The following is a 144,179-nucleotide window of genomic DNA, read 5'->3' as shown; positions in this document are numbered from 1 at the left end:
TCTTCGATTCAAAGGTCAGACGAAGAGACTTTCAGGTCGGCAACCTTGTGTTAAAGGAAGTTCTTCTCGGTACCAGGGAACCAAGTGTGGGAGTTTTAGGATCGAACTGGGAAGGTCCATACCGCATCGACAAAGTAATTAGACTGGGGACTTATCATCTCAAAAGGATGAACGGTTCCAAAGTACCCCGAGCTTGGAATGCTGAGCACCTTCGACCATACTATCAGTAATTCCGAACTTAGTTTTCCTTGTAAATTAATTTCTGATTTTTGTAAGTCATTTCCTTGTAAAGTGTTATCTTGTGCGTTTGTAACAATCTTTGCATGTGATCTTTTTTGTGCCAATGTGTTATGTTATCACACTTATTCAATAAATGTAAGCAATCAGGAAGTACTCATGTATAATAAAGCGAACAGAAATTGTAAAAGTCAAAATGTATTTCATTAATGAGGAGTACAGCAGGCAAAATGGCATCACTATAAGCCCTAATCTGGCTCCTAAAGGAATGACCTTGTCGTCCTAGGGCTGGTCGACTAAGGGTTTATCTGAGGCATGTCTCGAACCTCTTGCTCGGGAGGCTGCCGCTTCATCGTCTTCCTGCGCCATAGACATAAGTGTATCCCGCCAGTCTTCTAGGAGATTGGACATATCAAGTCGCAGATTCTTCGATCGCAGGGCATTGATAGACTCGATCGCTTATTCGGCAACCTTCTCCTCGACCTCTGCTGCTTGATTCTGCATCTCCTCTGCCAAGGAAGCAACTTTTCCCTGACTTGCCTGAAGTTCAACTTCAAGAGCTTGCCTTCGCTTCTCTAAAGCTTCTCTCTCTTGTTCTGTTCCCAAGGCCTGCAGAGAAGTCGCTTTGAGCTCCTGGTCCTTCTCCCCGGCCTCCTTGGAGAGTCTGGCAATGGTCCTTTGTAGCTCCTTTACTTCCTCTCCATGCTTCTTGAGCTGCGCTTTTTAGAAGTCCACCATGCGAAGAGTCGCGTCCCTTTCATTCAGGTACCGGTTCGCCAACTCAAAAGATAGGTTTCTCTCTGTTTCGGTAGCTTCTAGGCTTCGCTTGAGCGTTGCGTTCTCTTCCTTCAGAGCGACCTCCCCCGTTGCGGCTCCCAGTTGAACCTTCTCCAGGGACATTTGCATGGAAAGAAGGGCCTACGAACAAAGAAAGATAGAGTTAGCTAATCAAAATGAGCTAAAGGTAGTCCTCGCCGAGGACAGTTCGTTCACCTTGCTTAAGTGTTAGACCAATGTGGACATCAGGTCCATGTTGCTGGAGTTTACGAACTACTCAAATGATTCTGAGAGTCCGTATTCCAATAAAGTGTAGACCACCGGCTGCAAGTACTCCGACAGGTTCCCCAACGAGTCCAACACTAGAGTATCCTTCTTTGCGCCTTCAGCAGTGGTCATGTCGTCCATCGATTCCTTACCTGACCTTCTTCCGACGTCCTTCTGTGACCTCTTGGGCTGTTTTCCCTCAGATTCGGTCTCTGACTCTTCGACCTGAATCTGCCTCCTCTTCTTTCGCTGAGGCATTGTCTTCAGCCTCGGGCGAGCAGGCGACGGCTGGGAGACCTTCGTGGTTTGTATTGGTGTGTCCTCTGATGGCTGTGGCTGAGAAGTTCTGACAGGTTGCGCCGGTTGGCAAGATGTTGAGCCTTCAGCCAGGGGAACGGTCGGAGCAGTATCGGTCGCCTTAGCTTTTCTTGACCGAGGAAAATTGAACGGCCTTCGTCGCAGTTGCTCTGACTCCTTCGGAGGCATGGTCGCTGCATGCAGAGCATCGTTAGTAAAGGTATTCAATTTCACGACCAGAAAAGGATCAGTTAGCAAGACTTACTCAATGGGGGCTCTAACGACGCGTTTGCATTGAAGAAACCATATTTTCGCAAATTCGCGGTCGTCACGAGTTTCTTCGCATCGCGCTTGTCCTCAGGTAGGGAGCCAAAGTGCACGATCCTACTTCTATCGAAGAGCAGCCCTAAGTCGGTCGTCTTGTTAACTGTCAGAAAGGAATCAGGTCGTTAGAAAGAGTACAATTCGAATGTAATGAATTTGTCAAAAAAAAAAAAAAAAAGAAGAAAAAGAGGCCTACTCAGTTCCTGGAAGCTGCAATGGCCATCATAGCGAAAGAAGAAAAACTTCGTTTCGTAGGCCCCCGCATTGCTAGGATAACTGTGTATCCCGTCGGCGATAGTAGGTCGCCTGGACAAGTAATAAAAATCCTTGTCCTCGCTCTTTTTCAAAAAATACGAGCAGCTGAGCTCCATCGCGGTCAGCTCGCCCAGCCCGTTCTCCTAGTACATTGCAACAACAATGATGTACGCGTTCGGAGTCAACTGCATCGGCGCGACCCCAAAGTGGTACAAAAACGACCTGATGAAAGGGTAGAAGTCCCCCACCCTTGATGATCTCCTCGGAGATCGCGGCCAGGCCACTTGACGGGTATCGCGATGAGTGTGTCATGTCGTGGAAAACGTCAACCTCGATACCATACTGTTTTATTACCCTCTAATGCTGTCCTCGGTAAGTATCGAGAAGACCTCAAGAGGGATACTCAGAGCACCCTCCAGGAACGAGCCAGTTCCCTACTCGGATCTAGTTGTTTAGGGGTCCATTTTGCCAGTCTGCAAAAGCGACAAGCAGAAGGGTCATTTGGCCGTCGTGCGCTATTTCGTACAATGACGTGGGAGGAAACAAACTCCCTAAATTTGAGCCATCATTCATGGCTCGAACCCGACGTAAGCATCTTGTCTCCAATGGGTTACTGGAAGACTGACGCCATTTAACCATGAAAATAATGAAACAACGACAGAGAAGTTCTTACCTCTCTAAGTATGAGAACAGCTTCTGCTTCAAATGTCGGAAAAATGCAGGTTTGGAAGACAAAGGTTCTAGGTTGGCGAAAATCTTTTGCTCTCTGTGAAAAAGGCTCTAGTGACATTGCCTGAGAACGATTCGAGGTTTTTATAGAGTGTGAATCGGCGTTTAGATTTCTCGTTATCAAAATGGCGTTTGGGCGGCAAAGGTTTCTTACCGTTGATCACGGCCACATGTTGCTCATCAGCAGGGAAGAGTGAGCGTCACGACTGGATAAAGTCAAACCTTCATCTTTCCCGTTGAAAAGCTCAAACGACAGCCATATCTCTTTTAGAGCATTAATTGCATCTCAAATCCACATTTAATGCTCTGATAAGGGGCGTCTTTCCAACATATAATGCATTTAATGTTCTGATAAAGCACACTGTGTCAGCACATAACGCATTTAATGCGTTTGGCTGGCACTTATCACGCACAGGGCACATCTGTCAGCGCAAAGATTGCTTCATTAAATGCACCCATATCAAAAGAACAACAGGTGACGTCTGACGAAATTAGGTCGCTCGTCCCCTGCAAACAATGAACATGCAAGGTCGTGTTCACAAAAGTGCCATCCCGACCTACTTTCAAATAGGCCAGGATTTCCAGAATTTCCAGAAATCATCCAACTGCGGCATGACTTGTAGTTTCCAAGGTCCAATCCTCGAACCTTAAAAACTAGGGGACTTATGTTTTGCCTAAAAAAAATAAGGGCTGACGTAAGAACCAATCAGCCTGCAAGAGTCAGATCATGGGTACAACCACAGCCTGCTTCCGTCAGAATAGTGGGTGCGCGTCAGGCCAGCCAGAAGCTGTGGTGATCCCACGTGTTCAATCCCTGCTCTAAATCGCACAAATCACGCTGGAAGGTGGGCAATCTGACATAAAGGAGGATTTGCACGGATAATCCCACCAACTTACAGATTTAGTGATCATTGCCTCAATGCATCCCACTATAAATTGGGAGCTTCTCTCTCATTAAAGGGGGATTCGCACATTTTTACACTTGATTAACTACTCTCTCTCTCCCTAGAACTTTTAGCATTTAATACCTTGTAATATCATTGTAAAGTCAGTCAGCTAAAAGCGACCTGACCCTTATCATCAATATAAGCATCAGTGGACCTAAGACTTACTACCTTAGCATCCGAACCATTTTAAAAACTGTCCCCATTGCATTTACTGTCATTTTCCTTTACATGCATGTGTGTCTTTTGGGCCAGCTCAACATTTCACACGTGTGTTTCGTTGGTGTAAAAATCACGTACCAACAACATATATTTTTAAAAATAAATTAAGTATTATTATACTGATATGCGTGCTAAGATGAAGTAAATATAACAATCTAAAAATGTTGATGATAATTTACTCTAATTTAAAAAACTTTTTTTATGGTTGAAATAGCCCCACCCAAATTTATCATTGATATATTGTTCTATTTTTCCTTAAGAAAATAATACACCGATAACTACTGAAAATAAAATTAATTATTTAAAAAATTACTGACAGATTAGCATATTTGAATTGCGTGATATGGAGAGCATAATATCATGCTATATAATAAAATCTTCAAAAGAAAAATATACAAAATTACAAATGTCTAATTGCTGTTTTACAAAAAAACCAAAAAATGTGAGGCATAATGCCATTCCACTCCACATAGGCTCTTGGGCCCAAGAAGGGTAGCATTTGCTAAATGCCCCAGCAGTTAGTGGCTCGTAGTGTCCTTGTTTATAAAATATAAATACAGCGTTTTTTATTTTTTATGATCGAAGTGCATATACTAGTTTACACATATCTCAATTAATCCTCCAAAACCCTAAAATTACTGACCAAATAAGAGCTTCTGTGTTCAATCCTATTAGCAACCGAAGAGTGATTCAAACTCAAAATCTCTAAAGAAATACATTCAAGAGGCTCTATCAAACCACTCAACCACTGAGGAGTTGGTAAGGGTTTCTTTCACTCTCTCTAACATTTGTTCAACTCAACTAAATTATACATCTGTCAAATTTTTATCTTAGTTTTAAATTATTTAGAAATGAAGCTGTCATTTGAGCAAATTTTAGATGAATGATAAGCCAAGCTAAAGAGAATAACATAACACCCCCCAAAATAAATAAATAAGCCAAGCTAAAAGCTCATCGATCTCCTGTCGAACAAATTCTAAAATTCACATTCAAATCTTTATCAAAACTCATTAGAAATGAGCAACAAGTCCCTGAATTATATGCGCCTATATCCATAAAGCTTACATTGTTTCTGTATTAAGAAAAAGTTAAAAAATTATTTGACATTGATTTCACATGGTTAATATTATATTTATATTATAGTATAAATGTTACTTTCACTAGTTTTAATCAAGTTTTTGACAAACACGTCAAATAATATATGATACTGTAATAACATTAATTAAGTATTGATACCTTAATCTTGAATATCTTCTTGTTGTCTATAAATAGTGAAGGAAAGAACATCAATGCAAAGTGTTTTTTAAGGTTAATTGTTGTGTTGGTAAATACATAAAACTAGCAAACAAATAATATTCTTCAATTTCAAGCGTTGCAATCTTCTCAGATGAATGACTGCTGATGGAGTTATTCTTTGTGAAGGAGAAGACATTGACCCCTCTATGCATGGGAATGAAACTAACGATTCAGCAGAAGAACTAGAATTTATCAAAACAAATGCATGCTAGTGATACGGGCCATACGACCATTGACAATGAAAAAAGGCTTGATCGAACTGAAACTAGCAAAACTTTGGCTTGAAAGAAGCATAACATATTTGAGAATATGCAGGGGCTCACAGATTCTAAATATTGCATGTGGAAGTATTCTACCAAGACATGGCGTAGAACTTTCAAAGAAATGTCCTGAAGATCAACGAGTGAGTCACATCAACTACGATGATTATGACAGGCATCCACACTTGATAAAGGTGGTAGAAAATATCCCTTTGCAAGTTGCACCATTGGTTCAAGGACTCAGATGAGAAGGAAAATGTGGAGATTTCTGTGAATAGTTATCACCATCAAGGAGTTTAACGTTTAGCCCAACAATTTTTCCTGATAGCTTTTGCACTTGATGATTTAATTGAAGGGTTTGATGGTCCTAAATCTAATAATCTGAAGAAGGTAATTAAGTTCTTTGTAGGTCTAAAATTTCATCATGAGAGAATGAGGCTTCCCAACTCTCAAGAATTTGATTGTCCATGAGGTACAATGTTCTTTTATGTTATGTTTGTGTAACTCTTACACATGATAACTATATTTAGACCAAATAAATCAGTGTTTTGACTTGTTTGAATTCAAAAATTGGAAAAATAGGAATTTTTTAATGCAGTGATTTCTTATAAGAAGAAGGTAATTAATCGATCATTATTTGTGCCAAAACCCTGTACCGCTGGTGAAGCAAGAAATAGAAGAAAATTAAAGAGGAAAATAATGGTCGGAAGTTTCTCTCTTGCAAGAGGCGACATGAACACCTTAGGTCAATGGGTCTGAGCTCAAGCTGCGGCAGAATTTCTTGAGGTGCCGCTTATAATTACAAAACCCTTGAGCGTTAGTACTCCTATCTTCAATTATTTGTAGTAATTAATGTCAGTGCTTAACTTTTCAGTTTTATTAAAGTGTAAACTGTGTAATTATTTAGTAACCAGGCTTGTATATAAATTATGGTACAAGTCTAACAACATAAAGAGCTATTTAATCATGAAAAATCCACCTACGAGAAAGTCAGAAAGAGATTTCAGATTGTTACTGTACACGATTTTATGTTGTACGAAGTTTTAGAACATTATGAACAAACCGGTTCTGTGATATGACATTTTCAGGTGACTAATAATTGAGAATGAAGTCATTTACAAAGTCAACTGTAACTATATGAATCTGCTGCTTAAATGTAGTCTTTATACATACAAGGAGACATATTGGAAACTTGCTGATTATAAATTGCCGGTGATTCATCCTCCAGAAAATGGATTATTTATTAATATGGGCTCTACAATAGAGACTTTTGCAAGCCAGCTGTTATGAACTTCCGACACATTGGCATCCATGCATCAATACAGATCAGCACACATTTCGACACTTGGCAGGTGATTGACAACAATTTTATATAACCAACTTTCAGCAGTTATAATGAATTAATGCTTTAAAGTTCACGAGGATGAGGGAGGGCGGAGGGCCAGGGCCAGGGCCAGTGTAGGAGTAGGATCCCACAGATTAATCTGGCAACTTCTGGAGGAGTTACGTTCATTTAATGCTAAAACACCTCCCCAGAATAAGCCCACTCCAAATAAAACCGCCCGTAGATGTTTCCTCAGATTAACTAAAGTTGCTGACTAGTTTTCTGTTTCTTATAGCCACCTTCTGAAGAAATTACTAGGATTCAGTGAAGATTGAATGAGAGTGTTTTTAGTACTTGAATTGAGGATCCAGCACTGACAACTTTGATTCTTGAAAGTCCCAGTAGTATTGAATAGCCTCTTTGTTCAGAGCATCAGTTTTTAAACACAAGCTGAAGGAAAAAAAAGTTACACAGCCATTTTTTTTCTTTATTACAAAAAAAATTCTATATTCTGTAAATCTTGCATAATGTAGAATAATAAAAGCCACAGATGAAGCAAAGCCAAGTCTTAATTTTGTTCTTTGATTGGCTCCACTAATAAAATAGAAACTTAGCAGCAAACTTGTTTACCCAAAGGTTTGTTATTATTATACGAGTACACTACATATTCTCACCCGAGGTTTAGCAAAATCTCAAATTGATACTTTTGGTTACATATATTCTAGATTCTCACCCTTTATTCCAAATTCTCACCCTTAAATTAATTCTGTTAGTGTAAGATACTTAGAAAAGATCAAAACTCCTCACTCCAATCAATTTGTAGACTTTAATCTTAGTACTGAATTGTTTTTCCACAAACATGTGAAACTGAGTAAACACTCTCAATGCTTCAAACTTGAATTTTAGAGGATAAATCCATATAAATCTGCTAAAATCATCCAAAAGATATTGTAGTAATGATACCCGTCTCTGGACAATACTAGGGCAGGCCCCCACAAATCAAAATGAATAACTCCAAGGGAGCCTGTTGCATGATAAAGAAGTAGGAAAATTGCATTGTTTTACTTCCCAAAAAGACAAGCTTCACAAACAGAATTTGCATTGTAATCAGGAGAGTATTTTACATGCATTTTATTTAATACAACTTGTAGGGACTTAGCACTAGAGTGCCTAAGTCGAGAGATGCCACAGTAATGAAGAAGCAGATACATCATCCGAAATATTGCAAGTGGGGGGTTTTATTGGATACAAAAGATGTAAATACAATTTATAGCAATAGATCAAAGCAACTTCTGGTTAACATTAGGGAGCATTTGAGAGCCAAGCAAATCACCAGGACTGGAACTATCAGTAAAAACATCAGCAGTAGCAGTAGAACAGTGAGGTGGAACATCCAAAGGTACAAGCATCTGATTGTACCTTGAAGAAGGATCGATTTGTATTTCTATCCTTTATCAAACAATGATCAAAATAGAACTCTACTATCACATTATTGTTTTGTTATTTGTGAGATACTCAATAAGTTCTTGGTATTTTGGAACACACAAAATGTTTCGAAGATGCACGAGTCTGTTTGAGTTAAATGATGGAAGTAACAATGTACATGTATGTATGATTTGCAGAGATTCACCATTGCCAACTTGAACCTTGGAGCCACCTGAATAATTGATCCTGTTCATGTTAGATGGATCAACAACCATGTGATTGGATGCTCTAAGTCCATGTACAAGGACTGATCCTTCACAGTTTGAGGTGTTGCCATTGAGAACCTGAGGCAAATTCACATCAAGGTTGTAGCAGGATTAGTATACACAGTATTAACTAGAGAACCAATAGAATGCTGCTGATGTGATTAAACTTGAGTAAGGTAGGTGGTATTTACGGCTCCAGGTGTAAACTGATTTCCTAGAGGACATCCATAAGCAGTGTAATCATGATGAGCTGCAGCATCAATATTGAAAGATCTATTTGTATATTTGTTCCAACAAATGCGCTTATGTTGTGGCAGGATCATTGGATGCCATTGGAAATGATGAATGAGTAGAGTCAGGAACAGGGTATGATTGATTAAGACTACATTAGGAAAACCAATTGTGGAAAACCATGGTAGTCATGGTGAAATCTGTGGTTAGCAATGAAGAGCTGAATGGCTAGGCTTTCCACATACTTGACACATTAATCTTGGCTTACTATAGCCTCTTCCTCTTTCTTGGCCTTAAAAAAAGGCACAAAACCTCTTAAGAAACTTGTGGTGTAGTGTTGTATGCCATTCTGTCATATCAGCTCTGTAATGTCCTAGTTGATTCAGTCTAGAACTCCATTCAAGTGTTGAGAGTAACCAGTATGTCCAAAATTGACATTCTGAGGAGGTTGTGATTATTGAGCTGTCATTCCAGTTTGAGGATAGGCATTGCTGAGTGATTTAACACACCTCCGAATTATTTGAGCAATAGAGGTAGGTCCTCAACTACACCACTTTCAAGGGCGATTTAAGCAGATGACATTTGTTCATAAAAGTGCAGTAACGCAATGTTTGTTTCTCCAAACGCATTTCATACTTATGAAGTAGAAACTATGCTTCTTGAAAACTTGTATGACTCACATTGGATACAAGATTAGCTACTATGCATCATACTCCGACCCTAATCCATCCAATATGTATAACAACAGCTCTTCATCACTAATGTGCACTCCACTATCATTCAATTCATCGCTCCAACTCCTTCATTGTTAAAATTAGTCATTCATGCTTTGTGACTCTTTTTAGTAACTTGTAACAAGTTTCTAAGATGAAGTGTTCTGGCCTTTGAAACATATTGAAAATGCAATTCTGTGTATTCCAAATCTCATATGCACTATTGCATTTGATACATGTTAAACATAGATTCGAAATTGAGAGAGCAACCAACTCACTAAAAAACTGATCAATTTTTTTCCAATTGAAATACTTAGGGTTTGGTTGTTTAATTGAATGTTCACTACCTTCTACTTTCTCCATTACAAACAAGGAGGACAAGGATTCGTACCTAGAATGAAGCTATCCAGCTCGTGAGAGGCTAGGGCTGGTAGAATTTGAGAGCGCCAGTAGTGTAATTCTTCTACTAGCTTTACGGAAAGATTTGGAAGTGAGGAGTGACTTGTAAAGTTCTGAGACCCGCCATTACTGAGCTGCGTAGCATCAATCTTGGGGAGTTAACAAAAGATTCAGAGTTCATGTTTGTCACAACGTAGTCTTTGGCTCTGATACCATAAAAGGTATTTGTGATTAAGCTGAAACGAAGAAAAACTGAAAACTTAACTGAATTGAAATCTGTTGAAAAAGTGTGAATTTTCGTTATTGAGGAAGACAAGTACAACTGTTAATAGTTGGTGTACAAATGTAAAACGTAGCGTTTGAAAAGACAAGAGACTCTAAAACGGTGTGTTTATATTCTTTCATACCATTACAAACCCCTTTTCTTTACAACATTGCAAATTAACCCAATTCTAACATAAAGGATACTCTTCTACATTTCATCTAATAATCGCAGACAGCTCTGTTGTTACATTCAACTTATCCCACAACATATTAAATCTTGCTCTAGATAAAGGTTTGGTCAGAATATCTGCTTCTTGGTACTCTGAAGCAACAAATTATACTGCTAAAGCCTTCCTTGCAACCAATTCTCGCACATAGTGAACATCAATTTCTATGTGTTTAGTACGTGCATGAAAAACAAGGTTTGAGGAGAGAGATCTTGCACTCATATTATCGCTAGATTACAGTTACATGTTTGATGTTAACACTCAACTCTTGAAATAAATGTTGTATCTAAACAACCTCTGTGGTAGCTTGACTGAGTGATCTATACTCAGCTTCAGTGGATGAGAGGGACACTATTTTCTGTTTTTTGGAACTCCATTGAACAAGGTTATTCCCAAGGAAGATGGCATAGCCACTGGTGGACCTGCGATCATTAATATCACTTGCCCAGTCAGTGTCGACATAAGCTTCTAGCTCCAGATGTGGGTATTTTGTAAACTGCAGGCCATGGTTCATAGATCCTTTAATGTATTGCAACACCCTTTTGCATGCTACCCAATGTGCTATAGTCAGATGCTGAAGAAACTGACTTAATTTATTCACTATGAAGGCTAAGTCAGGCTTGGACAGTGTTAGGTATTTTAATCCTCTAATGTTGCTCCGATAAAGTGTAGGTTGGTCAAACAACTCTCCCTCCTCTTTGCTGAGTTTAGTTCCAATAGCCATGGGAGTTGAACAAGGATTACAGTTTCTTATATTGGCCTTCTCCAGCAGATCTTGTGCATATTTTGACTGAGTGAGAAGTAGGCCTGAAACATTTCTTTTGACTTCGAATCGAAGGAAAAAATGAACTTGACCCATAACTTTTAATGCAAACTGACTGGTTAAGTCTTGTATCACCTTAGTTATAAGATCATGAGCATTTCTAGCTACTAAAATATCATGTACATAGACCAATAGATATATTATAACTGGTACAGCATTGTAGAAGAACAAGCTCACATTAGAAGTGTTGTTTTTAAATCCCTAAGACAATAAGGCTGTTTCAGTTTGTCAAACCAGGCCCTGGGGGCTTGCTTTAGACCATATAATGCCTGCTTAAGCTTGCAAACTTGTCGTGAAAGAGTGGATGGAGTAAAACCTTTAGGCGGCATCATGAACACTTGCTCTGTAAGATCTCCATTTAAAAAGGCGTTATTCACATACAACTGATGAATGTCCTAACTGTGATGGACTGCTAGAGTAAACATTATTCGAATCGTAGTTGCCTTGACCACTGGTGAAAAAGTATTGAAGTAGTCTAGACCTGGGGTTTGTTGAAACCCTTTAGCCACTAGCTTAGCTTTATACTTTTGCAGTGTCTCATCTGAGTTAAGCTTAGTTTTAAATATCCACTTGCATCCAACTATGTGCATATCTTCCTCATATGGAACTAACTCCCAGGTTTGATTGTCAAAGAGAGCTTGATATTCCTTCTCCATAGTAGACTTCCATTCAGGAATATAGAGAGCTTCTTTAACCTATTGAGGTTCTTTGAGAATTGTTTGAGTAGATAGAAGAGCTTGAGCTGATGGTTGTACATTTTTGGCCTTGAGTTGTGTGACCATAGGATGAATATTAGTAAAGGAAACAACCCTGTTATAGGTAGTACAACTTTCAGATTAATTCCAGGATGAGTATTAGAAGTGATATCTAAAGATGTCCTGACTGAAGGATGTGTTGGCACACCATGCTCAAGTACTGGAGATGTTGTAGGTAAGTCTGCATTGATATCCCTACTAGTAGATACTGGAGGTTCAGTAGGTAAGCCTTCATTGTCATCCTTGTCGGTAGAAGTGCTGGAAGGAACTGTTGTATGGCTAAGGATGGACCAGGCAGATGGTGATCTTAAAGGGCTGAATGCGACTTTGAGTTTGATACAAAACCATAATCCTTATTGGTAGCAGTGCTAGAAGGAACTGTTGTATAGCCAGGGATAGACCAGGCAGATGGTGATCTTGAAGGGGCTGAATGAGACTCTGAGTTTGATACAGAACCAGAGTATTTATCACCAAAGAAACTAGATTTGAAAGGAAATTCCTCTTCATTAAATTTCACCTGTTTTGCCATAAATATTCTTCCAAAGTTTGACATACACTTATAGCCTTTGTGAGAGAGATTATAGCCTATAAATATGCATTTTTTAGTATGAAAGGAGAGTTTATGTTTATTGTAGGGTCTGGGATATAGGAAACAGCTGCACTCGAAGACTCTAAGGTCATCGTAATTAGGTTCTTGCTGCATCAACACGGTGAGAGGAGGTACAAAATTAAGCACAGTGGAAGGAAGTCTATTAAGTAGATATTCTACTGTGGAGAAGGCCAGCCACCAAAACTTGAGTGCCATGTTAGCGTGAGCTAGGAGAAATAGGCCAAATTCAGTGATAGACCTGTGTCTTCTTTCTATTCTCCCATTCTACTGGTGTAAATAAGGACAAGGGTGTCGGAACATTATGCCATGTTGGCTAAGATACTTAGAAAATGATCAAAACTCCTCACTCCAATCAATTTGTAGACTTTTAATCTTAGTACTGAATTGTTTTTCCACAAACATGTGAAACTGAGTAAACACCTCAAATGCTTCAAACTTGAATTTTAGAGGATAAATCCATATAAATCTGCTAAAATCATCCAAAAAGATTATGTAGTAATGATACCCGTCTCTGGACAATACTAGGGCAGGCCCCCACAAATCAAAATGAATTAACTCCAAGGGAGCCTTTGCTCATGATAAAGAAGTAGGAAAATTGCATTGTTTTAACTTCCCAAAAAGACAAGCTTCACAAACAGAATTTGCATTGTAATCAGGAGAGTATTTTACATGCATTTTATTTAATACAACTTGTAGGGACTTAGCACTAGAGTGCCTAAGTCGAGTATGCCACAGTAATGAAGAAGCAGATACATCATCCGAAATATTGCAAGTGGGAGTTTTATTGGATACAAAAGATGTAAATACAGATTTATTAGCTAATAGAATCAAAGCAACTTCTGGTTTAACATTAGGGAGCATTTGAGAGCCAAGCAAATCACCAGGACTGGAACTATCAGTAAAAACATCAGCAGTAGCAGTAGAACAGTGAGGTGGAACATCCAACTGGTACAAGCCATCCTTGATTGTACCTTGAAGAAGGATCGATTTGCTATTTCTATCCTTTATCAAACAATGATCAAAATAGAACTCTACTATCACATTATTGTCTTTTGTTATTTGTGAGATACTCAATAAGTTCTTGGTAATTTTGGGAACACACAAAATGTTTCGAAGATGCACGAGTCTGTTTGAGTTAAATGATGGAAGTAACAATGTACATGTATGTATGATTTGCAGAGATTCACCATTGCCAACTTGAACCTTGGAGCCACCTGAATAATTGATCCTGTTCATCATGTTAGATGGATCAACAACCATGTGATTGGATGCTCCTAAGTCCATGTACAAGGACTGATCCTTCACAGTTTGAGGTGTTGCCATCTGAGAACCTGAGGCTAAATTCACATCAAGGTTTGTAGCAGGATTAGTATACACAGTATTAACTAGAGAACCAATAGAATGCTGCTGATGTTGATTAAATCCTTGAGTAAGGTAGGTGGTATTTACGGCTCCAGGTGTAAACTGATTTCCTAGAGGACATCCATAAGCAGTGTAATCATGATGAGCTGCAGCATCAATATTGAAAGATCTATTTTGTATATTTGTTCCAACAAAATGCGCTTATGCTTGTGCAGGATCATTGGATGCCATTGGAAATGATGAATGAGTAGAGTCAGGAACAGGGTATGATTGATTAAGACCTACATTAGGAAAACCAATTGTGGAAAACCCATGGTAGTCATGGTGAAATCTGTGGTAGCAATGAAGAGCTGAATGGCTAGGCTTTCCACATACTTGACACATTAATCTTGGCTTACTATAGCCTCTTCCTCTTTCTTGGCCTCTAAAAAAAGGCACAAAACCTCTTAAGAAACCTTGTGGTGTAGTGTTGTATGCCATTCTGTCATATTCAGCTCTGTAATGTCCTAGTTGATTCAGTCCTAGAACTCCATTCAAGTGTTGAGAGTAACCAGTATGTCCAAAATTGACATTCTGAGGAGGTTGTGATTATTGAGCTGTCATTCCAGTTTGAGGATAGGCATTTGCAGCTGAGTGATTTAACACACCTCCTGAATTATTTTGAGCAATAGAGGTAGGTCCTTCAACTACACCACTTTCAAGGGCGATTAAAGCAGATGACATTTGTTCATAAAAGTGCAGTAACGCACTGTTCTGTTTCTCCAAACGCATTTCATACTTATGAAGTAGAAACTATGCTTCTTGAAAACTTGTATGACTCACATTGGATACAAGATTAGCTACTATTGCATCATACTCCGACCCTAATCCATCCAATATGTATAACAACAGCTCTTCATCACTAATGTGCACTCCACTATCATTCAATTCATCGCCTAACTCCTTCATTGTTAAAATATAGTCATTCATGCTTTGTGACTCCTTTTTAGTAACTTGTAACAAGTTTCTAAGATGAAGTGTTCTGGCCTTTGAAACATATTGAAAATGCAATTCTAGTGTATTCCAAATCTCATATGCACTATTGCATTTTGATACATGTCTAAACATAGATTTCGAAATTGATGAGAGCAACCAACTCACTAAAAACTGATCAATTTTTTTCCAATTGAAATACTTAGGGTTTGGTTGTTTAATTGAATGTTCACTACCTTCTACTTTCTCCATTACAAACAAAGGAGGACAAGGATTCGTACCTAGAATGAAGCTATCCAGCTCGTGAGAGGCTAGGGCTGGTAGAATTTGAGAGCGCCAGTAGTTGTAATTCTTCTCTACTAGCTTTACGGAAAGATTTGGAAGTGAGGAGTGACTTGTAAAGTTCTGAGACCCGCCATTACTGAGCTGCGTAGCATCAATCTTGGAGGAGTTAACAAAAGATTCAGAGTTCATGTTTGTCATCAACGTTAGTCTTTGGCTCTGATACCATAAAAGGTATTTGTGATTAAGCTGAAAACGAAGAAAAACTGAAAACTTAACTGAATTGAAATCTGTTGAAAAAGTGTGAATTTTCTGTTATTGAGGAAGACAAGTACCAACTGTTACATAGTTGGTGTACAAATGTAAAACGTAGCGTTTGAAAAGACAAGAGACTCTAAAACGTTGTGTTTTATATTCTTTCATACCATTACAAACCCCTTTTCTTTACAACATTGCAAATTAACCCAATTCTAACATAAAGGATTACTCTTCTACATTTCATCTAATAATCTTCAATTATTTGTAGTAATTAATGTCAGTGCTTAACTTTTCAGTTTTATTAAAGTGTAAACTGTGTAATTATTTAGTAACCAGGGTTAGATATAAATTATGGTACAAGTCTAACAACATAATTAAACAGCTATTTAATCATGAAAAATCCACCTACTAAAAAGTCAGAAAGAGATTTCAGATTGTTACTGTACACGATTTTATGTTGTACGAAGTTTTAGAACATTATGAACAAACCGGTTCTGTGATATGACGTTTTCAGGCGACTAATAATTGAGAATGAAGTCATTTACAAAGTCAAGTGTAACCATATGAATCTGGTGCTTAAATGTAGTCTTTATACATACAAGGAGACATATTGGAAACTTGCTGATTAAAAATTGCCGGTGATTCATCCTCCAGAAAATGGATTATTTATTAATATGGGCTCTACAATAAAGACTTTTGCAAGCCAGCTGTTATGAACTTCCGACACATTGGCATCCATGCATCAGTGCAGATCAGCAGAGATTTCGACACTTGGCAGGTGATTGACAACAATTTTATATAACCAACTTTCAGCAGTTATAATGAATTAATGCTTTAAGGTTCACGAGGATCAGGGAGGGCGGGGGGCCAGGGCCAGGGCCAGTGTAGGAGTAGGATCCCACAGATTAATTTGGCAACTTCTGGAGGAGTTACGTTCATTTAATGCTAAAACACCTCCCCAGAATAAGCCCACTCCAAATAAAACCGCCCGTAGATGTTTCCTCAGATTAACTGAAATTGCTGAATAGTTTTCTGTTTCTTATAGCCACCTTCTGAAGAAATTACTAGGATTCAGTGAAGATTGAATGAGAGTGTTTTTAGTACTTGAATTGAGGATCCAGCACTAACAACTTTGATTCTTGAAAGTCCCAGTTGTATTGAATCGCCTCTTTGTTCAGAGCATCAGTTTTTAAACACAAGCTGAAGAAAAAAAAAGTTACACAGCCATTTTTTTTCTTTATTACAAAAAAAATTCTATATTCTGTAAATCTTGCATAATGTAGAATAATAAAAGCCACAGATGAAGCAAAGCCAAGTCTTAATTTTGTTCTTTGATTGGCTCCACTAATAAAATAGAAACTTAGCAGCAAACTTGTTTACCCAAAGGTTTGTTATTATTATACGAGTACACTACATATTCTCACCCGAGGTTTAGCAAAATCTCAAATTGATACTTTTGGTTACATATATTCTAGATTCTCACCCTTTATTCCAAATTCTCACCCTTAAATTAATTCTGTTAGTGATTTTTGGAGATGGTTGGAAATGGTAAATGAGGTTGGTAAGTGAAGGTATGAGTTCTAAAGAGGAGGTTATGGGGAGTCTAATAGTGGTCTATTGGTCTTGGAAGTAATTTTGTACTTTAAAATCGACCGAAAAAAGCGAAAACCATCGATTTGGACGCTACTAACGTGAGCCATTTTTTTTTTTTTTTTCTAAAATAAGCATGTCTTCTACCCAAAAAAGAGTTGACACATTTTAACGTGATACATTTTAACATGCGTCGCATTATAGTGAAAAATTGAAAATCTATTAAAATAAAAGAAACGATGTTATTTTAAGAATGAAAATCTATAATAAATGTTAATATAAAAAAAATGATGCATTATAGTAAAAAATTAAAAATCTATTAAAATAAAAGAAATGATGTTATTTTAAGAATAAAAATCTATAATAAATGTTAATATAAAAGAAACGATGTAACTTTAAGAATGAAATCTGGAGAAATGGTTAAAATAAAGAAACTATATTTCTTTAAGAATGAGAATTAAAATAAATATAGCCAATGGTATCAATTTATAATTTCGCTAAACGTGGAGTGCGCATATGTCGTTTGCTCTTATTATATTGATAAGAATTAAGGCGGTCAAAGAGATTGAGCGTTCGCTACTTTTTGGTCATATTAATTTATCTGTAGAAATGGAAAAAAAATACACATTTTGACCCCATTTCTCATCAAGTAACGTTGTCTATTTTGCTTTGCTTAACATATATTTTTACAAATAGTATTCCAATAAAATTTTAAAAACAATTAAGACCGGCAGAGACAGTTAGTATATTATACTTAATAATATCCATAAATTTTAAATAATATCTGGATCTTTGAAAAACATTTCAGATCGTGAATCAAAATATTGATAATTTTTTTGTACTTATAGTTTTTACGTGCATGCATTATTGAATAATAAAAAGAAATCTAGTGTTGTGTTGCAAATAAAATTGGATAAGTGCACCACCAAACCAAATCGAGGCATTGATTTTGCCACATCATCTACTAATCCAATTAGTATTTCAATTTACTAAAGAGTAAACGACTTTCTCACCAAAGGTTTGCCTTAATAACACTTTTCCATCAAAAAAGTTTCAAAATACCATTTTCTCATTCAAAATTAATATTCTGTTATTATCCAAAACCAATTTTGATTGATTCTAGCGATAAAAATTCTCTTGATCACACCATTTGAACCTCCAGTCTCCTCTCTACAAAAGCCCTCTCATTTCGATACCTGATTTCTCATTGATTGCTAACTACCGCAAAGTTATGGTTTATTATTCTTAGTTGATTTTCGATTGATTTCGACGATGAATATTCAATCAGTTATCACCATTAAATCCATTGACCTCCACTCTTATCCTGGCTCATGATAACTTATTGAACACTGACTGAGAAAATGAAGTATATTTTGAGTATTAATAGAATATAAACTTTGGGTGGGAAAGTGGAATTTTGAAATTTTTTGGGTTAACAGTGTCATTAAGGCAAACCTTGGTTGGGAAAATGTCTTTTACTCTTCACCAAACACTTACTTGTTCCCTTGTTCCCAGCTCATCTTTGACCCGTCTCAGAAATGCCTCCCCCAATATCATGATAAACATTAATGGCCACGTGTCAGTACACTTTATTCTTAAGACACCAAACCCAACTCCACCTACTGTTTAAACAATCTTTATCACTTCCAAATTCCGATCATATGTTAAGAGTAAGTATCATCTTGTACAAATATAAGCAAATAATCAAATATTTTTTTAAATATAATCCCAATAAAATTAGACGTAAAACTAACATTCAGAGAGGATATTCGAATATTTTAAAACTAAAAAAAAATATATTTAATTACAGGACGAGAATAGATGAATATTTTCCCAATTATTACTAGATAATCATTTTTTTGTTTTATTTGTGATTTTTTGAAGAAAAAAAAGTTGATTTATTATGAGAAAAAAAAAAGGGAAAAAAATGTCCCCCAAGTTGTGTAAAATTTTAATCGTGGCATGCCAACCTCTATATTAGGAAATTAGCTGCGGCGCCTGGAGCTAGTGCACATGTCTTACTCTCCAACTTTCCAGAATAAATAAATATTACTACCAAATCAAACGCTAATCGATTTTGTACTCTAAATTTATATAAATAGAACCAAAACGTATACAAAAAAGCATCAATACATACTTATGGCTTCTCCTGATCTCTCTGTGATTCTCCCTCGTGTTCTCATCGTCTCCAGACGTACTGTTCGCAAGAACAAATTTGTAGATTTTGTTGGTACGCTAGCTCCATTACTCTCTCAGTACATCATACGTAAACAATATTTTTTAATTTGTGAAATATCAATGAAATGTTTTGAAACTTTGTGATGATTGATTTTCAGGTGAATATCATCTTGATCTTATAGTTCGTTACGGTGCAGTGCCAGTTATTGTACCTCGAGTTAATGGGGTGCATATGTTATTAGATAGCTTTGAGCCGATTCATGGTGTTCTTCTTTGTGAAGGAGAAGATATTGATCCGTCGTTATACGAAGCTGAAACGTCAAGTCTTTCACCGGAGGAATTGGAAGAGATCCGGCGACTGCATGCAAGTGATACTGCAATCGATAAAGAAAAGGATTCAATCGAGCTAAGGCTCGCGAAACTTTGCCTGGAAAGAAACATACCTTATCTGGGAATTTGCAGAGGGTCCCAAGTATTAAATGTTGCCAGTGGAGGTTCCCTTTACCAAGATGTAGAGAAGGAAGTCTCAAAGAAATGCTCTGAAAACCAGAGAGTTGTGCACATTGATTATGGTAATTATGATGGGCACAGGCATGCGGTGAGAGTGGTGGAAAAAACTCCTTTGCATGATTGGTTTAAGGATTCTTTGGAGGAAGAAAAAATGGAGATCTGGGTTAATAGTTATCACCACCAAGGTGTTAAGAGATTAGCTCAACGTTTTGTGCCAATGGCTTTTGCACCTGACGGTTTGATTGAAGGGTTCTATGATCCAGATGCTTATAATCCTGAAGAGGGTAAGTTCATAATGGGACTCCAATTTCATCCTGAACGAATGAGGGAGCCTGATTCAGATGAATTTGATTATCCAGGATGCCCATCTGCATATCAGGTTTTGTAATTATCCAATTAGATTTCTAGATATTCATATTAATGTATAAGTTGTTGATTTTGAGTTCTGGTGTAAATTGTGCAGGAATTTGTGAAGGCCGTAATAGCTTATCAGAAAAAGCTTAACAGTAATTCAGCTCGTGTCCCAAAGCCCCCAAATCTAAACCAAGAAATTGAGAACAAAAGAAAAACTATAATCAAGAGTTTCTCCTTGGCAAGAGACATGTATATGTCTGGCCGTGTCATGAATCCATCAAAAGAATCTAAACTAATTCAAGCAGGGGCAGATTTTCTTGAGGTAAGACAAAATACTTGATTAATTTATTGGTATAGATGTAACCTTTTTTTTAATTGTTTGTAATTTAATTTTACAGTCAAACACAGCATTCAGTTTGCAACAAGAGAAAAGGCTGAAGCAAATGGGTGCAACAGTGAGGAATGCAAATTCCTACCTGGAGAGATTGAAATTGAATGAAGAGAGAGAAAGAATAGCTCGAAATGTGATGGGGAAGATGTCAGTGGAGAGGTTATCCGATCTCATGTCTTTCTACCTGATGATGAGCCAGATATGTACAGAAGTGATGGAAAGAAAGCTTCATGGTTTTGTCAATAATGAAAACGACTCTTCGCACTCATGAGGAGGCAGATGTGTTTCACAATCTATGTTGTCAATTAACGTCGGTTCTGTTTGTTTCTCTACTAGGAGACTTTAGGTTACAGCGCATTTTGGCTGAATCCAGAGTCAATTTGGTTGAGGATTCACAGGATTCTTGGCGGAAAGTACTGGAAAGGCCGAATCTATATGTAACTTTGTGTGTTTGTTTTATTTTTTATTTCCTTTTTGCAGCATTGAGAATGTGAATGGGTGATCAACAGTGTAAGCTTATAAGCTGGTCAAACTAGTTTATAAATTCTAAAATTAAGTGACATGTTTGTTAATAACTTTTTTGAGCTTATAAGTTGAGTTATAAGAAAAAAAAAAAATAGTTGGGGGCAGGTACTTTTTTTTTTTTTTTTTTTTTGTTCTGCTTATAAGCAGTTGACCAGTATATTACCACATTATCCTTATTTAATTTTAAAATTTCATAGTATACCCTTATTTAATGTAGTACCTTTTTAGTCATTTTATAAGAAAAATGTACTTATAAGTCACATTTTACTAAACACGTCAACTACTATCAGTCACTTATAAGTACTTTAACTAAACACGTAATTGCTTAAAATTTCAAATGTTTATAAGTTAAAAGTAGCTTATAAGTAACACGTGCTTATAAGCTAATTTTAGCTATAAACATTTGAAATTTAAGCAATTACGTGTTTAGTTAAAGTACTTATAAGTGAATGATAAGTAGTTGACGTGTTTGGTAAAATTTGGCTTATAAGTACATTTTATTATAAAATGACTAAAAAGATTATTACATTAAACAAGATATACTATGGAATTTTAAAATTAAACAAGGATAATATGGTAATATACTTGATCAAACTAACTTATAAGCGAGTGCTTAAAGCAAAAAAAAAAAAAAAAAAAAAAAAAAGTACCTCCCCCCAACTTATTTTTTTGGCTTATAAGTTCACCTTATAAGCTCAAAAAAGTTATAAAATAAATAGGTCAGCTTAATTTTAAAACTTATAAACTAGTTTGACTAGCTTATAAGCTTAGACAAACACCCTCAAACACCCCCTCAGTAGGTAGCGGCTGTTCTATAAATTATGACAGCAGCTTCTTTGTTGTTATTCTTTTTTTGGAAAGTTTTCTCTCATACATTTAATTGAATTTTATGAATGACGAACTATATAATACTATATATATATATATATATAATATACTTAGTATATATATATATATATAATATGTATAATAATTTTAATATTTTTTTATTTTTTTAACAAATAGGTCCTAATATATCCTTCTCAAATACAAATTTATGCTTACGGACTTCAATATATGATTTGGATTAAAAAGAATTACGAATTAAGTATAACATTGTTGACATGCGAATGTGGAATGAAAATATGTGACATTATTTTATTACTTATTTACCAATATATATATATGGGTGTGAGACATTATTTTCATTCCTATTATATTTTATATATTATTCTATTTCATTAATTGTAGAAATTGCATTATTATTGTAATATTTTTTATCCTTACATAGCTATTACACTTTTATATAAATAGGTTATGTATTCACATACAATTCACAACAACTAGAGTGTTAAAAAAAAATGCAAAAACCGAACCGAACCAAAAAAACAGTTCGATTACGGTTCAAAGGATTCAAAAAAACAGATTTTAGGTTCGGTTTTCGGTTCAGGTAAAAATGAAACCCGTTTTACTATAATAATCTTAATCCCTAAATTTGCACAATTTCTTTTGTTGTTTTCCATTGGGACTTATTTAGTTATTTTGTTGTTTTATTATGGACGTTTCATTACGGACTTTTATTTTCGTTTAATTTTGAACTTTTATTTGTATCAATTTTTAATATATTGTTAGTTGTGATCAATGGATATGTATGAATGTTTAATTTTAATTTGGATATGTATTGTTGATGTTTACAATTTAATTTAGGAAAATTTTATTTTTTTAAAAATAAGTTTTATCCAATAAAAAGGAGAAAATTGGTTCAAAACCGGTTAACCGGTTTTTTCAAAGTGGTTAACCAGTTTTTCGGTTAATAGAAAAACCTGTTTTCCCCCCAAACCGGTTCAGTTTCGGTTCAAGAATTTTCCTGAACCGAAAAACCGGTTCGATTCAAGAAAGTGGTTAACCGGTTCGGTTAATCGCTTTTGAACCACCCTAACAACAACTAAATACAATTAAATTGAATTCCTTTCAAATATCTCTTGGGCATACTTTGACATTTCAATTATCTCTCTTGCCCTCTCAAGAATATCTTTCGGGCATACTCCGATTCTTTTTAATTGCCTCTCTTGCCCTCTTAATTTTGACAATATCCTTGAAAAAAATCTTGAATACATCAGGAGTATCACACAATAATATTTACCGGTAATAATAAATGGTATATATGCCAATAAACGAAATCAAAATTTAAAACGACTGCTATTTTGGCATCAGAGGGGACATACAAACTAAGAAAAACATTTCACTCCAATTTTCTTTATAAGTTCTTGTCCCCATTAAAGGACGAGTAATGTTATGCTTACAACTTAATCTTATTCTCACAAACTTCTTTTACAACCTCGATGTGGTAGCTAAGTTGGCATTGTCACGCCAAAACCGCGCCTAAGGCAAAAAATGATTTTGACTAGACCTAAGAAATGATTGTTCCTTCTTAGTGAATAGTCATTCCTTATTGAAGGAATTTTAAAGAAACATCTGTTCCTTTTAAAGGAATGACCGTTTGTTTCTAGCCTAGTTAGTTAATACGGGTATGGCAAAAAAACGGTACGGGAATTATACGGGTATAATACGGTAAATGGTGAAAAATACGTTTATAAAAATTTGGCCATAAAATTCGGATACGGGAAAAATACGATACGGGTATATACGGGTTTAATACAGTGCATTGTCAATAATACGTTTTGAAAAATACGGTAATATCAATCTTAGTTTTAACACTTTTATGGACTACCTGGTTAAAATCAACATAACATTTCAAATACAAAAGTATTCAATTTGACTGTATTTACAAGAACATAAAAGAGAAGTAGAGAACATCATCAAATACCTGATCAAATGCAAAGTATTTAATTAACCAATAACACAAATAAACAATAAAGAATTTTTAATTAAAAATTCCTATAAAATATAAATTAACCAAAGTTTTTAAATTAAGTCATGAAGGGTCAATATAATTTATTTTCATTTATCAAGTTTTTGAATTCTACCAAACACATGCATGAAGTGAGGGTTTAATTAAAAGGATTAAAAAATTCCTATTTTTCTGTATTGAAATTTGACTATTTATAACCTGATACTCTAATAGAAAATGATACGACACCGTATCTATTAGTAATAATCAATAATCAATATTCAATTATTTCATTTTTTTACTCTCTTTCTCCTTTTCCTAATTTAGTTAAAGATTAGTTTCTCTTTCTCTTTCACTCTCCCCCACACTGTTTCTCTTCCGATAAATTAAAAAACTTTTTTTTCTCTCTAAACAAACACTCACACTTCGCACACTCTCTGAAACTCTCATTCTCCAAAACGAAACACACTCTTCATACTTCTCTTCCTCTCCATGAAGAACTCACGCTGAACCAAAATGATACAAGTGTAAAGTGTGTACCTTTGAAGTCCCGAACTTGAAGTTGAAGCCTGGAAGAAGAGAATAAGAGATGAAGAAAGCTGAAAACATGAAGAACAGAGGAAGAAAAGCTGAAGAAGAACTGAACTGAGGAAGAAGAACTGCTGTTGAACTGCCGAAGATTTGAAGAAGAACGACTGAAACTGAACCAGTGAAGTGTGAACCAGATCTGTTTCTGTTTTAATTTTTTTGTATAAACCCACCAAAACGACGTCGTTTTGGGGGTGTGAGGTTATATTTTTTTTTTTTCAATAATTCGCGAATTATTCGCGAATAATTCGCGAATTATACGGTACAGCTTACTATACGCGAATTATACGGTAGATTTTACAAAATTCGGATACGCGAGTATTATACGTGAATTATACGGCTATCCGTATAATTCACGTATAATACGCGTTTTTACTAACTAGGGTTTCTAGTAGTGTCTCGGGTGTATTGGGAGCTAACGTGATAGTGTCAATATGCTATCACGTTAGGGTTGCGAAATTGAGTTGTAAACATAATATTTTTCTTAAAGGACACTATAGGCACAGAAAACCAATAAATTGAAAATCATAAATAGGTTTGGTGCATTATTGAGATTTTGCTCCTCCCATTCTTTGTCTCCTTTAAAGCTATGCATATTTGTGAAACTTTAGATGACTCGTTAATAAATAAAGATAATAACTGTTTTGTTCGTTATGAGTAGAGAGATTATGTTTATATTCATGTTAATTAAATTTTTATAAAGTAAAAATCCTGTGAAAAACCTAATATTGATTTTGTGAACGACAAATTAACTTGTGAAAGAAAGATAATTCTGATTGCTTCTGCACTTATATGTGCTTTATGATGTATAAATTAACTACTCGTATATAAACACAAACTCTTATATACAAATTGTTGTGACCTTTTTTTTTTCTTTTAATTATTATCAAATCGTTCATAATTATTTATTGAATCCATTATTTTATTCATTTTATACCATAAAATACAAATTAAATGATTATTACTTAATTAGATATATCCAAAATCGTAAGGAAATCAAGTCTAAGATGCAATGAACCTTTACCATATAATCTATCTTCATATTCTCCAAAAAGTTTAAATTAAATCATGATATTCTATTCTAACCACGATTAAAATGAGTACTTAGTTGTAATTAAGAATTATTATCCAATAGGCAAAGACTCTCTTAATGAAAATGTTTCACGTTTTTTTAACTTAAAAGGAACTTCCCATTGTTGAAGTATTAGTCCAATAAGGTCCATAAATAAATAAAATGTTTATTCATCACGAAGAGGTTTTGACTTTCATGAATTCCACATCATTCTCAAGTATACCAAAATTATTAGCGATTATCATATGTCTGAAGAGCTATTTTACTATCATCAAAATTAAACTACTATCACTTATGATCACATTTAGCTCATTTAATTTTTTGCCATCACATGTCCTGAGCCTGCCAACGGGTTGGGTTATAAATGAATCAGATGATCATACAAAAATATTAAATTGAATATAAAGTGTTATATGGTAAAAGAAAATAAGGTATGAATTTTCGATATGTGTCTTGTGACTAAGCAAATAGGAGTATGCACTCTCGTCACGTGTATTGTGACTATGCATCAATCTATATTGCATGTCAAACATAGAAAGAGTTACTTCACTTGTAAGACTGATAAATGTTGTTTCAATAGTAAGGTTCGGGACTAAGCTGTTATCTAGATCACGTGGTATCTTATGAGAGGACTACTTCAATATTAAGTCTCCAATAAGGGTGGTTTGTTAGATCTTCATGAGTAAGACCAACCATCCAACAGTATAAATATGGGTCCTCCACCCCAAATCAGGGATCCAGAATTTCATTTTCTTAATAGCTAAAGAGCAATTGTTTCTCTTGAGAGCAAATATCTTTTGTAAACACTGCAATAAGATAACAGTGGATGTAAGATTTGCACCTTATATCTGAACCACTTTAAAAAGTGTTTCTACTCTTTTTATTTATTTTCACGCATTATTGTTATTATTGCCCATCAGTTTAGCATCATATTTCGCGGTCATGCACAGACCCTTTGTGCGAACTCCCACAGAAAGCTCAGTACTTCTTGTTGGTGCGAAAAATCGCAAAAACATAAAGTATTATATTATCCTTTGTTCTGGTTCTGGTTCGCTTCAATCCATCTATAAGGACTAGTTGGAGGGGTAAGCCCATTAGTCCTCGAATTGGGCTCATTTTATGGATGGCTATACCTTGATTAGCCCACCATCGGGCCTAAGCTTGGGTCACTTTATTTTGGCAAGAGGGGGATTAAATGGTGGTTGGAGTAAAAATTAATTGCCTATAAATCCTATTAGTGCACTTGGTGCATCGCATCAGATTTATTTAATTTTTTTAGAGTAATATTAAGATATTTGAAAAAAAAGCTTCCAACTTAGAATTACATGATAATAAGTTAAATGTGTTATTTTCCTTTAATCAATATGGTGTTCACCCAAAAATATTCACATTACTTGGGATTTTAATTTTGTATATATATAACTTTGTGTTTAATGTAACAATAAAATAGAATGATAATATACAATAAATCATTTAATTATTTAAATAAAATTAAAATCAGTTAAATAAAATTATTAATAGAAGACTAGTCTACATGCTTTACTTTTATACTCATTTTATTTAAAGATATTGTGTTTTTTTTTTTTTTTTTTTTGGTAAACTTGGTAATTTTATAAAGGATAATGGATAATATACACAATCCAAACTCTTGGATAGGGCCAAGAGATGATCTGTACAAACAAAAAAGCAAAAGGAAAGAACTCCAATCCTAATGCCCAAAAGCAGCCTGACAAGCACCAAAAAGCGACTCAGACTGTTGCAGAAAAAGACAACCAGACCCTATATAGGAACAACAAAAAAACCAATAATCAAACAAGCTGCTGCCCGCAAAAAATGATGTTGGGTTTTATTCTTGATTGATGGTGTTTCCTTTGAAAGAGAACGGGATTGAATCTTACAATCACAAAATATATTGTAACATCACTTAGTATAAAGAAGTATGTATAAATGTTGTTATCTAAATGTTACATTTATTGGAGTATAATTTAGTTATCACAAATTATATAATTCATATAAGTATGTAATGGAGAGTTTCAGCATTAATAACTTTGAAAGGCATATTTCTAGAAATGTAACCTGTAGATGCAAAAAATCTACCGTCATGAAAATATGGTCTGATCCCGTGAGGTTGAGGCCACTAACAATCCGCTAGACCTGCACACATGAAAGGATAAGCGTGAAGCTTATGGAAAACACCGGGGTGGTGTTTGCCATAGGCACTCCAACGCTCAAGTTAGCAAGGCTGAAAGAGATTATTTGATAAGAATTAAGAAGAATAAGGATTACCATGAGTCTTGTCGAAAGCTAAGACTACGGTAGAGGCATCGGTAGGGGTGTCAAAAGAACTGGTTGGAACCAAAACCAGCAGGTACCCAGGGTTTGGTTTATGTTCCTACCTAGAACTAACTGTCAACGGGTAGGTTTCGGTTCCAAATTTTTGGAACCCTTACTGTGCGGTTCCTGTTTCGGTTTCTATAGTTAGGAACTGGAACTAGAATCAAGAACCAGGAATCGAGAGTAATATAAAATAAAATTAAAGATTAGAGGGGTTAATAAAAACTTTTGTAGAAAAAGTAATGCGAATACATTTATATTTAGATTTCATAACATTTAAAATAAGTTGGTTTGACTTTTGAGAATCTACATTTACAAAGTAATGGAGTTTGTAATTTTGAATTTATAATTTGTAATTTTATTTTTGTTAACAAGTGCCAGGTGGGGAGTATTTGTAAGTTTTTAAGGGTTTTTTTTTTCATTTTAAAAACTTTTGGCGGGTCATTGTAATTTTACAGGTACCCAGAACTAAAATCGGAACCGTTGTTACAGGTTCTGGTTCTGGGTACCTAGGAACCGGGACCGTCAGTTTTGGTTCTGGTTCCAAATTTCAAGGAACCGTCGGTTCCGGTTTCGATTTCGATTTCGATTCCGATTCTGGTTCCTTCAAAAAATGCAGGGTATCCGGAACTGAACACCCCTAGGCGTCGGGTTCTTGGGAACAAGAACTTTAGGAGTAAATAGATGGTTTTGAGTAGTATAGATTGACTATGAGAGATTCCTCATTTTTTTTTCCCCCTTTATAAGAGGGCAGGCCTTTGTTTATATAGTGAACCCAAGGGGTTGGAATCTTAGTAGGATACTAAGTCATACTTTGGGAGATAATCACCATCAGGAAAGAGATAAGATTTCTTATCTTTATCATAATAAGTTTATTAGTTTGAGTAAGATTCAAAATCTAAGAAGAAGAGGAAATAGAATATGATTCTGATTTCCTATTTATGGATTGTTGTAGGCTAATGGGTTAGAACCCAGTTCAGCTTAACTTGTAGGATAGCCCAACTCATGAAGTGGGCAGTTCACAAGGTGATTTTAAGCATAGGCCTAACCAGAATTGGGCTGAGGCCTTGGGCCGTAACATGTTTATTTCGTTATTGGGCCTCGTCAAGCCCAAGACGATTTTTGGCCCTCACATAACCACCGTTGCATTTGTATCATATTGGTTCATATAAGTGTGTATTGACTTAGATGAGTATTTAAGCATAATTTGAAAACACTTCACTCGACTTTATCAAAGTTAAATTAAAACTTAATTGGTCATGATTCAGGATGTAAATATATTGAAACCAAAGGAATTCAGCTTCATTGTCCCAGAGTACATCCGAGTCCTGCCACATATCTTTGTCTCTCTCTCCAAAATGGCTTTTCATCTCTCTTCAAGCTTCTGCTTATTTCTCCATCATCATAACCTTCATTTTAGCACGTCATAACATCTGTATTAGCCGTTGATGAGAAATATGTAAACTTCAGCACCCCATTTCACTGTGCAAACTTGGAGAATATTGAATATCCTTTCTGGGGAACGAGTAGGTGGCCAGAGTATTGTGGGCACCCGGGTTATGAGTTGGACTGTTAAGGCGTAGTCGCAGAGATTATAATCATGGATAGAACCTACAAAGTGCTTGACGTCAATAACACTTCTCGGAGTCTCACAGTTATTATAGAAGATTGGTGGAATGACATTTGTCTTTCAAACGCTTCTTTAATTATACTTCCGATACATAAATATAATGCTGTATTATGACTGCTCTCTTCTCGTGAAAGACATTTCGGCCTGGCTGCTTCCCTACATTTCGACCGCGCTGCTTCCCTTCAAGTTTAATTGCAGCTCGGAAGAGATAGACACCAATATTATTTCATAAGGAGCAATCATAGTGTCTGTTGGTTCGGTTGGTTCAACTGGAGAGTGATGAAGAGAGATTGTGCAAAGGAAAGAGACAACAGCAACATCAAAATGAGTGCTCTGTTTTTCATTCATAGGGTAAGGATAATATATGTACAAAACCAGTCTACCGTTCCACCTAAAACAACCTAATGCAATGGATAATTTTTACACATTTGAATTTGAAATAAACTTACAACAAAACATGTCTCAATCACAACTAAACTCAACTAAACATGTCACAAAAACATCACAATAATTCATCAAAAATAGTAGCTTCAACCACTACACTTGTAACAGCAACTTGAACACTTGGCACCAAAAACTGTTTGAAACTTTAACGGAATATTTCTGCCTTTCCAGCATATTATCACCATCTTTAACACTCCTCCTTGATAATCTTGCTGGAAACACCAAGTTTGAGTCTTAAATTCTCAAACTTGGCTTTGGATAAAGCCTTGGTCATGATGTCCGCCACCTGGTCTTCACCCCTGCAACGGTCAATTTAACTTCTCCATTACTTTCCGCCTCTCTCACATAATGGAACTTAATTTTGATGTGCTTGGTTCTACCGTGTAAGACAGGATTTTTTGCCATTGCCACGGCTGACTAGTTGTCACAGAAGATCACAGTTGGACTCCTCTGTGTTTGTCTCAAATCCTCCAAGATTTTTCTAAGCCATATGGATTGGTTTACGGCAGTAGCAGCAGAAATGTATTCTACTTCTGCTATGGACTGAGCTATGGTGTCCTGTTTTTTGGATAACTAACATATAACACATGAATTCAAGAAGAAGGCATAGTCAGAAGTACTTCTCATATCATCAATGCATCCAGCCCAATCATTGTCAAAGTATTCAACAATCTAAAAAATTTCAGACTTCTTGAACCATAAACCAAGATCATAACTTCCTTTAATGTACCTCAATACCCTCTTGGTTGCCTTGAGATGAACTTCACTCGGATTGCTCATGAACCTGTAGAGGAGGCTTGTTGCAAACATTAAGTTAGGCCTGTTGGCTATCAAGTACAATAGAAAGTCAATCAAACTTCTATAAATTCCCTCATCAATCTTCACATCCCCATCATCTTTGCTCAGCTTCAACTTTACAACCAGGAGTATGCACTCTTGTCACGTGTATTGTGACTAAATTGTACATAAATGGATCAAATGATCAGGCAAAAATGTTAAATTGAATACAAAGTGTTATATGGTAAAAAAATAAGGTATGAATTTTTGATATGTGTCTTGTGACTAAGCAAACAGGAGTATGCACTCTCGTCACATGTACTGTGACTATGCATTTGTGTATATCACGTGTCAAACATAGAAGGAGTTACTTCACTTGTAAGATTGATATAGGTTGTTTCAACAGTAAGGCTCAGGACTAAACTATTATCTAGATCATGTGGTATCTTATGAGAGGACTATTTCAATATTAAGTCTCCAGTAAGAGTGATTTGTCAGATTTTCATGAGTAAGACCACCCATCCAACATTATAAGTAAGGGTCCTTCACCCCAAATCAGGGATCCAAAATTTCATTTTCTTAACAGCTAAAGAGCAATTGTTTCTCTTGAGAGCAAATATCTTTTGTAAACACATCAATAAGATAACAGTGAATATATGATTTGTTCATTGCATCCGAAACCAATTTAAAAATTGTTTCTACTCTTTTTATTTATTTTCACGCATTATTGTTATTATTGCCCATCGGTTCAGCATCATATTTCGCGGTCTTGCACAAACGCTTTGTTCGAACTCCCACAGAAAGCTCACGTACTTATTGTTGGTGCGAAAAATTGCAACAACATAAAGTATTATATTATTTATGTTGTTGTTCAATAATATTATGTAATTCATATTTATTTTAAAAATACCCATATATATTCGTTGTATATATGTCTCGGATGTAACTATAACTAAATAAAAAAAATGGTCTATTTATTTATTTAAAATTTTTTTTTTTTTTAACATACTTCGCAAGAACAAAAATGGTCGATATGATTGGTGCCAAAAAAAAAAAAATTGAATGGCTATGAAATAAGTTTGGATTTTGGGCCTAAATTTGGCACGGCCTAACGGGTGTGCAATTTCGGCCTGACCCATTACAATTAGCTGATCCAATTGAATCAAAGATTCAAAGTCCAATGATAGAGAGCCTTTGTCGATTGAATATTGTTATTTGTGCCAGTGATGTTATTTAAGCCTCGTTATTTAATTGCACATAATCCCTTTGGAGAGAAACCATTTAAATAATAAGGGGCCTCCACTAAGTAAAAGAGAGGCTGCATGAAGGACACCTCATCCACAAACAATACATGGAAGAGGAAACTTGACAAGGTAATTTGTCCACAGTCCCACTACATGAAGGAGCAATTACGAAGTAAAAAGGGTATGAACAAAGTACTCAACTTCTCACCAGAAAAGGTTCATTCACTCTATTTTTATTATCATTCTTTCAAGAATATTTTGGGGTTAATTATTATCAATTAATATACACTTAAAAAAGGGGGGAAGCCAAAGGGCTGGCGAGTCTAGTGTCATAGAGGTGGAATGTGAATGCATGGGTAGCTATTTCGAGGTAAGGCTTCGTACTCGATTGGATTTAATTAACTAACTTGAACGTTAAAAGGTTCCACCAGTGACACCCCCACTAAGCCCCTCCACTCTATTGTTGCACAGTAGGTCAAATTTCAAACCTTAGAGCTGAAATGAGAACCAATGGATTCCAAGAAACAAAAAGACCAGTCACCCGAACGACCAATTTTGAGCATCAAATATGATGAGCTATAAAGATTAACAAGAAGCAACACGTTTTCTTTTCCCCGTAACTTGTGCTTTGAATTATGAAATTTTATGCAGTAAATATACATTCCACACATCCACCCACTACTTTCCTACCTAATAAAGCAAAGCTTTCCCACAAATTTATATCTACTACTTATTAATTATTTAAAGAATCTATCATTTTAAATTCATAAATGCTAATTTATCATTTTAGATTTATTAACATGACCTTAAGACAGATTGATTATTTATGTTCAACTAGTATTTGTTGAGTCTTAATTGTATCATAATTAATTCTTTGATTAAGACTTTGACTAATTGGTTTTAATTGATAATGACACTGGACTCTTCCAACCACTGTCAGGAAATTGCCAAGGAAATCCCCAAATAGGATTTTTGCCCCAGGCAGCACGTTATGATGTGTATGAAACGAAGAAAAATAACATATTCAACCTTGTAAGGGTCTAGTTGAATATATTTTTTAGAAATTTGACTGAATTCTGGCGACAAATATTGGGCTCTTTGTGTGTTTGGTTTGACAGTGGATAGTCTTTATTCTCTGCATATCAGCCTGTTACAGTAAAAGCTTGGAAATTGTTGTCTAGTGGGGGCAAGCTCAAACAATACGTATTAACAAGACTTGAGTCTCCTTATGGGTTTAGGAGTTTGGTCTTGATTATTAACGTGTATTGATTTATACTCAAGTCTAGGTTCATATGACTTTAATTTGTGCCTTGCTTTTTCTTTCAACATGACTTAATTAATTAGTCCGTGTTACACATATTAAGTTGTTGTTTTTCTCTAAAATACCGAGTAAAGGACTAAAGGAGGAAACTTCAACCCACTTGTGAAACACGCAATAGCCAAGACTATACACGTTCTCATTACTTTTTTCATGAACAATTTATTGTACCATTAAACATGTTTTGTATACTGCCATCAATATTGTTTTTGGCTTCTGATGCTCTATTAAAACGAAACTGGACTTGATGTATACAAGTCCAGCATTGTTGTATATTATACAATGTGGGCGGGTTTGGACATAGAATTCAGTGAGATACAATCTGTATTGGGTCGTTATTGATAAGTTGGTTATATTTATTTTCGAAGGAGACTCATATCGTAGTTGGACTAGTCTCTGCAAATCAAAACCAAACATGGTTGGAAAAAAAGGAAGTACGTGAAGATAAAGTCATCAAGTCAACTATACACCCAAAATTTCAAAGTCTTTCTATTGCTTTCCTTTTATCTTCCAAAGATGTGATGTAACTCTTAGTTTCTTCTATATTTTCTTGGTATCAATGGATTCAGTTCCCTCATGATTCATTCTCCCCAGGCCTTACTCCTACCAGAAATGACGAGTTTCCAACTTTTCTCCTCTTCGCCTTTTCTTTGTGATCTAGGCTTTCTAATACTAGTTCTTGTCAATATTCAGTTATCTTTAAGCAATCCTGATTTTTTATTTGAAGATTGTAGACGTCAATTCACGTGCGGGAGCATCGAAGTTGGTTATCCTTTCTGGGGAGGCGAAGGCACACAATACGGTCGCCCAGGGTTTTGTGGCCACAAGGACCTGGAGCTTCATTGTAAGGATGATACGACATTCATTATGATCAAACGCGTTGAATATCGTGTTTTGCATATCTCTGAGTCAGCGAAAGTTCTAAAGATTGCGAGACAGGACTACTTGAGCGGCAACTGTCCATCTGATGAATTGGTTAACACCACCTTTGAGTCGACACTTTTTGAATATTCTCCTCGGTATGAGAAATTCACATTACGTTATGGTGTCCCTCGTGGTCAAATATTTTGCTCCATAGAGGAGATGGAGAAGAACTTCAATTATACGGATGGTTTAATATCAACACTCGGATCTGGTTTTATGAATTTTAGTGTCACTGTTCCGGTTCTTAAAACTTTCCTTGAAAAAGCAAATCGAAGTCTATCAGTTGTGGAAGAAGCCCTGAAACAAGGATTTGAAGTGGAATGGAAAGTGAATGACATGGCATTCTGTGATAAGTGCAATCAATCCAGTGGAAGTTGTGGTTATGATAATATCTGGAATCAAACAACTTGCTATTGCCCCCCCTTTCAAGAAGCATGTCCAACCTCGCCTATAGGACTACCCCCAAAAGGTCCTCCGGATACTTCAGGTAAGTGCCTCAATTTTTAGGGCAGTGCTAATTACTATACCAAAATGAGTTCTAATTAATTTACACAAATTAAAGGAACATTATTATTATTATCATTATTTTAGAGTCAAACTTCTAATCATACGCAGCTCAAGCCACAGACCCTAAACTTTGGTTTTAATAAGGGTCAAGGTCATGCATCAACTTTCACACACAATCAAAAGAGCACCCATTTTAATAGTATTCCTATCATAGCAGATACTCATGCCTTAGACTCAGCAAATAAGATTCCCTGATATCAGAATTAAGCATTATAGATGGTAAAGCGAAGCATTTTTGTTGTTTAGTCAATAAAAAGCTCTTTAACAACCACTAACCACTAACCTCTAACTATAAACTTCATGTTCAACCGAGGCTAATCCACGAATATTGCAAAGGAAATCCCAAAGGATTTTTGCCCCAGCAGCACGTTATGCTGTGTATGAACGAAGAAAATAACATATTCACCTTGTAGGTCCAGTTGAATATATTTTTTAGAAATTTTACTGAATTCTGGCGACATATTGCGCTCTTTTTGTGTTTGGTTTGACAGTGGATAGTCTTTATTCTCTGCATATCAGCCTGTACAGTAAAGCTTGGAAATTGTTGTCTGGTGGGGCAACCTCAAACAATACTTATTAACAACTTGAGTCTCCTTATGCTTTTAGGAGTTTGGTCTTGATTATTAACGTGTATTGATTTATACTCAAGTCTAGGTTCATATGACTTTAATTTGTGCTTTGCTTTTTTTCTTCAACAAGACTTATTTAGTCCGTGTTACACATATTAGTTGTTTTTTTCCTCTAAAATAACGAGTAAAGGACTGAAGGAGGAAACTTCAACCACTTGTGAACACGCAATAGCCAAGACTATACACGTTTTCATTACTTTTTCATGAACAATTTTTTTCACCTCTACTGTAATTTCACCCCGCACATATTGTAACATTAAACATGTTTTGTATACTGCCATCATATTTTTTTGGCTTCTGATGCTCTGTTAAAACGAAACTGGACTTGATGTATACAAGTCCATATGTTATCAAAATATTATACAAGGTGGGCGGTTTGGATATAGAATTTGTGAGATACAATTTATTATACAATCTGTCTTGGGTCGTTGTTCATAAGTTGGTTATATTTTATTCTGGAAGGGACTCATATCGTAGTTGGACTAGTCTCTGCAATCAAACGCAAACATGGTTGGAAAAAATGCAGTACGTGAAGAAAAGTCATCAAGAATCACTATGCACCCAAAATTTCCAAGTCTTTCTATTGCTTTCCTTTTATCTTCCAAAGATGTGATGTTACTCTTAGTTTCTTCTATATTTTCTTGGCATCAATGGATTCAGTTCCCTCATGATTCATTCTCCCTAGGCCTAATCCCACCAGAAATGACGAGTTTCAAACTTTTCTCCTCGTCGCCTTTTCTTTGTGCTCTAGGCTTTCTAATACTAGTTCTTGTCAATATTCAGTTATCTTTAAGCAACCTGGTTCATTTGAAATTGTAGACTTCAATTCACGTGCGGGAACATCACAGCTGGTTATCCTTTCTGGGGAGTCAGGCACACAATACGGTCGCCCAGAGTTATGTGGCCATGTCTGGAGCTTTATTGTAAGGAGTTACGACATTCATTATGATCAATCATGTAGAATATTGTTTTTAATATCTCTGAGTCAGCGAAAGTTTAAACATTGCGAGACAGGACTACTTGACGGGATCTGTCCATATGATGGATTGGTTAACACCACCTTTGAGTCGACACTTTTTGAATATTCCTCTCGTATGAGAAATTCACATTACTTTATGGTGTCCCTCGCGGTCAATATTTTTGCTCCATAGAGAGATGAGAAGAACTCAATTATCGGATGGTTTAATATCGACACTCGGATCTGGTTTTATGAATTTAGTGTCACTGTTCCGGTTCTTAAAACTTTCCTTGAAGAAGCAAATCGAAGTCATCAGTTGTGGAAGAAGCCCTGAAACAAGATTTGAAGTGAAGTGAGGTGAATGGCATGGAAAACTGTTCTAAGGCATTCAATCCCATGGAATTGTGGTCCTGGACCTCCTGGTCTCTGGAATCAACCAATTTGCTATTGCCACCTCAATCTTTCCCCTTCAAGATCAACGGTATGTTCAACCTTCCTCCACCAAAGGTCCTCCAGATACTCAGTAAGTACCTCAATTTTTATGGCAGTGCTAATTACTATACCAAGAGATTCTTAGTTTACACAAATTAAAGGAACATTATTATTATACATTATTTTACAGCCAACTTCTAATCATACGCATCTCGAACCACAGACCCCGACTTTGGTTCTAATAAGGGTCATGGTCATGCATCAACTTTCACACACGGTCAAGAAGCACCCGTTTTAATAGTATCCCTATCATAGCAGACACTCATGCCTTACACTCAGCCAATAAGATCCTTGATATCAAAATTACCACTATAGATGGTAACGCAAGCATTTTTGTTGTTTAGTCAATAAAAAGCTCTTTAACAGCCACTAACCACTAACTATAACTTCATAAACTTTATGTTCAACCGAGGCTAATCAGACGCCTAACAAAATAAAAGTAGAAGAGGAATTTGGAAGCAAAACGATTGGTTTACGCAGTGCAAATTTCAGAAATCTAAAACCACCTTGTCCTTATACAGAAATCAGAATAAGTTACGCTATCTCTTTCGATGTCACTATCCTTAATTTAGCATCATATTAAAGCATTACTGCAAAGTGTGTGTCATCATAGAGAGTAGTTAAAAGTTTGACAAAGTCTATTTGACTGCAAAATCACTTAAGCTCATGAGTTTTTCTTTTACTTCATAGTAGGATCACTCCCTCAATAACAAGTCATCAACAGATGTGAATTCATAATTATATTGAATTTAATAATATCGGCCGTCTTAGCCGCTGCAGTTTCAATAAGCCAAGTCACCCCAGTGAATTGGATTAAATTTTGTGAAACCTCTGCTCATTGATTTAGGCAAAGTATTTACCACTATGACTAGTATTAACTTTTCCTTGTGGGTATCTACTTTCTACTAATTATTTTTACATTCATGTAGACTAGATATAATATTCTAGAAATAGGTGGTTGTCATTGTTTTGATATTAATTGATTTATTCAAGTAGCAGACACTATAATATCATAATTGGTAAGTAAGACATCTTAATTCCTTCCAAAGCAAAGTCAGAGACTCAGAGTAAGTATTATAGTAGAGAAGATATTTTAATGGTCCTTGTGTCCATCTATTATTAATAGATTACGACAATAATAAATATTTGATAATTTTGTCTATCATTAAATGCATCAAGCTAGGTAAAATTTAAAAAGATGCAGAGAAATTTGTAATATACAGTTTAACTATTTTAATACATTTTATTGACCAAATGCTGGAGAACTAGAAGGTTGGAATCGATTTTATTAGTTAATCATTTCTGCGTATTTCAATAGTATACCTATGGACTATACGACATCCATTAAATGTTAGAAATCAACCCCATTTGACAAAGATGTTAACCCTTCTTGTATGTTTATGTGTTAACTTGTTGATGAATACTGAACTTATTACTATGTTTCTCTGTTCTGATCGTCCCATTGTCATTTCTCATAGCTTTTATGCCACTGTTTTATCTTTTGCTAGCATCGTGAATCATATAATTTCAGAGTTTTTGAGAAAGATAATTTGGAAACTGTACAGCTGTTGATGTGAAATCTCTGCCAAATTAATAAAATTCTCATAACGTAGACTTTTCGATTAATTATAATCTAAGCCTATTTAATATTAGCTAACACCCTGGACTAATTCCGAATCAAGCTTCATATTCTTTCAAGAGCTGTTGCAACGTCTTCTCATAATGAACGAGCAATGGAATTTCCTTCACTTTCATCACAGCTTTTATGGTTTTCTATCCATACTCTATTTGGATGATCTACCTACTCTTTCCTCCTTCAATTTCTCTCAAATGATGCACCCTCATTATTTCTCCATCACTTCTTCCTCACTTTCATCTTCAATACTCAAACATCTTTATGCACCGATGATATTCGATACATAAACTGCGTCTTCTGTGTACTGTGGGACCAAAGCATAGAAATCAACTACCCTTTCTGGGGCGTAAACCCAGATTACTGTGGTCAACCGGGGTTCCAGATAGAGTGCCAAGATGGTGTTCCCAAGATCAACATGATGTCGAATACGTTTAGAATTCTTCATTAATCACCACACAGACGTTAAGGTCGCTAGAGAGATTTCTGGTCTATTTTGTCCAGCTTTTCTCTTCAACACCACCCTTGATTTCACCCGCTTCAATTATGCCCGGAACAAAGGAACCTGACCCTATACTACGGCTGTGCTTGCCGCTCCGATCCGGGCAGAGGGTCGTATATTGTCTCCTGATTGCGCTGTAATATATCAGCATGGATGTTTTTCATGCGCCCCAGAGTGCCCCAGTTGACCCGTTAATAGTAAGAGCAATAGCAGTGTCATTGTTCCAGTTCTTGAAACAGCTGCTCAGGAACTTGATCAACGTAGAAATACCATCAACGTTACATTAGATGAAGGTTTTGAATTGCAGTGGAATTTAGGGAGCACCAATGCAGCACATGCGTCACTCCGCGGGTTTTGCGGATATAACTCAACGAAGAGTCTATTCGTTTGCTTTTGCCGTGATCAGCCCAATGCATTGATGTTCATGTAGTCCAGGACCTCCAGCAGGTTTGTTTCCTTTATTACTCTATTATAACTTGACGTCTTCCTCGAATTGATTCATCCTGAAACTCAGACCTTATATTATCTTTGGCACTTCAAAATGTTTTTTTTTTTTTTCCTCTGGTTTTTGCCAATTGATATTCATTTGTCGTTGCCCTGTTGGGGATAATAAGTTTCTTTAATACCTAACGTTGAAAGCTGTTCGCGGATGTCCTTTTTGATTTTGAGGTCCATTTACGGGTTCTAGTATCGAATTTGAGAATCTTTAAGTTTTCACACCTGACATAGGAGGTTTCGTTCAGCTTACGCCTGGAAATATATATGGAACCATCATTTATATGAGTCGATATTTCAAATATTAGTTTGGTTCACAATTTTATGTTTTTGGAAAAGTATTTTGAAAAAAGTTAAAAGAAAAAGTTGAATTAGGCGGGTATTACGATGTAGGATTTACAAATTGTAAAATACCCCTTATGTTTGTTTTTTTACAAACACCCCTATAATAAAACATTAAAGTTAACAAAAATACCCCCATCCACCTCAAATACGACAGTCACCACCACCGCCGGAGGGTGGCCGAGTTGCCGTAACAAAAACATTAAAAATATTAGGGGTATTTAATTAAATTAACAATTTAGGGGGTTTAAAAAATATTGAATAAAGTTGAATATATTATGAGTTTTTGGGTATTTTACTGTTTAATTTTTTTTGAGAATAAAGTAATATTCCCAAAATCCAACCAACGAAGCATAATTTTCTAGGCTACCTAAACTGGGGACCGCAGAAGCTTCCCGTCAGAAAAATAAAGACCTTACTTGGTCAAGTCCAACAATTATTTCTATGACGGAAAGATGTGAATGCGAACCAATTTGGCTCTATTATATTTTCATATTAACTTCCACATCTCTCTTGTCTGTCTCTCAACATGGCGCTTCATCTCTCTCCAAGCTTCTGTTTATTCTCCATCACCATAACCTTCATCTTAGTCCATGTTCCAACATCTGTTCAGCCATCATGCGAAATATGAAAACTGATCGCCCTTTTCGCTGTGCAAACTTGGAGAATATTGATAATCCTTTCTGGGGAGCGAGTAGGCCAGAGTACTGTGGGCACCCGAGTTATCATTTGGACTGCGAAGGCGAGGTTGCGAGATTAGTATCATGGAGACAAGCTACAGAGTGATTCATATCAATAACTCTTCCGGCACTCTCACAGTGCTGTAGAGGATTACTGGAATGACATTTGTCCCTCAAACCTTGTCAGCGGCACTATAAATTCCAGCTTCTTTAATTATACTTCCGATACAGGAAATATAACGCTGTATTATGACTGCCCTCCTCTTGTGAAAGACATCTCGGCCGCGCTGCTTCCCTTTAAGTTTAATTGTAGCTTGGAAGAGACAGACACCAATAATTACTATTTCATATGGGGCACAACATTGTCAATAGAACATCTTATCTTCCATTACCAGTTACTTCGAAAGTTGTGGTACCAACGTTACTATTCCGGTGAGACAGTCTGCATTTCTTTTCTTGGAGACAAATCCACTTCGGCAAAGTGAGTACCGCTCTTAAAGGGGTTTGATTTGCAATGGTACGCAAATAATACCTTATGTGACCAATGTAAAGACTCAGGTGGACTGTGTGGATTTGACACAGATGCTGATAATTCACTTGTTATTGTCCTGATAAGCCTTATTCCTGGACTTGTCCCTCAAAGGCATCCCATGTTTTTTCATTACTTGTCATCCTGATTTCCTTAATTTTGTTGAGTTAGGGGTATTTGCTTTTAGACAGACCCAGGTTCAGATGAGCAAAACTGAAACTGTTCCGAGCATTGCATATTCCTCATATTGATGCTATGTTGTTTCGTTTTTAGATATTTATATGAAGGGAGTAACCTACTGGAAACACTAATCAAATTTTATCGACTAGGTTGTAGAAAAATCTCCCTTTTGTTCAAAGTGTTGACCTTTTCCACCAAATCCAGAAAAATAACTAAGACAGGATGTTTTGTTTTCCATTTCCGTGTCTTTGCTCCTAAAACTCTTAAAAGCCAATCCTCAAAGTTCTCTTTTTCTCACTGAGAGTGTTGTCCAGCATCCTCTGCCTGTTGTTTTAGGCCCCTGAATTCATAGCAGCTCTTTCCGTGGACGTTCTCATTAGATAACTCCAACTACTGATGTGTTTTGTGCTTTTTATTTTTTAACACCAAAACTACTGTTGAGTTGTCGACTACTTCAGCATTAATGGGTAACGAGACACGCCTGGAGGTCCCGCTGCCGGTCAGCTGGCGGTGCCCCGCTCCCCGGTGAGCGGGCGGGGGTCCGCGGGCAGCGCCCCCGAGCCCGTAGGCGTTTTGGGCTTTCCATGTATAACCGCTGTAGATCCTTTTAAGTTATTAATTCCTTTTGGGTGGCTTAGGAATAGGAATTCTTGTAAAACTAGGTTTAATCTCTTAACCTAGTATATAAACATTATTTCTCTTGTTATGGGTGCGAGAACAATTCATTCATTGTAAACGAAGAGGTGAGGCATATGCAATAATATTGACTCAGCTGGACGTAACCCACATTGGTAAACCAGATAAACGCGCATATTACTTTCTTGGTTACTGTTTGTTTTGTTTAATTATTATTATTTATTCCTGTTGCTTCTCTATTTCGTTCACTACAAACTATGCTTCTATATGAGCGGCTACTTTCAAATTACTCTGCAACTAAACATATTTTAGTACTCCAGATCAAACATGTATTATGTGCTCATATCAATGTTACCTTCATTGACCAAGGAAATCAAGTTAAGGAAACTGTCAAACAAATACTGCTAACACGTAATGTAATGTATTGGCCTCAAGTAAAAAGGTATTAATAATTATCTTAGCGTTAGCCATTGGGTATTGGTTTGTTTTGTTGGCAGCCTATTGTGATTAGTTACTATAGTTTCATTGACGTGGAGATTGGGGCCCAGTGGAACAAAAGTTCTGATATCTTATTAAGATTTGTCACTAGTCAATGGCAATTTCTTGTCCTATTTGTCTATAATCTTTGTTCTTGTCCTGTTCATATGAGCTGAGCTTTAGACCACCTTCTGTTTCATGTTCGTTCATTTTAGTTCGTGGAATAAAGCTGATCTATAATGATGAACTCACAAAATTTGAAACTGTAATACACTAATACATCATCAGTTTCGGCAGAAAATTTAATAACACATTTCAATTCTCAAGAAATACATAAATAGATTGCGTACCAGGGCTCCAATGTTTCAGTTTCCGAGCTGAAAAAGCTTTCCTTGTACAAAGCTTTGCAATACTTACTTACAAACTATGGAATAATATTTTCATGACTCCCGGATTCAATTTAATTGAAAAGGCTAACTTAGTTTTCTTGATGATTTGTGCCTGTAATGGAGACTGTCTTGATTGCTACTCTGTTCATAAAATGTTGTCTTGACTTTTTGTGTTTGTCGATGGCCTCTAATTATAATTTTGAATACATTCTTTTTGCACATTTCTACTGTGAGATATGCTTTCACCTGCACCTTCTTTCTCGTTTGTTGGTCAAAAATGTGAACTATGTATGCTAGACAATTCTCAGCAATGAGAATATGATCTTTTCAATGTAGATATTTTATATTGAGACGAGATGGTCTTGAGTCATGTTTCCAATTACAACTTTACTTGTTTTCTGTTCAAGATCACTGACATTTCTGGATCTCTTGACAGATGAAAGGAAAAGAAACACATCCCTCCTAAAGCAGGTGATATTTCATTGAGTTAGAATATCTATTTAACTTTTTCTTTTTTCTAGTGAAGTTAATAATATAGATAAAGTCTAAGCAATTTCTTGTTCCATCTTTAGTCATTGGCGTAGCAGTTGCAACATGTGTGGTGGGACTGGGGATAGTTCTGATCCTCTCCATTCTTCTTATTGTTGGTAAGGACGATTTTGGAAGAAGAAAACAGAGAATAATAAAACCGTAAGGGCTTTATCAAAAATTACGGATCTCTGGCTCCACGTAGATATAGTTATTATGATGTTAAAAAGATGACACATCATTCAGGGATAAACTTGGTCAGGAGGCTTCGGTGATGTCTACAAGAATTTTATCAGATGGTCGTCTTGTTGCATTGAAGGTATTAAAGGAATCCAAAGGTAATGGGGAGGAATTTATCAACGAGGTCGTTAGCATGAGTAGAACATCTCATGTTATATAGTCGCTTCTTTAGGTTTTTTGTTTGAGAAGAAGAAAAGAGCTCTTATCTATGAATTTGTCTAATGGATCTCTAGAAAAGTTCATATATGATAATGAACCTTCGTGTTACCCCAAGTTGGAATGGGAAACATGTGTCTCATATTGTAGTTGGAATTGCCAGAGATTAGATTATTTACACCGACGTGTTAATATAAGGATTGTGCATTTTGATATAAAACCACACAATATTCTTTTAGATGAAACTTTTGTCCAAAGATATCTGATTTCGGACTTGCTAAGCATCCAACACAAAAAGAGTATCATACCAATGTCAGGTGCCAGAGGAACTGCAGGGTATATGGCACCAGAAGTATTTTGTCGAAATTTCGGAGGATCTCTCATAAGTCTGTGTCTATTTATGGAATGATGTTTCTCGAAATGATTGGAAGGGAAAAAACATTGATGTTAGAGTGTCTCATATGAGTCAAATATATTTTCCACATTGGATACACAATATTGTTGAATCAGGAAGATCTCAAACTTCATGGGTTTCCACTGAAGAAGAAAAAGATTTGTGAAAAGATGATATTAGCGGGCTTGTGGTGCATTCAAACCATTCCATCTGATGACCATCGATGACCAAAGTTGTAGAAATGTTGGAAGGTAGCCTAGAAAACTTGGAGGTTCCACCAAACCCTTATTTGTCTTCTCCAACAAGATCACCCCAACATTCTTCTCCTACATCATCAACATGATTAATGCATCACACAAAAAAACTCCTGTTTATTTGAGTAGTAACAAAGTGAAACATAATCATGATATGGTATTATCCTTTACTTGATACCCATTTATTTTTATTAATGAGTAACATAAATATTTTCACTCTTCCAAAAATTTTGTATCATATATTTTGTATATATTTTTTTTTTTCCTAATGATCGGTGGTGTCTGGATCAGCTTATGCGTATCTCAACTAATCCCCTAGGACTGTAGAACTACCGACCAAGTAAGAATTCCAATGGCCACTCCTATTAGCAACTGTGAGGACTCGAATTCATAAGATTATATTTGATTCTCCTATTGTTCGTTTATCCTTAGAGAATTCAAACTTGAAGACCATGTTAGATTCTACTCTTGAAAGACCATTTTGTATATCTTTTACAGTGATAACTTGAGTGCTTTTCTTAAATATCTTTTACTAGTGATAACTTTCACAAAGATGTAAGTTGTAACAACACGAATCAAGATATATAACAAAATAGAAAAGACAAGATGAAAAGCTGTGAGTTGGACATCACAAAGCCCAGGCGGCCCCTAGTTAGAGAGAGTTATGGGTTATGTATTCTCAGAATCTAAAACATATAGGAATTTATGAAAGTTACTCCTCAAGCGGACAATATTTAATCATTTTGAAAATTTATATACCTATTTAGTTGATACATCATCTTTTACCGTTGTAGATAATCAAATACATAAAATGACCATGAAATTATATTTATTTTTAGAATTTTGTAGAGTGTGGTACCAAATCGGGGCAGCCTAGGTTGGGCAAATTATTCTTTGTTCTGGTTCTGGTTCACTTCAATCCATCTATAAGGACTAGTTAGAGGGGTAAGCCCATTAGTCCTTGAATTGGGCTCGTTTTCTAGATGGTTGCCTTGATTAGCCCACCATCGGGCCTAAGCTTGGGTCACTTTATTTTGGCAAAAGGGACTCAAGTCCATAAATGTGGTTGGAGCAAAATTAATTGCCTAGAAATTCGATTAGGTGCATTTGGTGTATCGTATCAGATTTATTAATTTTTTTAGAGTAATATTAAGATATTTGAAAAAAAAAAAAAAAAAAAAAAAAAGATTCCAACTTAGAATTACATGATTACAGGATAATAAGTTAATGTTTTGTTTTCCTTTAATCAATATGTGTTTCACCCAAAAATTCCATACTTGGGATTTTAATTTTGTATATATATAACTTTGTGTTTAATGTAACAATGAAATAGAATGACATATACAATAAATCATTTAATTATTTAAATAAAATTAAAATCAGTTAAATAAAATTATTAATAGAAGACTAGTCTACATGCTTTACTTTTATACTCATTTATTAAAGATATTGGTTTTTTTTTTTGGGTAAACTTGGTAATTCTATAAAGAACGAAGAATAATATACACAATCCAAACTCTTGGATAGGCCAAGAACACAACAAAAAGCAAAAGAAAGAACCCCAATCCTAATGCCCAAACCAGCCTGACAAGCACCAAAAAGCCACTCGACTGTTGCAAAGAAAGACAACCAGACCCTATACAAGAACAACTAAAAACCAATAAGCAAACAAGCTGCTGCCCGCAAAAAAGATATTGGGTTTTATTCTTGATTGATGGTGTTTCCTTTGTAAGAATACGGATTGAATCTTACAATCACAAAATATATTGTACATCACTTATTATAAAGAAGTTTGTATAAATGTTGTTATCTAAATGTTACATTTATTGGAGTATAATTTACTTATTACAAATTATTAATTCATCTAAGTATGTAATGGAGTTTTCAGCATTAATAACTTTGAAAGGCATGTTTCTAGAAATGTAACCACCGCTGCATTTGATCAATTGGTTCATATAAGTTGTATTGACTTAGATGAGTATTAAGCGTATGAAAACACTTCACTCGACTTTACAAAGTTAAATTAGAACTTAATTGGTCATGATTCAGGATGTAAATATTTGAAACCAAGGAATTCAGCTTCATTGTCACAGAGTACATCCGAGTCCTGCCACATATCTCTCTCTATCTGTCCAAAATGGCTTTTCATCTCTCTTCAAGCTTCTGCTTATTTCTCCATCATCATAACCTTCATTTTAGCACAGTCATAACATCTGTATCAGCCGGTGATGAGAAATATGTAAACTTCAGCGCCCCATTCACTGTGCAAACTTGGAGAATATTGAATATCCTTTCTGGGGAACGAGTAGGCGGCCAGAGTATTGTGGGCACCCGGTTATGAGTTGGACTGTTAAGGCCTGGACCGCGTGGTCGCGGAGATTATAATCATGGAGAACCTACAAAGTGCTTGACGTCAATAACACTTCCCGGAGTCTCACAGTTATTATAGAAGATTGGTGGATGACATTTGTCTTTCAACGCTCTTTAATTATACTTCCGATACAGAATATAATGTTGTATTATGACGCCCTCCTTTGTGAAGACATTTCGGCCGCGCTGCTTCCCTTCAAGTTTAATTGCAGCTCGGAAAGAGTAGACACCAATATTATTTCATAGGGGCAATGATGGGGTCTGTTGGTTCGGTTGGTTCAACTGGAGAGTGATAAGAGAGATTTCAGAAAGGAAAGAGGTGGCAACCCAAAAAATGAGTGCTTTTTTTTTTCATTCAGAGTAAGGATATAATATGTACAAAACCAGTCTACTGTTCCACCTAAACAACCTAATGCAGTGGATAATTTTTACACATTTGAATTTGAAATACGTACAACAAAACATGTCTCAATCACAACTAAATCAATTAAAATGTCACAAAAACATCACAATAATTCATCAAAAACAGTAGCTTCAACCACTGCACCCTTACAGCAACTTGAACACTTGGCCCAAAAACTGTTTGAAACTTTAACTGAAATTTCTCTGCATTTCCGGCAAATTACACCATCTTCAACACTCCTCCTTGATAATTTCTGGAAACACCAAGTTTGAGTCTTAAATTCTCAAACTTGGCTTTGGATAAAGCCTTGGCCATGATGTCCGCCACCTGGTCTTCACCCCTGCAAGGTCAATTTAACTTCTCCATTACTTTCCGCCTCTACACATATGGACTTAATTTTGATGTGCTTGGTTCTACATGTAAGACAGATTTTTTGCCATTCCCAGGTTGACTGGTTTCACAGAAGATCAAGTTGACTCTTCTGTGTTTGTCTCAAATCCTCTAAGATTTTCTAAGCCATATGGTTGGTTTACGGCAGTAGTAGCAGAAATGTATTTCTCTCTACTATGGACTAAGCTATGGTGTCCTGTTTTTTGGATACCAACATATAACACTTGAATTAAAGAAGGGCATAGTCGGAAGTATTTTCTCATATCATCAATGCATCCACCCCAATCATGTCAAAGTATCCAACAACTAAAAAATTTCAGACTTCTTGAACCTAACACCAAGATCAAACTTCTTTTTAATTACCTCAATCCTCTAGTGCCTTGAGATGACCTTCACTCGATCGCTCATGAACCTGAGAGGAGGCTTGTTGCAACACATTAAGTAGGCCTGGTGGTTTCAAGTACAATAGAAACCAACTCAAACTTCTATATATTCCCTCATCAATCTTCACCCCATCATCATCTTTGCTCAGCTTCACATTTACAACCGAGTATGCACTCTCTCACGTGTACTGTGACTAAATTGTACATAATGGATCAAATGATCATCAAAAATGTTTAAATTGAATACAAAGTGTTATAGGTAAAAAATAAGGTATGAATTTTTGATATGTGTCTTGTGACTAAGCAACCACACTCTCGTCACTGTACTGTGACTATGCATTTGTATGTCGCGTGTCAAACATAGATGAGTTACTTCACTTTTAAGATTGATAAAGGTTTTTCACAGTAAGGCTCAGAGCTAAACTTTATCTAGATCATGTGGTATCTTAGGAGATGACTATTCAATATTAATCTCCAGTAAGATTTGTCAGATTTCATGAGTAAGACCACTCATCAACAGTATAAGTGGGGTCCTCTACCCCAAATCAGGATCCAAATTTCATTTTCTTAAAGCTAAGAGCAATTGTTTCTCTTGAGAGCAAATATCTTTTGTAAATCAATAAGATAACAGTAATATAGGATTTTTGCTTGCATCCGAACCACTTTAAAAAGGTTTCTACTCTTTTTATTTATTTTCACACATTATTGTTATTATTGCCCATCGGTTCACATCATATTTGCGGTCTTGCACAACCTTGTGTGAACTCCCACAGAAAGTGACGTACTTCTTGTTGGTGCGAAAAATCGCAACAACATAAAGTATTATATTATTATATTGTTGTTCAATATATTATGTAATTCATATTTATTTTAAAAATACCTATATATTCGTTGTATATATGTTTCGGATGTACTATAACTAAATAAAAAAAGGTCTATTTATTTATTTTAATTTTTTTTTTTTTTAACATACTTCGCAGGAACAAAAATGTCGATATGTTGTGTCAAAAAAAAATGAATGGCTATGAAAATAGTTTGAATTTGGGCCTAAATTTGGCACGGCCTAACGGTGTGCAATTTCGGCCTGACCCATTACAATTAGCTGATCCATTGAATCAAAGTCCATGATGGAGGCCTTTGTCGATTGAATATTGTTATTTGCCAGTGATGTTATTTAAGCTCCTTATTTAATTGCACATAATCCCTTTGGAGAGAAACCATTTAAATATAGGGGCCTCCACTAAGTAAAGAAAGGCTGCATGAAGGACACCTCATCCACAATACATGGAAGAGGAACTTGACAAGGTAATTTGTCCACAGTCCCCACAATGAAGGAGCAATTACAAAGTAAAAGGGTATGAACAAAGTACTCAACTTCTCACCAAAAAAGGTTCATTCTCTCTATTTTTATACATTCTTTCAAGAATATTTTGGGGTTAAATTATCAATTAATATACACTTAAAAAGGGGGGGAAGCCAAGGGCTGCAGTCTAGTGTCATAGAGGTGGAATGTGAATGCATGGTACTATTTCGAGGTAAGGTTTCGTACTCGATTGGATTAATTGACTAACTTGACGTTAAAAGGTTCCACCAGTGACACCCCCCTACCCCCTCCACTCTATTGTTGCACGTAGGTCAAATTTCAAACCTTAGAGCTGAAGATGAACCAATGGATTCCAAAAACAAAAAGACCATTCACCCGACACGACCAATTTTGAGCATCAACAAATTGATGCATGATATGAAGCTATAAAGATTAACAAGAAGCACCGTTTTCTTTTCCCCGTAACTTGTGCTTTGAATTATGAAATTTTATGCAGTAAATATACATTCCACACATCCACCTATTCCTACCTAATAAGCAAAGCTTTCCCACAAATTTATATAACCACTTATAATTATTTAAAGAATCTATCATTTTAGATTCATAAATGCTAATTTATCATTTTAATTTTTAACATGACCTTAAGACAATTGATTATTTATTTAATTCATAGTATTTGTTGAGTCTTAATTGTATCATAATTAATTCTTTGATTAAGACTTTGACTAATTGGTTTTAATTGATAATGACACTGGACTCTTCAACCACTGTCAGGAAATTGCCAAGGAAATCCCCAAATAGGATTTTGCCCCAGCAGCACGTTATGTGTGTATGAAACGAAGAAAAATAACATATTCAACCTTGTAAGGGTCCTTGAATATATTTTTTAGAAATTTTACGAATTCTGGCGACAAATATTGCGCTCTTTGTGTTTGGTTTGACAGTGGATAGTCTTTATTCTCTGCATATCAGCCTGTTACAGTAAAAGCTTGGAATTGTTGTCTAGTGGGGGCAACCTCAAACAATACGTATTAACAGACTTGAGTCTCCTTATTTTTTTAGGAGTTTGGTCTTGTTATTAACGTGTATTGATTTATACTCAAGTCTACGTTCATATGACTTTAATTTGTGCTTGCTTTTTCTTTCAACATGAAATTATTAGTCCTGTTACACATATTAAGTTTTTTTTTCTCTAAAATACGCGTAAAGGACTGAAGAAGGAAACTCCAACCCACTTGAAAAACACGCAATACCAAGACTATACACGTTCTCATTACTTTTTTCATAACAATTTTTTCCACCTTATTACTGTATTCACCTGCACATTGTACCATTAAACATGTTTTGTATCCTCCATCATTTTTTTTGCTTCTGATGCGCTCTTTAAAACTAAACTGGACTTGATGTATACAAGTCCATATTGTTGTATCAAATATATACAAGTGGCGGGTTGGATATAGAATTTCAGTGAGATACAATTTATTATACATCTTCTTGGGTCGTTGTTCATAAGTTGGTTATATTTATTTTGGAAGGAGACTCATATCGAGTTGGACTATCTCTGCAAATCAAACGCAACATGGTTGAAAAAGAATTACGTGAAGATAAATCATCAAGTCAACTATACACCAAAATTCCAAGTCTTTCTATTGCTTTCCTTTTATCTTCCAAAATGTGATGTAACTCTCAGTTTCTTCTATATTTTCTTGACATCATGGATTCAGTTCCCTCATGATTCATCTCCCTACTTACTCCTACCAGAAATGACGAGTTTCCAACTTTTCTCCTCTCGCCTTTTCTTGTGCTCTAGGCTTTCTAATCTGGTTCTTGTCAATGTTCAGTTATCTTAAGCCCCTGAATGTCAGAAGTTGTAAACTTCAATTCAGTGCGGGACATCACAGTGGTTATCCTTCTGGGGAGCCGAACCATACAGGTCGCCCAGGGAGGGTTTTGTGGCCACAAGGACTGGAGCTTTATTGTGAGATGATACGAATTATCATATGATCAAGGTGTGAATTCTTGTTTTGATATCATGAGCAGCAAATTCTAAAGATTGCGACGGACTACTGGAGCGGCAACTGTCCACTCTGGATTGGTTAACGCCACATTTGACTCAACAGCCCTTTTGAATTTCTCCTGGTATGAGAATTTCACATTAGTTATGATGTCCCTGTGTCATAGAACTTGCTCATAGGGAGATGGAGAGTCTTCATTATAATGATGGTTTAATATCAATACCGGACATGCTTTTTAGGAATTTTAGTGTCACTGTTCCGGTTCAAAACTTTCCTAAGAAGCAAAACAATCTATCAGTTTTGGAAAAGCCCTGAAACAAGGATTTGAAGTGAAGTGGAAGTGAATGGCAAGAAATTTGTGATGATGCATCATCCAATGGAAGTTGTGGTCTGATCCTGGAATCAAACAACATTTGCATTGCCCAATACCTTTCCCCTACTTTCGACATCAAGGACCATGTCCAACGCCTCACCTTGCCTACAGCAAAACCCAAAGGTCCTCCAGATACATCAGGTAAGTACCTCAATTTTTAGGGCAGTGCTAATTACTACACCAAAATGAGTTCTTAATTTACAACAATTAAAGGAACATTATTATTATATCATTATTTTAGATCAATTCTTCACATACGCAGCTAAACCACAGACCCTCAACTTTGGTTTAATAAGGGTCATGGTTGCATCAACTTTCACACAACGGTCAAAGAGCCCCGTTCTAATATATCCCTATCATAGTAGACACTCATGCCTTAGACTCAGCAATAAAATTCCCTGATATCGAATTAGCATTAAGATGGTAAGCGAAGCATTTTTGTTGTTTGCCATAAAAAGCTCTTAACAACCACTAACCCTAACATTAACTCATAACTTTATGTTCAACCGAGCTAATCAGACGTGAGCATATAAAGTAGAAGATATGGAAGTAAAACTACTTGTTTACGCAGTGCACATTTCAGAAATCTAAAACCCTTGTCTTTATACAGAAATAGAATAAGTTAGCCACTCTTTGTGTCACTATCCTTAATTTAGCAATCATATTAAAAGCACTACCGGTAAGTGTTGTGTCACATCATAGAGAGTAGTTAAAGTTTGACAGGTCTATTTGATCAAATCAGTAGCTCGTAAGTTTGCCTTCTTATATTAGGATTACTTTGTTCAATAACAGATATAAATTCATAATTACGATTGAATTTAATAATGTTGGCCGTCTTAGCCAAGTCACCCCAGTTGAATTGGATTAAATTTTGTGAAACTCTGCTTATTGATTTAGGCAAAGAATTTACCACTATGACTAAGTGTAGAACTTTTCCTGTGGTACTACTACTATATATTTTTTACATTCATGTACTATATTATATTCTAGAAATTAGGTTGTTGTCATTGTTTATATATTATATTCAATAGGCAGCACTACTTTAATATCATATTGGTAAGTAAGACATCTTAATTCCTTCCAAAGCAAGTCAGTAAGTATTATAGTAGAGAAACTATTTATAATGGTCCTTGTGCCCATTATTAATAAGATAACTGACAATAATAAAATATTGATAATGTATGCCTATCATTATACGCATTAAGTTGGTAAATATTAAAAAAAGAATGTAAGAAAATTTTTAATATACAGTTTAACTATTTTATACTTTTTATTGACCAAATGCTGGAGACATAGAAGGTTGGAATCGTTCTATTAGTAAATCATTTCTGCGTATTTTCAATAGAGCTAATGGACTATTGAATCATTGAATGTTAGAAATCAACCCCATTTGACAAAGATGTTAACCCTTCTTGTATGTTTGATGTGTTGAACTTCTTGTGAATATCTTGATAACTTAATACTATGTTTCTCTGTTCGATCGTCTCCATTGTCATTTCTCATAGCTTTTACGCCACTGTTTTATCTCTCTCCATCGTGATCATATGATTTTCAGAGTTTTGAGAAAGACAATTTGGAAACTGTACAGGTGTTGATGTGAAATTCTCTGCCAATAATAAAATTTCAATAGCATGTAGACTTTTCATGATTAATTATAATCTAAGCCTATTAATATTAGCTAACACCCTGGACTATTCCAAATCAAGCTTCTATTCTTTTAAGACCTGTTGCAAGTCTTCTCATAATGAACGAGCAATGGAATTTCCTTCACTTTCATCACAGCTTTTATAGTTTTCTATCCATCTCTTATTGGATGATCTACCTACTCTTTCTCTCCTTAATTTCTCTCAAATGATGCACCCATTATTTCTCCATCATCTTCTTCCTCACTTTCATCTTCAATACTCAACATCTTTATGCGCCGATGAATTCGATACATAACTGCAGTCTTCCTGTGTACGTGGAGACCAAAGCATAGAAATCAACTACCCTTTCTGGGGCGTAAACCGTCCAGATTCTGTGGTCAACCGGGTTCCAGATAGAGTCCAAGAGGGTGTTCCAAGATCAACATGATGTCGAATACTTTTGAATTCTTACATTAATTCAACCACACAGACTCTTAAGGTCGCTAGGATGATTTCTGGTCTCGTATTTGTCCAGCTTTTCTCTTCAACACCACCCTTGATTTCACCCGCTTCAATTATGCCCCGGACAAAGGAACCTGACCCTATACTACGGTTGGCTTTGCGCTCGATCCGGGCAGAGGTCGTATATTGTCTATCCTGATTGCGCTGTAAATGATACCAGCATGGATGTTTTCTATGCGCCCCAGAGTGCCCCATTTGACTCGTTAATATAAGATGCAATAGCAGTGTCATTGTTCCAGTTCTTGAAACAAGCTGCTCAGGAACTTGACCACTAGAAATACCATCAACGTTACATTAGATGAAGGTTTTGAATTGCAGTGGAATTTAGGGAGCGACCAATGCAACACATGCGTCAACTCCGGCGGGTTTTGCGGATATAACTCAACGGAGAGTCTATTCGTTTGCTTTTGCCGTGATCAGCCCATGCAATTGAATTTCATCTAGTCCAAGACCTCCGCAGGTTTGTTTCCTTTATTACTCTATATAACTTGACGTGCTTCCTCGAATTGATTCATCCTGAAACTCAGACCTTAATATCTTATCTTGGCACTTCTAAATGTTTTTTTTTTTCCTCTGGTTTTTGCCAATTGATATTCATTTGTCGTTGCCCTGTTGGGGATAAATAAGTTTCTTTAAATACCTAACGGTTGAAAGCTGTTCGCGGATGTCCTTTTTGATTTTGAGGTCCATTTACGGGTTCTAGTATCGAATTTGAGAATCTTTAAGTTTTCACACCTGACATAGGAGGTTTCGTTCAGCTTACGCCTGGAAAAATAAAGACCTTACTTTGGTCAAGTCCACAACAATTAATTTTCTATGACGGAAAGAGTGAAATGCGAACCAATTTAGCTCTATTATAATTTAAATCAATTTAACTTCCCACATCTCTCTTGTTGTCTCTCAACATGGCGCTTCATCTCTCTCCAGCTTCTGTTTATTCTCCATCACCATAACCTTCATCTTAGTCCATGTTCCAACATCTGTGTCAGCCATTCATGCAAATGAAAACTGTATCGCCCCTTTTCGCTGTGCAAACTTGGAGAATATTGAATATCCTTTCTGGGGAGCGAGTAGGCCAGAGTACTGTGGCACCCGATTTATCATTTGGACTGCGAAGGGCGAGTTTGCAGAGTTATTATCATGGAGACAAGCCAGAGTGATTCATACAATAACTCTTCCGGCACTCTCTACAGTAGCTGTAGAGGATTACTGGATGACCTTTGTCCCTCAAACCTTGTCAGCGGCACTATAAATTCCAGCTTCTTTAATTACACTTCCGATACAGAATATAACGCTGTATTATGACTGCCCTCCTCTCGTGAAAGACATTTCGGCCGCGCTGCTTCCCTTTAAGTTTAATTGTATCTTGGAAGAGACAGGCACCAATAATTACTATTTCATATGGGCAAACAGTGTCAATAGAAACATCTTATCTTCCATTACCATAACTTCGAAAGTTGTGGTACCAACGTTACTATTCGGTAGACAGTCTGCATTTCTTTTCTTGGAGACAATCCAGCTTCGGCAAAAGTGAGTACACGCTTAAAGGGGTTTTGATTTGCAATGGTGCGCAAATAATACCTTATGTGACCAATGTAAAGACTCAGGTGGACTGTGTGGATTTGACACAGATACTGATAAATTCACTTGTTATTGTCCTGATAAGCCTTATTCCTGACTTGTCCCTCAAAAGTACATCCCATCTCTTTATTCATTTCTTGTCATCCTGAGTTTCCTCAATTTGTTGAGTTAGGGGTATTTGCTTTTAGACAAAACCAGGTTCAGATGAGCAGAAACTTGAAACTTGATTCCGAGCTTGCATATTCCTCATATTGATGCTATGTTGTTTCGTTTTTAGATATTTATTATAGAAGGGAGTAACCTACTGGAAACACTAATCAAGTTTTATCGACTTTAGGTTGTAGAAAAATCTCCCTTTTGTTCAAAGTGTTGACCTTTTCCTCCACCAAATCCAGAAAAATAACTAGAAGACAGGATGTTTTGTTTTCCATTTCCGTGTTCTTTGCCCTCTAAAACTCTTAAAAGCCAATCCTCAAAGTTCTCTTTTCTCACTGAGAGTGTTATCCAGCAATCCTCTGCCTGTTGTTTTAGGCCCCTGAATTCATAGCAGCTCTTTCCGTGGACGTTCTCATTATAGATAACTCAACTCAAGACTGATGTGGTTTGTGCTTTTTATTAAGCGTAATTTGAAAACACTTTACTCGACTTTATCAAAGTTAATTAGAACTTAATTGGTCAGGATTCAGGATGTAAATATTGAAACCAAAGGAATTCAGCTTCATTGTCCCAGAGTACATCCGAGTCCTGCCACAATCTCTGTCTATCGTCCAAAATGGCTTTTCATTCTCTCTTCAAGCTTCTGCTTATTTCTCCATCATCATAACCTTCATTTTAGCACATGTCATAACATCTGTATCAGCCGATGAGAATATATGTAAACTTCAGCGCCCCATTTCACTGTGCAAACTTGGAGAATATTGAATATCCTTGTTGGGGAACAAGTAGGCGGCCAGAGTATTGTGGCACCCGGGTTATGAGTTGAATTGTTAAGGCGTGGACCGCGTGGTCGCAGAGATTACAATCATGGAGAGAACCTACAAAGTGCTTGACATCAATAACACTTCCCGGATTCTCACATTTTATTATAGAAGATGGTGGAATGACATTTGTCTTTCAAACGCTTCTTTATATTATACTCCCGATACAGAAATATAATGCTGTATTATGAAGACTGCCCTCCTCTTGTGAAAGACATTTCGGCCGTGCTGCTTCCCTTCAAGTTTAATTGCAGCTTGGAAGAGATAGACACCATATATTTTTATAGGGGCAATGATGGTGTCTGTTGGTTCGTTTGGTTCAACTGGAGAGTGGATAAAGAGAGATTTTGCAAAGGAAGAGGCGGCAGCAACATGAAAATGAGTGCTCTGTTTTCATTCATATAGTAAGGATATATATGTACAAAACCAGTCTACTGTTCCACCACTAAAACAACCTAATGCAGTGTAATTTTTACCATTTGAATTTGAAATAAGAGTTACAACAAAACTGTCTCATCACAGCTAAACTCAACTAAACATGTCACAAAAACATCACAAAATTCATCAAAAAAATAGCTTCAACCACTGCACCCCGTAGCAGCAACTTGAACACTTGGCGCCAAAAACTGTTTGAAACTTTAACTGAATATTTTTGCATTTCCAGCAAATTATCACCATCTTCAACACTCCTCCTTGATAATCTGCTGGAAACACCAAGTTTGGACTTAAATTCTCAAACTTGGCTTTGATAAAGCCTTGGCCATGAGTCCACCACCACCTAGTCTTCACCCCTGCAATGGTCAATTTAACTTCTCCATTACTTTCCTGCCTCTCTCACATCATGGACTTAATTTTGATGTGCTTGGTTCTACCTACCGTGTAAGACATGATTTTTTGCCATTCCCACGGCTGCCTGGTTGTCACAAGAAGATCACGTTGGACTCCTCTGTGTTCTCTAAGATTTTTCTAAGCCATATGGCTTGGTTTACCACAACAGTAAGCAAATGTATTGTGCTTCTACTGTGGACTAAGCTATGGTGTCCTTTTTTTTGGATAGCCAACATATAGCACCTGAATTAAAAAAAGGTATAGTCGGAAGATTTCTCATATCATCAATGCATCAAGCCCAATCATTGTCGAGTATCCATCAACGAAAATTTTCAGACTTTTTGTATCATATACCAGATCAGAACTTCCTTTAATATACCTCAACCCCCTCTTGGCTGCCTTGAGATGAACTTCACTCGGGTCGCTCATGAACCTGGAGAGAGGCTTGTTGCAAACATTAAGTCAGGCCTGGTGGTTGTCAGTACAATAGAAGCCAATCAAACTTCTATATATTCCCTCATCAATCTTCACAGCCCCATCATCTCTGCTCAACTTCAAGTTTACAACCAAGAGTATGCACTCTCATCACGTGTACTGTGACTAATTATACATAAATGGATCAAATGATCATACAAACAAAATGTTAATTGAATACAAAGTGTTATATGGTGAAAAATAAGGTATGAATTTTCGATATGTTTTTTGTGACTAAGCACCATACTCCGTCCACGTGTACTGTGACTATGCATAGTGTATGTCGCGTGTCAAACATAGAAGGAGTTACTCTCACTTGTAAGATTGATAAGGTTGTTTCAGCAGTAAGGCTCAGGACTAAACTGTTATCTAGATCACTGGTATCTTATGAGATGACTACTTCAATATTAAGTCTCCAGTAAGGGTGATTTGTCAGATCTTCATGAGTAAGACCACTCATCGAACATTATAGTGGGGTCCTCTACCCCAAATCAAGGATCCATATTCATTTTCTTATAGCTAAAGAGCAATTGTTTCTCTTGAGAGCAAATATTTTTTGTAAACACTGCAATAAGATAACAGTAAATATAGGATTTACACCTTGCATCCGAACCACTTTAAAAATTGTTTCTACTCTTTTTATTTATTTTCACATATTATTGTTATTATTGCCCATTGGTTCAACATCATATTTCACGGTCTTGCACAGACACTTGTGTGAACTCCCATAGAAAGCTGACGTACTTCTTGTTGGTGCGAAAATCGCAACAACATAAAGTATATATTATTATATGTCGTTCAATAATATTATGTAATTCATATTTATTTAAATAACCATATATATTCATTGTATATATGTTTCGGATGTGACTATAACTAAATAAAAAAATGGTCTATTTATTTTTTTTTAAATTTTTTTAACATACTTCGCAGGAACAAAATGGTCGATATGATTAGTGCCAAAATAAAATGAATGGCTATGAAAATAATTTGGATTTTGGGCCTAAATTTGGCACGCGCCTAACGGGTGTGCAATTTCGGCCTGACCCATTACAATTAGCTGATCCAATTGAATCAAAGTCCAATGATAGAGAGCCTTTGTCGATTGAATATTGTTATTTTTGCCAGTGATGTTATTTAGGCCTCCTTATTTAATTGCACATAATCCCTTTGGAGAGAAACCATTTAATAATAAGGGGCCTCCACTAAGTAAAAGAGAGGCTGCATGAAGGACACCTCATCCACAATACTTGGAAGAGGACACTTGACAAGGTATTTGTCCACAGTCCCACTACAAGAGGAGCAATTACAAAATAAAAAGGGTATGACAAAGTACTCCTTTCTCACCAAAAAAGGTTCATTCACTCTCTATTTTTATTAGCATTCTTTCAAGAATATTTTGGGTTTAATTATTATCAATTAATATACACTTAAGAAGGGGGGGAAGCCAAAGGGCTGACGAGTCTAGTGTCATAGAGGTGGAATGTCGAATGCATGGATAACTATTTCGAGGTAAGTTTTGTACTCGATTGGATTCATTGACTAACTTAAGCGTTAAAGGTTCCACCAGTGACACCCCCACTAGCCCCCTCCACTCTATTGTTGCACAGTAGGTCAAATTTCAAACCTTAGAGCTGAAATGAGAACCAATGGATTCCAAGAAACAAAAAGACCATTCACCCACGAGCCAATTTTGAGATCAACAAACCACATTTGAGAGTAGCACTTTCTGAATATGATGAGCTATAAAGATTAACAGAAGCAACACGTTTTCTTTTCCCCGTAACTTGTGCTTTGAATTATGAACATTTTTTACAATTTCAGTTTATGGACTTCAACATATGATTTGGATTAAAAAGAATTACGAATTAAGTATAACGTCAGCTGACATGCGAATATGAAATGAAAATATGTGATATTATTTTACTACTTATTTACTAATATATATGTGTGTGTGACATTATTTTCATTCCTATTATATTTTATATATTATTCTATTTTATTTATTATAGAAATTACATTATTATTGTAATATTTTTTATCCTTACACAATTATTACACTTTTATATAAATAGGTTATGTATTCACATATAATTCACAACAATTATGGGTGTTTAAAAAAATATAAAAACCAAACCGAACCGAAAAACCAATTAACCGAAAAAACGGTTCGATTACAGTTCAAAGAATTCAAAAAACTGGATTTTAGGTTCGGTTTTTGGTTTGGGTTGTTTTTCATTGGGACTTATTTAGTTATTTTGTTGTTCTATTATAGATCTTTCATTACGGACTTTTATTTTTGTTTAATTTCGGACTTTTATTTGTATTAACTTTTAATGTATTGTTAGTTGTGGTCAATGGATATGTATGAATATTTAATTTTTATTTGGATACGTATTGTTGATGTTTACAATTTAATTTACGAAAAAATTAAAAAAAAATAAGTTTTATCCAATACAAGGGGGAAAATTGGTTCAAAACCGGCTAACCGGTTTTACCGGTTTTTTCAAAGCAGTTAACCCGTTTTTTGGTTAACAAAAACAACAAGTTTTCCCCCCAAACCAGTTCGGCTTCAATTCAGGAGTTTTCCTATACCGAACCGATTCGGTTCAAGAAAGCGGTTAACTAGTTCGGTTAATCGCTTTTGAACACCCCTAACAACAACTCAATACAATTAATTTGAATTCCTCTCAAATATCTCTCGAGCATACTTCGACCATTTCAATTGTCTTTCTTACCCTCTCAAGGATATCTTTCGAGCATACTCTAATTCTTTTCAATTGCCTCTCTTACCCTCTTAATTTTGACAATACCCTTAGAAAAAATCTTGAATACATCAGGAGCATCGCACAATAATATTTACAGGTAATAATAAATGGTACATCATATGCCAATAAATGAAATCAAAATTTAAAACGATTGCTAATTTGGCATCAGAGGGGACAGACAAACTAAGACAAACATTTCACCCCAATTTTCTTTATAAGTTCTTGTCCTGTTAAAGGACGAGTAATACTATACACACAACCCATTCTTGTTCTTACAAATTTCTTTTACAATCCCGATGTGATAACTAAGTTGGCACTGTCATGCCAGCTCCATCACACCTAAAGCACAAAATGATTTTGACTAGACCTAAGAAGCGGCTGTTCCTTCATAGTGAATGGCCATTCCTTGTTGAAGTTATTCTATGGAAATGTCTGTTCTTTTGAAGGAACGATCGTTTGTTTCTAATAGTATTTTGGGTGTGGTGGGAGTTGACGTGACAATATAAATAAGAGTCCTCCACCTCAAATCAGGGATCCAGAATTTCATTTTCTTAATACCTAAAGAGCAATTGTTTCTTTTGAGAGCAAATATCTTTTGTAAACACTGCAATAAGATAACAGTGGACGTAGGATTTGCACCTTACATCCAAACCACTTTAAAAACTGTTTCTACTCTTTTTATTTATTTTCACGCATTATTATTATTATTGCCCATTGGTTCAAAATCATATTTTGCGGTCTTGCACAGACACTTTGTGTGAACTCCCACAGAAAGCTCACGTACTTCTTGTTGATGCAAAAAATCGCAACAACATAAAGTATTATATTATTTATATTGTTGTTCAATAATATTATGTAATTCATATTTATTTTAAAAACAACCATATATATTCCTTGTATATATGTCTCGGATGTAACTTTAACTAAATAAAAAAAAATGGTCTATTTATTTATTTTTTTAATTTTTTTTAACATACTTCGCAGGAACAAAAAGGGTCAAATTTCAAACCTCAAAGCTGAAATGAGAGCCAATGGATTCCAACAAACAAAAAGACCATTCACCCGAACGACCAATTTTGAGCATCAAATATGATGAGCTATAAAGATTAACAAGAAGCAACACGTTTTCTTTTCCCCGTAACTTGTGCTTTGAATTATGAAATTTTACGCAGTAAATAATATACATTCCACACATCCACCCACTACTTTCCTACCTAATAAAGCAAAGCTTTCCCACAAATTTATATTAACCACTTATTAATTATTTAAAGAATCTATCAGTTTAGATTCATAAATGCTAATTTATCATTTTAGATTTCTTAACATGACCTTAAGACAAATTGATTATTTATATTCAACTAGTATTTGTTGAGTCTTAATTATATCATAATTAATTCTTTGATTAAGACTTTGACTAATTGGTTTTAATTGATAACGACACTGGACTCTTCTAACCACTGTCAAGAAATTGCAAAGGAAATCCCCAAATAGGATTTTTGCCCCAGGCAGCACGTTATGCTGTGTATGAAACGAAGAAAAATAACATATTCAACCTTGTAAGGGTCCAGTTGAATATATTTTTTAGAAATTTTACTGAATTCTGGCGACAAATATTGCGCTCTTTGTGTGTTTGGTTTGACAGTGGATAGTCTTTATTCTCTGCATATCAGCCTGTTACAGTAAAAGCTTGGAAATTGTTGTCTAGTGGGGGCAACCTCAAACAATACGTATTAACAAGACTTGAGTCTCCTTATGCTTTTAGGAGTTTGGTCTTGATTATTAACGTGTATTGATTTATACTCAAGTCTAGGTTCATATGACTTTAATTTGTGCTTTGCTTTTTCTTTCAACAAGACTTATTTAGTCCGTGTTACACATATTAAGTTGTTTTTTTCCTCTAAAATAACGAGTAAAGGACTGAAGGAGGAAACTTCAACCCACTTGTGAAACACGCAATAGCCAAGACTATACACGTTTTCATTACTTTTTTCATGAACAATTTTTTTCACCTCTACTGTAATTTCACCCCGCACATATTGTAACATTAAACATGTTTTGTATACTGCCATCAATATTTTTTTGGCTTCTGATGCTCTGTTAAAACGAAACTGGACTTGATGTATACAAGTCCAATATTGTTATCAAAATATTATACAAGGTGGGCGGGTTTGGATATAGAATTTAGTGAGATACAATTTATTATACAATCTGTCTTGGGTCGTTGTTCATAAGTTGGTTATATTTATTTCTGAAGGAGACTCATATCGTAGTTGGACTAGTCTCTGCAAATCAAACGCAAACATGGTTGGAAAAAATGCAAGTACGTGAAGATAAAGTCATCAAGTCAACTATGCACCCAAAATTTCCAAGTCTTTCTATTGCTTTCCTTTTATCTTCCAAAGATGTGATGTTACTCTTAGTTTCTTCTATATTTTCTTGGCATCAATGGATTCAGTTCCCTCATGATTCATTCTCCCTAGGCCTTAATCCCACCAGAAATGACGAGTTTCAAACTTTTCTCCTCGTCGCCTTTTCTTTGTGCTCTAGGCTTTCTAATACTAGTTCTTGTCAATATTCAGTTATCTTTAAGCAATCCTGGTTCATTTGAAGATTGTAGACTTCAATTCACGTGCGGGAACATCACAGCTGGTTATCCTTTCTGGGGAGTCGAAGGCACACAATACGGTCGCCCAGAGTTATGTGGCCACATGGGTCTGGAGCTTTATTGTAAGGAGGATACGACATTCATTATGATCAATCATGTAGAATATTGTGTTTTGAATATCTCTGAGTCAGCGAAAGTTCTAAACATTGCGAGACAGGACTACTTGAGCGGCATCTGTCCATATGATGGATTGGTTAACACCACCTTTGAGTCGACACTTTTTGAATATTCTCCTCGGTATGAGAAATTCACATTACGTTATGGTGTCCCTCGCGGTCAAATATTTTGCTCCATAGAGGAGATGGAGAAGAACTTCAATTATACGGATGGTTTAATATCGACACTCGGATCTGGTTTTATGAATTTTAGTGTCACTGTTCCGGTTCTTAAAACTTTCCTTGAAGAAGCAAATCGAAGTCTATCAGTTGTGGAAGAAGCCCTGAAACAAGGATTTGAAGTGAAGTGGAAGGTGAATGGCATGGAAAACTGTTCTAAGTGCATTCAATCCCATGGAAGTTGTGGTCCTGGACCTCCTGGTCTCTGGAATCAACCAATTTGCTATTGCCCACCTCAATCTTTCCTCCTTCAAGATCAACGAGTATGTTCAACCTTGCCTCCACCAAAAGGTCCTCCAGATACATCAGGTAAGTACCTCAATTTTTATGGCAGTGCTAATTACTATACCAAAATGAATTCTTAGTTTACACAAATTAAAGGAACATTATTATTATTATCATTATTTTACAGCCAAACTTCTAATCATACGCATCTCGAACCACAGACCCCAGACTTTGGTTCTAATAAGGGTCATGGTCATGCATCAACTTTCACACACGGTCAAAGAAGCACCCGTTTTAATAGTATCCCTATCATAGCAGACACTCATGCCTTACACTCAGCCAATAAGATTCCTTGATATCAAAATTAAGCACTATAGATGGTAACGCGAAGCATTTTTGTTGTTTAGTCAATAAAAAGCTCTTTAACAGCCACTAACCACTAACTATTAACTTCATAAACTTTATGTTCAACCGAGGCTAATCAGACGCCTAAAGCAAATATAAAGTAGAAGAGGAATATTGGAAGCAAAACGATTGGTTTACGCAGTGCAAATTTCAGAAATCTAAAACCACCTTGTCCTTATACAGAAATCAGAATAAGTTACGCTATCTCTTTCGATGTCACTATCCTTAATTTAGCAATCATATTAAAAGCATTACTGCTAAAGTGTGTGTCATCATAGAGAGTAGTTAAAAGTTTGACAAAGTCTATTTGACTGCAAAATCACTTAAGCTCATGAGTTTTTCTTTACTTCATAGTAGGATCACTCCCTCAATAACAAGTCATCAACAGATGTGAATTCATAATTATGATTGAATTTAATAATATCGGCCGTCTTAGCCGCTGCAGTTTCAATAAGCCAAGTCACCCCAGTTGAATTGGATTAAATTTTGTGAAACCTCTGCTCATTGATTTAGGCAAAGTATTTACCACTATGACTAAGTAGTATAACTTTTCCTTGTGGGTATCTACTTTCTACTAATTATTTTTACATTCATGTAGACTAGATATTAATATTCTAGAAATTAGGTTGGTTGTCATTGTTTTGATATTAATTGATTTATTCAAGTAGGCAGCACTACTTTAATATCATAATTGGTAAGTAAGACATCTTAATTCCTTCCAAAGCAAAGTCAGAGACTCAGAGTAAGTATTATAGTAGAGAAGACTATTTTAAATGGTCCTTGTGTCCATCTATTATTAATAAGATATACTGACAATAATAAAATATTTGATAATTTATGTCTATCATTAAATGCATCAAGCTAGGTAAATATTAAAAAAAGAATGCAGAGAAAATTTGTAATATACAGTTTAACTATTTTAATACATTTTATTGACCAAATGCTGGAGACATAGAAGGTTGGAATCGATTTTATTAGTTAATCATTTTCTGCGTATTTTCAATAGTATACCTAATGGACTATACGACATCCATTAAATGTTAGAAATCAACCCCATTTGACAAAGATGTTAACCCTTCTTGTATGTTTGATGTGTTGAACTTGTTGATGAATATCTTGATAACTTATTACTATGTTTCTCTGTTCTGATCGTCCCATTGTCATTTCTCATAGCTTTTATGCCACTGTTTTATCTTTTGCTAGCATCGTGAATCATATAATTTTCAGAGTTTTGAGAAAGATAATTTGGAAACTGTACAGCTGTTGATGTGAAATTCTCTGCCAAATTAATAAAATTCTCAATAGCACGTAGACTTTTCATGATTAATTATAATCTAAGCCTATTTAATATTAGCTAACACCCTGGACTAATTCCGAATCAAGCTTCATATTCTTTCAAGAGAAGTTGCAACGTCTTCTCATAATGAGACGAGCAATGGAATTTCCTTCACTTTCATCACAGCTTTTATGGTTTTCTATCCATACTCTTATTTGGATGATCTACCTACTCTTTCCTCCTTCAATTTCTCTCAAATGATGCACCCTCATTATTTCTCCATCATCTTCTTCCTCACTTTCATCTTCAATACTCAAACATCTTTATGCACCGATGATATTCGATACATAAACTGCAGTCTTCCTGTGTACTGTGGAGACCAAAGCATAGAAATCAACTACCCTTTCTGGGGCGTAAACCGTCCAGATTACTGTGGTCAACCGGGGTTCCAGATAGAGTGCCAAGAGGGTGTTCCCAAGATCAACATGATGTCGAATACGTTTAGAATTCTTCACATTAATTCAACCACACAGACTCTTAAGGTCGCTAGAGATGATTTCTGGTCTAGTATTTGTCCAGCTTTTCTCTTCAACACCACCCTTGATTTCACCCGCTTCAATTATGCCCCGGGACAAAGGAACCTGACCCTATACTACGGCTGTGCTTTGCGCTCCGATCCGGGCAGAGGGTCGTATATTGTCTATCCTGATTGCGCTGTAAATGATACCAGCATGGATGTTTTCTATGCGCCCCAGAGTGCCCCAGTTGACCCGTTAATAGTAAGATGCAATAGCAGTGTCATTGTTCCAGTTCTTGAAACAGCTGCTCAGGAACTTGATCAACGTAGAAATACCATCAACGTTACATTAGATGAAGGTTTTGAATTGCAGTGGAATTTAGGGAGCGACCAATGCAGCACATGCGTCAACTCCGGCGGGTTTTGCGGATATAACTCAACGAAGAGTCTATTCGTTTGCTTTTGCCGTGATCAGCCCAATGCAATTGAATGTTCATGTAGTCCAGGACCTCCAGCAGGTTTGTTTCCTTTATTACTCTATTATAACTTGACGTGCTTCCTCGAATTGATTCATCCTGAAACTCAGACCTTATATTATCTTTGGCACTTCAAAATGTTTTTTTTTTTTTTCCTCTGGTTTTTGCCAATTGATATTCATTTGTCGTTGCCCTGTTGGGGATAATAAGTTTCTTTAAATACCTAACGGTTGAAAGCTGTTCGCGGATGTCCTTTTTGATTTTGAGGTCCATTTACGGGTTCTAGTATCGAATTTGAGAATCTTTAAGTTTTCACACCTGACATAGGAGGTTTCGTTCAGCTTACGCCTGGAAATATATATAGGAACCATCATTTTATATGAGTCGATATTTCAAATATTAGTTTGGTTCACAATTTTATGTTTTTGGGAAAAGTATTTTGAAAAAAGTTAAAAGAAAAAGTTGAATTAGGCGGGTATTACGATGTAGGATTTACAAATTGTAAAATACCCCTTATGTTTGTTTTTTTACAAAACACCCCTTATAATAAAACATTAAAGTTAACAAAAATACCCCCAATCCACCCTCAAATACGGACAGTCGACCACCACCGCCGGAGGGTGGCCGGAGTTGCCGTAACAAAAACATTAAAAATATTTAGGGGTATTTAATTAAATTAACAAATTTAGGGGGTTTAAAAAATATTGAATAAAGTTGAATAATATTATGAGTTTTTGGGTATTTTACTGTTTAATTTTTTTTGAGAATAAAGTAATATTCCCAAAATCCAACCAAACGAAGCATTAATTTTCTAGGCTACCTAAACTGGGTGGACCGCAGAAGCTTCCCGTCAGGAAAAATAAAGACCTTACTTGGTCAAGTCCAACAATTAATTTTCTATGACGGAAAGATGTGAAATGCGAACCAATTTAGCTCTATTATAATTTAAATCAATATTAACTTCCACATCTCTCTTGTCTGTCTCTCAACATGGCGCTTCATCTCTCTCCAAGCTTCTGTTTATTCTCCATCACCATAACCTTCATCTTAGTCCATGTTCCAACATCTGTGTCAGCCATTCATGCGAAATATGAAAACTGTATCGCCCCTTTTCGCTGTGCAAACTTGGAGAATATTGAATATCCTTTCTGGGGAGCGAGTAGGCCAGAGTACTGTGGGCACCCGAGTTATCATTTGGACTGCGAAGGCGAGGTTGCAGAGATTAGTATCATGGAGACAAGCTACAGAGTGATTCATATCAATAACTCTTCCGGCACTCTTACAGTAGCTGTAGAGGATTACTGGAATGACATTTGTCCCTCAAACCTTGTCAGCGGCACTATAAATTCCAGCTTCTTTAATTACACTTCCGATACAGGAAATATAACGCTGTATTATGACTGCCCTCCTCTCGTGAAAGACATTTCGGCCGCGCTGCTTCCCTTTAAGTTTAATTGTATCTTGGAAGAGACAGACACCAATAATTACTATTTCATATGGGGCAACAACAGTGTCAATAGAAACATCTTATCTTCCATTACCAATTACTTCGAAAGTTGTGGTACCAACGTTACTATTCCGGTGAGACAGTCTGCATTTCTTTTCTTGGAGACAAATCCAGCTTCGGCAAAAGTGAGTACCGCTCTTAAAGGGGGTTTTGATTTGCAATGGTACGCAAATAATACCTTATGTGACCAATGTAAAGACTCAGGTGGACTGTGTGGATTTGACACAGATACTGATAAATTCACTTGTTATTGTCCTGATAAGCCTTATTCCTGGACTTGTCCCTCAAAAAGTACATCCCATGTCTTTATTCATTACTTGTCATCCTGAGTTTCCTTAATTTTGTTGAGTTAGGGGTATTTGCTTTTAGACAGACCCAGGTTCAGATGAGCAAAAACTTGAAACTTGATTCCGAGCATTGCATATTCCTCATATTGATGCTATGTTGTTTCGTTTTTAGATAATTTATTATAGAAGGGAGTAACCTACTGGAAACACTAATCAAAGTTTTATCGACTTTAGGTTGTAGAAAAATCTCCCTTTTGTTCAAAGTGTTGACCTTTTCCACCAAATCCAGAAAAAATAACTAGAAGACAGGATGTTTTGTTTTCCATTTCCGTGTTCTTTGCCCTCTAAAACTCTTAAAAGCCAATCCTCAAAGTTCTCTTTTTCTCACTGAGAGTGTTGTCCAGCAATCCTCTGCCTGTTGTTTTAGGCCCCTGAATTCATAGCAGCTCTTTCCGTGGACGTTCTCATTATAGATAACTCCAACTAGACTGATGTGGTTTGTGCTTTTTATTTTTTAACACCAAAACTACTGTTGGAGTTGTCGACTACTTCAGCATTAATGGGTAACGGAGACGCACTTGGAGGTCCCGCTGCTCGGTCAGCTGGCGGGTGCCCCGCTCCCCGGTGAGCGGGCGGGGGTCGCGGGGGCAGCGCCCCCGAGCCCGTAGGCGGTTTTGGGCTTTTCCATGTATAACCGCTGTAGGATTCCTTTTAAGTTATTAATTCCTTTTTGGGTTGGGCTTAGGAATAGGAATTCTTGTAAAACTAGGTTTAATCTCTTAAACCTAGTATATAAACATTATTTTCTCTTGTTATGGGTGCGAGAACAATTCATTCATTGTAAACGAGAGAGGTGAGGCATATTGCAATAATATTGACTCAGCTGGACGTAACCCACATTGGGTAAACCAGGATAAATCGCGCATATTACTTTCTTGGTTTACTGTTTGTTTTGTTTAATTATTATTATTTTATTCCTGTTGCTTCTCTATTTCGTTCAACTACAAACTATGCTTCTATATGAGGCGGCTACTTTCAAATTACTCTGCAACTAAACATATTTTAGTACTCCAGATCAAACATGTATTATGTGCTCATATCAATGGTTACCTTCATTGACCAAGAGGAAATCAAGTTAAGGGAAACTGTCAAACAAATACTGCTAACACTGTAATGTAAATGTATTGGCACTCAAGTAAAAAGGTATATAATAAATATCTTAGCTGTTAGCCATTAGGTATTGGTTTGTTATTGTTGGCAGCCTATTGTGATATAGTTACTATAGTTTCATTGACGTGGAGATTGGGGCCCAGTGAGAACAAAAGTTCTGATATCTTATTAAAGAATTTGTCACTAGTCAATGGCAATTTCTTGTCCTATTTGTCTATGAAATCTTTGTTCTTGTCCTGTTCATATGAGCTGAGCTTTAGACCACCTTCTGTTTCATGTTCGTTCATTTTAGTTCGTGGAATAAAGCTGATCTATAATGATGAACTCACAAAATTTGAAACTGTAATACACTAATACAGTCATCAGTTTCGGCAGAAAATTTAATAACAGCCATTTCAATTCTCAAGAAATACATAGAATAGATTGCAGGTACCAGGGCTCCAATAGTTTCAGTTTCCGAGCTGAAAAAGCTTTCCTTGTACAAAAGCTTTGCAAATACTTACTTACAAACTATGGAATATGAATATTTTCATGACTCCCGGATTCAATATTAATTGAAAAGGCTAACTTAGTTTTCTTGATGATTTGTGGCCTGTAATGGAGACTGTCTTGATTGCTACTCTGTTCATAAAATGTTGTCTTGACTTTTTGGTTTGTCGATGGCCTCTAATTAATAATTTTGAATACATTCTTTTTGCACATTTCTACTGTGAGATATGCTTTCACCTGCACCTTCTTTCTCGTTTTGTTGGTCAAAATATGTGAACTATGTATGCATAGATCAATTCTCAGCAAATGAGAATATGATCATTTTCAATGTAGAATATTTTATATTGAGACGAGATGGTCTTGAGTCAATGTTTCCAATTACAACTTTACTTGTTTTCTGTTCAAGATCACTGACATTTCTGGATCTCTTGACAGATGAAAGGAAAAAGAAAACAACTCCTCCTAAAGCAGGTGATATTTCATTGAGTTAGAATATCTATTTAACTTTTTCTTTTTTCTAGTGAAGTTAATAATATAGATAAAGTCTAAGCAATTTCTTGTTCCATCTTTAGTCATTGGCGTAGCAGTTGCAACATGTGTGGTGGGACTGGGGATAGTTCTGATCCTCTCCATTCTTCTTATTGTTGGTAGAGGACGATTTTGGAAGAAGAAAACAGAGAATAATAAAACCGTAGAGGGCTTTATCAAAAATTACGGATCTCTGGCTCCACGTAGATATAGTTATTATGATGTTAAAAAGATGACAACATCATTCAGGGATAAACTTGGTCAAGGAGGCTTCGGTGATGTCTACAAAGGAATTTTATCAGATGGTCGTCTTGTTGCAGTGAAGGTATTAAAGGAATCCAAAGGTAATGGGGAGGAATTTATCAACGAGGTCGTTAGCATGAGTAGAACATCTCATGTTAATATAGTCGCTTCTTTAGGTTTTTGTTTTGAGAAGAAGAAAAGAGCTCTTATCTATGAATTTATGTCTAATGGATCTCTAGAAAAGTTCATATATGATAATGAACCTTCAAGTGTTACCCGCAAGTTGGAATGGGAAACAGTGTCTCATATTGTAGTTGGAATTGCCAGAGGATTAGAGTATTTACACCGACGGTGTAATATAAGGATTGTGCATTTTGATATAAAACCACACAATATTCTTTTAGATGAAGACTTTTGTCCAAAGATATCTGATTTCGGACTTGCTAAGCAATCCAACACAAAAGAGAGTATCATACCAATGTCAGGTGCCAGAGGAACTGCAGGGTATATTGCACCAGAAGTATTTTGTCGAAATTTCGGAGGAGTCTCTCATAAGTCTGATGTCTATAGTTATGGAATGATGGTTCTCGAAATGATTGGAAGGAGAAAAAACATTGATGTTAGAGTGTCTCATATGAGTCAAATATATTTTCCACATTGGATACACAAGTATGTTGAATCAGGAAATGATCTCAAACTTCATGGGGTTTCCACTGAAGAAGAAAAAGATATTGTGAAAAAGATGATATTAGCGGGCTTGTGGTGCATTCAAACCATTCCATCTGATAGACCATCGATGACCAAAGTTGTAGAAATGTTGGAAGGTAGCCTAGAAAACTTGGAGGTTCCACCAAAACCTTATTTGTCTTCTCCAACAAGATCACCACAACATTCTTCTCCTACATCATCAACATGATTAATGCATCACACAAAAAAACTCCTGTTTATTTGAGTAGTAACAAAGTGAAACATAAATCATGATATGGTATTATCCTTTACTTGATATACCATTTATTTTTATTTAATGAGTAACATAAATATTTTCACTCTTCCAAAAATTTTGTATCATATATTTTGTATATATTTTTTTTTTTCCTAATGATCGGTGGTGTCTGGATCAGCTTATGCGTATCTCAACTAATCCCCTAGGACTGTAGAACTACCGACCAAGTAAGAATTCCAATGGCCACTCCTATTAGCAACTGTGAGGACTCGAATTCATAAGATTATATTTGATTCTCCTATTGTTCGTTTATCCTTAAGAGAATTCAAACTTGGAAGACCATGTTAGATTCTACTCTTGAAAGACCATTTTGTATATCTTTTACAGTGATAACTTGAGTGCTTTTCTTTAAATATCTTTTACTAGTGATAACTTTCACAAAGATGTAAGTTGTAACAACACGAATCAAGATATATAACATAAAATAGAAAAGACAAGATGAAAAGCTGTGAGTTGGACATCACAAAGCCCAGGCGGCCCCTAGTTAGAGAGAGTTATGGGTTATGTATTCTCAGAATCTAAAACAATATAAGGAAATTATGAAAGTTACTCCTCAAGCGGACAATATTTAATCATTTTGAAAATTTATATACCTATTTAGTTGATACATCATCTTTTACCGTTGTAGATAATACTAAATACATAAAATGACCATGAAATTATATTTATTTTTAGAATTTTGTAGATGTGGTACCAAATCGGGGCAGCCTAGGTTGGGCAAATTATTCTTTGTTCTGGTTCTGGTTCACTTCAATCCATCTATAAGGACTAGTTAGAGGGGTAAGCCCATTAGTCCTTGAATTGGGCTCGTTTTCTAGATGGTTATGCCTTGATTAGCCCACCATCGGGCCTAAGCTTGGGTCACTTTATTTTGGCAAAAGGGACTCAAGTCCATTAAATGGTGGTTGGAGCAAAAATTAATTGCCTAGAAATTCGATTAGTGCATTTGGTGTATCGTATCAGATTTATTTAATTTTTTTAGAGTAATATTAAGATATTTGAAAAAAAAAAAAAAAAAAAAAAAAAAAAAAAAAAAAAAAAGATTCCAACTTAGAATTACATGATTACAGGAAATAAGTTAAATGTGTTTTTTCCTTTAATCAATATGGTGTTCACCCAAAAATATTCACATTACTTGGGTTTTAATTTTGTATATATATAACTTTGTGTTTAATGTAACAATGAAATAGAATGACAATATACAATAAATCATTTAATTATTTAAATAAAATTAAAATCAGTTAAATAAATTATTAATAGAAGACTAGTCTACATGCTTACTTTTATACTCATTTATTTAAAGATATTGGGTTTTTTTTTTGGGTAAACTTGGTAATTCTATAAAGAACGAAGATAATATACACAATCCAACTCTTGGATAGGGCCAAGAGAACAAACAAAAAAGCAAAAGGAAAGAACCCAATCCTAATGCCCAAAACCAGCCTGACAAGCACCAAAAAAGCCACTCAGACTGTTGCAAAGAAAGCAACCAGACCCTATACAGAACAACTAAAAAACCAATAAGCAAACAAGCTGCTGCCCGCAAAAAAGATATTGGGTTTTATTCTTGATTGATGGTGTTTCCTTTGTAAGAATAGGATTGAATCTTACAATCACAAAATATATTGTAACATCACTTGTATAAAGAAGTTTGTATAAATGTTGTTATCTAAATGTTACATTTATTGGAGTATAATTTACTTATTACAAATTATATAATTCATCTAAGTAGTAATGGAGAGTTTCAGCTAATAACTTTGAAAGGCATGTTTCTAGAAATGTAACCACCGCTGCATTTGTATCAAATTGGTTCATATAAATGTGTATTGACTTAGATGAGTATTAAGCGTAATTTGAAAACACTTCACTCGACTTTATCAAAGTTAAATTAGAACTTAATTGGTCATGATTCAGGATGTAAATATATTGAAACCAAAGGAATTCAGCTTCATTGTCACAGAGTACATCCGAGTCCTGCCACATATCTCTGTCTATCTGTCCAAAATGGCTTTTCATCTCTCTTCAAGCTTCTGCTTATTTCTCCATCATCATAACCTTCATTTTAGCACATGTCATAACATCTGTATCAGCCGGTGATGAGAAATATGTAAACTTCAGCGCCCCATTCACTGTGCAAACTTGGAGAATATTGAATATCCTTTCTGGGGAACGAGTAGGCGGCCAGAGTATTGTGGGCACCCGGGTTATGAGTTGGACTGTTAAGGCCTGGACCGCGTGGTCGCGGAGATTACAATCATGGGGAGAACCTACAAAGTGCTTGACGTCAATAACACTTCCCGGAGTCTCACAGTTATTATAGAAGATTGGTGGAATGACATTGTCTTTCAAACGCTTCTTTAATTATACTTCCGATACAGAAATATAATGTTGTATTATGACTGCCCTCCTCTTGTGAAAGACTTTCGGCCGCGCTGCTTCCCTTCAAGTTTAATTGCAGCTCGGAAGAGATAGACACCAATATTATTCATAAGGGGCAATGATGGTGTCTGTTGGTTCGGTGGTTCAACTGGAGAGTGATAAAGAGGATTTCAGAAAGGAAAGAGGTGGCAACAACATGAAAATGAGTGCTTTTTTTCATTCATAGAGTAAGGATAATATATGTACAAAACCAGTCTACTGTTCCACCTAAAACAACCTAATGCAGTGGATAATTTTTACACATTTGAATTTGAAATAAATTACAACAAAACATGTCTCAATCACAACTAAAATCAATTAAAAATGTCACAAAAACATCACAAAATTCATCAAAAACAGTAGCTTCAACCACTGCACCCGTAACAGCAACTTGAACACTTGGCGCCAAAACTGTTTGAAACTTTAACTGAATATTTCTGCATTTCCGGCAAATTATCACCATCTTCAACACTCGTCCTTGATAATCTTGCTGGAAACACCAAGTTTGAGTCTTAAATTCTCAAACTTGGCTTGGATAAAGCCTTGGCCATGTGTCCGCCACCTGGTCTTCACCCCTGCAATGGTCAATTTAACTTCTCCATTACTTTCCGCCTCTATCACATCATGGAACTTAATTTTGATGTGCTTGGTTCTACAGTGTAAGACATGATTTTTTGCCATTCCCATGGTTGACTGGTTGTCACAGAAGATCATAGTTGGACTCTTCTGTGTTTGTCTCAAATCCTCTAAGTTTTCTAAGCCATATGGCTTGGTTTACGGCAGTAGTAGCAGAAATGTATTGTGCTTCTACTGTGGACTAAGCTATGGTGTCCTGTTTTTTGGATAGCCAACATATAGCACTTGAATTAAAGAAGAAGGCATAGTCGGAAGTATTTTCATATCATCAATGCATCCAACCCAATCATAGTCAAAGTATCCAACAAGCTAAAAAATTTCAGACTTCTTGAACTATACACCAAGATCAGAACTTCTTTTAATATACCTCAACATCCTCTTAGCTGCCTTGAGATGAACTTCACTCGAGTCGCTCATGAACCTGAGAGGAGGCTTGTTGCAAACATTAAGTCAGGCCTGGTGTTGTCAAGTACAATAGAAAACCAATCAAACTTCTATATATTCCCTCATCAATCTTCACAGCCCTATCATCTTTGCTCAACTTCAAGTTTACAACCCGGAGTATGCACTCTCATCACGTGTACTGTGACTAAATTGTACATAAATGGATCAAGATCATACAAAAATGTAAAATGAATACAAAGTGTTATATGGTAAAAAAATAAGGTATGAATTTCGATATGTGTCTTGTGACTAAGCAACCACACTCTCGTCACGTGTACTGTGACTATGCATATGTGTATGTCGCGTGTCAAACATAGAATGAGTTACTTCACTTGTAAGATTGATAAAGGTTGTTTCAGCAGTAAGGCTCAGGACTAAACTGTTATCTAGATCATGTGGTATCTTATGAGATGACTACTTCAATATTAAGTCTCCAGTAAGGGTGATTTGTCAGATCTTCATGAGAAGACCACTCATCGAACAGTATAGTTGGGGTCCTCTACCCCAAATCAAGGATCCAGAATTTATTTTCTTAATAGCTAAAGAGCAATTGTTTCTCTTGAGAGCAATATCTTTTGTAAATAGTGCAATAAGAAACAGTAAATATAGGATTGCACCTTGCATCCGAACCACTTTAAAAACGGTTTCTACTCTTTTTATTTATTTTCACACATTATTGTTATTATTGCCCATGGTTCAACATCATATTTTGCGGTCTTGCACATACACTTTGTGTGAACTCCACAGAAAGTTGACGTACTTCTTGTTGGTGCGAAAAATCGCAACAACATAAAGTATTATATTATAATATTGTTGTTCAAAATATTATGTAATTCATATTTATTTTAAAAATAACCATATATATTCGTTGTATATATGTTTCGGATGTGACTATAACTAAATAAAAAAAAGGTCTATTTATTTATTTTTAAATTTTTTTTTTTTTTAACATACTTCGCAGGAACAAAAATGGTCGATATGATTAGTGTCAAAATAAAAATGAATGGCTATGAAAATAAGTTTGAATCTTGGGCCTAAATTTGGCACGGCCTAACGGGTGTGCAATTTCGGCCTGACCCATTACAATTAGCTGATCCAATTGAATCAAAGTCCAATGATGGAGGGCCTTTGTCGATTGAATATTGTTATTTGCCAGTGATGTTATTTAAGCCTCCTTATTTAATTACATAATCCCTTTGGAGAGAAACCATTTAAATAATAAGGGGCCTCCACTAAGTAAAAGAAAGGCTGCATGAAGGACACCTCATCCACAATACATGGAAGAGGACACTTGACAAGGTATTTGTCCACAGTCCCACTACAAGAAGGAGCAATTACAAAGTAAAAAGGTATGAACAAAGTACTCACTTCTCACCAAAAAGGTTATTCACTCTCTATTTTTAGTAGCATTCTTTCAAGAATATTTTGGGGTTAATTATTATCAATTAATATACACTTAAAAAGGGGGGGAAGCCAAAGGGCTGACAAGTCTAGTGTCATAGAGGTGGAATGTCGATGCATGGATAACTATTTCGAGGTAAGGTTTGTACTCGATTGGATTCAATTGATTGAGCGTTAAAGGGTTCCACCAGTGCACACCCCACTAGCCCCCTCCACTCTATTGTTGCATAGTAGGTCAAATTTCAAACCTTAGAGCTGAAATGAGAACCAATGGATTCCAAGAAACAAAAAGACCATTCACCCGAACGACCAATTTGAGCATCAACAAACCACAATTTGAGAGTAGCACTTTCTGAATATGATGAGCTATAAAGATTAACAAGAAGACAACACGTTTTCTTTTCCCGTAACTTGTGCTTTGAATTATGAAATTTTATGCAGTAATATACATTCCACACATCCACCTTTCCTACCTAATAAAGCAAAGCTTTCCCACAAATTTATATTAACCACTTATTAATATTTAAAGAATCTATCATTTAGATTCATAAATGCTAATTTCATTTTATATTTCTTAACATGACCTTAAGACAAATTGATTAATTATTTATATTCAACTAGTATTTTGTGAGTCTTAATTGTACATAATTAATTCTTTGATTAAGACTTTGACTAATTGGTTTTAATTGATAAGACACTGGACTCTTCTAACCACTGTCAGGAAATTGCCAAGGAAATCCCCAAATAGGATTTTTGCCCCAGGCAGCACGTTATGCTGTGTATGAAACGAAAAAATAACATATTCAACTTGTAAGGTCCAGTTGAATATATTTTTAGAATTTACCGAATTCTGGCGACAAATATTGCGCTCTTTGTGTGTTTGGTTTGACAGTGGATAGTCTTTATTCTCTGCATATCAGCCTGTTACAGTAAAAGCTTGAAATGTTGTCTAGTGGGGGCAACCCAAACAATACGTATTAACGAGACTTGAGTCTCCTTATGCTTTTAGGGTTGGTCTTTGGTTATTAACGTGATTGATTTATACTCAAGTCTACGTTCATTGACTTAATTTGTGCTTTGCTTTTTCTTTCAACATGAATTATTTAGTCCGTGTTACACATATTAGTTGTTTTTTCCTCTAAAATAACGCGTAAAGGACTGAAGGAGAAATCCAACCCACTTGAAAAACACGCAATAACCAAGACTATACACGTTCTCATTACTTTTTTCAGAACAATTTTTTCCACCTCTACTCTACTGTATTTCACCCTGCACACATTGTACCATTAAACATGTTTTGTATCCTGCCACATATTTTTTGCTTGCTTGCGCTCTGTTAAAACTAAACTGGACTTGATGTATACAAGTCCAATATGTTGTATCAAAATATTATACAAGGTGGGCGGGTTTGGATATAGAATTTAGTGAGATACAATTATATACAATCTGTCTTGGGTCGTTGTTCATAAGTGGTTATTATATTTTGAAGGAGACTCATATCGAAGTTGGACTCATCTCTGCAAATCAAACGCAAACATGGTTGGAAAAATGCAATTACGTGAAGATAAAGTCATCAAGTCAACTATACACCCAAAATTTCCAAGTCTTTCTATTGCTTTCCTTTTATCTTCCAAAGATGTGATGTAACTCTCAGTTTCTTCTATATTTTCTTGACATAATGGATTCAGTTCCCTCATGATTCATTCTCCCTAGATCTTACTCTACCAGAAATGACGAGTTTCCAACTTTTCTCTCGTCGCCTTTTCTTTGTGCTCTAGTTTCTAATCTGGTTCTTGTCAATGTTCAGTTATCTTTAAGCACCCTGACATGTCAGAAGTTTGTAAACTCAATTCAAGTGCGGGACATCACAGTGGTTATCCTTTCTGGGGAGCCGAACCATACAGTCGCCCAGGCGGAGCAGCGTTTGTGGCCACAAGGTCTGGAGCTTATTGTGAGAATGATACGATTATCATGATGACAATGGTGTAGAATATCTTGTTTTGAGTATAATGAAGCAGCCAAATTCTAAAGATTGCGAGGACTGGACTACTGGAGCGGCAACTGTCCACCTCATGGATTGGTTAACGCCACATTTGACTCAACGCCCTTTGAAGTTTCTGGTATGAGAATTTCACATTAAGTTATGATGTCCCTGGGTTCATAGAACTTGCTTCATAGAGGAGATGGAGAAGTTCTTCATAATGATGGTTTAAATCAATACCAGGACAGCTTTTAGGAATTTTAGTGTCACTTTTCCGGTTCATAAACTTCCTACAAGAAGCAAAACAAGTCTATCAGGTTTGGAAAAAGCCCTGAAACAAGGATTGAAGTGAAGTGGAAGGTGAATGGCAAGAAATTATGTGATGAGTGCATCAATCCAATGGAAGTTGTGGTCCTGATCCCTGGAATCAAACAACAATTTGCCATTGCCCAGATAACCTTTCCCCTACTTCGATCAAGGACCATGTCCAACGCCTCAACCTTGCTACGGACAACCCTAAAAGGTCTCCAGATACATCAGGTAAGTACCTCAATTTTTAGGGCGTGCTAATTAACACCAAAATGAGTTCTTAATTTACACAAATTAAAGGAACATTATTATTATCATCATTATTTTAGAGCCAGATTCTAATCACACGCAGCTCACACACAGACCCTCAACTTTGGTTAATAAGGGTCATGGTTGCATCACTTTCACACACGGTCAAAGGAGCCCCCGTTCTAATAATTCCCTATCATAGTAGACACTCATGCCTTAGACTCAGTCAATAAGTTCCCTGATATCGGAATTAAGCATATAGATGGTAATGCGAAGCATTTTTGTTGTTTGGTCAATAAAAAGCTCTTAACAACCACTAACCTCTAACTATTAACTTCATAAACTTTATGTTCAACCGAGGCTAATCAGACGGTTGAAGCAAGTATAAAGTAGAAGAAGGAATTGGAAGTAAACTACTTGTTACGCAGTGCACATTTCAGAAATCAAAACCACCTTGTCTCTTATACAGAAATCAGAATAAGTAGGCCATCTCTTTGGATGTCACTATCCTAATTTAGCAATCATATTAAAACACTACCGGTAAGGTGTGTGTCATCATAGAGAGTAGTTAATAGTTTGACAGGGTCTATTTGACTGCAAAATCAGCTAAGCTCGTAAGTTTGCCTTTACTTAATAGTAGGATTACTTGTTCAATACAGATATAATTCATAATTACGATTGAATTTAATAATGTTGGCCGTCTTAGCAAGTCACCCCAGTTGAATTGGATTAAATTTTGTGAAACCTCTGCTATTGATTTAGGCAAAGAATTTACCACTATGACTAAGTAGTGAACTTTTCCTGGTGGATAACTACTAACTACTAATTATTTTTACATTCATGAACAGATATTAATATTCTAGAAATTAGGTTAGTTGTCATGTTTTAGATATTAATTGATTTATTCAAGTAGGCAGCACTACTTAATATCATGATGGTAGTAAGACATCTTAATTCCTTCCAAAGCAAAGTCAGAGTAAGTATTATAGTAGAGAAGACTATTTTAAATGGTCCTTGTGCCATCTATTATTAATAAGATAACTGACAATAATAAAATATTCGATATGTATGCCTATCATTATACGCATTAAGTTAGGTAATATTAAAAAGAATGTAGAGAAAATTTTAATATACAGTTTAACTATTTTAAACTTTTTATTGACCAAATGCTGGAGACATAGAAGGTGGAATCGTTCTTTATTAGTAAATCATTTCTGCGTATTTTCAATAGCATAGCTAATGGACTATATGACATTCATTGAATGTTAGAAATCAACCCCATTTGACAAAGATGTTAACCCTTCTGTATGTTGATGTGTTGAACTTCTTGGTGAATATTTTGATAACTTAATACTATGTTTCTCTGTTCCGATCGTCCCATTGTCATTTCTCATAGCTTTACGCCACTGTTTTATCTCTTGCTAGCATCGTGAATCATATGATTTCAGAGTTTTGAGAAAGAAAATTGGAAACTGTACAGGTGTTGATGTGAAATTCTCTGCCAAATTAATAAAATTCAATAGCATGTAGACTTTTCATGATTAATTATAATCTAAGCTATTTAATATTAGCTAACACCTGGACTAATTCCAAATCAAGCTATTATTCTTTTAAGACCTGTTGCAACGTCTTCTCATAATGAGACGAGCAATGGAATTTCCTTCACTTTCATCACAGTTTATAGTTTTCTATCCATACTCTTATTGGATGATCTACTACTCTTTCCTCCTCCAATTTCTCTCAAATGATGCACCTCATTATTTCTCCATCATCTTCTTCCTACTACTCTTCAATACTCAAACATCTTTATGCGCCGATGATATTCGATACATAAACTGCAGTCTTCCTGTGTACTGGGAGACCAAAGCATAGAAATCAACTACCCTTTCTGGGGCGTAAACCGTCCAGATTACTGTGGTCAACCGGGGTTCCAGATAGAGTGCCAAGAGGGTGTTCCCAAGATCAACTGATGTCGAATACGTTTAGAATTCTTCACATTAATTCAACCACACAGACTCTTAAGGTCGCTAGAGATGATTTCTGGTCTAGTATTGTCAGCTTTCTCTTCAACACCACCCTTGATTTCACCCGCTTCAATTATGCCCCGGGACAAAGGAACCTGACCTATACTACGGTGTGCTTTGCGCTCTGATCCGGGCAGAGGGTCGTATATGTCTATCCTGATTGCGCTGTAAATGATACCAGCATGGATGTTTTCTATGCGCCCCAGAGTGCCCCAGTTGACTCGTAATAGTAAGATGCAATAGCAGTGTCATGTTCCAGTTCTTGAAACAGCTGCTCAGGAACTTGACCAACGTAGAAATACCATCAACGTTACATTAGATGAAGGTTTTGAATTGCAGTGGAATTTAGGGAGCGACCATGCAACACATGCGTCAACTCCGGCGGGTTTTGCGGATATAACTCAACGGAGAGTCTATTCGTTGCTTTTGCCGTGATCAGCCCAATGCAATTGAATGTTCATCTAGTCAAGACCTCCGCAGGTTTGTTTCCTTTATTACTCTATTATAACTTGACGTGCTTCCTCGAATTGATTCATCCTGAAACTCAGACCTTAAATTATCTTGGCACTTCTAAATGTTTTTTTTTTTCCTCTGGTTTTTGCCAATTGATATTCATTTGTCGTTGCCCTGTTGGGGATAAATAAGTTTCTTTAAATACCTAACGGTTGAAAGCTGTTCGCGGATGTCCTTTTTGATTTTGAGGTCCATTTACGGGTTCTAGTATCGAATTTGAGAATCTTTAAGTTTTCACACCTGACATAGGAGGTTTCGTTCAGCTTACGCCTGGAAAATAAAGACTACTTGGTCAAGTCCAACAATTAATTTTCTATGACGGAAAGATGTGAAATGCGAACCAATTTAGCTCTATTATAATTTAAATCAATATTAACTTCCACATCTCTCTTGTCTGTCTCTCAACATGGCGCTTCATCTCTCTCCAAGCTTCTGTTTATTCTCCATCACCATACCTTCATCTTGCCATGTTCCAACATCTGTGTCAGCCATTCATGCGAAATATGAAAACTGTATCGCCCCTTTTCGCTGTGCAAACTTGGAGAATATTGAATATCCTTTCTGGGGAGCGGTAGGCCAGAGTACTGTGGGCACCCGAGTTATCATTTGGACTGCGAAGGCGAGGTTGCAGAGATTAGTATCATGGAGACAAGCTACAGAGTGATTCATATCATAACTCTTCCGGCACTCTTACAGTAGTCTGTAGAGGATTACTGGAATGACATTTGTCCCTCAAACCTTGTCAGCGGCACTATAAATTCCCGCTTCTTTAATTACACTTCCGATACAGGAAATATAACGCTGTATTATGACTGCCCTCCTCTCGTGAAAGACATTTCGGCCGCGCTGCTCCCTTTAAGTTTAATTGTATTTGGAAGAGACAGGCACCAATAATTACTATTTCATATGGGGCAACAACAGTGTCAATAGAAACATCTTATCTTCCATTACCAATTACTTCGAAAGTTGTGGTACCAACGTTACTATTCCGGTGAGACAGTCTGCATTTCTTTCTTGGAGACAAATCCAGCTTCGGCAAAAGTGAGTACGCCTCTTAAAGGGGGTTTTGATTTGCAATGGTGCGCAAATAATACCTTATGTGACCAATGTAAAGACCGGTGGACTGTGTGGTTTGACACAGATACTGATAAAGTCACTGTTATTGTCCTGATAAGCCTTATTCCTGGACTTGTCCCTCAAAAAGTACATCCCATCTCTTTATTCATTTCTTGTCATCCTGAGTTTCCTCAATTTTGTTGAGTTAGGGGTATTTGCTTTTAGACAAAACCAGGTTCAGATGAGCAGAAACTTGAAACTTGATTCCGAGCATTGCATATTCCTCATATTGATGCTATGTTGTTTCGTTTTTAGATAATTTATTATAGAAGGGAGTAACCTACTGGAAACACTAATCAAAGTTTTATCGACTTTAGGTTGTAGAAAAATCTCCCTTTTGTTCAAAGTGTTGACCTTTTCCACCAAATCCAGAAAAAATAACTAGAAGACAGGATGTTTTGTTTTCCATTTCCGTGTTCTTTGCCCTCTAAAACTCTTAAAAGCCAATCCTCAAAGTTCTCTTTTTCTCACTGAGAGTGTTATCCAGCAATCCTCTGCCTGTTGTTTTAGGCCCCTGAATTCATAGCAGCTCTTTCCGTGGACGTTCTCATTATAGATAACTCCAACTAGACTGATGTGGTTTGTGCTTTTTATTTAAGCGTAATTTGAAAACACTTTACTCGACTTTATCAAAGTTAAATTAGAACTTAATTGGTCATGATTCAGGATGTAAATATATTGAAACCAAAGGAATTCAGCTTCATTGTCCCAGAGTACATCCGAGTCCTGCCACATATCTCTGTCTATCTGTCCAAAATGGCTTTTCATCTCTCTTCAAGCTTCTGCTTATTTCTCCATCATCATAACCTTCATTTTAGCACATGTCATAACATCTGTATCAGCCGGTGATGAGAAATATGTAAACTTCAGCGCCCCATTTCACTGTGCAAACTTGGAGAATATTGAATATCCTTGTTGGGGAACAAGTAGGCGGCCAGAGTATTGTGGGCACCCGGGTTATGAGTTGAATTGTTAAGGCGTGGACCGCGTGGTCGCAGAGATTACAATCATGGAGAGAACCTACAAAGTGCTTGACATCAATAACACTTCCCGGAGTCTCACAGTTATTATAGAAGATTGGTGGAATGACATTTGTCTTTCAAACGCTTCTTTAATTATACTTCCGATACAGAAATATAATGATGTATTATGACTGCCCTCCTCTTGTGAAAGACATTTCGGCCGCGCTGCTTCCCTTCAAGTTTAATTGCAGCTCGGAAGAGATAGACACCAATATTATTTCATAAGGGGCAATGATGGTGTCTGTTGGTTCGGTTGGTTCAACTGGAGAGTGATAAAGAGAGATTTCAGAAAGGAAAGAGGTGGCAACAACATGAAAATGAGTGCTTTTTTTTTTCATTCATAGAGTAAGGATAATATATGTACAAAACCAGTCTACTGTTCCACCTAAAACAACCTAATGCAGTGGATAATTTTTACACATTTGAATTTGAAATAAAGTTACAACAAAACATGTCTCAATCACAACTAAAATCAATTAAAAATGTCACAAAAACATCACAATAATTCATCAAAAACAGTAGCTTCAACCACTGCACCCGTAACAGCAACTTGAACACTTGGCGCCAAAAACTGTTTGAAACTTTAACTGAATATTTCTGCATTTCCGGCAAATTATCACCATCTTCAACACTCGTCCTTGATAATCTTGCTGGAAACACCAAGTTTGAGTCTTAAATTCTCAAACTTGGCTTTGGATAAAGCCTTGGCCATGATGTCCGCCACCTGGTCTTCACCCCTGCAATGGTCAATTTAACTTCTCCATTACTTTCCGCCTCTATCACATCATGGAACTTAATTTTGATGTGCTTGGTTCTACAGTGTAAGACATGATTTTTTGCCATTCCCATGGTTGACTGGTTGTCACAGAAGATCATAGTTGGACTCTTCTGTGTTTGTCTCAAATCCTCTAAGATTTTTCTAAGCCATATGGCTTGGTTTACCACAACAGTAGCAGAAATGTATTGTGCTTCTACTGTGGACTAAGCTATGGTGTCCTGTTTTTTGGATAGCCAACATATAGCACCTGAATTAAAGAAAAAGGTATAGTCGGAAGTATTTCTCATATCATCAATGCATCCAACCCAATCATAGTCAAAGTATCCAACAAGCTAAAAAATTTCAGACTTCTTGAACTATACACCAAGATCAGAACTTCTTTTAATATACCTCAACATCCTCTTAGCTGCCTTGAGATGAACTTCACTCGAGTCGCTCATGAACCTGGAGAGGAGGCTTGTTGCAAACATTAAGTCAGGCCTGGTGGTTGTCAAGTACAATAGAAAACCAATCAAACTTCTATATATTCCCTCATCAATCTTCACAGCCCCATCATCTCTGCTCAACTTCAAGTTTACAACCAAGAGTATGCACTCTCATCACGTGTACTGTGACTAAATTATACATAAATGGATCAAATGATCATACAAAAATGTTAAAATGAATACAAAGTGTTATATGGTAAAAAAATAAGGTATGAATTTTCGATATGTGTTTTGTGACTAAGCAACCATACTCTCGTCACGTGTACTGTGACTATGCATATGTGTATGTCGCGTGTCAAACATAGAAGGAGTTACTTCACTTGTAAGATTGATAAAGGTTGTTTCAGCAGTAAGGCTCAGGACTAAACTGTTATCTAGATCACGTGGTATCTTATGAGATGACTACTTCAATATTAAGTCTCCAGTAAGGGTGATTTGTCAGATCTTCATGAGTAAGACCACTCATCGAACAGTATAAGTAGGGGTCCTCTACCCCAAATCAAGGATCCAGAATTTTATTTTCTTAATAGCTAAAGAGCAATTGTTTCTCTTGAGAGCAAATATTTTTTGTAAACACTGCAATAAGATAACAGTAAATATAGGATTTGCACCTTGCATCCGAACCACTTTAAAAACGGTTTCTACTCTTTTTATTTATTTTCACACATTATTGTTATTATTGCCCATTGGTTCAACATCATATTTTGCGGTCTTGCACATACACTTTGTGTGAACTCCCACAGAAAGTTGACGTACTTCTTGTTGGTGCGAAAAATCGCAACAACATAAAGTATTATATTATTAATATTGTTGTTCAATAATATTATGTAATTCATATTTATTTTAAAAATAACCATATATATTCGTTGTATATATGTTTCGGATGTGACTATAACTAAATAAAAAAAATGGTCTATTTATTTATTTTTTAAATTTTTTTTAACATACTTCGCAGGAACAAAAATGGTCGATATGATTAGTGACAAAATAAAAATGAATGGCTATGAAAATAAGTTTGAATCTTGGGCCTAAATTTGGCACGGCCTAACGGGTGTGCAATTTCGGCCTGACCCATTACAATTAGCTGATCCAATTGAATCAAAGTCCAATGATGGAGGGCCTTTGTCGATTGAATATTGTTATTTGCCAGTGATGTTATTTAAGCCTCCTTATTTAATTGCACATAATCCCTTTGGAGAGAAACCATTTAAATAATAAGGGGCCTCCACTAAGTAAAAGAAAGGCTGCATGAAGGACACCTCATCCACAATACATGGAAGAGGACACTTGACAAGGTATTTGTCCACAGTCCCACTACAAGAAGGAGCAATTACAAAGTAAAAAGGGTATGAACAAAGTACTCAACTTCTCACCAAAAAAGGTTCATTCACTCTCTATTTTTAGTAGCATTCTTTCAAGAATATTTTGGGGTTAATTATTATCAATTAATATACACTTAAAAAGGGGGGGAAGCCAAAGGGCTGACAAGTCTAGTGTCATAGAGGTGGAATGTCGAATGCATGGATAACTATTTCGAGGTAAGGTTTTGTACTCGATTGGATTCAATTGACTAACTTAAGCGTTAAAGGGTTCCACCAGTGACACCCCCACTAGCCCCCTCCACTCTATTGTTGCACAGTAGGTCAAATTTCAAACCTTAGAGCTGAAATGAGAACCAATGGATTCCAAGAAACAAAAAGACCATTCACCCGAACGACCAATTTTGAGCATCAACAAACCACAATTTGAGAGTAGCACTTTCTGAATATGATGAGCTATAAAGATTAACAAGAAGCAACACGTTTTCTTTTCCCCGTAACTTGTGCTTTGAATTATGAAATTTTATGCAGTAAATATACATTCCACACATCCACCTTTCCTACCTAATAAAGCAAAGCTTTCCCACAAATTTATATTAACCACTTATTAATTATTTAAAGAATCTATCATTTTAGATTCATAAATGCTAATTTACCATTTTAGATTTCTTAACATGACCTTAAGACAAATTGATTAATTATTTATATTCAACTAGTATTTGTTGAGTCTTAATTGTATCATAATTAATTCTTTGATTAAGACTTTGACTAATTGGTTTTAATTGATAATGACACTGGACTCTTCTAACCACTGTCAGGAAATTGCCAAGGAAATCCCCAAATAGGATTTTTGCCCCAGGCAGCACGTTATGCTGTGTATGAAACGAAGAAAAATAACATATTCAACCTTGTAAGGGTCCAGTTGAATATATTTTTTAGAAATTTTACCGAATTCTGGCGACAAATATTGCGCTCTTTGTGTGTTTGGTTTGACAGTGGATAGTCTTTATTCTCTGCATATCAGCCTGTTACAGTAAAAGCTTGGAAATTGTTGTCTAGTGGGGGCAACCTCAAACAATACGTATTAACAAGACTTGAGTCTCCTTATGCTTTTAGGAGTTTGGTCTTTGGTTATTAACGTGTATTGATTTATACTCAAGTCTACGTTCATATGACTTTAATTTGTGCTTTGCTTTTTCTTTCAACATGAATTATTTAGTCCGTGTTACACATATTAAGTTGTTTTTTCCTCTAAAATAACGCGTAAAGGACTAAAGGAGGAAACTCCAACCCACTTGAAAAACACGCAATAACCAAGACTATACACGTTCTCATTACTTTTTTCATGAACAATTTTTTCCACCTCTACTCTACTGTATTTCACCCTGCACACATTTTACCATTAAACATGTTTTGTATCCTGCCATCAATATTTTTTCTGCTTCTGATGCGCTCTGTTAAAACTAAACTGGACTTGATGTATACAAGTCCAATATTGTTGTATCAAAATATTATACAAGGTGGGCGGGTTTGGATATAGAATTTAGTGAGATACAATTTATTATACAATCTGTCTTGGGTCGTTGTTCATAAGTTGGTTATATTTATATTTTGAAGGAGACTCATATCGAAGTTGGACTCATCTCTGCAAATCAAACGCAAACATGGTTGGAAAAAATGCAATTACGTGAAGATAAAGTCATCAAGTCAACTATACACCCAAAATTTCCAAGTCTTTCTATTGCTTTCCTTTTATCTTCCAAAGATGTGATGTAACTCTCAGTTTCTTCTATATTTTCTTGACATCAATGGATTCAGTTCCCTCATGATTCATTCTCCCTAGATCTTACTCCTACCAGAAATGACGAGTTTCCAACTTTTCTCCTCGTCGCCTTTTCTTTGTGCTCTAGGCTTTCTAATCCTGGTTCTTGTCAATGTTCAGTTATCTTTAAGCACTCCTGACATGTCAGAAGTTTGTAAACTTCAATTCAAGTGCGGGCACATCACAGCTGGTTATCCTTTCTGGGGAGCCGAACCATACAGTCGCCCAGGCGGAGCAGCGTTTTGTGGCCACAAGGATCTGGAGCTTTATTGTGAGAATGATACGATTATCATGATGATCAATGGTGTAGAATATCTTGTTTTGAGTATCAATGAAGCAGCCCAAATTCTAAAGATTGCGAGACTGGACTACTGGAGCGGCAACTGTCCACCTCATGGATTGGTTAACGCCACATTTGACTCAACGCCCTTTGAATGTTCTCCTGGGTATGAGAATTTCACATTAAGTTATGATGTCCCTGATGTTCATAGAACTTGCTTCATAGAGGAGATGGAGAAGTTCTTCAGTTATAATGATGGTTTAATATCAATACCAGGACATGCTTTTAGGAATTTTAGTGTCACTTTTCCGGTTCATAAAACTTTCCTACAAGAAGCAAAACAAAGTCTATCAGGTTTGGAAAAAGCCCTGAAACAAGGATTTGAAGTGAAGTGGAAGGTGAATGGCAAGAAATTATGTGATGAGTGCATTCAATCCAATGGAAGTTGTGGTCCTGATCCCTGGAATCAAACAACAATTTGCCATTGCCCAGATCAACCTTTCCCCTACTTTCGACATCAAGGACCATGTCCAACGCCTCCAACCTTGCCTACAGGACAACCCTCAAAAGGTCCTCCAGATACATCAGGTAAGTACCTCAATTTTTAGGGCAGTGCTAATTACTACACCAAAATGAGTTCTTAATTTACACAAATTAAAGGAACATTATTATTATCATCATTATTTTAGAGCCAGAATTCTAATCACACGCAGCTCAAACCACAGACCCTCAACTTTGGTTCTAATAAGGGTCATGGTTGCATCAACTTTCACACACGGTCAAAGGAGCCCCCGTTCTAATAATATCCCTATCATAGTAGACACTCATGCCTTAGACTCAGTCAATAAGATTCCCTGATATCGGAATTAAGCATTATAGATGGTAATGCGAAGCATTTTTGTTGTTTGGTCAATAAAAAGCTCTTAACAACCACTAACCTCTAACTATTAACTTCATAAACTTTATGTTCAACCGAGGCTAATCAGACGGTTGAAGCAAGTATAAAGTAGAAGAAGGATATTGGAAGTAAAACTACTTGTTTACGCAGTGCACATTTCAGAAATCTAAAACCACCTTGTCTTTATACAGAAATCAGAATAAGTTAGGCCATCTCTTTGGATGTCACTATCCTTAATTTAGCAATCATATTAAAAACACTACCGGTAAGGTGTGTGTCATCATAGAGAGTAGTTAATAGTTTGACAGGGTCTATTTGACTGCAAAATCAGCTAAGCTCGTAAGTTTGCCTTTACTTAATAGTAGGATTACTTTGTTCAATAACAGATATAAATTCATAATTACGATTGAATTTAATAATGTTGGCCGTCTTAGCCAAGTCACCCCAGTTGAATTGGATTAAATTTTGTGAAACCTCTGCTTATTGATTTAGGCAAAGAATTTACCACTATGACTAAGTAGTAGAACTTTTCCTGGTGGATAACTACTAACTACTAATTATTTTTACATTCATGTAAACTAGATATTAATATTCTAGAAATTAGGTTAGTTGTCATTGTTTAGATATTAATTGATTTATTCAAGTAGGCAGCACTACTTTAATATCATGATTGGTAAGTAAGACATCTTAATTCCTTCCAAAGCAAAGTCAGAGTAAGTATTATAGTAGAGAAGACTATTTTAAATGGTCCTTGTGCCCATCTATTATTAATAAGATAAACTGACAATAATAAAATATTTGATAATGTATGTCTATCATTATACGCATTAAGTTAGGTAAATATTAAAAAAAGAATGTAGAGAAAATTTTTAATATACAGTTTAACTATTTTAATACTTTTTATTGACCAAATGCTGGAGACATAGAAGGTTGGAATCGTTCTTATTAGTAAATCATTTCTGCGTATTTTCAATAGCATAGCTAATGGACTATATGACATTCATTGAATGTTAGAAATCAACCCCATTTGACAAAGATGTTAACCCTTCTTGTATGTTTGATGTGTTGAACTTCTTGGTGAATATCTTGATAACTTAATACTATGTTTCTCTGTTCCGATCGTCCCATTGTCATTTCTCATAGCTCTTAAGCCACTGTTTTATCTCTTCCTAGCATCGTGAATCATATGATTTTCAGAGTTTTGAGAAAGACAATTTGGAAACTGTACAGGTGTTGATGTGAAATTCTCTGCCAAATTAATAAAAATTTCAATAGCATGTAGACTTTTCATGATTAATTATAATCTAAGCCTATTTAATATTAGCTAACACCCTGGACTAATTCCAAATCAAGCTTCATATTCTTTTAAGACCTTCTCATAGAGTACGACAATGGATTTCCTTCACTTTCATCACGCTTTTATAGTTTTCTATCCATACCTTATTTGGATTATCTACTACTCTTTCCTCCTCCAATTTCTCTCAATGATGCACCCTCATTATTTCTCCATCATCTTCTTCCTTACTTTCATCTTCAATACTCAAACATCTTTATGCGCCGATGATATTCGATACATAACTGCAGTCTTCCTGTGTACTGTGGAGACCAAAGCATAGAAATCAACTACCCTTTCTGGGCGTAAACCGTCCAGATTACTGTGGTCAACCGGGTTCCAGATAGATTCCAAGAGGGTGTTCCCAAGATCAACATGATGTCGAATACGTTTGAATCTTCACATTAATTCAACCACACAGACTCTTAAGGTCGCTAGAGATGATTTCTGGTCTAGTATTTGTCCAGCTTTTCTCTTCAACACCACCCTTGATTTCACCCGCTTCAATATGCCCCGGGACAAAGGAACCTGACCCTATACTACGTTGTCTTTGCGCTCTGATCCGGGCAGAGGGTCGTATATTGTCTATCCTGTTGCGCTGTAAATGATACCGCATGGATGTTTTCTATCGCCCCCAGAGTGCCCCAGTTGACTCGTTAATAGTAAGATGCAATAGCAGTGTCATTGTTCCAGTTCTTGAAACAGCTGCTCAGGAACTTGACCAACGTAGAAATACCATCAACGTTACATTAGATGAAGGTTTTGAATTGCAGTGGAATTTAGGGAGCGACAAATGCAACACATGCGTCAACTCCGGCGGGTTTTGCGATATAACTCAACGAGAGTCTATTCGTTTGCTTTTGCCGTGATCAGCCCATGCAATTGAATTTTCATCTAGTCCAAGACCTCGGCAGGTTTGTTTCCTTTATTCCTCTATTTAACTTGACGTGCTTCCTCGAATTGATTCATCCTGAAACTCAGACCTTAAATTATCTTTGGCACTTCTAAATGTTTTTTTTTTTCCTCTGGTTTTTGCCAATTGATATTCATTTGTCGTTGCCCTTTTGGGATAAATAAGTTTCTTTAAATACCTAACGGTTGAAAGCTGTTCGCGGATGTCCTTTTTGATTTTGAGGTCCATTTACGGGTTCTATATCGAATTTGAGAATCTTTAAGTTTTCACACCTGACATAGGAGGTTTCGTTCAGCTTACGCCTGGAAAAATAAAGACCTTACTTGGTCAAGCTCCAACAATTAATTTTCTATGACGGAAGATGTGAAATGCGAACCAATTTAGCTCTATTATAATTTAAATCAATATTAACTTCCACATCTCTCTTGTCTGTCTCTCAACATGGCGCTTCATCTCTCTCCAAGCTTCTGTTTATTCTCCATCACCATAACCTTCATCTTAGTCCATGTTCCAACATCTGTGTCAGCCATTCATGCGAAATAGAAAACTGTATCGCCCCTTTTCGCTGTGCAAACTTGGAGAATATTGAATATCCTTTCTGGGGAGCGTAGGCCAGAGTACTGTGGGCACCCGAGTTATCATTGTACTGCGAAGGCGAGGTTGCAGAGATTAGTATCATGGAGACAAGCTACAGAGTGATTCATATCAATAACTCTTCCGGCACTCTTACAGTAGCTGTAGAGGATTACTGAATGCATTTGTCCCTCAACCTTGTCAGCGGCACTATAATTCCAGCTTCTTTAATTACACTTCCGATACAGATATAACGCTGTATTATGACTGCCCTCCTCTCGTGAAAGACATTTCGGCCGCGCTGCTTCCCTTAAAGTTTAATTGTACTTGGAAGAGACAGGCACCAATAATTACTATTTCATATGGGCAACAACAGTGTCAATAGAAACATCTTATCTTCCTTATACCAATTACTTCGAAAGTTGTGGTACCACGTTACTATTCCGGTGAGACAGTCTGCATTTCTTTCTTGGAGACAAATCCAGCTTCGGCAAAAGTGAGTACCGCTCTTAAAGGGGGTTTTGATTGCAATGGTGCGCAAATAATACCTTATGTGACCAATGTAAAGACTCAGGTGGACTGTGTGGATTTGACACAGATACTGATAAATTCACTTGTTATTGTCCTGATAAGCCTTATTCCTGGACTTGTCCCTCAAAAGTACATCCCATCTCTTTATTCATTTCTTGTCATCCTGAGTTTCCTCAATTTTGTTGGTTAGGGTATTTGCTTTTAGACAAAACCAGGTTCAGATGAGCAGAAACTTGAAACTTGATTCCGAGCATTGCATATTCCTCATATGATGCTATGTTTTGTTTCGTTTTTAGATAATTTATTATAGAAGGGATGTAACCTACTGGAAACACTAATCAAAGTTTTATCGACTTTAGGTTGTAGAAAAATCTCCCTTTTGTTCAAAGTGTTGACCTTTTCCACCAAATCCAGAAAAAATAACTAGAAGACAGGATGTTTTGTTTTCCATTTCCGTGTTCTTTGCCCTCTAAAACTCTTAAAGCCAATCCTCAAAGTTTCTCTTTTCTCACTGAGAGTGTTATCGCAATCCTCTGCCTGTTGTTTTAGGCCCCTGAATTCATAGCAGCTCTTTCCGTGGACGTTCTCATTATAGATAACTCCAACTAGACTGATGTGGTTTGTGCTTTTTATTTAAGCGTATTTGAAAACACTTTACTCGACTTTATCAAAGTTAAATTAGAACTTAATTGGTCATGATTCAGGATGTAAATTATGAAACCAAAGGAATTCAGCTTCATTGTCCAGAGACACATCCGGTCCTGCCACATATCTCTGTCTATCTGTCCAAAATGGCTTTTCATCTCTCTTCAAGCTTCTGCTATTTCTCCTATCATCATAACCTTCATTTTAGCACATGTCATAACATCTGTATCAGCCGGTGATGAGAAATATGTAAACTTCAGCGCCCCATTTCACTGTGCAACTTGGAGAATATTGAATATCCTTGTTGGAACAGTAGGCGGCCAGAGTATTGTGGGCACCCGGGTTATGAGTTGAATTGTTAAGCGTGGACCGCGGTCGCAGAGATTACAATCATGGAGAACCTACAAAGTGCTTGACATCAATAACACTTCCCGGATTCTCACATTTATTATAGAGATTGTGGGAATGACATTTGTCTTTCAACGCTTCTTTAATTATACTTCCGATACAGAAATATAATGCTGTATTATGACTGCCCTCCTCTTGTGAAAGACATTTCGGCCGTGCTGCTTCCCTTCAAGTTTAATTGCAGCTTGGAAGAGATAGACACCAATATTATTTCATAGGGGCAATGATGGTGTCTGTTGGTTCGGTTGGTTCAACTGGAGAGTGATAAAGAGAGATTTTGCAAAGGAAAGAGGCGGCAGCAACATGAAAATGAGTGCTCTGTTTTCATTCTATAGTAAGGATAATATATGTACAAAACCAGTCTACTTTTCCACCTAAAACAACCTAATGCAGTGGATATTTTTACACATTTGAATTTGAAATAAAGTTACAACAACACATGTCTCAATCACAGCTAAACTCAACTAACATGTCAAAAACATCACATAATTCATCAAAACATGCTTCAACCACTGCACCCGTACAGCAACTTGAACACTTGGCGCCAAAAACTGTTTGAAACTTTAACTGAATATTTTGCATTTCCAGCAAATTACACACCATCTTCAACACTCCTCCTTGATAATCTTGCTGGAAACACCAAGTTTGGACTTAATTCTCAAACTTGGCTTTGATAAAGCCTTGGCCATGATGTCCACCACCTAGTCTTCACCCCTGCAATGGTCAATTTAACTTCTCCATTACTTTCCGCCTCTCTCACATCATGGAACTTAATTTTGATGTCTTGGTTCTACACGTGTAAGACATGATTTTTTGCCATTCCCACGGCTACTGGTTGTCACAGAAGATCACAGTTGGACTCCTCTGTGTTCCTCTAAGATTTTTCTAAGCCATATGGCTTGGTTTACCACACAGTAGCAGAAATGTATTGTGCTTCTACTGTGGACTAAGCTATGGTGTCCTGTTTTTTGGATAGCCAACATTAGCACTGAATTAAAGAAAAGTATGTCGGAAGTTTTCTCATATCATCAATGCATCTAGCCCAATCATGTCAAGTATCCATCAGCTAAAAATTTTCAGACTTTTTGTATCATATACCAAGATCAGAACTTCCTTTAATATACCTCACACCCTCTTGGCTGCCTTGAGATGAACTTCACTCGTTCGCTCTGAACCTGGAGGGAGGCTTGTTGCAAACTTAAGTCAGGCCTGGTGGTTGTCAAGTACAATAGAAAGCCAATCAAACTTCTATATATTCCCTCATCAATCTTCACAGCCCCATCATCTCTGCTCAACTTCAAGTTTACAACCAAGAGTATGCACTCTCATCACTGTGTACTGTGACTAATATACATAAATGGATCAAATGATCATACAAAAATGTTAAATTGAATACGTGTTATATGGTGAAAAAATAAGGTATGAATTTTCGATATGTGTTTTGTGACTAAGCAACCATACTCTCGTCACGTGTACTGTACTATGCAATGTGTATGTCGCGTGTCAAACAGAGGAGTTACTTCACTTGTAAGATTGATAAAGGTTGTTTCAGCAGTAAGCCTCAGGACTAAACTGTTATCTAGATCACGTGGTATCTTATGAGATGACTACTTCAATATTAAGTCTCCAGTAAGGGTGATTTGTCAGATCTTCATGAGTAAGACCACTCATCGAACAGTATAAGTAGGGGTCCTCTACCCCAAATCAAGATCCATATTTCATTTTCTTAATAGCTAAAGAGCAATTGTTTCTCTTGAGAGCAAATATTTTTGTAAACACTGCAATAAGATAACAGTAATATAGATTTACACCTTGCATCCGAACCACTTTAAAAATTGTTTCTACTCTTTTTATTTATTTTCACATATTATGTTATTATTGCCCATTGGTTCAACATCATATTTCACGGTCTTCACAACACTTTGTGTAACTCCCATAGAAAGCTGACGTACTTCTTGTTGGTGCGAAAAACGCAACAACATAAAGTATTATATTATTTTATTGCGTTCAATAATATTATGTAATTCATATTTATTTTAAAATAACCATATATTTCATTGATAGATTTTTCGGATGTGACTATAACTAAATAAAAAAATGGTCTATTTATTTTTTTTAAATTTTTTTTAACATACTTCGCAGGAACAAAATGGTCGATATGATTAGTGCCAAAATAAAAATGAATGGCTATGAAAATAAGTTTGGATTTTGGGCCTAAATTTGGCACGGCCTAACGGGTGTGCATTTTTCGGCCTGACCCATTACAATTAGCTGATCCATTGAATCAAAGTCCAATGATAGGAGCCTTTGTCGATTGAATATTGTTTTATTGCCAGTGATGTTATTTAGGCCTCCTTATTTAATTGCACATAATCCCTTTGGAGAGAAACCATTTAAATAATAAGGGGCCTCCACTAAGTAAAGAGAGGCTGCATGAAGGACACCTCATCCACAATACGTAAGAGGACACTTGACAAGGTATTTGTCCACAGTCCCACTACAAGAAGGAGCAATTACAAATAAAAGGGTATGAACAAAGTACTCTAACTCTCACCAAAAAAGGTTCATTCATCTCTATTTTATACATTCTTTCAAGAATATTTTGGGGTTAATTATATCAATTAATATACCTTAAGAAGGGGGGAAGCCAAAGGGCTGACGAGTCTAGTGTCATAGAGGTGGAATGTCGAATGCATGATAACTATTTCGAGGTAAGGTTTTGTACTCGATTGGATTCAATTGACTAACTTAAGCGTTAAAGGGTTCCACCAGTGACACCCCCACTAGCCCCCTCCACTCTATTGTTGCACAGTAGGTCAAATTTCAAACCTTAGAGCTGAAATGAGAACCAATGGATTCCAAGAAACAAAAGACCATTCCACCGAACGACCAATTTTGAGCATCAACAAACCACAATTTGAGAGTAGCACTTTCTGAATATGATGAGCTATAAGATTAACAAGAAGCAACACGTTTTCTTTTCCCCGTAACTTGTGCTTTAATTATGAAATTTTATGCAGTAAATATATATTCCACACATCCACCCACTACTTTCCTACCTAATAAGCAAGCTTTCCCACAAATTTATATTAACCACTTATTATTTATTTAAAGAATCTATCTTTAGATTCATAAATGCTAATTTACCATTTTAGATTTCTTAACATGACCTTAAGACAAATTGATTAATTTTTATATTCAACTAGTATTTGTTAGTCTTAATTGTATCATAATTAATTCTTTGATTAAGACTTTGACTAATTGGTTTTAATTGATAATGACACTGGACTCTCTAACCACTGTCAGGAAATTGCCAAGGAAATCCCCAAATAGGATTTTTGCCCCAGGCAGCACGTTATGCTGTGTATGAAACGAAGAAAAAATACATATTCAACCTTGTAAGGGTCCAGTTGAATATATTTTTTAGAAATTTTACTGAATTCTGCGACAAATATTGCGCTCTTTGTTGTTTGGTTTGACAGTGGATGTCTTTATTCTCTGCATATCAGCCTGTTACAGTAAAAGCTTGGAAATGTGTTGTCCAGTGGGGGCAACCTCAAACAATACGTATTAACAAGACTTGAGTCTCCTTATGCTTTTAGGAGTTTGGTCTTTGATTATTAACGTGTATTGATTTATACTCAAGTCTACGTTCATATGACTTTAATTTGTGCTTTGCTTTTTTTTTCAACATGAATTATTTAGTCCGTGTTACACATATTAAGTTGTTTTTTCCTCTAAAATAACGCGTGAAGGACTAAAGGAGGAACCTCCAACCCACTTGAAAAACCACGCAATAACCAAGACTATACACTTTCTCATTACTTTTTCATGAACATTTTTTCCACCTCTACTCTACTGTATTTCACCCTGCACACATTTACCATTAAACATGTTTTGTATCCTGCCATCAATATTTTTTCTGCTTCTGATGCGCTCTGAAAACTAAACTGGACTGATGTATACAAGTCCAATATTGTTGTATCAAAATATTATACAAGGTGGGCGGGTTTGGATATAGAATTTAGTGAGATACAATTTATTATACAATCTGTCTTGGGTTCGTTGTTCATAAGTTGGTTATATTTATTTTTTGAAGGAGACTCATATCGAAGTTGGACTCATCTCTGCAAATCAAACGCAAACATGGTTGGAAAAAATGCAATTACGTGAAGATAAAGTCATCAAGTCAACTATACACCCAAAATTTCCAAGTCTTTCTATTGCTTTCCTTTATCTCCAAAGATGTGATGTAACTCTCAGTTTCTTCTATATTTTCTTGACATCAATGGATTCAGTTCCCTCATGATTCATTCTCCCCAGGCCTTACTCCTACCAGAAATGACGAGTTTCCAACTTTTCTCCTCTTCGCCTTTTCTTTGTGATCTAGGCTTTCAATACTAGTTCTTGTCATATTCAGTTATCTTTAAGCAATCCTGATTTTTTTTTGAAGATTGTAGACGTCATTCACGTGCGGAGCACGAAGTTGGTTTATCTTTTTCTGGGGAGGCGAAGGCACACAATACGGTCGCCCAGGTTTTGTGGCCACAAGGACTTGGAGCTTCATTGAGGATGTAAGACATTCATTATGATCAAACGCGTAGAATATCGTGTTTTGCATATCTCTGAGTCAGCGAAAGTTCTAAAGATTGCGAGACAGGACTACTTGAGCGGCAACTGTCCATCTGATGGATTGGTTAACACCACTTTGAGTCGACACTTTTGATATTCTCCTCGGTATGAGAAATTCACATTACGTTATGGTGTCCCTCGTGGTCAATATTTTGCTCCATAGAGGAGATGAGAAGACCTTCAATTATACGATGGTTTAATATCAACACACTGCTCTGGTTTATGAATTTTAGTGTCACTGTTCCGTTTCCTAAAACTTTCCTGAAGAAGCAAATCGAAGTCTTCAGTTGTGGAAGAAGCCCTGAAACAAGGATTTGAAGTGGAATGGAAGTGAATGACATGGCATTCTGTGATCAGTGCAATCAATCCAATGGAAGTTGTGGTGATGATAATTTCAAGAACATACAACTTGCAATTGCCCCCCCTTTCAAGTGGCATGTCCAACCTCGCTATAACAACCCCCACAAGGTAAGTACCTCAATTTTTAGGGCAGTACTAATTACTACCAAAATGAGTTCTATTAATTTCCACAAATTAAAGGAACATTATTATTATTATCATTATTTTAGAGTCAAACTTCTAATCATATGCAGCTCACCACAGACCCTAACTTTGGTTCTAATAAGGGTCATGGTCTGCATCAACTTTCACACACATCAAAAGAGCACCCATTTTAATAGTATTCCTATCATAGCAGATACTCATGCCTTAGACTCAGCAATAAGATTCCCTGATATCAGAATTAAGCATTATAGATGGTAAAGCGAAGCATTTTTGTTGTTTAGTCAATAAAAAGCTCTTTAACACACTAACCACTAACCTCTAACTATAAACTTCATTGTCAACCGAGGCTAACAGACGCCCGAAGTAAACTACCCGTTTACGCAGTGCACATTTCAAATCTAAAACCACCTTGTCCTTAAGCAAAATTAGAATAAGTTAGACCATCTCTTTCCATGTCACTATCCTTAATTTGGCAATCATATTAAAAGCACTACCATTAAGGTGTGTGTCATCAGAGAGTAGTTAGAAGTTTACAAGTCTATTTGATTACAAATCAGATAAGCTCATAAGTTTGCTTCAATTCATATAGTAGATTACTTGTTCAATAACAGATATAAACTCATAATTATGATTGAATTTGATAATGTTGGCCGTCTTAGCCAAGTCACCCCAGTTTAATTGATTGAATTTTGTTAAAACTCTGCCTCATTGATTTAGTAAATATTACCACTATGACCAGTAGTAGAACTTTTCCTGTGGGGTAAACTATTTTTGCATTCATGTAACTAGATAATAATATTCTAGAAATTAGGTTGGTTGGTTTGCATTTAATATCATAATTGGTAAGTAAGACATCTTAATTCATTCCCAAGCAAAGTCACAGTAAGTATTATGGTAGAGAAGACTATTTTAAATGGTTCTTGTGTCCATCTATTATTAATAAGAATACTGACAATAATAAAATATTGTGATAGTGTTGTCTATCATTATACGCATTAAGTTAGGTAAATATAAAAAAGAATTAGAAAATTTTTAATATACAGTTTAACTATTTTATTACTGTTTATTGACCAAATGCTGGAGACATAGAAGGTTGGAATCGTTCTCATTAGTAAATCATTTCTGCGTATTTTCAATAGCATACCTAAGGGACTATATGACATCCATTAATGTTAGAATCAACCCCATTTGACAAAGATTTTAACCCTTCTTGTATGTTTGATGTGTTGAACTTGTTGATGAATATCTGATAACTTATTAGTAGGTTTCTCTGTTCTGATCATCCCATTGTCATTTCTCATAGCTCTTACCACTGTTTTATCTCTTCCTAGCATCGTGAATCATATATTTTCAGAGTTTCGAGAAAGACAATATGAAAACTGTACAGGTTTGATGTGAAATTCTCTGCCAAATTATAAATTTTCATAGCATGTAGACTTTTCATGATTAATTATAATCTAAGCCTATTTAATATTAGCTAACACCCGGACTAATTCCAAATCAAGCTTCATATTCTTTTAAGAGCTGTTGCAATGTCTTCTCATAATGAGACGAGCAACGGAATTTCCTTCACTTTCATCACAGCTTTTATAGTTGTCTATCCATACTCTTGCTTGGATCATCTACCACTTTTTTCTCCTTCATTTTTCTCAAATGATGCACCCTCATTATCTCTCCATCATCTTCTTCCTCACTTTCATCTTCAATTCTCAAACATCTTTATCGGCCGATGATATTCGATACACAAACTGCAGTCTTCCTGTGTACTGTGGAGACCAAAGCATGGAAATCAACTACCCTTTCTGGGGCGTAAACCGTCCAGATTACTGTGGTCAACCGGGGTTCCAGATAGAGTGCCAAGAGGTGTTCCCAAGATCAACTGATGTCGAATACGTTTGAATTCTTCACATTATTCACCACACAGACTCTTAAGGTCGCTAAGTGATTTTCGGTCTAGTATTGTGTCCAGCTTTCTCTTTCAACACCACCCTTGATTTCACCCGCTTCAATTATGCCTCGGGACAAAGGAACCTGACCCTATACTACGGTTGTTCTTTGCGCTCTGATCCGGGCAGACGGTCGTATATTGTCTATCCTGATGCGTTGTAAATGATACCAGCATGGATGTTTTCTATGCGCCCCAGAGTGCCCCAGTTGACCCGTTAATAGTAAGATGCAATAGCAGTGTCATTGTTCCATTTCGAAACAGCTGCTCGAACTTGACCAACGTAGAAATACCATCAACGTTACTTAGATGAAGGTTTTGAATTGCAATGGAATTTAGGGAGCAACCAATGCAACACATGTGTCAACTCCGGCGGGTTTTGCGGATATAACTCAACGGAGAGTCTATTCGTTTGCTTTTGCCGTGATCAGCCCATGCAATTGATGTTCATCTAGTCCAGACCTCCAGCAGGTTTGTCTCCTTCATTACTCTATTATAACTTGACGTGCTCCTCAATTGATTCATCCTAAACTCAGACCTTATATTATATTTGGCACTTCTAATGTTTTTTTTTTTCCTCTGGTTTTTGCCAATTGATATTCATTTGTCGTTGCCCTGTTGGGGATAAATAAGTTTTCTTAAATACCTAAAGGTTGAAACCTGTTCGCGGATGTCCTTTTGATTTTGAGGTCCATTTACGGGTTCTAGTATCGAATTTGAGAATCTTTAAGTTTTCACACCTGTTTCAAATTCTAGAATGGTTATAAGTTTCGTTCAGCTTACGCCTGGAAATATACATTGAACCATCATTTTATAGAGACTATAAATGTCAATATTTCAATATTTAATTTTCTAGGCTACCTAAACTGGTGGACCGCAGCTTCCCGTCAGGAAAAATAAAGGCCTTACTTGGTCAAGTCCAACATTAATTTCTATGACAAGATGTGAAATGCGAACAATTTAGCTCCATTATATTTAAATCAATATTACTTCCACATCTCTCTGTCTGTCTCTCAACATGGCGCTTCATCTCTCTCCAAGCTTCTGTTTATTCTCCATCACCATAACCTTCATCTTAGTCCATGTTCCAACATCTGTTCAGCCATTCATGCGAAATATGAAAACTGTACTGCCCCTTTTCGCTGTGCAAACTTGGAGAATATTGAATATCCTTTCTGGGGAGTGAGTAGGCCAGAGTACTGTGGGTACCCGAGTTATGGTTGGACTGCGAAGGTGAGGTCGCAGAGATTGTATCATGGAGAGAGCTGCAGAGTGCTTGACATCAATAACTCTACCGGCACTCTCACAGTAGCTCTAGAGGATTACTGGGATGACCTTTGTCCCTCGAACCTTGTCGCGGCACTTTAAATTCCAGCTTCTTCATTATACTTCCGATACAGAAAATATAACGCTGTATTATCACTGCCCCTCCTCCTGTGAAAGACATTTCGGCCGCGCTGCTCCCCTTTAAGTTTAATTGCAGCCGGAAGAGACAGACACCAATAATTACTATTTCATATGGGGCAACGAGTTTCAATAGTAACATCTTATCTACCATTAGCAATTACTTCGAAAATTGTGGTACCAACGTTACATTCCGGTGAGACAGTCACATTTCTGTTCTTGAGAGATATCCAGCTTCGGCAAATGTCAGTAAAGCTCTTAAAGAGGGTTTTGATTTGCAATGGTACGCAAATAATACCTTATGTGACAAATGTAAAGACTCGGTGGACTCTGTGGATTTGACACTGATACTGATGAATTCACTTGTTATTGTCCTGATAAGCCTTATTCCTCGACTTTTCCCTCAAAAGGTACATCCCATCTCTTTATTCATTACTCGTCTCCTGAGTTTCCTTAATTTTATTGAGTTAGGGTATTGCTTTTAGACAGACCCAGGTTCAGATGAGCAGAAACTTGAAACTTGATTCCGGGCATAGCATATCCTCTTGATGCTATGTTGTTTCGTTTTTAGATAATTTATTATAGAGGGAGTAACCTACTAGAAACACTAATCAAGTTTTATCGACTTTGGGTTGTAGAAATCGCCCTTTTGTTCAAAGTGTTGACTTTTCCACCAAATCCAGAAAAAATAACTAGAAGACAGGATGTTTTGTTTTCCATTTACGTGTTCTTTGCCCTCTAACCTCTTAAAAACAATCCTCAAATTTTTTCCTTTTCTCACTGGAAGTGTTATCCAGCAATCATCTGCCTGTTGTTTTAGGCCCCTGAATTCATAGCAGCTCTTTCGTCGACGTTCTCATTATAGATAACTCCAACTAGACTGATGTGTTTGTGCTTTTGTTTTTTTACACCAAAACTACAGACTATGCTTCCAATTCCAAATCAGGCGGCTACTTTTAAATTACTCTGCAACTAAACATATTTTAGTACTCCAGATCAAACATGTATTATGTGCTCAACAGTGGTGACCTTCATTGACCAGAGGAAATCAAGTTAAGGGAAATTGTCAAACAAATACTGCTAACACTATAATGTAAAGGTATGGAACTAAGGTATGGAACTCAAGTAAAAAGGTGTATAATAAATATCTTAGCTGTTAGCCATTAGGTACTGGTTTGTTATTGTTGGCAGCCTATTGTGATATTATAATTATTTTTCCTTAGTAGTTACTATAGTTTCATTGACGTGGAGATTGGGGCCAAGTGAGAACATAAGTTCTGATATCTTATTAAAGAATTTGTCAATAGTCAATGGCAATTTCTTGTCCTATTTGTCTATAAAATCTTTGTTCTTGTCCTGTTCAAATTTTAGTGGCACCATTGTCGGCTAACAAAAGCAAGCTTCTCATATGAGCTGAGCTCTAGACCACTTTCTGTTTCATGTTCGTTCATTTTAGTTCGTGGAATAAAGCTGATCTCTAATGATGAACTCTCAAAAATTTGAAACTGTAGTACACTAACACAGTCATCAGTTTCGGCAGGAAATTTAATAACAGCCATTTCAATTCTCAAGAAATACATAGAATAGATTGCAGGTACCAGGGCTCCAATAGTTTCAGTTTCTGAGCTGAAAAAGCTTTCCCTTTTACAGAAGCTCTGCAAACACATATTTACAAACTATGAAGTATGAATATTTTCATGACTTCCGGATTCAGTATTAATTGAAAAGGCTAACTTAGTTTTCTTGATGATTTGTGGCCTGTAATGGAGACTGTCCTGATTGCTACTCTGTTCATAAAATGCTGCTTGACTTTTTGGTTTGTCAATGGCCTCTAATTAATAATTTTGAATACATTCTTTGGGCACATTTCTACTGTGAGATATGCTTTCACCCGCACCTTCTTTCCTGTTTTGTTGGTCAAAATATGTGAACTATGTATGCATAGATCAATTCTCAGAATATGATCATTTTCAACGTAGAATATTTTATATTGAAACGAGATGATCTTGAGTCATGGTTTCCAATTACAACTATACTTGTGTTCTGTTCAAGATCACTGACATTTCTGGATCTCTCGACAGATGAAGGGAAAAAGAAAACAACTCCTCCTAAAGCAGGTGATATTTCATTGAGTTAGAATATCTATTTAACTTTTTCTTTTTTCTAGTAAAGTTAATAATATAGATATAGTCTGAGCAATTTCTTGTTCCATCTTTAGTCAGTTTCTGAGCTGAAAAAGCTTTCCCTTTTACAAAAGCTCTGCAAACACTTATTTACAAACTATGGAATATTAATATTTTCATGACTCCCGGATTCAGTATTAATTGAAAAGGCTAACTTAGTTTTCTTGATGATTTGTGGCCTGGAATGGAGACTGTCTTGATTGCTACTCTGTTCATAAAATGCTGTCTTGACTTTTTGGTTTGTCAATGGCCTCTAATTAATAATTTTGAATACATTCTTTTGCCACATTTCTACTGTGAGACATGCTTTCATTTAGATTTCTACAAATCTTACAATGAAATTCACCTGCACCTTCTTTCCCGTTTTGGTAGTCAAAATATGTGAACTAAGTATGCATAGATCAATTCTTAACAAATGAGAATATGATCATTTCCAATGAAGATATTTTATATTGAAACAAGATAGTCTTGACTTAATGTTTCCAATTACAACTTCACCCGTGTTCTGTTCAAGATCGCTGACATTTCTAGATCTCTTGACAGATGGAGGAAAAAAGAAAGCTTTAGTCATTGGCGTAGCAGTTGCAGTTTGCGTTGTTGCTATATCTCTGGTATGCTGCTGTATATTCATCGTCCTACGGAGGAGGAAAAATGTAGCCCAGTACAAAAGCAGAGACCTTCAAACTCTTACCTCAGGCACAAGCGCAACTAGTACAACAATGAGTTATTCCAAAAGCATCTCTTCTCACCTCTACTCAAAATCTGACCTTGAAAAGGGCAGCACCTACTTTGGAGCTCAGATCTTTAGATATGCTGAACTTGAAGAGGCTACTGAAAATTTCGACTCTTCAAAAGAGCTCGGAGATGGCGGCTTCGGAACTGTTTATTACGGTACAACATTTGTTTGTTAGTTACCCTTGAATACTTTACCATCTCTTGCTCACACCAATTTTATCAAATGTTTGATCAGGCGTACTCAAAGATGGGCGTTCAGTCGCTGTGAAGCGCTTGTATGAGAACACTGTAAGACGCGTTGAGCAGTTCAAGAATGAAATTGAGATTCTAACTCGCTTGCGGCACCCGAATCTTGTGGCACTCTACGGATGCACCTCCAGACATAGCCGGGAACTCCTCCTTGTTTATGAATACATTTCCAATGGAACAGTGGCGGATCATCTCCATGGAAGTCGATCAAACTCCGGTTTGCTAACTTGGCCTATTCGGTTAAACATTGCCATAGAAACAGCCGAGGCACTCGCTTTCCTCCACGTCTCGGATGTCATACACCGTGATGTCAAAACCAACAACATTCTCCTCGATAATAACTTCCATGTAAAAGTAGCAGATTTTGGGCTGTCAAGATTTTTCCCAAATGATGTTACCCATGTGTCAACTGCTCCACAAGGAACACCAGGCTACGTCGATCCTGAGTACTACCAATGCTACCAACTCACCGAAAAGAGCGATGTTTATAGCTTTGGAGTGGTCTTAATCGAGCTTATATCATCCTTAGAAGCTGTCGACACTAACAGGCACAGACATGACATAAATTTAGCCAACATGGCTATTTCTAGAATCCAGAATCATGCATTGAAGGAACTAGTTGATCCATCTCTCGGATTCGAAAAGGATTACACCATAAGAAACATGATAACATCAGTGGCAGAATTGGCTTTCAGGTGTTTGCAACAGGACAGAGACCTGAGGCCTGCAATGCAAGAAATTCTGGAGGTTTTGAGAGAGATTCAGAGCCAACAGTTTGGTGCACAGAAAGCAGAAGTTGTGGATTTTTGCAGTACGGATGATGTTGTGCTGCTGAGGAAAGTTCCTCCACCACTTTCATCACCGGACTCCGGTGGCAATGATAAATGGGTTAGCGGCTCCACCCAACCTGCTTCTTATTAATTACTTCAATGTTTCAAATTCCCTTGTCCTGTTCTTGCCTAATTTTGCAGTTTCTTCTTCATAATAATGAGAGAAACATGACTTCAAATTCAAGTTAGGCACTGTATATAAAAGTAAATGAATCTACCAACAACTCACTGATTTTCATAATTGTGATGCATTTATTCATTTGCTTTGTTGTTCTTTAAATATTGCATTTATCAATTTCATATTTACAACGATCAAGCTTTTTTATCAATTTCATATTTGGGATTTTTTTTTTTTTTTGGTTTAATTACAGATGAAGATAAGAACACTGTGAGCAAAGTTTTGCGGATGAGACTGGTCTTCTTATTGAAGAGGACTCTGGCACTTGAGTTCAGGTTTCATGTAAATTAATATTTGTAACTTCTCAGGGGTTTTTCCGTTTTGTTTATTTATTTATTCTCATTTTTATATTTATATTTTATAATCCATACAACTTTTCCTCTAGGGCTTTTGTTATTTAATGCTGTAAAATTGAACAAATCTTCACTTGTATTTGGTTCTGTTAATCATAAGTAGTACCATTTGATAATGGCAGTTGGGTTATCGTCTATAAAACGTAGTAAACGACTTTTCCTCACACCAAATAATGGTTTAATGATACTTTTTCATCCACAAACTTTTAAAATACTACTTTATTATCCAAATTTATATTCTATTTCCGATTTCGACATCATTTTAACCTCACACTACCATCATTCTCTTCTCCGATCATCACTCACCAAAACCCTTCGAATCCTACGACCGTCAATCGTTGGCAGTCGAGCGATTAGGGTTTACGCAGCTGCTCCTCTCAAATCAAATTCCGATCAATCCTAACCACCAAAATCCTATCTTTCACCATCAAAAGACTTATCAGTCTCCCCTCTTCAAAAATCCTAATAGCCCGAACTGAGTTTGCTCTTTCTTTGCTGCCGAAATATAAATTTAGGTAGTAAAATAATACTTTAAAAATCTTTAGGTGAAAAAATGTCATAAAGTCATTATTTGGATGAGAAAAAATCGTCAACTCCTATAAAAAGTCAACAACTTAGAATTACAATTTTGATTTTGATTTTTGCGGTAAAAAGGTGAGTTATTTGATTTGGTTTAAGTTATGAAAATGACTTATAAGCTTATATTTTTAGGGTTTAAGGTCAAAATTTAACAAACTTCAAATTGACAATTATACATAATAATATTATTATAGTGAGAAGCTTGAAAAAATGCGTTTGATTCAATGGTTTGAAAACATTTTCGTCGCTTTTAACAACAACATACCAAACACTACTAAAATTATTGTTTGTTTCTAATACAATGTCCAACTATTCTCACAAATATCAAATTTTAATAAGAAATATATCTTTAAATAGAGTAAACGACTTTTTCCCACCCAAAGTTTGAATTAATGACATATTCCACCCAAAAAGTTTCAAAATACCATTTTCCCATCCAAAGTTTATATTCCGCTATTACCTAAAGCCGATTTCGGTCGATTCCGATGGTGAAAATTCTTTCTGTCACCACCATTTGAACCTCTGGTCTTCTCTCTACAAAAACCCTCTCACTCCAGCGCTTGATTTCTCGCCGATTGTCTATTATCGCAAAGTTAGGGTTTCTTATTTTTAGTTGATTTCCAGCTGATTCCAATGACTAATATTCAATGGGTTACCACCATTCAATCCACCAGCATCTACTCTACAAAATCTCTCTTACCTTGGCTCTTAGTAACTTGCCAAACGCCAGCTAAGAAAGTGAAATGTATTTTGGGTATTAATGAAATATAAACTTTAGGTGGAAAAGTTGTATTTGGAAACTTTTTGGGTGCAAAAGTGTCCATAAGGCAAGCCTTGGATAGGAAAAAGCCGTTTACTCTTTCAAATATATATATTTTTTATCATCGAGGGTATTCGGACCAGTTTATACGCACTTCAACTAATTCTTTGGAGCCTTAGAACTGTTGATCGGATAAGAGCCTCAATGACCATCCTTATTAGTGCCTGGAAGAACTCAAACTCATGAGCTCATAGAAACTTTCAAATATTATTATAACATAAATTTTCATTTCTAAAACCATATTTTGAAATCCTACATCAAAATAATCTTATCAATTAGCTAAAACAGGTTTTTTTAATACTATTTGTAATTATTGAAACATTTTTGATTTATTAAAAAAGAATGAAAATTAGATAGTATTTATAATTGAAATTAAGAAAAGACCAACCTGCTTGTATTTTGTCTACTTACTACTTAACTCATTAGTCATTACCCATATTTTTCTTTTTGGACTTATAACATTTCATAAAATACAAATCCAAACTCTCTTTTATTATTTCCAATTCCTCCACACCTCGCCACCTGTCCTCCCCTAACTTTAAATCCCATTATATCCTCAACAAAACCAAACAAAATTAAACCGGCCCGATAAAACTCATCTAGCTCTTCCCCTTCCTCACTCTCCCTCTTTCTTTCTCTCTCTCACTCATCATCACCACCGAAACAAAAGCATCAACAAATGCCGCCCTCTTTACCTTTACTCCCAGATCTCGCTTATCTAAGTTCTTAGCGACCCACCTCGGAATTTTTCTTTTTTAGTTTTTTCTGTTGTTATGGCGACTCTTCAAAGATTCAAGCTTTTGGCTACCCAGTGCGCCGTCGCCGGCAGCCCAACGCGGAGCCCGACAACCAGTCCAGTTATCCACCTTCGCCGCCGCAAGACACTCCGGATGCTACTAAATCGCCGCCGATTCGCTCGCCAAGATGACGATGACTTGAACCGAGATATCACCGATAAATCTCCCGAGATCAAGAACAAAAAGATGAGAGCCAAGTTGAAGGATTTGTTTGTTTCGTCGCCGCCGTTTGAGGAGAAAGATTCGGCGAGCGGGGAAGATAGGGAAGGGCTTTTACCGGTTACTGGCAGTGTCGGTGGTGGTGGTAGTGGGTCTGTATCCCGTCGTGGCTCGGCCGGTTCGCTTAGGCCGATATCGGCGACATTTCGGTATCGGTTATTGAGAAGAGCTTGGCGACCTGTGCTTGTCACTATTCCTGAGTAACGGTAGAAAATTAGTAAATCTGTGAAAATGATAAATCGAATATTTTTGTTAATTTTTATTTATTTTCCATTTTCTCTTTTTATTAGGGAGCATCTGAATATATGATTTTGGAAAAAAAAAAAAAAAACAAAAACAAAACAAAAATAATTAAAAATTTTATAGCCGCGTGCATTGGATGCTACTTATATATATGTTTTTAATTTTTACCCTTTGATTGATCATTGGTATTTTTTTTTATTTATATAACAGTGTATAAATCATATGCATAACAATTATATAATTTGAATTAAATATAATTAATCAAAATTATGTGCACACTAGTACGAAATATCCAAGATTTTAGCTGCCCAATTTAGCAAATTCATATAATGATATGATTATTATGTTGGATATTTAATATATATTATAAAGTAAGAGGTTGAGTTATGTGAATATTTATTTATTGAAGGCGCAATAGATCATGAAAATGAAAACAAGGGGACAAAGACAAGACAAATAAATGATGAAATTTTAATATAAAGTCTGTCTCTCTTGCAGCTTCCATATGTTAATGTTCAGTAATGTTAGAGAAATCTGTGTGTACTTTATACATACATACTATACTAATTATTCTGAAATAGAGTAGGACCCTTAACCATTTTTGGGATATACATTATTAATTGGTCACTCTTGCTCAGTCTGGGATCTCTAAATTATGATGTTTCATTGCAATCATGCTAGTAATGAACATTATTTTTGCTCTGAACAAGCTCTTCATTTTTATTATTTTTTTCCATTATCTCCCTGAAATTATGGGTGCTTTATAAATATAACATTGATTTTATTGTATATATACATATAAGAAAAAGAAAAAGGGAAATGGGATAGGGATTTAGGGACCAGAAACTTTGTAAAATGGCCCAGAAAATGCAGAATATGAAACGGAAGAATTGATAGGTCACTTCCTGAATGAAGATGGCGTCTTCATAAATTGAAGTCTAGTCAATATACTTTCAAAAGGGCATCTTATCTATGTCCCACTATCAGCAATAAAATGAAAATGGGAATCAGCAAGCAACAATAACACCATTTTACCTTTTCAGAATTTTCCAAGTCATGAATAATATATCCTGGAAAAAGAAAAAAGAAATAAGAGATTTTTCTTTCTGTCTTTTAAGTTACTATTTCACTTTTTTAAAAGCATGTGTTATTCTTCTATCTTCCAGCTGGATAACCATAAGCTTCACTCCCAAGTCTAATGGCCTATATTGTTCACTGCTGTGTATCGCTTTCTTTTATTGAATATAATTTTGTTTCATTGTCTATGGCATGCTAGATAGCTCGCCACGGGCCAATTTGGTGCATATTATAGGTTGAAATGTGTGCAGATTTTTTTGCCAACTCGACCGACAATAAACAATGTGAAAAGGGGTGATGGTTTTGTCTTCAGAGGGCTGCTGCCGTTTCAATTGATTTCAAACAGTATTTACTGAATCATGATAAATGACAACGGGTTGATCAGTTTTGTTTCTGATTTGTAATTGTAGCAGAAAATAAGAAATGGCTTTGTTGGATTCTTTAGAAACTCTAATGTAGCTGCTTTAAGGCCTATTGGGCTCCTTGTCTGCTTGCTAAAAGCCCTTCTAAACATAGAGCTTATTTGCATATACTTGAAACTACAATAGAATTCTGTGTTCCCATGTTTTTGTTGTTATGACTATGTACTGAAGCTATCCGACAATGATTTATGAAAAAACAGTGAAAAAGAAATACAGAATTACTTTGTTTATTAAGTTCCATTTTTGGAGATTTTAGAAACCTTGGAAATAAAATGTAATGTAAGAGAGGGAGGAGACATAACAAAGAATCACTTCACATGATCCATGGACTTCCAGGAAAATCTCATCTCAGGAACCTAAGAAATTAAGTCAAGCTATTTATAGCGGTGAACATGCTCCATGTTTTTTGTTCGCATTGTCTACCCTTTTCCGGTTTCCACCCTTGAATGTGAGAACCAATGCTGCACAATTTTCAAAACTCTTTTCATCTTCAGTGTTATTTCCAAAGTTTTAATTAATTTGTGGCGTGCGTACGTGCCTTGACAACAAGAATTTCCTAGTGATCATCGTCTTCACAGAAATCTAATGAGAGCTTTATCGATCCTCTCCATTTCTTCTTAGATCTTCAATGATCTCTTCGCAGGTTGTCTTTGTCTGCTTCGGCAGTTCGTTGGTTGTCAAAAATACTGTCAACTTATCTATAATTGATTTCTCCTCCATGGCTAAAATCCTGCAAATTAAATGACGCGTGATTCTTTTGATTCTCTCCCATGATTAATAAACTTGTCCATCTTACCCGTTGAGTTTGCAGGCAATGTTTGACTCTACAAACTGAACTGTGCTCCTCAGGCTCAAACTCTCACAAAGCCAGCAATATTTCTGCAAATAATACTTCTGATGTTGGTTCTCCGCTACGTAAAAATAAGAATCAAATTTTATGATTTTCGTCACAATCCTCTTGTTCAGCTTCATCTGCCGTCTAATCTTTGACTCTTGTGCTTGCTTCCTCTCTTCCTCTTTGATGTAATAAATAGCTGATTTTCTGTGTGTACTTAACCCAAAATTCTGCATGAAAAATCTCCCTTCGCATCAGTCAACGACCATTTTTTATGATCATTTGATGGCAATAATTAACTTCTAACAAACAGAAAATTGTATAGTGAAGAAGAAGAAATAATAGATGATAACAAGGTAGTTTCTGTTGGTGGGATCATGCGTTCCCCAGAAGATATCACACAATGATCTGTATGAGATTTTTGTCATATCGTAGATGATTTATACTGCTTCAGTGTGGCCAGTTCTTCCTTCACAAACCTGGAAATGTAAAGTAAACTTAGAAGAAAGAATTATATGGTAATTAATCGGGTTTAAAATTTGACTATTTCTTAAACTTTTACCTCTCTGTATGTAGGTTTTTTCAGTGTGCCTCCACAATAGCCAGTAGCGGTCTTTACGACTCCATCTACACTTCCAAACGCAGCTTCAAGATCCAAAAAACTATCTGCAAAACCCACTGACGTTATACACGCATCAATGAAACAAAAAATAAAAAATCACACACAGAGAGAGTGCACCTCCTGCAAAAACTGCTTCACTGAGGAACTCTGATGGAATAGTAGTGACTGATTGTGTAGCAGTCTCTGCGGAGATAGGAATGTTTGAAGTTTGAGTAGTGAATTGAGGAAGTACTCTGTACATGGCGTTCATGATCAAACTCAGAATCAGCTTCGTGCTGAACAATATTGAAAATCTTAGCTAGAGATTTGACTTTAATGAATAAGGAAGGTTACCTGAGACAGAGAAAGCACCTTTTTAGCATCTTTGGGAGCTATCTACTTGCCTCATTTGATAACTTCTTTGCTTCATTAATTGACCGCGTTCGCGTCTCGGTTTTGACCAATTTTAAATTGCAGTTTCTCTCTTCTTTATATGTAAACCGCCCAGTAGGCTATATTCCATGCATGTGAGCACTACAACAAAAAGGGCTTATAGCTACAAATTTTTTTGTTGCTAAAAACCTAGAAATTATTGCGGTATACATTTAGCGACAAAAACAAATCGTCGCTATGATTGTCGCGGTAGGCATGTCGCGTTTGATTTTATGTGACAATTTGTTAAAACCCATTCGTGACACACAATTTGTTGCATAGCTAGATGGATTTTACATCATTGTTTATATTTTTGTCGCCAAACATGTTTCCCGACAAACAAGTTGTTGCGTAGCCAGATGGATTTTACGTCATTTTTTATATTTTTGTCGCCAAAAACATTTCTCGATGCACAATTTGTTGCGTAGCCAGATGGATTCTGCTTTGTTTTTTATATTTTCATCGCCGGAAAGGTATTACAACGGGCCTTTTGTTGCGTAGCTAAACTTCGTTGGCGTCGCTCTATATATGTTCGTCGCCAAAAACATTTTATGGCGCCATGCATTTGCGTTGCTAAATACTTTTGGCTATGTTTTGTATTATTTTCGTCTCTTAAAAGTATCCACGGCGACATATAGTTACGTCGCGAAAAAACTTGGGTGTCACTTTTTTTATTTTCGTCGGCAAAAACATTGTATGACGAATTATGTCGTCGCTAAGTCCGTCGCCAATTTGCTTCCCGCCATCTTGTGAGAGGATTAGAAATTCCGCGAAACTATTGGCAACCAATTTCATATTTCGTCGCTAATAGTTACCTTTGGCGACGACTTTTGAAATCGTCGCTNAGGATAACAATACTCAACCCACAGTCTATCCTCAGGGTGTCAAGTATCAATATCCTACCCACGATCTATCCTCAGGGTGTAATCCCGCCTGAAGCTTGTCAAGCAGCCGTCATGTCCTGGTAGGATGGTATAGATCGACATTGTTTGTAGTACAAGTCATCTCAATACGTGCATGAGGCTAATCAGATCCCACTCAAGCCAATACCCGCTTGGTGTCATCTCGACAAATCCCACCCAAGGTCTATCATTGATTATCATAATCCACCTAGACCAATATTCGCTTTGCGTAATTCATCAAATCCCACCCAAGATCTATCATTGATTATCATAATCCACCCAAACCAATATTCGCTTTGTGTAATTCATCAAATCTCACCCAAGGTCTATCCTCGGGGTATCATAATCCACCCAAGCCAATATCCGCCTAGTATAATCCGTCAAATCCCACTCAAGGTCTATCCTCGGGGTATCATAATCAACCTAGGCCAATATCCGCTTGATATAATTCATCGAATCCCACCCAAGTTCTGTCCCCGGGGTATCATAATCTAGCCAAGCCAATATCCACCTGGTATAGTCTGTCAATTCCCACCCAACGTCTATCCTCAGGATATCAAGTAATAATATCCCACCCACAGTCTATCCTCGGTGTGGTATCATCCATATTCTATCCTCAAGATGACATATTTTCATTGTGCACATAAGGTTAGATATAAGTATTAGCTGATGTTTGAAGGGAGATGGGTGCTAGAAAGGTGGCTATTGTAATGTAAAAACTTCCACAATCACACCTTTGAATTTCCCAACCTTTAATAATATTGCATGCTTTCATGCAATATTTGAATATGGGTACCATATGGTTCTTAATAATGCCAGCATGTAAAAACGAGTATAGTATTCTGAAATATACTAACTTACAAAATATCAATTTACACCTCATGTTTGTCCCTCATTTTGATATAGTCTCAAAGGTTAAAAACCTTACAATTAGCCCCTACCGATGCTCCAATATTCACAAATTGACAATCTACCCCCTGGGAATCCTTCCACCAATTACAATCAAATACCAGCCCAAAGCAAAGAAATCTAGGCCTTATGCCCACCAAAGCAATCAAGCCCACCAACTTAATTATAAGATCCAATACCTCTAACACACAATTGAGCTATATTATTTATAGACCAGCCCACTACAACAATAAAACCCAAAAATCCATTCAATACAATTTAGGCCTCATTAATAATAGGCCGGCCCACTTAACCAATTAAACACATCAACACCATCAAGCTCACTAATCCTTTAATAAATCTAATTAATTTAACCAACCAAGCCACCTATTTACTGGACTTCTTTTAATTCACCCATATATACTGGACTTCTTTGTAACTCACCAATATATATAGCTCCAACAACATCTCCATCAAAAAGGGCAATTGAAAATAGAGGTGGAAAAGCAATCCGCCCGGCCTGCGATGGGTTACGCAAAGTGGCGGGTCGATCCTGACCCACCCGCCAACATTGGCAAGCCGGGTTAGGCCTATCAAGTATGGGGAATTGGTTGGCCCAACCTAGCCCGCCAACCCTAACCCGCTAGGTTAGGCTGCGGGTTGGGCCCGGTTAACCCTCTTTTTTATTTTTTATTTTTTGATTTTGTTTTGTTTAAGTTTAAATATTTAATTAACTTTTCAAATGAATAATTAACAATTTATAAATGAATAAATGTAATTATTTTTAGTTAATTTCTTTTCAAATATCAATAATTTAATTCAATTAAATTTTTTTTTGTTAACATTCCAAATATTAATTAAATTTTAATACATTAAAATTGTAATATAGGAAAAATTAAATTTATTCATTTATTAAAAAATAAAATAAGAAATTACAATAATTATTGCTTCGTTAAAAACCTCACCGAGAAAAACCCAACGGGACAAAAACTTAGTAAGGAAAAAAGAGTACAATAATTTACAATTAATTTACAAGTTACAATTTACAATTTACAAAACAACTAATTTTGGGATTGACTAGAACCTCCCTCATCCGTATTATCTATATTACAAAATTGAAATTATTCTATTAAAGTATCGTCTACAACCTCGTATTGACCTTGATGGCACTACTGTTCCCAATCTCGAAGACATGTGAGGACTTCAATCATTTTTTGTGAAAATTTAGTCCTCCTTTCATTTAAAATTCTTCCACTTGCACTAAATGTTTGTTCGGATGATACGGTTGAGACTGGAACAGCAAAAACATCCAAGGCAAGTCTTGATAATACCAGAAAAATACATTTTTTGATTTTCCAATATTCCAAGACATCAAAGTTGGCTCTTTGTTGTGGATCTGTTGGTAACATTTTAGGAGTTCTCAAATATTGTTGAAGCTCGTTTCTCTGTGACTGCATGGCAGACAGCAGGTTCGTTGTTGCCGTTTGTGCTTCTGAAGAGGAGGTTGCGCTTGTGTTTCGGGTTTGGTTCCTCTTCGACCTATTAAATGCACCCCAGGTGTAGAAGTCTTCATTTGTATGTTCTGATGAAACTTTCCTTTGTATTTCGTGTTTTTGCGAGTTCCCATACTTGAAAATATACCGCTGCAAGACAATTTTTTACCTCTCCTATTTGATTGACAAATGCTAAGTTTTTGTAAATTTTCAGATAATGTCTCTAAACCATTTTATAAACCTTCTTGTTTAATTCTAAGATAAAAAATGACACCTAAACAATAAAGAAAATAAATGGGTTTAACATATTTAAAAAAAAAAAATTTCCATGCCTTTATTGGTTCTTTTAAAATTTCGTTGTTTTTGTTTTTTGTAAATAACTCTGAAATTTTTATAATTGTATGTATTACCAATGGACTAGTAAGGTAATACACACCAGAAAGTTGTAAAGTGGATAGGTAAAAAATTTTAAGAAAGGAATGAAATACTTTAGCTATTTACCAATAATTTTCTACAAAATAATGAGGATCTCTATTATTTGCTACAAAATAACTAATTAAATTACCGTAAGGTAAACATGAATCAAACATTAAATAAGTACTATTCCATCTAACAGGCATATCTAATGCAAATGTTCTAAGAGACATATTTGATTTTATACAAGCATCTTAAAATTCAGCATTTCTTTTATTACTACCAATAATCCAAGCTAAACAATCTCTAATTCTATCAATATTTTCTTTAATTGTTTTCATACCACTTTTCACAATTAAATTAATAACATGGCATGCACAACGTTAGTGAAAAAACTTCAAATTGTTATATAAAAGGATAATTACTTTAAAAATAATCTATAGCTTTACTATTAAAACTTGCATTATCTAAAGTTAAACTTATCACTTTACTAACAATATCATAATCTTCTAAAACTTCAACAATTTTATTATAAATTTGTTGACAACTATGATCAACATCCATTAATCTAAATCCTAATAAAGATTTATTTAATTTACATTCATTATCAAAATAATAACTAATTACACAAATATAATCTTTCTTAGCTCTATCACTCCAAATATCGACAGTTAAAGCCACAGTAACATGACAAGTATGTATTTTAATTTTTAATTCTAATTTCATTTTCTTAAACAATTTTATTAAATCATTTCTAGTTGCAGTTTTAGAATAACTTTTAAATCTTGCAAAAAATAAATTTTTAATAAATCTTTCAAAATATTTATCTTCAGCCATATTAATAGGTTGATCAGTTGCAGCAATATATAAAGCTAATTGTTCCTTATATACATCAGAATTATAACGCCAACTAGTACCCAAATGAGTTATTTGAGTTTGATTGGTTTCTCTATTTCCATGTTGAACAATATGTTTATTAGCATGCTTTTTTAAAGTACTAGTACCATTACCTGAATCAACTTTATAAACATTTCAACAATACTTACATCTTGCTTTCTTCACTTGAACTCCATTTTCTACCTCGTAAAACTTATCTAAATGCATCCAAACGTCTGATGTGTGTTTGTCGTCGCTTTCGACAACAGTTGATGAACTCGCTTCAGCTTGAGATGAAGCTGGACGAGAACGACGATTACGAGGACGACTTCTAGAAGCACCGGGAGCTGTATGGGGAGGAATCAAGGGCATATTTTGAGGTGTATCGAATTCTAAGGCTAGGAAAGCTGTAGGACTATTTGAATCTCCTACATTTATGTTAGTAAAATCAGCGAGACTAGGACTAGGATAGTAGTTTTCTTCATCATTGATATTGATGGGAGAGAAATATCTATCCATTGTAGTTGAAAAAAAAAAAATTGATGTAGAAGAAATAAAAAATTAAAAAAAGAGAATTGGAATATGAAAATTGGAAATTGGAAATATGAATTGAAAATTGCAAAAACTAATAAAAATTAAAATAAGAGCAAATTGATAACAAAGAGATTAAGAGAATAAATGAATAATTGAGAGATTAGAGATTAGAGAAAATGAGAGAATGAGAGAATTTGAGTTGTGAGAAAAGATGAGAGTTTAGGGCCAATTTATAGAAAAAATGGGAAAAGAAAATGATGAAAAAGACCCCTCCAATGGCTATATTTCAAGGGTAAAAAGGTAATTGGAAAAAACAAAAAAAAAAAATTCTTTTTTTTATTTTTCGGCCAATAAGGCGGTTCGGGTTGAACCCACTTGAATGCAGGCCGGGTAAGGGTTGACCCGCCTAACCCGGCCCATTTATTCCACCTCTAGTTGAAAACATGCATTTTTACCCAACCAAAATTCAGTTCAAAGGCAGGCCATGCACGAAATATAGTTCCAACAAAGTTCATTTTTATAAGACAACCTAGTGCATGCAACCCGGTCCATTTATTCCACCTCTAGTTGAAAACATGCATTTTTACCCAACCAAAATTCAGTTCAAAGGCAGGCCATGCATGAAATATAGTTCCAACAAAGTTCATTTTTATAAGACAACCTAGTGCATGCAACTACTGCACACCACCCATTTCCAACGTCCCATATTTTAGTAAAACATCCCATGCACACTACACCCACACAACCCAAAATAATCAGACCTACAGATTCCAAATTAATATCCAATTTCCATCAACAGGAAAGGGTCATAGACAATTAAATATTCAAAGTCTACACATGCAAACCTCCCATAGTTCATCACTTTGCCGAAGCTCATACTCCATAAGTATACAAAATGCATGCTAACAATTTATTCCAAGCTAGCTAGACATACTATTTCCAAAACTCAAATATATTATAAAACCAACAAGGCAGACAGCATAAACAAACATTAATCCAACTAAATATAAATTGAAGATGCATGAATTTGTTAATTCAATTACTAATCATGTAACCTTTTCTTGATCCGAAGAAGGATCGGAATCCTCTTTAATTCGAAGTCCAATGGTTTCTTCATGCAAAAGTCTCCCTATAGTAACACATCAACATCCACCAACGGATTAACTTAATTCTCTATTAAACCAAAAACTGTTTAATGACAGAACATTGATCACTTTCGGATTTTTCATATAAACTCCATTCACTCAATCAAGCTAAAATTTTAATGGGGCATTCAAGACACACATATGTTGTTCCTATAATTTTCTTAAGCCATTCCAGAACCAAAAACTATTTAAAACATGATTTTCTTTCAGTCTTTTCAAAACTGCCAACTGTTTCCAGCATTGAGGTTACTGAATTGAAAAATTCATATCAATTTAACCCTTAATCGAAACCTCAAGAAACTCTCCAGAATCAAACAAGACACATACATGATTCACCAGAATTTCAAATCATTCAATTTGGATAAGAATAGAAGTATAATCATTTACTAAAATACATGTCCTGTAGAAAACGAAAATTCCAGAATTCACAGGGCAGACTTCAAAAAGCCATAGAAAATCCAATACTTTCGAGTTTTTGAGTAAAATAAATTTTAAAACTCTCCTCAAGAAGTCTACAACAACATATCCGAATTTAAGCTTCAAACGAAAATTCAAAGCATGTATAAAATTCTCGGAATTTCAGATGGTCAGATTTTTGTACAGTAGACCCTTATATAAAAAATCATATCTTTAACTAATTTTTGTTCAGGAACATATATGTTCTATCTACGTAACATTATTGAAATCAATCTTCCTATTTTAGTTTAATCTCATATCATTGTACTCAATCATAAACAGCACAAATCAAATAAACCAATAATCACCAAAAAGGGGAAATAATAAGCTTACCCATCACCCATTTGCTAAATCTTCCTCTACTCTTTCCCATCACCGGAGTTTTCTCCCCGGCGGCCACTTTTCCAGCCACTTCCATCCCTTTCTACTCTTCTCTCTCTCTCTTCTCGGTTTCATCTTTCTTTCCCTTTTTTCCTTTCTTTCTCTCTTTCTCTCTTTCTCTTCTTCCCCTTTTTTCTCTTTTCTTTCTTCTCTTCGTTCTCTCCTCTCTTTTCTTCTTCTTCTCGGTTTTTTATTCTCTTTGATCGGATACTGTTCAACAAAATATCCGATAAATTTCACTTTAGTCCTTACTTGTTTCGGCTATTACCTTTACTTTAGACAAAACTTTCGAATTCTCGCACTTTACCCCCAAACAAAACTCACAAAATAAAATTTACTAAAATTCCATTAAAAATACGGGCTATTACATTATTAGTTTCTATCTTTATTTTTTCAATAAAAATGTGTAATATTTAATACAATTTAAACATTTTTAAAAGTCTAATATTGTTCTGTGACATACTCGAGTCGTATACTAAACACGGCCATGGGAAAGCTCAAAGCTGCCGGCTTTCTGTAGAAAGGAAAACTACAAAATATGGAGAGCTTTATCTTTACATCACTAAGTGACCAGTTCAACTCTACTTAACTAAACTTGGAATAATTAAGTTTCACTCTCAGGATATATCTTAGATAAGTCCGTCCATGACTGTCCATACATTTTGCATAATTTTGGAGAACATAAGCATCAAAGAGCCATGCCGTGCATATATTTATGTACATTGTTACTTTTTCATCTCCAAATTCATCAAAGTTTTGCTTCAAGAACTTTTGATAAATGGTATTATCCAAAAAAATCATTTTCGTCTTCCACATCTTCTTGATCTCTTTGAAATTGCATCCTGCAAAAGCACAAACGTGGATCAAGGCTGGTTACTGGGACTCGAGCAGCGAGTTTCCCATTTCACACATAAATCCTTCTATTTTCACTCACCTTCTTTGCGGTTTCGCCAATCTCGATTCCACTTCCTACCAGCTCTCTTTAACACCTTCCGAGGAAGAGCAATTCGCCAAGTTCACAGTCGCTTTGAAACAAAAAAATCCATCGGTCACTGCACTTCTATTAATCGGGGGCCACGTGCTAATTATACAAACGTTTCTTCAATGGTAAGCAACTATTCTTATAGAAAATCTTTCATTGATTCTTCAATTAAAATGGCTCGATTTTATGACTTCAAGGCCTAGACCTTTGCTGGATGTACCCAAGGACAGGATCTGAGTGTGTTTAACATGGGTACTCTCTCTGGAGAATGGCAAGATGCAATCGAATTTGAGGCTAGAAACTCTGGCCAGTCACAACTGCTCTTGACAGCAATGGTTGGACATTCACCAGGGAATTATCCAAGAACTTACCCATAGATTCGCTGCAACGCACTTGAACTGGGTTCATGTTATGGCTAGACTGCTACAAGCCTATCCGGATGAATGTTACAGGCCCTCATGCAGCCTTTTTTGACCCAAAAAGTTCTGCAAGTACTGCTCATGGGATAGAGGAATGGATAAATGGAGGGTTATCTCTAGAAGGTTGGCTTTGTTTGCCTTGTTATGGATTTGCATGGACCTTTTGAACCTTGAGGATAATGGTGTTGGTGCACCAGCCACAGGACCTGCCCTTAATAAATATGGATTTCACAAATATGGAGAGATATTGAATCTCATTCAGAAATATGTAGCTGGAATTATGTACAATGAAACGTATGTGGTGAACTACTTCACAATCGGGACAGAGTGGATGCTTTGATGATACTTTATTGGGTTACTTTATGTGGCAGGTTTCTTATGACAACTGCAGGTAAGCAACACTGAAGTATTGTAACCTGTTCGATTCTTTCTTTTGCATAATACAATTATTTTCATGGCACCTCAAGCTTTTGGTTATTTTTTTTTTTTTTTTTTCTTCTATCTATTGTTTTGAGCAGCTGATGAGGAAGACAATATAAATGGAAATACTAAGTGCATGGATTTTTGTGGACACAAAGCAAAGTATTTGCAAGCACCCCTTTAATTTACATGATGAATCTGTATCATCAAGTGATGGATCCATAAACTCCATGTTTTTTCCATCCTTCCACAGCTCATATGCCTGAAATAAATTATATATCTAATCTCAGTTACCTTGTAATTCAAATTAGACTCTAAATTTTGATACAAAATACTTGGTAAGGGTCAATGGAGAAACTACATACTCTAGAAGGTTTAATTTTCCATTTTCAATGGCATATAAATGGAAATTTTTCCCACTCATGATTTCTAGAAGTAGAACACTGAAACTATAAACATTTGATTTAGAGAGTATATGCCCATTTCAAGGTACTCAGGAGGAACATAGCCGCTGCATTGGATGATCACAAACAATTAATAACAATTATATACCTTTAATGCAAGGCTAATAAGAACCTATGTTTGTGGCAACATAAAGAGGAAATCATTTACAATGTTCCGACAATTTTTCCTGTGTTGCTTCAAGATTATTTTGCGAAAGCTCTAGCCATACCAAAATCTGATATTTTAGGCTTCAGTTTTCGTCTAATAAAACATACTAGCTTAAGGTCTCGGTGAATAATAGTGAATCTTGATATTCTGGAGATATAAGAGTCCTTGAGTAATCCCTCACATGATGTGCCACCGTTTTTCCAATTCAAATTAAGTTGGCTACATCGGTCTGCATCAAATTCAATTATGAAGAATCAACAATTGCAACCATTATTTGGGTTGCAATAAAAAAGGAAGAAATTTAAAATGAATGCTAAATTTACCAATAGAAACCCATACCAAAAAGATAATAATCCAAGCTTCTATTTTTCAAATATTCATAGATCAACATATGCTCTTCTTTGTCAGTGCAATAACCCAAAATTCCAACAAGATTTACATGTTGGAGTTTTGCCGTAAGTATAACTTCATTCTTGAATTCCCCAAATCCTTGTGTTGATGTTTCCGAAAGTTTCTTCACTGCTATTTCTTGCCCATTAGGTAATACACCCTAGCCAAGTACACTCATATAGTTAGTATCTTTTACTTATTTATTTATTTATTTATTTTTCTTTTGGGTATCCCTCAATGAAACGAGATAAATTTATTAAATAAAGCAAGAATTGACACCTAATCATAAAATATTTTTAGCCTTACCCTTTGTAATGACTATTAATTATTTAATATAGCCTAACATAAAAATACCATATATAACCTGCCAAAATATATCTAATGGAAGAATGAAGAGTCCAAAGCGTCAGAACAATATTGTTTCCAAATTTATGAATAGACTGTTTATTATATATCAGTCACCTTGTAGACAGGTCCATAGCCACCTTGTCCAAGCTTATTTTCAATTGAAAAGCAATTGGTAGTTGCCTCAATCTCAGTCCAAGTATACTCTTTTAGATTAGGAACACAACTACTAAAATCGTCATTAACTTTCGCTCTGTTTTCTTTATCCTTGGATCGTTTAGCTATGTCCACAATCCTCCATATAACTATCAACCAAGATAAATTAAAATAAACAGTATCAAAATTTGGAAATTAATCCTCACTGATTTATCACATATAAATGAATGCTTGCATTGTTGACCAAGTGACTTCTCAATACAGTTGACTTTGCCACATAAGAATGAAAACTACACCGTTTTGATTATGTTCCTAAAGTCTTCTTCTTCACCTGATTAACTTTACTCTTTTGCTTATTACTCTGTAAACTCTTTTCTCATCACCACTCTCTTTTCTCATTACTCTGTATATAAATGAGTTAAGCCTTCTTTGTAATCAATCAATCAAATACTCAATAAAGATTACTCTTAAGTTTTTCTCCCAAAATTAGATTCTCTTTGTTAGTTTTACTTGGTATTAGAGCAGTGACTCATTGTTAATGGCCACCGATCTTGATTCTTCAAAGATGCTTAACAGCTCAGGAAAAACGATACCTGTAACGCAGAATCAACCACCACAACACTTGCCGCAAGCTTGAAAGTCATCAATCCCAAATTGACGAGGAACAACTATCGATTCTGGAGTTCACAAGTCATTTTAGCTGTTGGCTCACACGATTTGGAGGACCACCTATTGGGTAGAGTTTCTTGTCCTCCCCCAATTTTAGTTTCTGATTCTGACATTTCAAATGAGTTAGGTCAAAATAGAGTTGGTAATACTATTGGTGAAAGTCTTAATCCAGCATCTGTCTTGTGGAAAAAAACTGATAAGCTCATAATAAGCTGGTTGTTAGCTTCAATTTCAGAGTGCATGTCTGGATCTGTATCTAAGTGTAGATCTTCCACTGAAATTTGGTTAGCTTTAGAAAACGAATTTGTTACAGATTCAAAAGCTAGGGCTTTACATCTTAAAAACCTTTTGCAAACTACACACAAAGGGGATCTAAGTATTAGTGAGTATGTAAAGAAAATGAAAGATATTTCAGAAAGTCTAGTTGTTAGTGGATTAATTGTATTTGATGAAGATCTATTACAATATGTACTAGATAGATTGGGTCATAAATATGATGCTGTGGTAGTGACACTCACGTCTAGGTTAGAATCCAAGATTGATACTATTTCTCTGCAAGAAGCCCAATTCTTATTGCAAAAGTATGAAATAAGGCTGGAAAAGTTTAATTCAGTGGATCTTTATAACTCCTCAGCTCATGTAGCTTCAGTTCACAACCTAGGATGCTATAATGTCTCTAATGTGAATAATCAGTCAAGCTCTAATGTAGCAAAGGTTTCTGAAAATAATCAGTCTAGTAATGTTCCTTCCTTAATATCCCTCGGGAATCCACACTGTCCACAAACATATGTTAGTCCTCAGCCTTACTCAAATTCACCTCAGCCTTACTCAAATTCACCCCAGCCTTTCCAACAATACACCTTCCCCACTCCACCTTCCCCATCATTCCCATCTTATGTAACCTCCAACACATATGGACCAAGACCTCCTGTCTATGGAAGAGGTAGAGGTCGAGGCAATGGTAGAGGACGAATTATATGCCAAGTTTACAATAAGGTAGGGCATTCAACTATCCAATGCTATCACAGGTTTAATTCCACCTATAATGGCCATCCATCTTTCCAACAGAATGTCTTTTCTGGATAGCAAAATGCTTATCCTGGAAATTTTCAGCACCATAATTCCCAGTACACTAGTTCTCCCAATACTGGCTCCCAGAGAAATGCTTTTTCTAATCTTCAGTATTATCCTAGCTCTCAGCACTCTGATGTGAATTCTTCTACTTTTGGAGTCCCTAGTCAACACTCAACGGCCATCAGGATCTAGTCAAGCTCATTTGGTCCAGATTGGTTCAGGCACAACTGCTTTCTCTGGTTCACAGCCTGGAGCTACTTTTGTTGGTTCACAAACTGGAGCTGTTCATCCTACTTTAATAGTGCTTCACACTCAGCAAGTGCATCCTATAGCTAAACATTTTACACCCACAGATCCTGCCTGGTCATGGATTCTGGTGCAACAGACCATGTCACCTCCAACTTGAATAACTTGAACATTTGCAAGAACTATGAAGGTGAGGAACAGCTACAAGTAGGCAGCGGTGAGTATCTTCCCATTTCCCACACAGGTAGCTCTTTTTTTTCTAGTAACTTTCATTCCAAATGTCTACACTTGAAAAACATCCTCTGTGTACCCAAAATTACTAAAAACCTTCTAAGTATCTCTAGGTTTACTAAAGATAATAATGTGGTAGTAGAGTTTGATGCTAATTGTTGTGTTGTAAAGGACAAAGTCACACGAGCCATATTGTTGCGAGGGGGACTTAAAGGAGGTCTTTATCAGCTGGATATTCCATACATCCCTCTTAGCTTGCCAATTTCTACCTCTTGTCCATCTCAAAGTTTTACTACCAATGCACAAACTGTGTTGCCTTCATCTGAGTTGTCTACTACTCTGCTGCATTTCTCTAAGTCTCCAGCAGTTCCAGTGTCTAGTAGTTCTAGTAATGGTCAGTCTAGTGATAGTTTGTCTTATAATGTCTCTGCTGACAATAGGCCCTTAGTGTCTGTTAGTAAAAGGGTAAAGGTGTCATTTGGAATACTGTTAGTTGTTAAATACTGTTAGTTACTATTCTGTTTAACTTTCAGTTGAAATGTAACAGTATTAGTTAGAGTATTGTTGCATTTATGTAAACACTATAAAAAGTGTACAGTAGCTAATTTTGTATTAACTGAAAAAGTATAAGTAAAAGAAACATAGTATTCAGCTCTCGTTTCTCTCTCTCGTTTTCTTCTCTGTTTTAGCTTTTTGTTAAACTTTACCCAAAACATCACATGTTATCAAAGCCATTGACTAGCATCAAAAATGGTTGATCTGACACACTTCTCCTCCAATTCAGCTAATTTAGCTCACAAAGTACCCATTGGTTCAATCGATTACATGAATTCGTCGTCAATGGTCTATTAAGCTCTTCCGGTAATTTCTCCTAAACTGACTAGGGATAACTACAGATTTTGGAAGTCCCAGATTCTATTCGCAGTTGGATCTCACGATTTAAAAGAACATCTTACTGGATTAGTATCATGCCCAGCTCCATTTGTCAAGATTCAAGCTGAAAACTCGGAAGGGACTGTAGAGAAAAGAACCAATCCAGAGTACAATCAGTGGAAGAAAACCGACAAACTACTTGTAAGCTGGCTTCTTAGCTCAATTTCTGAATCCATGTTCAATGTAGTCTCAAAGTGTCAGTTTTCTGTTGATATGTGGATAACCCTAGAAAAAGAGTTTCTTACTGAGTCTAGAACCAAAACTCTGCATATTAAAAATTTGCTGCAAAATACTAAGAAAGACAATCTAAATATGCATGAGTATTTTGTCAAAATGAAAGGATTTGCTGAGGTGTTGTCTGGTAGTGGAATTATTGTGACTGATGAGGAACTTTTGAATTATATACTTGAAGGATTAACCTCTGAATATGATCCTGCTATAGTGAATATAACCACCAGATTAGAGTCCCGTTTAGATCCTTTAACAATTTAGGAAGCACAAATCATCCTACAGAAATATGAACTTAGGTTAGAAAAAGCAAATCTGGCTCTAAATTCTATCATCAACACTGAGTTTAGTGGGGGGTCAGTACATCTTGCAAATGTCTCTACAAATGAAACAGATAAGAAATTTCAAAATGATCTACACTATAAGTTCAGTTCTGAGCAATCTGGATTTGGATCTAGTTTTGGACAGTCTCAAGTTTCTAGTCCAACCTTTCATCATGGGTTCACACCTCATCCATACATCCCTATACAATCCATTCCCAACCCTAATCACCCTGTCAACCCATTCACTTTCAACCCATCCTACTCTCCACAATTTGGGGGTGGCCGAGGTAGAGGCAGGGGATTTGGAAGAAACAGGCTGGTATGTCAGGTTTGTGGAAACAATGGTCACCTAGCATTAAACTGCTATCACCGGTTTGATGCTAATTTCATTGGAGCAAATAATGTATCAGGCAGAAATCAGTTTTCTCAGCACTATATCAGATCACCAGAAAGCTTTCAGCCCCCATTCTACACTTCAAATAGTCCTTATGACTCCTCCAATTCACATCAACCTATGCATTCCCAACTTGGCTTCACCAACAGTTTGAATGCTAATTCCATTGGGTTTCCAAACAATCCTCAGTCAGTTCCAGTGCAGTCTCAACCCCCTATGAACAATCCTCAGAATCAAGCACTTCTGTCTCAAACACATACCTCTCCTGGTCCTAATCTAGCTGCACATTACACTGCCACTCCAGCCACAGTTCAAGATGTCTCATGGTACATGGATTCTGGAGTAATAGACCATGTAACCTCTGATGTTTCTCAACTCGCACTGAACTCAAACTATACTGGCAATAAGCAGCTTCAGGTTGGAAATGGTGAGCTTCTTCCTATCTCTCACACTGGTTTTACTTCATTTTCTTGTCCATCTAGACCCCTTCATTTGAAAAATGTGTTATGTGTGCCTTCTATTACCAAAAACTTATTAAGTATTTCAAAATTCACAAAAGATAATAATGTTATTGTTGAATTTTTTGCTAATCACTGTGTGGTAAAGGACAAGCACTCTAAAGCTATTCTTCTTCAAGGAAAGCTTAAAGCTGGCCTATACCAACTTCAAACGTCAACCAGTACATCCTCTTCAAACTCAAATCTGTCTTCTGGTCAGACTATTTCTTCCACTTCAGCTTTCAACACACTAGCTAAGACTTTAAGCCCATTGCATCTTGAGCAATCTTCCTTACACGTAGACTCACAGTCGTGTCAAAACAGTGTTGCTATTGATATAGCTTTTGTTAATGATAGTTCAGTTTCTATTAAAAATAATGTTGTTAGTTCAGTCTCTGTTAATACTGGTTCAGATATATCCAGTCTGTCCAATCTTGTATCTGCTTGTAATGATGTTGCTATTACTAATAAAGATAACATTTTTCAATCATTTCCAGTAGAAAAAACAAGTTGCATGTTGTGGCATAAACGATTAGGGCACCCTAATGCTACTGTACTTAAAAAAGTCATAAATTCTTTAAACCCTAATAACTCAGTTCAAGGCTCTTTAGAATTCTGCACAGCCTGTCAATTTGGAAAACTACATCAGTCTACATTTCCTAGATCAGCTTCTAGAGCTTCTCAGCCTTTAGAGTTAGTCCATTCAGACCTTTGGGGACCAGCACCCATCTCATCTCCTGAAGGTTTTAAATATTATATCCAGTTTCTAGATGATTACAGCAGGTTCACCTGGATATTTCCCTTAAAAACTAAATCTGAAACAAATCTAATTTTTCAGCAGTTTCATAAACTTGTAGAGAGACAGTTTAATAAGCCCCTAAAGAGTGTCCAAACAGATTGGGGGGGTGAGTTTAGAAGTCTAACATCTTATTTTGCCACTCATGGTATTGTTGTCAAGCATCCTTGTCCATATACACATCAACAAAATAGAAGGGTTGAGCGAAAACATAGGCAAATAGTTGAGCAAGGGTTAACCTTATTAGCTCAAGACAACATGCCTTTAAAGTACTGGTGGCATGCTTTTCAAACAGCAACTTATCTCACAAACAGGCTACCCACCCCTGTCCTATCCAATTTTTGCCCTTTTCAGGTTCTGTTTAGACAAACTCCAGATTATTCTGTCATTAAAGTGTTTAGTTGTGCAGTCTACCCATTCATTTGACCCTATAACTCTCATAAAGTTGCATTGAGTTTAAATTTTCATTTCATACAACTCAATGCAACTTTATTGGTTTTAGTATGCATCACAAGGGATACAAGTGTATGGATTCAAATGGAAAGATTTATATCTATTCTAGTGCTAAATTTGATGAGTCTACATTTCCTTTTAATCACAATGTCTCTTCTTCATCACCAAATAGTCCTTCTTTGTCATCACCACCAAGTCCTTCTTCTACTTTTTCTAATTCTTTTCTTATTCCCACTGCCTTGCTTACATGTGATCAGCAACATTCAACAGTGTCCACCTCCTGCCCTTTATCAGGAAACACCAAGTTTGTACCTTCTCTGTCCTCTCCTACTGTTACACAATCTACTCACTTCTTACCCTGTTCTGATCAGAATCACAGTCTACCTATAAATACTCAGCTTTCTGTTTCTGATCCAAGCCCTACAAAGTCTACCTCACAATCTGATCAGTCTCCAAACAGCTCACCTTCCTTAGATACCTCTCCTTAAAATATTCATTTGACAGTTGATCTGCCTTTTGACCTTCAGTCTTCATCATCACAGCCCTCTCATCCATCTCACTTAGCTGATACATTGAAAGGTATGAATCTTACAGTAGAACTTCCTTTTAACTCCCAATCTTGCAACATTCACCCTATGCTAACTAGGTCTAAAGCCAAAATTCACAGTTCCATGTTAGCTTCCTCCACAGTCTCCCCTTCTTCTCCTGATTCAACTGAACCTACTAGTATCTATGAAGCTCTCAACCATCCTTCCTGAAAAGCTGCCATGCAAAGTGAGTTTGATGCCTTACAATCCAACTGTACTTGGGAACTTGTCCCTACTGAACCTAACATGAATATAGTAGGCTGTAAGTGGGTTTTTCGGGCTAAACAAAATTCAGATGGTTCCATCCAACGGTATAAGGCAAGGTTAGTTGCTAAAGGTTTCCAACAAACCCTTGGAGTTGATTATCTTGAAACCTTCAGTCTGGTTATTAAATCAGCTACAATTCTAGTTGTGTTGAGCCTTGCTGTCACATATGATTGGGATATTCAGCAGTTGGACATTAATGATGCCTTTTTAAATGTTGAGTTAAGTGAGACAGTCTACATGACCCAACCTACAGGATTTGTTGATACTCAAAAACCTTTGCATGTATGTAAGCTAGTTAAGGCTTTATATGGGTTAAAACAGGCCCCTAGAGCCTGGTTTGAAAAACTGAAAAACTACATTCCTTCAATGGGGACTTGTGTCTTCCATAGCTGACTCAAGTCTGTTTGTTTATAGGCTAAATGGTTAGACATTGTATGCTGTTGTTTATGTGGATGACATACTAATAATAGGAAGTGATCCTGAGTTGGTTGAAACCATGGTTCAAAAACTGAAAGTTGAGTTTGCATTGAAAACTCTAGGGTCTCTTAACTACTTTCTAGGTTTTGAAGTACATAGAATAGCTTCCAGCATTCACATGAGTCAAGCAAAATATGCTCGAGATCTCTTAGTCAAAACAGGAATGCTGGACTGTAACCAGTGTTCAACTCCTATGGCAATAGGCAACAAACTTACTCTTGAAGACAATGAATGTTTTGACAAACCAGGATTGTATAGAAGTACAATTGGGGCCCTACAATATTTGACATTATCTAGGCCTGACATTGCTTATTCAGTAAATAAGCTAAGTCAGTTTCTTAAGGCCCCTACTTAGCTTAACTGGCAGGCCTGCAAGCGACTCCTTAGATACATCAAAGGAACTATGGATTTTGGTGTTACATTTCAAAAAATTGGCAAACTTCACCTAGACTGCTTTACCGATGCTAACTGGGCAGGTTGTGTCCAAGATAGGAGATCTACAAGTGGTTGCTGTTTATTTCTTGGTCCAAATCTACTTCAGTGGAGCTCAAGGAAACAAAGAGTTGTAGCTCTATCCTCCACAGAAGCTGAATATCGTGCTCTTGCACAAGGGGCCATAGAAATAGCCTGGTTTAGAAGTCTTTTTTCTGAAATGGGACTGGTTCTTCACACTACACCCATCATTTGGTGTGATAATCAAAGTGCTGGATCTTTAGCCTCTAATCCAGTTTTTCATGCAAGAACTAAACATATAGAATTGGATGCTCACTATGTTCGAGAGCAAGTTGCAGCCAACCATATCAAAGTTCAATATGTACCTACTGACTACTAAAAAGCTGACATTTTCACCAAAGCATTATCAACTACCATGTTTGAGGCTCTTCGGGACAAACTGACAGTGGTTGGTTATTCTAGCAATACAGATGCTAAATCTGCCAACAATGATAAAATGGCAGATAAAATTGCTGCTGCAGAAGCTAACTGAAAAAAAAAAAATAATACAGAGAAAAGAATGAAGGTTGATATCTGCTTTCTGTAATCTGACTGAATTGTCTGTATGTCATTCTGAGTTTCTGATAGTTGTGATCTGAGAAGGTTGGATATCTGATCTCAGTTATCTGACTGAATTGTCTGTATGTTTTTCTGTCTGTATGTTTTTCTGAGTTTCTGATGGTTGTGATCTGATGAGTTTCTGATTTGTTGTCAATCTGAAGTTGTATGGTTGAAGTTGTTTTTCTGAGTTTCTGATGGTTGTGATCTGATGAGTTTCTGATCTATTGTCAATCTGAAGTTGTATGGTTGAGGTTGAAGTTGAAGTTGTATGGTTGAGATGGAATTGTCAATCTGAAGTTGTATGGTTGAAGTTGAAGTTGTATGGTTGAGATGGAATTGTCACTTTGCATTACTGACTGAAGTTTATGTAGTTGTAATTGAAGCTGAATGGTAATTTGAGCTTAAACTGTTGTCTGACTGGAGTTGTATGTTTGAGATTGAAAAATTGAAGTGAAAAATTGAAGGGAAAAGTTGCATCACTGACTGAAGTTTATGTAGTTAAAGTTGAAGTTGCATGGCATCACTGACTGAAGTTTGTGTAGTTGAAGTTGAAGTTGCATGGAAAAATTGAAGGGAAAAGTTGCATCACTGACTGAAGTTTATGTAGTTATAGTTGAAGTTGCATGGCATCACTGACTGAAGTTTGTGTAGTTGAAGTTGAAGTTGCATGAAAAAATTGAAGTGAAAAGTTGCTTTTTGTGCTCTCAGCTGCCTACATAAATTTGACTACTTAAGGTGGTTGTTTAGTTATCTGTATTATACAGAAGGAAGACTTGGTCGAGAATCCTTTTTGAGAATTATTTTGTTGAACCTACAAAGAGTGGAAACCAGAGGAAAACAGAGGAATGATTCAGCTGATGTCTGAGTTTTTCTGAAAGAGATTGCTAGTAGTTTTTTTTTTTTTTGCAGCTGAACTTTTGAGTAGAACTGATTCAAGATTCCCAGGCTCAATTTAAGGGAAGATGTTAGTAAAGAAGCAAAATTGATCCTCCCAAGTTTAGTTTGAGGGAAGATGTTAGTAAAAGGGTAAAGGTGTCATTTGGAATACTATTAGTTGTTAAATACTGTTAGTTATTATTCTATTTAACTTTAAGTTGAAATGTAACAGTATTAGTTAGAGTATTGTTGCATTTATGTAAACACTATAAAAAGTGTACAGTAGCTAATTTTGTATTAACTGAAAAAGTATCAGTAAAAGAAACATAGTATTCAGCTCTCGTTTCTCTCTCTCATTTTCTTCTCTGTTTTAGCTTTTTGTTAAACTTTACCCAAAACATCACAGTGTCTAATAACAACCAGTCTAGAAATAGTTTGTCTTGTAATGTTTCTGTTGATAACAAGTCATTGATGACTACATCAAATTTGGAAAGGTACCAACCTGGTCCTGCTCTGTACATTGAGAAGAACACAATTGTTTCTACATTGAATAATGAAAATAAAGCATCTCATTCTGAAATATCTGACTCTGTTGCTTTAAATAATGAGTGTGCTCACAATCCCAAGTCTGTTGATATTTGCACTTTTAATTCTGTTTTTGATTCTGTCAATTTCACACATGATGTTCCAACTAATGATTTTGATTGCATGCATAATAATCTGAACTGCATTACAAAAACTCATTGTTTAAGTGTTAGTAAGCAGCCTCATCAGTACACAATTTGGCACAAAGATTAGGACACCCTCATGCTCATGTACTTCAGCAAATTTTATCTACTTTTCCCAAAACCACATCACTGTCTCAGCTTCACAAGTTGTCTCCACCACCTTTCACACTTTGTGACGTATGTCAACTTAGTAAGTTGCATCAAAATAATTTTCCCATTTCCCAATCTCATGCACTTGAACCTCTAGCCTTGGTACACAATGATGTGTGGGTCCAGCCCCTGTCTCTTCAATAGAAGGTTTTAAATATTATGTTTAGTTTCTAGATGACTTCAATAGATTTACTTGGCTATTTGCACTTAGGACAAAGGCTGAAGTTAAGTCAATCTTTATTAAGTTTCATCACCTTGCTGAAAGGCAATTCAGCACCAAACTAAAGTGCCTTCAAACTGATCAGGGAGGAGAGTATAAAGCTCTCCTTCCTTACCTTCAGGATAATGGTATACAAATTAGGTTCTCTTGTGCTCATGTTCACCAACAAAATGGTAGAAGTGAGCACAAACATAGACATATAGTTGAAACAGGGCTTACTCTACTTGCACATGCATCCATGCCTTTAAAATATTGGTGGTTAGCCTTTGAAACAGCAGTTTTTCTTATCAATCGAATGCCTACTGCTGTCCTTCAAAATAACACACCCTATTTTAAACTTTTCAAGCAAATTCCTTCTTATGATAGTCTTCGAGTCTTTGGTTGTGCTTGTTTTCCTTTTCTTCGCACTTTCAATAGTCACAAGTTTGATTTTCATTCTTCTAAGTGTGTGTTTGTTGGTTATAGTTTGCTACACAAAGGGTATAAGTGTCTACGCGCTGATGGAAAAATTTTTGTTTCTCCTAGTGTTAAGTTCAACGAAATCGAGTTTCCTTTTTTAGATAATAAGTTTGATCACACTGCTGGTGTTTTTGGTCTTGATTCTGGTGCTAATGTGTCTAATTATAAGTCTGATCCTTTAGTTAGTTCCTACACACCAAACTCTTTCAAATTTCCATGTGTTGTTGTTCATAATTCCTATTCTCCAGCTAATTCTGCTCCTCCTCCAGCTCCTCCTTCAGCAAATGGCTTTCAACCTCAGTCCTTTCCACAAAATACAACAGTTAGTCATCTCTCTACTTCACTATCACAGCCTCATACACATCCTACTACAGTAGAACAGCCTCATACACATCCTACTACAACAGCACAGCCTCATACACATGCTCATACAGCAGTCTCTAATACCTTTTCACCAGCCTTACAGTCCTCTAAAGACTTGTCATAGCCTACCTTATACCCTTCTACAACAGTTCCAAATACCTTCTCTCCAGCCTTTCCTACTGCCTTTGAATTACCATACTTACATAATATCCATTCCTCTCCAAATTCAACTCCATTAGATAGCTCTTAGTTAGTCTCTAAGCTTCCTGTAATTCCTTCCAACTACCCCTTACCCAGCTGCACACTTGAAGTTGATTTGAATCCATCACAGTTCACAAATATTCCACACCGATCTGTTGTTAATAATCACCCTATGATCACAAGAGCCAAGTCAGCTGCTGGTTTCTCTGCTGCCAGTGATGCTACTCCACTTCCCACTGCCTATCTTACACAAAGCCAACCTGTCATTGAACCAGAACCTTTAACAGTTGCTGAAGCTTTACTTAGCACTGCTTGGAGAGAAGCAACACAAACAGAATTTGATGCACTTGTTCATAACAGCACCTGGACCCTTGTATCACCCACGGTTGATATGAATATTGTGGGAAATAAGTGGGTCTTTCGCACTAAGTTTCATGCAGATGGCACCCTGCAAAAGTATAAAGCTAGGTTAGTGGCTAAAGGTTTTCAACAAACACCGGGCTTGGACTACTTTGAAACCTTTAGCCCAGTCATAAAACCCTCTACCATTAGAATTATCCTAACCTTAGCTGTTACAAACTCTTGGGATGTACAACAAATTGATGTGAATAATGCATTTCTGAATGACACCTTGAATGAGACAGTCTACATGAAGCAACCTATGGGATTTGAGTCAGCTACTCATCCTTCTTTTGTGTGTAAATTGAATAAAGCCTTGTATGGACTTAAACAGGCTCCTAGAGCCTGGTTTGAGAAGCTTAAAAATGCTCTTCAAGCAAAGGGGTTCAGAAATTCAGTTTTAGATTCTAGTCTTTTTAGCCTTAATTTGGATTCTGGTTTTATCCATGTGTTGGTGTATGTTGATGATATCCTTCTCACCGGATCAGATTCAGGCTATATCACTCATTTGATTAAAGTTTTAAATGATGAGTTTACACTCAAAACCTTGGGCTCTCTCAAATATTTTTTAGGAGCAGAAGCAACCAGATTCACTGCTGGAATTCACCTTAAACAGTCTAAATATGCATCAGATTTGCTTCTGAAGAGTAAAATGTTTGAAGCCAATCCTTGCTCCACACCCATGGCATTGGTACAAAGTTTAGTCGCAATGCTAGTGAACTATTTGAAAATCCCAGCCTCTACAGAAGTACCATAGGTGCACTGCAATATCTCACCCTTACTCGACCTGATATCAGCTTCCTAGTCAACAAACTTAGTCAGTTTTTACAAGCTCCTACTGAGTTGCATTGGCAGACTTGCAAATGGGGACTTAGATACATAAAAGGCACTCTAAACTTTGGGCTGCAATTAAAACCAGCTAGCTCATTACATGTAGAGTGTTACGCTGATGCGGATTGGGGAAGTAATGTTGAAGATAGACGCTCTACTAGTGGATATTGTGTTTATTTGGGTCCCAACTTGATCCAATGGAGTTCCCGAAAACAGAAAGTAGTAGCTTTATCTTCGACAGAGGCTGAATATAGAGCTTTGGCACAAACTGCAACAGAAACTGCTTGGTTACAAAGCATGTTTACTGAGTTAGGAATCAGTTTACACTCAACCCCTGTCATTTGGTGTGACAATGTTAGTGCAGGTGCATTGGCTTCCAACCCTGTTTTTCATGCTCGAACTAAGCACATAGAAATAGACGCTCACTACATTCGAGAGCAAGTGCTAGCAAAAAATCTTGTTGTTCAATATGTGCCTTCAAAACTTCAGATTGCTGATCTGTTAACAAAACCCTTGTCTGCTGCTCAATTTTCTGAATTACGCCAAAAACTGACTGTTGTTGCTCTTACTGACACTGCAGTTTAGAAAGATCCTCTATTCCAGATTTTTTTTATGGACTGAGTTGCAGAGCAGATCATTGTGTTGAGAAACGTGTTGTTGAAAATATGTGTTGAGAAGATTACTGGGTTGCAAAGTTGCAGATTAGATTTGGAGATTTTTTTTTAGTTGAAGATTCAGTCTGGTTGCAAACTTGAGCTGCAGATGCAGAGACTTGAGTTGTAGATGCAGCAAGCATTTTTTCTTTTGTTGTTGTTTCTTTAGCAAACTAGAGTAGCACAATTTGTTTTGAGTAGCAGAATAGTCTGCAGATAGTAGCAGAATTGTGTGGAAATTTCAGCTTGCAAAGAGTTGAATGGTGTTGAGTAGTAGATAGTAGCAGAATTGTGTGGAAATTTCAGCCACTGCAGTTTAATCTCTCCAGTTTTGATTTCAGTTTGCAGGTTGCAGATTTGAATTGTGTTGAGTAGTAAAGTTTACTGGTTGTTGATGAGCAGATTGTTGTTGGCAGAGTGTGTTCTTTCTGTTGATGAGCAGGTTTTTGGTTGAGCAGATTTTTGTTACTTTACTGGTTGTTGATGAGCAGTTTTTAGTTGATCAATGGGCTGAAATTTTGTGCAGTTTGTAGTTGATTAATGGAGCTGATTTTTGTGCAATTTGCAGTTGATTAGTGGAGCTGATTTTTGTTCAGTTTGCAGTTGATTGATTGAGCTGAAATCTGTTCAGTTTGCAGTAGATTAATGGAGCTGAATTTTGTACAGTTTGGAGTTGATCGATGGAGCTGAAATTGCTGAATTTTTGTACAGTTTGCAGTTGATTGATGAAGCTGATTTTTGTGTTTCGTTTGCACTTGGTTTATATAATTTCAGATCAGCCTAATTTCTGCCTTGCTCAAGATTCAATTTGCAGTTGTTTTTGTTCAATTTCAGATCAGCTCAGTTTTGGTTTCAGAGTTGGTTTGTTCAATTTCAGATCAGCCTAATTTCGGCCTTGTTCAAGATTCAATTTGCAGTTGTTTTGTTTAATTTCAGATCAGCTCAGTTTAGGTTTCAGAGTAGGCTTGTTCAAGTTTTAAGCTTGAGTTTATTGTTGTTGTTCAAAGTTTCAGTTTGCATAAACTACAGCAAAAAGAAGTTAGAGATGGCAGCAGAAGAGGAATTTTGTTTTGAGGGAGCATGTTGAGCAGTGTTATGTCAGAAGAAGAAGAGAAGATTGAAATGTTCAGTCAGAAGAAGAAGAGAAGATTGAAAATAGTTGAAGAAAAGAAGAGAAGATTGGATGTGGCAGAAAAAGAGGTAGTTTGTTTTGAGGGAGCATGTTGACCAAGTGACTTCTCAATACAGTTGACTTTGCCACATAAGAATCAAAACTACACCGTTTTGATTATGTTCTTAAAGTCTTCTTTCTTCACCCGATTAACTTTACTCTTTTGCTTATTACTCTGTAAACTCTTTTCTCATTACCACTCTCTTTTCTCATTACTCTGTATACAAATGAGTTAAGCCTTCTTTGTAATCAATCAATCAAATACTCAATAAAGATTACTTTTAAGTTTTTCTCCCAAAATTATATTCTCTTTGTTAGTTTTACTTGTATGACCTGAAAGTTAAAACTTACATTGTAATTTGATCAGCTTTTTCTTCCAGCAATAATAGATCATCGACAACATTCCAAGCAGAAGAATAACAACCGCTATTGTCGTCAAAACGATAACTAGCCGACGCCTCTTGTTCTTTCCAGGCTTATGACTCTCTACAGAATCAAATAAATGTCAGATAATTTATGCGATAGTGNACTCTTTTTTTATATAATTTACAATCATAGAGTGTTCCTCAAGACCTTTATCAATAAATTAGAATGTATGATTTAATAACATGGCAACTCTCTTAATGGATCTTATTTGGGTCATATCTCATAAATTATAACTAATTAATTGTAAATTGTTATATCACGATTGTACGATAAAATTTATAAAAAAGAGTTACGTGTGTAATATTATTTTGTAATATTACTTTAACTTATCGGCATTGAACTGTTTAGAGTTGTGTATTAATTACTATTAATTTCTTTGTACTGCAGGATTGGGACGACTTCTGAAAATAAATTAAGAATGGACCATTTCAAGCCAAGAGAACGTCACATTCGATGTTGAGTATTTAATATGAGGTACAGAGTAGGACCTTTCACATGCAATCATTCATTCATTTCTTATTATGTTAATTTGTATACAAGAATTTCTATATTTAGTATTATTCTTATTGGTTCAAGAGTATTTAATATGAGGTACAGAGGTTAGGAACTTTCACATGCAAACATTCATTCATTTCTTATCATGTCAATTTGAGTACAAGAATTTCTATGTTTAGTATTATTCTTATTAATTCATAAGAAAAACTTGACATATTTTTGAAATTTAATAGATAATTTATATACAAATCTAATCTCATTAATTCAATCAGATTATGTGAATATAAATTTTAGCAGAATAAATATTAATTAATAAGCATAATACAATAGATTTTGGTAGTTATAAAACCTCAAAATAAAACTACACTTAAAATATTAGAATCTCTGACTTTATATCTCGATCTATATGCTTAACAAATTGAGGTTACTTATAAACTAGAAAAAAAGAAAAAACATTACATATTTTAGATGTTTTCACTTTTATAAAAAAAAAAACTTTTCTCAAATATTTTCTTACATTTCTTTGCCTATTGCCTGAAAAATTTAACCTTCATTCTTATCAAATAAACATGCATCGCTATTTTGTTCAAGGGATTTGTAATCTTCGTTATCAATCACCATTTAAAAATTACCCATCCAATTTTCCTTAATCATAATAAATTTAGTTGCATTAGTGGACTTATTATTCATGTTTAGCTCACAAAAATTATTATATCAATGTCCAACTTTGATAATTAGAAATGGTATTGTTACACACAAAAATCTTATGTGTAATTAAAATAGTAGATATGGTACAAAAATGCCTTTCTTCCTGGGGTACAAACACTTTCAGTTTAACCTTATTCTAATTTAATTATCAAATCGGACATTCTTAACACTTTTTTATATAATTTACAATCATGGAGTGCTCCTCTAGACCTTTATCAATAAAATTATATCTAACCAATGGAGGGACAAACAACCAAATAGCAATCACCACCACAAACAACCTTGAAATCACTAAGGGCATCTGCCATTGAAGAGCCAACGTCTTCTTAATAAACTAGAGAGTCTTTGGTATACTCGCCCTATATGTAAATTAGTTTGCACAAATAAGTTTTAGTTATTTGTATATTTGCTAGTACTTTGTAACTAATGTTATATATACAATTTTACGTGGTATTATTTTTTTTTTATTCAGCATTTATTCATGTTTATTAAATAGTTATTTAATCGACCTTTTACATGCAATTATTCATTTATTTCGTATTACGTCAATTTGAATACAAGAACTTGTATTTTAAGTATTATTCTTATTAATTCATAAGAAAATCTCAACATATCTCTGAAATTTAGTAGATAATTTATATGCGAATCTGATAATTGAATCTCATTAATTCAACCAGGCTATACGAATCTAAGTTTTAGCATAATAACTATTAATTAATAAACATAATACAATTGATTTTGATAGTTATACAACCTCGAAATAAAACTACAATTAAAAAATTAATATCTCGACTTTATATCTCAATCGATATGGTTAACAAATTGATGTTATTTATCAACAAGAAAAAGAAAAAAAAACATTACATGTTTGGTCTGTTCAACTATTATTTTATGTGTTTTTTACTTTTCACCTTCCCTTCTCTCAAATATATTACATTTCTTTGCCTATTACTTGAAAAATTCAACGTTTCTTATAAAATAAACATATATAGCTATTCTGTTCAAGGGATTTTTATCCAACATTCCTTAGTCATAATAAATTCGGTTGCATTAGTGGACTTATTTTTGTAGTCCAACCAAATGGATGTACCAGAATTCATGTTTAACTCACAAATATTATATTAATGTCCAACTTTGATAATTAGAAATGGCATTTTTAGTTTTGAAATCAAGGGAGGAAAGTTGTCTTTATACGTAAACCTTAAACCTAAAATCCAAGACAATCTTGATGTTGGAAATTTAAAATCTCACCCTTAATTTTAAAAGTGAGATGTTAAATAAGGTTAACAGAGATAGAAGTAACATCGTTAGTTTATGAAATCAATGAAGTGAAATTTTCGGTAAATAGAGGTAATAATGTAATTTACCTTTTAAAATTAAACATTAAAAACATAAAAGATTGACTACATAATGAAAGAAAGCAAAGAAAGTGCACGTATTAAGTATCAATAACTCTTACGTGCACAATAGTAGTCATGGTACAATAATTTATATCTTCCTCGGGCACAAACAGTTTCAATTAAACCTAATTCTAACTTAATTATTACATTCTTAACACATTTTTTATATAATTTGCAATAATTAAGTACTCCTCAAAACGTTTATCAAAATAATTGTTTCTTACTAAAGGAGGTAAAAACAGCCAAATAGAAGTCATTACCACGAACACCAACACCAATGGTGTTGAAACCACCGAGGACAACTGCCATCGGATGGCTAAGTTCTTTTTAATGAAAATCTCAACAGCTACACTTACCCCTTGTACAACGAAAAACCATGTCACTTCCCACGTGGGAAGCACACGTAAGAGATGATAGAAAATCACTTCATGCATAAAACCTGAGACAAAAAATGTGACGATGACACCTATATATTGAGTCCACTCTTGTCTGATTATATGGCTAAATATACGTCGTACTGGATTATATACGGTGGGACGTAGAATACTTGTGACCATCAGGTCCCATCTATGGCCCCAAAAGTTTTGTAGTGAGGTGGCTAGAAAGGGCTTGTTGAATTGTGGCTCGACCTCAAAGCCAAAAATACAAGCTAGGGTAGCACTCATGGTTAGGATAGTTTCAAGTGAAAGATACACTTGGCAACAATGAAGGACTAAGATTGCATAGTGATGTATATATTGACAATAGTCATAGACTAGAAGTAACATAGCTAGAAGTACAATCTTGATGACTAGTTTGATAAAGTTAGAAACTTGATGTGATATTTGAATTGGATTGGAGATTTGGGGAGATGGGTTTCTGTCTTTTTCGGATTTGGGGGGTCGGTTTGGTTTTATTTCGATGGGAAGAGAAGCTACCAAGATGAAATGGAAGAGTTTATTGGGTTGAGATAAGGGGCCTTGACCAAAGGCAAAGAGGAGGAGTTTGAAATTGGCAAGCCATGTGAGAAAGAAAGAGGTGACACCAGTGAAATGGAAAGAGGAGAGGCTTAAAGGGAGAGTGATGAAGAGGTAGAAGATTGGGAGGAGGGAGATGAGCCGTAAAAAACCCTTTGGGATTCTTGATGTTATTAGATAACAATAGCTCAAACATGTAATGGCTACAATCCATACCTTGGTGAAGTTCTTGATCTCTCCTTCCATTTCTTTGTGGCTCTTTTCCTTGTAGCTCCTCTCTCTATGACGTTTGTGTATATCTCTGATCATTCACATTTATAATGTAAATTTGAGAGGTTAATCACTTACAGGCATTGAATTGGTTAGATTTGTGTATTAACTATTATTAAATTCCTTGTGCTGGGCGGGATAGGGACAAATCGTGATAATAAATTAAGAATGAACCATTTCGGGCCAAGATCATTAAGAATGGATCATTTCGGGACGTTGAATATTTAATATGAGGTTTATGAGCAAGAGACCAATGGAGCAATTCCCATTTACTAGAAAAAAATATTAAAGTAAGAGAAAATAATTAAAAAAAAAAAAATTGTCATGTCCGTAGTTTATATGAATGTTGCATTAGACCATCTCCAACCCATTGCACCAATTTGGTGCAAAATTGCACCAAATTGGTGCAAAATTTAGTGCAAAACACTATTCCATCTCCAACCCACAACACCAAATATTGCACCAAAAAGAATATTCCTTAGAATATTCTTTTTTTTTCCTTTATTGTAATAATCAACAATTAATCTATTTTACTCATTATTTTTGTATATATTAATTAAATATTGGGAATGATATTTTTATTAAATAATAATTATTTTGAAAATTATACTAATTTAATAGAATTAAGCATTTATTTAATCAAATAAACATTACATTTAATATAGAAAACATTACCCTAATATAAAATGATACAAAAAAAAAAAAAAAACAACAACAACACAAAGGTAAATCCATATAAATAGTAATTTATTTTTCAAATTAGTATGTTCTCCACAAAATGTCAATTAATGCATTTCAAAGAGATTTGTGGCTTATTCAAAAAGATGCGTTGTCCATTCAAGCTTTGAGATTTATGGCTTATTCAAAATATGTGTTGTCCATTCAAGCTTTTGAGCTTTGTGGCTATTCAAAAAGATGTATTACCATTCAAGCTTTTGGATTTATGGCTTATTCAAAAAGATGTGTTGTCCATTCAAGCTTTGAGATTTGTGGCTTATTCAAAAAGATGTGTTGTCCATTCAAGCTTTTGAGATTTGTAGCTTATTCAAAAGATGTGTTGTCCATTCAAGCTTTTGAGATTAGTGGCTTATTAAAAAGATGTGTTGTCCATTCAAACTTTTGAGATTTGCGGCTTATTCAAAAAGATGTGTGTCCATTCAACTTTTGAGATTATGGCTATTCAAAAAGATGTGTTTTCCATTCAAGCTTTTAAGATTTGTGCTTATTCAAAAAGATGTGTTGTCCATTCAAACTTTTGAGATTTGTGGCTTATTCAAAAATATGTGTTGTCCATTCAAACTTATGTTATAAAAGGCATACAACACATTAGTTTTGAACACATCTCTCTACTTCCTCTTAGAAAAAAAAAGCATATCTTCTTCATTTGTACAAAATGACTACACAACGAAGTTCTTCGTACACAATGAAGAAGACATGCATCTATGTCATATTTATCTTGATATTTCTCAAGACTCGATTTTAGGTATAAACCAATCTATGTATCAATTCTGGTCTCGAGTTGAGCTGACTACAATAGTTCCAAATCCGTGTTTTCTCACCCAGGTTCGAAACAAAAGATCTTTGCAATGTCGAATGCGACTGATCTTTAAAGCTATTGGCAATTGAGGGATGCGGACTTCAAATTGAAAATATGAATCCAAGTGGTGCTTCTGAGCAAGATATTGGGAGTATTTGTTAAATTTCATTCAGCTTTTTTTTTTTTTTTATCTAATTGATTTTAACGTTTATGTATATTGTTTGTAAGGATTCACCAAAATGTTACTAGCACAAGATAAAAGTTACGGGAAAGGTTCAATTTGATCATGTGTGGCCTATACTTAAGGATATTGAAAAATTTACAGATGTTAACGCCGCAGAAGTATTTCAAAGGCAAACCGTAGGTTTGAATCACAAGAATCAGAGACTCCCACTTCAAAGTCTCCCCAATCGATGCCTTGTGACATATCGTCAATTCTCTAAACAAAGTGATGAAAATATGGGGGTAGTTCAGCTCAACGACCCATTGGGGTGAAGAAAGCAAATTTAAAAGAAAAATGATAAAGAAGTTTTAAACAGTTTTGCAACTATTCAAGAGAGAATCGACAGCTCGCGCATTTCATCGGGGCAACTCAGCTAGGACACAAATTATGAAATCCAAATGAAAAAATTGGCTTTGCAGAATATCGAGAAGATAACAAAATTTTATTTAGGATTTGAATTCTATAACCGATCCAAGCCTACGTGAGTTTTTTCAAAATGACAATAGAATTATGCAAAAAAGAGCTCAACAACAAGGTCAAGGATCTCAAAATAACTCAAGTTCTTTTCAATATTTTGATTATCTTACTGGATCCGAAACTAATCTACCGGAATACTAAATTGTTATTTTAGTTTATGTTGTATTTTCTTTTAATTTTAGTGTTTTTAAATTAGTGTTAATTTTTATTTTTAGTTATTGTAGTTTAATATTTGCATTGAATAAAGTTTTATTTTTAATTTGTCATCATTTTTTAAATTATATCATTATTATAAATAATAATCAAATTAAATTAAATACAAATACTCAAATTTGGTATGATTTTTTGTGTAAAATTTAATACTCAAATTAACTTAACAAAATTAAAAAAA

At 35.8% G+C, this 144,179-nt stretch overlaps 6 protein-coding genes and 1 pseudogene across 8 annotated transcripts; all 7 read left to right on the top strand.

Moving 5' to 3' along the window:
* The first annotated feature begins 5,443 nt into the window (after window positions 1-5,443).
* LOC116130790 lies at window positions 5,444-6,079 on the top strand (annotated as a pseudogene).
* A 13,169-nt stretch (window positions 6,080-19,248) lies between these two features.
* LOC116130891 (putative glutamine amidotransferase GAT1_2.1) lies at window positions 19,249-21,051 on the top strand. Its single transcript, XM_031416588.1, has 4 exons — window positions 19,249-19,339; window positions 19,446-20,176; window positions 20,261-20,473; window positions 20,550-21,051. Exons 1-4 carry the CDS (start codon window positions 19,249-19,251, stop codon window positions 20,811-20,813), a joined length of 1,299 nt encoding a protein of 432 aa, XP_031272448.1. The 3' UTR covers window positions 20,814-21,051.
* A 12,717-nt stretch (window positions 21,052-33,768) lies between these two features.
* Window positions 33,769-36,575, top strand: LOC116130789 (LEAF RUST 10 DISEASE-RESISTANCE LOCUS RECEPTOR-LIKE PROTEIN KINASE-like 2.7). The gene is made up of 2 exons (XM_031416477.1): window positions 33,769-34,715; window positions 36,208-36,575. The coding sequence occupies exons 1-2, from the start codon at window positions 33,881-33,883 to the stop codon at window positions 36,573-36,575; spliced, it is 1,203 nt and encodes a 400-aa protein (XP_031272337.1). The 5' UTR covers window positions 33,769-33,880.
* A 26,057-nt stretch (window positions 36,576-62,632) lies between these two features.
* On the top strand, window positions 62,633-71,701 carry LOC116130862 (LEAF RUST 10 DISEASE-RESISTANCE LOCUS RECEPTOR-LIKE PROTEIN KINASE-like 2.4). Its single transcript, XM_031416557.1, has 3 exons — window positions 62,633-63,651; window positions 70,130-70,165; window positions 70,267-71,701. Exons 1-3 carry the CDS (start codon window positions 62,841-62,843, stop codon window positions 71,379-71,381), a joined length of 1,962 nt encoding a protein of 653 aa, XP_031272417.1. The 5' UTR covers window positions 62,633-62,840; the 3' UTR covers window positions 71,382-71,701.
* On the top strand, window positions 65,003-106,668 carry LOC116130861 (LEAF RUST 10 DISEASE-RESISTANCE LOCUS RECEPTOR-LIKE PROTEIN KINASE-like 1.4). 3 transcript variants are annotated; one of them, XM_031416555.1, is made up of 5 exons: window positions 65,004-66,283; window positions 104,133-104,168; window positions 104,778-105,125; window positions 105,205-106,106; window positions 106,420-106,668. In XM_031416555.1, exons 1-5 carry the CDS (start codon window positions 65,440-65,442, stop codon window positions 106,438-106,440), a joined length of 2,151 nt encoding a protein of 716 aa, XP_031272415.1. In that variant the 5' UTR covers window positions 65,004-65,439; the 3' UTR covers window positions 106,441-106,668. The 3 variants fall into 3 exon arrangements, with proteins under 3 accessions (XP_031272414.1, XP_031272415.1, XP_031272416.1); XM_031416554.1 differs by lacking the exon at window positions 106,420-106,668 and having other exon boundaries at window positions 65,003-66,283; window positions 105,205-106,376; XM_031416556.1 differs by lacking the exons at window positions 65,004-66,283; window positions 106,420-106,668 and adding an exon at window positions 87,620-88,853 and having other exon boundaries at window positions 105,205-106,375.
* Window positions 67,035-68,762, top strand: LOC116130863 (LEAF RUST 10 DISEASE-RESISTANCE LOCUS RECEPTOR-LIKE PROTEIN KINASE-like 2.1). Its single transcript, XM_031416558.1, has one exon. It carries the CDS (start codon window positions 67,232-67,234, stop codon window positions 68,075-68,077), a length of 846 nt encoding a protein of 281 aa, XP_031272418.1. The 5' UTR covers window positions 67,035-67,231; the 3' UTR covers window positions 68,078-68,762.
* A 1,860-nt stretch (window positions 106,669-108,528) lies between the features above and the next one.
* LOC116130874 lies at window positions 108,529-109,280 on the top strand. Its single transcript, XM_031416569.1, has one exon. The coding sequence runs from the start codon at window positions 108,752-108,754 to the stop codon at window positions 109,196-109,198; it is 447 nt and encodes a 148-aa protein (XP_031272429.1). The 5' UTR covers window positions 108,529-108,751; the 3' UTR covers window positions 109,199-109,280.
* Window positions 109,281-144,179: the final 34,899 nt, after the last annotated feature.

The sequence above is a fragment of the Pistacia vera genome, unplaced genomic scaffold, assembly GCF_008641045.1.
Source record: "Pistacia vera cultivar Batoury unplaced genomic scaffold, PisVer_v2 Contig225, whole genome shotgun sequence".
NCBI classification, from domain to species: Eukaryota; Viridiplantae; Streptophyta; class Magnoliopsida; order Sapindales; family Anacardiaceae; genus Pistacia; species Pistacia vera.
The sequence above is the reverse complement of the archived record's forward strand: the minus strand, read 5'-3'. Positions and strand labels throughout refer to the sequence as shown.

What these genes read in the sequence shown, in the direction of transcription:
- LOC116130891 (XM_031416588.1), top strand. Translation starts at nt 19,249, where the DNA reads ATGGCTTCTCCTGATCTCTCTGTGATTCTCCCTCGTGTTCTCATCGTC. An exon ending in CAAATTTGTAGATTTTGTTG is followed by an intron (nt 19,340 to 19,445) that starts GTACGCTAGCTC and finishes ATTGATTTTCAG; the next exon opens with GTGAATATCATCTTGATCTT. An exon ending in GATGCCCATCTGCATATCAG is followed by an intron (nt 20,177 to 20,260) that starts GTTTTGTAATTA and finishes TAAATTGTGCAG; the next exon opens with GAATTTGTGAAGGCCGTAAT.
- LOC116130789 (XM_031416477.1), top strand. Translation starts at nt 33,881, where the DNA reads ATGATTCATTCTCCCCAGGCCTTACTCCTACCAGAAATGACGAGTTTC. An exon ending in AGGTCCTCCGGATACTTCAG is followed by an intron (nt 34,716 to 36,207) that starts GTAAGTGCCTCA and finishes GTCAATATTCAG; the next exon opens with TTATCTTTAAGCAACCTGGT.
- LOC116130862 (XM_031416557.1), top strand. Translation starts at nt 62,841, where the DNA reads ATGACGAGTTTCAAACTTTTCTCCTCGTCGCCTTTTCTTTGTGCTCTA. An exon ending in AGGTCCTCCAGATACATCAG is followed by an intron (nt 63,652 to 70,129) that starts GTAAGTACCTCA and finishes ATCTCTTGACAG; the next exon opens with ATGAAAGGAAAAAGAAAACA. An exon ending in AACAACTCCTCCTAAAGCAG is followed by an intron (nt 70,166 to 70,266) that starts GTGATATTTCAT and finishes TTCCATCTTTAG; the next exon opens with TCATTGGCGTAGCAGTTGCA.
- LOC116130861 (XM_031416554.1), top strand. Translation starts at nt 65,440, where the DNA reads ATGGTTTTCTATCCATACTCTTATTTGGATGATCTACCTACTCTTTCC. An exon ending in AACAACTCCTCCTAAAGCAG is followed by an intron (nt 104,169 to 104,777) that starts GTGATATTTCAT and finishes ATCTCTTGACAG; the next exon opens with ATGGAGGAAAAAAGAAAGCT. An exon ending in CTTCGGAACTGTTTATTACG is followed by an intron (nt 105,126 to 105,204) that starts GTACAACATTTG and finishes ATGTTTGATCAG; the next exon opens with GCGTACTCAAAGATGGGCGT.
- LOC116130863 (XM_031416558.1), top strand. Translation starts at nt 67,232, where the DNA reads ATGGCGCTTCATCTCTCTCCAAGCTTCTGTTTATTCTCCATCACCATA.
- LOC116130874 (XM_031416569.1), top strand. Translation starts at nt 108,752, where the DNA reads ATGGCGACTCTTCAAAGATTCAAGCTTTTGGCTACCCAGTGCGCCGTC.